The sequence below is a fragment of the Haliotis rubra genome, unplaced genomic scaffold, assembly GCF_003918875.1.
Source record: "Haliotis rubra isolate DU_JTF1 unplaced genomic scaffold, ASM391887v1 Scf39, whole genome shotgun sequence".
In the NCBI taxonomy this organism is placed as follows: Eukaryota; Metazoa; Mollusca; class Gastropoda; order Lepetellida; family Haliotidae; genus Haliotis; species Haliotis rubra.
The window spans coordinates 1,056,331-1,178,226 of record NW_025767068.1 but is presented as its reverse complement, the minus strand read 5'-3'; the positions used below and the strand labels follow the sequence as shown (position 1 = coordinate 1,178,226).

The window sequence follows — 121,896 nt, the reverse complement described above, 5'->3', positions numbered from 1 at the left end:
GCCACGTAATTCTCCGCCATCTGTTTGGAGCAATTATTGCAGTCTGAGAGCACTTCAATCCACCGCTACCTCAGAAACAATCGCAGCTCCATGTTCCTTGCAAAATCTATATAAAGCTAGTTTCTCGTTGATAAAAGAGAATGATTAAGACCGTACAGGCACCAATGATCTACTGCCATTAACGAAGTAGGATCAGTGGTTTAATTTAAGAGGGTAACGTACAGTTCTTCTGTCGCTACGGTTTCATTTGGGTTGGGCAATACTTCCCGGATATTAGCGGAGCCATTTACAACACAGAGTACAAATACTGGCCGCTAGGCCGAGTCTGGCAGTCGCCCGATATCAGATCAATAGATTCTCTTAGCTTCTCGTAGTGAGCAGGTTTATCACTGAAAGTTCCCAACCACATCGGATGAAAGTTGTTAAGTCAGTGGCCTGTCACCAAGTGTCTTTGAAACAGGTGTGTTTCCACGTCAGGAAACATCGTGAGTATTTGAATAATTCCTAAGAAGAGGGATCTACCTCAGTGATTGAAACACCGGGATCAGAATTAAAATTCGATCAGAATTTAACCTTCTAAAAATAATTTGAAGAATGTAAGTGGAACGTTGAAAAAGTGAGCTATGTTCGTATCCCACCTCCACCATACATGGACACGTTGCCTGTGACAACACAACCTTTGGGAATGATGTCGCGTTGTCGGCGTCAGATGATTAAACCTCCTCATCAGGGCTGAAGAACACTGCTGCCATACACCAGCATAACACAGGGCGAACTTAAACAGACGCTAACACAGAACACGCAGCCAGCTTAAAGTGGCGCCTTGGCAGCGATCTCTGCAGGGGAATCATGTCATAGGCCACCCTGTGATTGGTGTAGGGGTCAGTCTGTTCCGTCCGCTAGTCCTCATCATGTGCCGTCTTTGGACTTACCTCTTCATAACTTTCCTGTGTAAAGGTAAGCTTCAGTAAACTTCTATCTACCTGATACTTCTATGACTGACCTGGTATTCCTTACCTAATGAACTGAATGTCGATTTTCACACTCGTTGTTATGCATAGCTGTTTCACGGCTCTTATCGGGGTTTTGGCGTTTTCTGACTATTTATAACATTAGACGTTTTGCATCATTTGATTTCAAAATTGAAAAAAGAAACACAAAAGTGTCCGAATTATGAATTTTAAGTATGATAAATGTGTACTCCCTGTCTCTGAAATTGTTATAAATGACTATGAATATATCCTGTTTGTGAAAGCATATGTCTAGGCCCTCGTTAACCAGCAGCAGGTGTTTATCTTGTCGGTGCTGGTATACACACAGGCCATCATATTGTATTGGTGTGCCATGTCCATACGCTGTTTCCGGGGCTGTGGGTTAGCCTATCTTGTAAAGCGTTCGCTTGTCACGCGAAGACCCGGGTTCGATCCCAACATGGGTACAATATGTTTTGTTAAAAGCTGCGTAGAGCAGTAATAATAATAATGATAATGATAGCAATAACAAGAGCATATTTGTACCGCGCATATATCCATGCCTAAGATACTCAAAGCGCACAATCACAATCTGACTATTATTACCCCGGATACCCCAAGCTGCCTGTGAAGCGTTAGAAGGTGATAGTCACATGACTTATCCCACCGGGTACCCATTCTCTGCTTGGTGAACAGGGTAATTTTGAACAAACTCACTTGCCTAAGGTAAGACAACATGTATCACATGTGCTTCGTTGTGGGGCAGGACTGAAGTCCTAAAAACTCTCAGGAGTCAAACTGCCAAACACAGTCACCCATCCAAGCACTCTCCGCGCTCAACTGATTTGTGACCTGCGTTCTATGCGCAGGACAACACACGACACAATGTCTCCAATATTCGTGTGTCGCAATCTACGAAAGAAGGACATTTTAAGTGTAATCAGAACGCTTGATGAAGATTGTATCTTTGCCAGCGTGTTTATATATATTAAGGTCAATGTCAATTATAGTTTCACATATGTTCCAGCAGTATCAATAATCTAAATAATGACTTACTATTCTTACATTCAATTGTCGAAGCACACATGCTGAAGGAAGGGTCACAGTCACCAAATCAATTGCTCGGGTCTCCGGCTGAAGCTGACCAGTTTGTCCGCGTAACCACCAGATGCCACGAAAAATGTTGTTTTAGCAATTGGACATTTGAACTTCTGTCGCACCCACACCAAAAATATAGTGTAGTTTTCCTAAAAAACGTAAATATATACTGACACCATGAACTTCAGGTCATTTCTTTCTAAAAAGTGATCATTTGTATTGCATACATATAGATGGAAATTTTCAAAGTGATGCCTATACGTTTTGTTAAATCTTCATCAAAGAAATGTTCAGTCAACGAAGCAAAGTGCGTGTGGGTCTCCCAAAAGCGATTTGAGTTCATACAATGCAGTCGCCTCCCTATGACAATGACCACACGCCTTCCTCTCTTGTCACAGACTGGTTTAATGGAAAGTGTCGAGGTTGATTGCTAGGTGTGGCATTCTATAGATGTTGTGCTGATGTAGGTCAGCACTGACGATTCGTGAGCAATTGTGTCGATCCACACGCCTTACAAGCGGGACAACAAAGGGTGCCGTTGTGCCAATAGTGATCCATCCTGCTCTGTCATAGGGTCTCAGATGAACTTTGGCTTGACGTTCATTTCAAGGTCACAAATATGGCGATTAATAAGAGCAGCACATTAGGTGGCCGTTGAGCATGGCGATGAACAGCATGTAGACGATAATCGCCTGACAAGTGACTCGTACTCCAGTGGCCCCGTGGAAGTCTGTAGCAATTTTATTCACTGTTGTAGCTCGATTTCGTACAGCCTGATTTTGGATAAATCGATCCTGTATTTCAGTTATTGATCTGGGACGCGCTGTGCGGGATGATCGTTTTCAGTTGTTTATACCTGTCTGCTACTACACACAGTGAAACACCGAAAGTATTGGCCACTATGCGCTAGCTGTTGCAAGTTGCCAGCATGACCATATCCCGTAGACGGGATGCAGACTCTGCATCACCAGTTCACACACAATGCAATGACACCCAGTAAATCATAACGGTATGATAACAGTAATCAATAAGGTGGACAGAACTGGTCCACAGAGATTTATCGACCGTCCTTGGAAGTGTCAAAATTACGAATGACACTCTACTCCGTGGGGCACGTGCAAACTGTTTCATGTATTTAGTTATCATGTTTTACAAAGATAAACGTATTTCCGTGTTGCTATGTCAATCGGAAGTGCATCGAGCCAGTTTGTCTACTGCTGGTTGTTTCGGAACTGCACAGAATCGGTTTGTCGTCTTTCTGGTTTCCCCTTACAATCACTGTTTGTTAAACATCTGTTTTCTCCCGATTTTACCATTTTTGTTCAATTAGTTAGACGTGTATCTCGAATCAGTTGATGATAAAGCCCCTTGACTATATATCATGTCCTGTGAAACAGCAGCATCGGGGAATCTGAATCTTGGGAGCTGTCATCCATACCCGTCCTGGGTCGATGACCAGTTCAGTACAACTGGTAACGGCTCCGTCTTCAGTCCACTCTCTATGTTGCGGCCCTTTTCTGCCCATTGAATCCCACCATTGCCGTTTTGTTAAACTGTTATAATCGTAGATTGCTGTGAGGAACAGGAAAGTAGGACTTTATGTAGTCATTTGATAAAGTAAAGTAAACTTTAGAACAAGAATCCGGATAGGAATAAATTACTTTTTCAACAAAGAACAGCAGTACTCGTAAAATGGTATTTAGAAAACAACACGTATCCTCACTGATTTTCATAACTAATGATTATAAAAGTATGCAACAATCGTCACCTGAAACATGGCAAGACAGAAGAAGGTGTGTCAGTCAAATTCTGGGGGACAAGTTATTGACCATCTCGTGGAAAGCCAGGCGTAGACCTGTACTTAGTGATGCACGTTAGAAACAGAACTTTAGAATGTCCATCTAAAGGATAAACTTCCGGCAGAATACAAATGTTGAGTTTTTAATTGAACACTTGAAAAACAGTCATAAATACTTGTGGTGTACCCGTCCTTATGTATTATTTTGGTATTGTTGATTGGACGAACAGGACACGATTAACGTGGAGGCTGTTCATGAAAAGGCAGTTTTGCACGCAGATATTTTTCTGATTATTCTCTAGTGAAGCATGTCAAAACTCATAATGAAAACAACTTAAGGCATTTCACATTTTCGTAAACGAGCCAAGGATGTTGACCACAATGCCAATGGTGACGGATCATGGATCAGTGCTTTTCGGCGGTAAGGAAATGAGTGTTACCAAGTGACATATCAAATCAACAGAGGTTCATTTTGTTATCAAGCAAAAGCTATCTGAACGTTCACTGCACTCGTGTTTATGTGGCGAGTTTTGAGAACAGTAACCCTGTTAGCGGCTCTTGGTAGAGTTTGAAGTTGTGTAAAATTGTTGCCCCACGGAGAGTCCATGTCATTCAACTTATTTTTATGCCGACCATTGGTTTAATCGTAGATTATGTGTGTGTTTTAATGTCTGGCTTAACCGTTGGGCCTGCTAGGAACCATGTAGGCACCAGAGTCCCCATACCGATAACATGGCGATTGATTTACACATATTTACTGTTATCGCCGGTGATTTTAATATAGACATTCAAAATGAGAGTAACATTACAGACAAACAGACTTTATTTAAAAATTAAGGCCTCATGGCCCAGAGTACATCACAATAGCGGTAATAATACGGTGTGGTTGTATAGTGAGATCATATACATATTTGGGTTCTCTTTAAAAAGATAGCAGCATTTTTTATCAATGATAAATCTCTGCATGCTAATAACTTACAGAATTTCATCCTTGTGGGAGTATTGATATAAAAGGAAGGTACATACACTTTTCTAAGAGACTCATAACATGGACAGATTAGAGTATTATGATATTCATCTTGTGTCTCATGTAAACAACGTGTGCAGGTTATATCGTTTATGTTATCATTGTTACATTGCCTATACTTCTGGACTTTGAGATAATGAGACTGACACCTTAATTTAACAAACAGTTTTAATAAATTTATAGAAGGAAAGATAATGTGACTTGTTTAGTCTTGTATACCAGTCTTGAACATTTATTTCAATACAGCGCTTTTTAAAGGAGAATACGAACGAAAACAAAACTTTTGATATATTGTAAACGATATTCTAAAAGTCACATTCCGTGATTAATATTGAACAAAAAGTTTGTAAAATAACAATAAAAACACAAAAACGTACTCGTATTTCCGCCTATTACGGAAACTCCCGACAGTTAATGAGCAGAGGGGGTATCACGTGACATGACGTCATATGTGCCTGTTGCTGATGGCTTCCTCTTTGATTTTACCTCACAACTTAACAGTGTCCGTGGATTCTGAAGCAATAAAAGATGTTCCTGATGTCATTGCTGAAATGGATGTTAGACCGTATCAATACGATCCGATTTTACATCTTGCAAGACAATCTTCCACTGAAGATGAAGAAGAAGAATCAAGCGAAACGGAGGCACGGCTTGAGGTCAAAATAAATTTAAAAATAGACCATATCATTAACAAGATTACTATTTGTCAGCAAAATGTCATACAGTTCCAGCCAGCAAACTCACCCCTATAAAAATATGACCAGTCACTAAGAATTATTTAAAAAAAATGTGATTACAGTTCATTTTGTGTCAAATGGATGACTGTAGGGTGTCTGGGATTTAAAAACAAAATAATTATGCTTCAGACGACGGAAAATAAAAATTACCTGCTTCAAAAATTACACTGTAATTATTTTGTTGAAAAAAATTAGGATCCTAGTTCTCATTAATAAAGTATCAAGTCAGAGATAATATTCGCGACGCAGATAAGTTATTCCCCGAAAACTGGTTAATTATAAAATACAAGTCAGGACAACGTATGTTTCCCCATTGTTTGGTTATGGAAATAGTTGTTGTACTCGGTCATAGCCTTAGAATGGCATCTTGTCAGCCAATGAGAATACAGAACAACTTTCACGGCACACACTACTGATAAATAGCGAGTCTGATGCCGACGTGCGTAGTTGGACAAAATGGAAAACAATGAAAGAAACAAGTACTTCATGATTTGCCGTTGTATTCGGCAATGTTTCGACTAGACTGCATCATTTAGGGCTCCAAACCGAAAAGAACGTTATAGCGAAACATTTTCAAGCTCTTACTTACTATGTGAAATCTCTTACTGATTTTGATAATATATATCTCATGTGTACCAGTCGAACTGCCCCAGCTACAAAATGCCCCAGCAAATTTGGTCATTCATTCTAATTTGTTCAAATTTATTTATAATGATTGAATATATGCCGTAAATGCATAGTTTTTGTCAACTTGTTATGATATTATGTTCTTCATATATACGTTATTAGGAAGTAATATTTCTGATAAATGTTCATTAGTAAACTCATAACTATGTATATACTTATATATGAAGAACATAATATCAAAGTTGACAAAACTATTCATTTATGGCCTATATTAATTCATTTTAAATAAATTGGGGCATTTTGACTACCCCACAGGGTCATTTTGTAGCGGGGGCAATTCGACTGCCAATCGGACTTGATTTAATTTATGTTAAAAATACCACTGACAGTAAGTTGTTACAGGGAATGATGGAGTATAAATGAATCTCGTGGGTATTTTTTCCTTTTTCAGCCTAGCTTGGGGATTTCCATACCCCATGCGTGCATGTTTCTTTCATCTGCGTCCGACTCGGAATGATCGTCGCATTTCTCCTGCCGAAATCTGTCATTTCACTTGGAAAAGGGAGGAAATGTTGTTTTTTTCCCATGTTCGATGATGCCGTGCATCCCCAGGCAACAGAATACACCATCGTACCATTTAAAAAAACGACAGAAACAACACGATTTGTACTACTGTAGCACTTGGTCTTTGGCAATATGGCGGACTCCAGGCACATTTTACGTCACGAGCGGAAAGGTCACTAGGGTTCCAGCGAAATATGCATAATGGCCGAAGCTGAGATTTACAGAAACTGTTTTCGCGATTAAAACATAATTATACATAATTTTTAATTGAACATTTTTGAATATGCTTCTGATGACTTTATCTTTCACCCAGCAAATTATTGCAATTCACTCGTATTCTCCTATAAATGTAGACATAAATAGGGAAATATCGCCAAACTCTTGATTAATCCACACATATGAAAAACCTGTTGTGAATAATAGTGTACGTACATGGGAGACCCAATTCTGGCTACCATTTTCATCATGTTGCTTTAACATTCGATAGCATGTTGCAGGATATCGTGAAGGGTGTAAACGGATTAACCTACACCAATATCTAATACAATTGCAATAGTATCCTACACACAGGTTGTATCTGCTAACATCACCCAAAACAGCTATAGTAGAAGATTTCTTACTGATTGATAAATATTTCTTAATGAAGTTGTTATGAATCTTTTCTATTGAGTCTCTGAAACAGTATCCCCAAATTTCACTGCCATATAAGGCTATAGGAGCTATTTTTGTATAAAAATATAGTTTTAAAGCCAATATTTGGATAGTTACGTAACAAACGATAAATCGGATAACATGCAAGTTGTGCTTGTAAAGCTATATTTTCACAATTTTTAGACCAGATTAAACAAGATGAGAAAATGACTCCCAAGTATTTATAGTATGTTGTAGCAACTAGTTCCTTTCCCGCAAAATACCATTTTCTGATCTTCTTAAGTACCATCCATTTCTAAAAACTATAACATTTGATTTCTCAAGATTAACTTCAAAACCCCACATTATACAAAACTGGTCTAATATATCTAACTTTCATTGTAAGTCAATTGGCGAGTCTGCTACCAGGACTACATCGTCTGCAAACAATAGTATTCTAATTAACTTAATGCAGTCATTTACAAATATACCATTACTGTTCCTTTCATTAAGTTCTTTAACAAGCTGATTATAAAAAAGATAAACAGAAGCGGACTGAGCATACAGCCCTGCCTAACTCCAGCGGAAGTGTTGAACGACTATGTTCTGCATCTACCTGATGGAATACAGGACAACACGTTAGAATACATACTTTCCAACACCTTATAGATCTTACCATGGGCACCGTTTTTCCACAGAAGATGTAACATTTTCCTTCTGTTTACAAAATCAATTGCTTTTTTTGAAATCTATAAAAGCCGCGTAGAAGCGGTGTTTATGTTTTCCCCAAGTATTTTTGTACAAGAACAGTCAGTGTAAAGATATTGTCAACAGTAGAATAGTTAGTACGGAATCCTGCTGGTCCTTCATTCAACAGTTTATTGAATTCAACGAATTGTCGCAGTCTGGGTTCTAAAATAGATGTGACAACTTTGTCTATTACACTTAAAAGATAAATTCCTCTATAATTGTTAGGATTGGAAGAATCACCGCTAAAGTAAAAAAGTAAAGAAAGTAACATTACGTTTGTATGGGATAAACCAGATAATAAATACACCAACAAGGATTACGCATGGCTCTTGCACTTTCATTGATGTTTATTACACGTGAAAACAGCGTACTTAGCTCCTGAAGACGTACTCGATCCCATATGCAGTGATCATTGTCCAGGTGTCTTAACGATAAAAGATAAACTTACCAAGACTGATGCAGCAATTAAAAGAGTCGTGTACGATTTAAATCTACGGATAAAGAGAGTGTTCAAAGACATGGTAACGAAATGATAAAAAGAACTATTTTCTTCTGGTAATATTAACAGTGCAGTAGAAATCCTAACGGAAAACAATAAAGTATATCAAACTACACCAAATAGACTGGTCAATGTTAGAGCTAAAGATCGCTTATGGGTGAATATCGTAATCCGTTCAGCGTAAGCGAAACATAAAAAAGCTAAAGATCGAAACCGTCCTTCCGACTGGGCTAATTTCCGATCAGTCAGAAATAGGGTTGTCAACTTAATACGCGATTCTAAAAGAAAATGGGATTAAAAATTTATGATAGGATAAATTCCTTGGTGGGTACAAAAACATGGTGTCGTATGGTAAAGCAATATATTAAACAAAGTATGAAAGTAACTACTTTCCACCAATCATATCAAATGACACTATCTACGACGACCCCAAAGACATTGCAGATGTTTTAAACGATTTCTTTGTAAATCAGTCTTCAGTAAATAATCCAGATTTACAACACCCCGAATGTCATTTTGAACTTGCTACAGACTCACTAAATGTTGTCAATCTTACACTTGATGAAGTTAAACATATTCTCCTCTCTCTCGATCCATCAAAAGCTACAGGACTAGATGGAATAGGAAATATATTTCTGAAAAGTTTAGCCCCTTTTTAACAAAATTATTTAATTTGTCTCTTCAAAAATACATATTTCCAGCTGTTTGGAAGGAAGCGTCAGTCATCCCTCATCATACGAAGAATAGTCTAAATGAATGTTCCAATTAATGAGCTGTTTGTCTAAAGTTTTTTAAAAATGTGTTTTTAAACGTGTATTTAATTACTTTAGAGACAGTGATATTTTAACCAATTTACAGTCGGGTTATATGCCAGGCTACTCTACCGCTAACCAATCAACTTATTTGTATGATCTTATCACGAAGAACTTGTTGAAGGTAAAGAGGCCAGAGTTGTTTTTTTGACATTAGTGAGGCATTGATAAGGTATGGCACAGGGGCATCATTTCTTAACTTCAAACCTATGGCGTCGTTGGATGTCTTTTGAACTGGTTTGAGAGGTATTTAGAAAACAGATTACAAAAGGCCGTTATCAATGGATTCTGATCCGATTATAAACCTGTACTTGTAGGTGATCACGATATTGTCGCATCCTGTCTGAACGATGATTTAAACCGTATATCTATTATGTTTTACAGATTAAAGAGCAGCAGAGAGGGTTCGGGTGATCCTGGCACAGTCAGGCTGGTAAGGCTCATCATCAGCTCAGGGCCCTCGCCCCCTCTACACGCAGCCCAGACAGCGAATGGGACTTCTCCCAGGAAGCACTGCCTAGTCGAACCCACCAAGAACTTTCCGGAGAATATGAAGGCTTCCCAACACTGCAGCCTTCTGCATTACCAAGAGTGACAGAAGGGCTGTGCTCCCGGTGGAGAACCCGGACACTCTCCTGATCTGCGCCAAGAGATCAGGAGGTACCAAACCAAGGGCACCGAGAACAATGGAGAGCCTGACGACAGTGTACTTGGGATGCAAGCAAGCCATTTCAAAGGCGAGGTCCGCATACTTATCATGCTTTTCCTGAGTCTTGTCAATCACATTGCTGTCAAAAGGGACAGAAAATTCAATGATATAGATAAATTCATTGGCTTTATCAAAAAGGACCAGATCAGGTTTGTATCTGAGACTGTATATGGGCCTGTTCCACAGAAGTTTGAAAGCACCATTTTCCATGACGCCCTGGACATGTTCAGGGTCGTACCATGGATGGACCTCGGAGTCAAAGCCACAGGCATCGTGAAGACGGTAATAAAAGCAGCGAGCCATGCCATCATGTCTCTTAAGATATGCTGTTTGTGCCAAGGAAGGGCATCTACTAACAAGGTGTTGGACAGTCTCTGCAAATTCATTACACAGTCGACATTTCAGATTGATATTTTCTTTAAAATCATATTAAGGCGATTACGAGTGGGAAGTGACTGGTCCTGAGCAGCAAAAAGGAAGCCCTCAGTTTCACATTTGAGACCAGCCAACTTCATTCAGGGCGAAGGAGTCGGTGGGATTGCTATTGTGTTCCACACACTGCATGTACACACAATGCAATGGCTTCTCAGAAAGCTTCTCCACAAAAGACCGACTCTGGGCAGACTTGGTGAAGGACTTCACCTGGTTTACTCCCATCGCTACCATCCAGCAGTACATCGCCATCAACAAATCAACCTGTAATTTCAGATTCTGTCCAACAACCTTGGCACGTTTAAAATAGCTGTGGAATTCCTTGCTTTCATCATGAGTCTTCACATGCATCACCAGAGGATCATTCGATAAATAAATATGTGCAAAAGTACACAAAAGATTTCTATCATGAAGAGCCTCCACATTAATCAAACCCCGACCTCCAGAATTGATTGGCATATATAAACGGTTGAGAGAGGAACGAGGTAGGTGGGCTCTTTTATCAGACATGATCCTTCTGGTCAGGCGGTCAACACTCTGAATGTCTTGTTTTGTCCAATCAACTATTCCAAAGGAATAGGAGAGGACTGGCACAGCAAAAGGATTGGTGGCCTTGACCTTGTTTCGAGTATTTAGCTCTGAGCTCCAGATTTTCTTTAATCAAGATTTGTACTCCGCCCGAAGTTTGTCTTGAATTTGGGCATTCTGGAGCTTGTCTCGAACTTGCATTCCAAGATAGGTGTAGACCTAATTTTCCACAAGATGCTCAATAACTCCTCCTACCTGTAACTTGACCGATCCACCATTAACTACCTTGCCACGTTCAAATGAAGAGTATTACATTTGTCAAGTCCAAATGTCATGCCAATATCATTAGAAAAGGACTCGACAAGGAAAACCTGTTCTTTCAAGTTGGTATCTCCTTTGGCAAGGAGCTCGATGTCATCCATGTAAAGGAGATGAGTAAGCGGTGTTAGGGATCTGTACTGAAGAGGTCCGTGATGGTAACCTTCCTCTCTGTTGAGCAGAAAGCTCAAAGGATTTAGAGACAAACAAAAAAGCAAAGGACTGAAGGAGTCCCCTTCTGATTGGAATAGATTCCGAAGTCTGTACCTGCCCTTGCGAGTATATCTCAAGTTGAGTCGACCAGCAACTCATTAAAGACTTGAGTAAATCAAGTAGTCGCTCAGGGAGGTCAATACAATGAAGAGACTTCAGAATCCATTCATGAGGGACAGAGTCGTATGCTTTTTTGTAGTCAATCCAGCACATGGAGAGGTTGCGGTGATATGTTTTCGCCTCTTCCAAAATCATTTTCTGTACAAGAAGTTGATCCCTGCACCCCCAACATCCCTTTCTCGCCCCCTTCTGCTCCCTATAAATTATATTATTAGCAGAGCAGTATGGTGACACGAGGTTTGTCAAACACCCTGTGAATAATTTGCATTGTGTATTTAAACATGTGATAGGGCGGAAGGTTTGGGGATCAGTCACGTCTCCTTTCTTGGGGAGGAGTATTGTGCGACCTTTTCAGAACCATGGAGGAACATCACCTGTGTCCACGAGAGTACTGAAGCAGTGAAGTAATGGTGTTTGGACACAGGGGAACAGTTTCCAGTACCGGTTTCGAATGCCATCAGGCCCTGGAGCTGTATTAGATTTGGACTTTTTGATAACACTTCTCAGGAAATCTGATGAGATGTAGCAGACAAACGACCTAGTTACTTTCTTATGCATTGCATGGTCATAATCACGGACCAATGGTGCCTCCAGGTTACAGTCACCGGGTACAGACCACAACTGTTTCCAGAACCTTTCATTGGCATCCATAGGAGGCCGTTTATTATGCTCACCATCACCGTACGATAAGTTGCCTGTAGAAGTGTTTTTCATTATTTCTAAAAAGTTTATTTTGTTTGAGGAATTTATTTTTCTTTTCCCATTTTTTCTTTCTTTCAGTTCAAACCTTTATTTTGGCCTAAGGGAATCGACAATTGGGAGAAGTATCTTTCCTTTTGTTGTCTTATACTATAATTTTAATTTTCTCCAAACTGACTTTTGTCGTTTAGACATTGTACTCCCTGATGATCTTAACTTCAGGCACAGCTCTATCCAGGAAATGTATTTTCTAGTTTCCGTCAGTTTTACGTGAAAACGGTTTTTCTTGGATCTGTTGTTCTTAGTATTAGATGATTTTCCTTTGGAAACCGTGTGAAGTTCCTCCAAGGTTCTAGCGGCAGTATAAACATAGCAATTAATTTCATGTAATGAACAGTCCGCAGAAAGTTTCATAGAAATAATGTCAGTTAATAAATTAATTTCATTTTTGGGAAAAGATTCACTTGTTTGTTTGATTGGCCTCCGTATTTCTAAAGGTATGTCAGATATTTCACCATAAAGAGAATGAAACAAAATGTACACAGGATTTTCAGAAATATCTGCAACTGAGGAAGAGTGAGCATCCGAATTTTCGGGGCCAATTGGCTCTGTACCAGAAGAGTTTCCATCAGGAAGAGGAGAGAGGTTAACGCGAACGTCCATCAGAAGTTTTGGGTCTGCTGCCACTTGAGCAGTTGACGGGTTCCAGTTGTGGGTTGAACTGGCTCACGGGGCATGAGGTTTTTAAGCCGCCGGAATTGATCTCGCAGATTTTGCTCCGTCAGGAAAGCATACATGGGCATGGCATTGTCCCAATGCAGCTTAAGCGACTTGCCGTTTATTCTAGTATTTGCAGGCCATCCTGTCGCTCTTGCACACTCTAGTAGTGTGGTTTTAAGATGGTTTGACCAAGATATTCTTAGTCGGGTGCTGTGCCTTCCCCTGGGGCAAGTCCCATCTCCAGTGTGGTTAGTTTGACTACCTGAGGAAGGCTGACTGGGCTGCGGAGATGTTTTGCTCCTTGTTTGTCTGTAGCCCAGTGAAAACCAGCTTCGGGGGGTCGGCCCTAACTGGGTGATGTACGTTCAGTTCAGGGAATATAATTCCCCTATCTAGGCCCACCACGGAGAGGCGTACATCGTCAGGCCCTTATTATTATTATTATTATTATGATAAAAATCGAAACAATCAATCTTTCTCGTAAACATAAAATGATACGATTCCTACCTAAGAAAGGTAGCCCTATGATAAACTGTCTCAGAAGTTTTAAATATCGCCTCTCCAGCAAAAAGCCGCTAGAAAGCATGTACAAATCAACTATGATGCCGACATTTGACTATAGTTGTCATATCTGGGATGATTGAACCAGTGAGCATCACGTATTCTTGAACTGTTACATCTAGATTTACTTCGTACAATATGTGGAGCAGTCGTGGCACTAGTGATCATAAGTTATATGTCGAACAAAATTTAAACCATTAAGAGAAAGAAGGACTGACATTTAACTGATTTTAACAAGATGAATAACGATATCGCACCTGACTACCTCTGTGACCTTGTTCCTGCGTATTAAATCCAAGCTACAAACAATAAATTGTAGGACTAAAAGATATGAACAATCGTTCCTACCTGACACAATTAAAGTATGGAATTCATTACCTGATAACTTCGTGCTGGCTAACTCAATCGGCGAATTCAAATCTCTGCTAAAAATGATGAATCAAATAATTATCAAGATCTGAATTATGGCAGGCGATTCTGTCAGATCGTACACTGTCGGCTTAAGCTCGGCAGTAGTGATTTGAATGCGGATAAAATAAATAGACATTTCTAACAACCCTGAATGCGCTTGTGGATACCACAATGACGATATTGTTCATTTTCTTTTTCCATGTAAGTTATACACTGCTGTTAGAAATAATACCTATTTCTATGCAAACGGCCACAGCCTCCAAACTGTGTTATATGGAATACCTCCAGCTGCCAACAATGTCAATAAGAACATGATAGAGTCCTCAATACATATTTAAGACTAAACGATTTAAGAAATTATTCTAGACCAATATATGTACACAAGTAATGAAATGTTACTGTAAGCTCAAGGTTCATAAGGACGTACAATGCACTTATATGATTTAATTTGTCGTTTTTGTGTATCCAGTTCTTGTGCATTTTGTTTATATGTACTAGTGAGGTATCAATAATAGCAAAGTTTTGCTTGTTTACCAAACCAGATTCTCTGAGAATAGAAATACTGCTTTTGATATGTAGCCCGTATGCATAATTAGTTCACATAGTCGTATTTTGCATGCCGGTTTAAACTGTAACATACGTGTGGCTCTCCAGCATCATGGTCCTGTTTCGGCTGGTTTGTAGGCAGTCTAAATGCAATACTAATGCACCACATGTTCTCGTCACGATGAGTTGAAATCACGCACTGTGAATTAATAGTGTATGTGTGCATTATCGGTGACTAGGATATGACGGTGGCAATCGTTGTATTAAACGGCTAACAACTGATTGATTCATGGCTTTGTGAAGTGGTAATAACTTCCTACAGTGTGTCGATTCGCCCACTGCCTGTCCAGTAATATGACGACAACCTGACACGACATTTACTGAAACTGCGACTGCCGAAATGAACAGCTGCTTTGACAAATGCTAGCTAAAGTGTTTGTCTCTAGTACACGTACAATCATGTGGCAGGAATATTGACTGTGTGCATGTAAACCGAATAGTCTCTACACAGTTCAGGATATTACGCAGTAGCATAATAAAGAAAACTCTTTTGAGCGTAGCATACGATTGGTTTGCCAGTAATATTGTTCACCTTTTTTAGTTTACACCAACGAAAGTTTCTTCTGACAATTATATTACTATCGAACAGACATTCATTGATACAATACAAACACATGCCTACTCACACACTGCTAACACCTGTCAGCCCACACATAGTCATCCCACACAAGCAAGTCTATTCACACAACGGTAACACACATGATCACGTACATGTACTGATAACACACAAACATGTGTCAACTCACACAGTTATAACTCACAAACACGTGTCTACACACAAAGTTATAACACACAAACACGTGTCTACTCACACAGTGATAACACACAAACATGTGTCAACTCACACAGTTATAACTCACAAAACACGTGTCTACTCACACAGTTATAACTCACAACACGTGTCTACTCACACGGGTATAACTAACAAACGCGTGCCTACTCACACAGTTATAACACACAAACACGTGTCTACTCACACGGTTATAACTCACAAAACACCTGTCTACTCACACGGTTATAACTCACAAACACGTGTCTACTCACACAGTTATAACACACAAACACGTATTTACTCACATGGTTAAACTCACAAACACATGCCAAACACGTCTACTCACACAGTTATAACACATAAACACGTGTCTACTTACACACACAGTTATAACTCACAAAACACGTGTCTACTCACACAGGTTATAACTCACAAACACGTGTCTACTCACACAGTTATAACTTCACAAACGTGTCTACTCACAGTTATAACTCACACACGTGTCTACTCACACACACATAACAAACGTGTCTACTCACACACAGTTATAACTCACAAACACCTGTCTACTCACACGGTTATAACTCACAAACACGTGTCTACTCACACGGTTATAACTCACAAACACGTGTCTACTCACACAGGTTATAACACATAAACACGTGTCTACTCACACAGTTATAACTCACAAACACGTGTCTACTCACACAGTTATAACTCACAAACGTGTCTACTCACACAGGTATAACTCACAAACACGTGTCTACTAACACGGTTAAAACTCACAAACACGTGTTTACTCACACGGTTATAACTCACAAACACGTGTCTACTCACACGGTTATAACTAAAAACACGTTTCTACTCACACAAACACGTGTCTACTCACACAGTTATAACTCACAAACACCTGTCTACTCACACAGTTATAACTCACAAACACATGTCTACTCACACGGTTATAACTCACAAACACGTGTCTACTCACACAGTTATAACTCACAAACACGTGTCTACTCACACAGTTATAACTCACAAACACGTGTCTACGCACACAGTTATAACACACAAACACCTGTCTACTCACACGGGTATAACTCACAAACGTGTCTACCCACGCGGTTATAACTCACAAACACGTGTCTACTCACACGGGTATAACTCACAAACACGTGTCTACACACACAGATATAACACAACCACGTTTCTACTCACACGGGTATAACTCACAAACACGTGTCTACTCACACAGTTATAACACACAAACACCTGTCTACTCACACAGTTATAACTCACAAACACATGTCTACTCACACGGTTATAACTCACAAACGTGTCTACTCACACGGTTATAACTCACAAACACGTGTCTACTCACACGGGTATAACTCACAAACACGTGTCTACACATACAGTTATAACACACAAACACGTTTCTACTCACACGGGTATAACTCACAAACACCTGTCTACTCACACAGTTATAATGCACAAACACGTGTCTACTCACACGGTTATAACTCACAAACACGTGTATATTGACTCAGAGATACTACACAAAAAACGTTTCTAATCACACATTCCAAACGAACAGTTGTCTATTTACACAGTAATACCACCCAAAACCATGTCTGTTCATACAATGATACCACACAAATACCCGTGTACTCACACATAACACATGCTCACACTCTGATACCCCACACATACGTGTCATACAAACAGTGATGCACACTCATACATAACACATCACAGCACTGTGATACCCCACACATACGTGTCATACAAACAGTGATGCACACTCACACATAACACATCACACTCATAAGCAGCACTGTGATACACATACAAACAGTGATGCACACTCACATAACACATCACAGCACTGTGATACCCCACACATACGTGTCATACAAACAGTGATGCACACTCACACATAACACATCACAGCACTGTGATACCCCACACATACGTGTCATACAAACAGTGATGCACACTCACACATCACAGCACATCACACATACACTGATGATACCCACACATAACACATACAGCACTGTCATACAAACAGTGATGCACACTGATGCACACTCACACATAACACATCACAGCACTGTGATACCCCACACATACGTGTCATACAAACAGTGATGCACACTCACACATAACACATCACAGCACTGTGATACCCCACACATACGTGTCATACAAACAGTGATGCACACTCACACATAACACATCACAGCACTGTGATACCCCACACATACGTGTCATACAAACAGTGATGCACACTCACATAACACATCATCACAGCACTGTGATACCCCACACATACGTGTCATACAAACAGTGATGCACACTCACACATAACACATCACAGCACTGTGATACCCCACACATACGTGTCATACAAACAGTGATGCACACTCACACATAACACATCACAGCACTGTGATACACTCACACACATACACATACAAACAGTGATGCACACTCACACATAACACATCACAGCACTGTGATACTCCACACACATACGTGTCATACAAACAGTGATGCACACTCACACATAACACATCACAGCACTGTGATACCACACACATACGTGTCATACAAACAGTGATGCACACTCACACATAACACATGCACAGCACTGTGATACCCACACACATACTTGTCATACAAACAGTGATGCACACTCACACATAACACATCACAGCACTTGTGGATGATACCTCACACACATACGTGTCATACAAACAGTGATGCACACTCACACATAACACATCACAGCACTCTGATACCCCACACATACGTGTCATACAAACAGTGATGCACACTCACATAACACATCACAGCATTCTGATACCCCACACATACGTGTCATACAAACAGTGATGCACACTCACACATAACACATCACAGCACTGTGATACCCCACACATACTTGTCATACAAACACTGATGCACACTCAAACATAACACATGCAGAACACTGTGATACCCCACACCTACTTGTCATACAAACACTGATGCACACTCTCACAGGGATCCAAACCATTCAATTTCTCTCTGGCTCATATAAATCAAAATAGGGATGATTGGTATATAATATAAAGCACAAGTGATCTGTGTTAATTCAGATCCTGTGTTTAACTCTAATTTCTTCGTTAACAGTGAATATAGGATATTACATAATTATAATAAATAAGGCGCGACTGAAGCTGGTCTCACTTCTAAATATAATCGCCCAATCTCTTTCCAGAATTATGCACAAAGAAACGGAGATGAAATTATCTCCGCTACATGCACAGATGAAAAATTATGTGAATATTGTCAGTCTTCTATCTTTCATTATCATGGCAGAAAAACGTGATGCGATATTTAGTTCAAGTAGTAACAGTAATTACGGAGTAATGATGTTAGTGTTTATCTAAATGTACTATCAGCCGTGATTACGGCTGCAGATTGACGCCTTGCTTTCAGGCATACAAGCGTTAAAGGTACCGATGCGTAGTCGCTTCAATGTTGGCTCCACTGTATTACCAGCATGTTACTGGAGGATGACGTCAAGCAATCCTAACACACTAAAGTGTTGGTCAGTGGCTTCCACTTCATTTAAAAACTGTATCCTCTGAAACAATTCATTGCAATGTTGTTTCAATGCTACTCTGTGCAACCATTTCTTTTGTTGATTATTTCATGAACGAAGGACAGAAAGAGATCATGAAACCGCTTCAACAGTTTTTGTTATTACGTGATTTCTGTTTTAATAACTTTTATATATTTCACGTATTTCACAAAACTCGTATTTCACACATACTTCGAGTAATCATTTTTCCAACATCTCTGATAATTAAAAGAAAGTATTTTTCTATGGCTCAGTGAATTAGGAGCTGAGAGAATCAATACCAATGTTCTCATATCAAAGGTGATAAATAATGTGTGTATTTACGAAGCCTGCTAAAACAATATTGAAAAAATACTATATGCTGAGATGAAAAGAGGTTTCCTGTTGAGAGTAAATGATTGAATGGACCGGCTTGGTTTAACGCCTCTTTCAACATTATTTGAGTTATAATATAACTTGGTTGGATATTAATTGACTATCAACATGATCTGAATGGATATTATTTGAGTTACAACATGACCTAGATAAGAATTGTCTGATTCATACCATTATCTGGTCGGGTAATATTTGAGTTTACATATAACATTACCTGAATGGATATTATTCGAGTTATAACATTACCTAAATGGATATAAATTGAGTTATAAAATGATCTGGTTTGGTAATATTTGATTTATAACATTACCTGAATGGATATTATTTGAATTATAACATGAACTGGTTGGGTAATATTTGAGTTATAGTGAGTGTGTATGGTTAACGCCACTTTTAGCAATATACCAGCAACATCACGGCGGTTAACATCGTTTCCCAATGGCGTAGATCGATGCTCACGCTGTTGATCACTGGATTGTCTGGTCCAGACTCGATTATTTACAGACCGCCGCCATATAGCTGGAATATTGCTGAGTAGGGCGTTAAACAGCAAACCAACTAACCAACCAACCACGGTGGGGGACTCCAGAAATGGTCTTCATACATTGTACCCATGTGGGTCTTCAGCGTGACGAGCGGACGCTTTAACCATTAGGCTACCCTACCGCCCCAGTTGAGTTATAGCATGACCTGGCTGGGTATTGTGCGAGGAAAGCTTTTAGATGTGTATCACTTGTTTCAGTGCAGACACCCAGGTTATATCCGAGTCGGGTGATCAGAACCCACGATTGAGGGATGCAACGAACATAATCAACATAGGGATTACTGTTTGCTAACATTTATATCATGTGTTGACCCCTATAGTCTTGTTATGTTCAATCAGTTCAAATACAGCTCTCGGTGATACTACTCTTGGTACTATATGGATAGACTGACACTGATACTAGGCAGTAGGCAGAAGATAATACGCATGCCTGGAAAGTTCGTCATTATTAATTTCGAACAGAGCAGAGAAGAACGGAGCCTTAACTAATGATCTGATAATAGCCCTATTTATGCTTTAGGCACTGTCAGTACCATATGGTTGCCTGAGTTTGCTTATGTAACACCTTGTCGATATTGATTCAGCTGTCCAGGCTGATCACGGCATTGATATTCCACTGTCAATTCTTCAGTAATGTGTCTGTAGACAATAGTTACAGGATTAATTGTTTACGTGACCACCAGTCATGGATCCCAGTCTGTATATACAAGAAGACAAGAAAACAACCCCAACATATGAAAACAAAACAAAAGAGAAGACAACAACACGGAATGTGGGTACACCTACCAGCAAAGAAACTACAACTAAATCGAATCTTGAACCGCCTCCGTGGTGTAGTGGTTAGAGTGTCCACCCGGAGTGCGGAAGATCGCGGTTTCGATCCCCGGCCGCGTCATACCAAAAGACGTAAAAATATGGTACCTGTTGGTCCCTGCCTGGCGCTCAGCATTAATGGGTTCAACAAGGACTGGTCGGCTCGGAGTCAGTATGATTTTATATTTTTTTTATTTCCACTTTTTGATTACATTTCCATCCATTTTATATCAACAATACATACACGTACACATATATGTGCATATAGATGTACACAGGATTGTGGTTCATTTACATGTCATATCTAAGACATTACACAGGGTTGCTGAAAAACATATATAGAGACGACCAAAGGCGTCATAGATGTACACAAGATTGTGATTCATTTAAATGTCATATCTAAGACATTACACAGGGTTGCTGAAAAGCATATGTAGAGATGACCAAAGGTGTTATAGATGTACACAGGGCTGTGATCATTTAAGTGTCATATTAATACATTACACAGGGTTGCTGAAATACATATGCAGAGACGGCCAAAAGGCATGAAAGCTTGCTTGTTTACAGTTTGAGAATGCTGTAAATTTTGTTGCTTGGTAGTATCTATATATTTCTTTTTGTAAAGGATTTGATTTTTCTAATAGTACATCTGTCAAGCATAGATTTTGTTATAAGAATTATTGTATTCAAACGAATATTATTCATACCCTTAAATCCAAATAACACATTCTCTTCACTGAATTCGATGCTTCCTTCAGTATACTTTGCAAGCCATTCTAAAATTTGTCTCCATATGAGTTTGGCATACTGACAGGTATATAAAACATGTACAATGGTTTCAAGTGGATCATTACATAAAGAACATGCTGGGGATTCAACGTATCCCATCTTAAATAACACATTATTGGTACTCAATATATTATGAATGATGTTAAATTGAAACCATCTTAATTCACTACTTTGTGTACATCGTTTTGCCATAAGATTAATATTCTTCCACTCTGTATCAGTATACTCTTTTTGTAAATGATCTTCCCATTTCAACAGTGTTTTGAACTTTGTAAAAGTTGGGTCTAATAAACTCATATAAAAAGCTGAACAGCCTTGTTTATTGCTTATTATTGACATGTTATAAGGCAGAATGGGTCTAGGGCTGGGTTATACACAAGGATTGGTGTTGTATAACAAGGATGACACTGATTTCTTGACTCCCTCATAAGTCAGAAAGTCTGTTTTGATGTTATATCTTTTTACAAAGTTTTTATAATCATATATTTTTCCATCATCATCAGTCATGTTTCTAAAATATGTTACATCCTTCTTATGCCATTGCTGTAGATAAATAGCTTCACTCCCAATTCTACTAGCATTGCTATACCAAATAGATTTTGACATTTTCTCTTCATCACTTCTGTTTTCATCATTATTACTGCTGTAGAAGTATGTTGACCATGAGGAGAGTACCTCCTCCTAAAACCTATTATGAATGTGGGGAGTAATCTTCTCTGTAATGTAAGTGGAATCTGCTAAATAAAGTACATTTAAATTTATTCTGAGACCAACTTTGTCCAGATAGCATTGCTATAGATTAATCTCCTAATCCAACTCAGTTTTTGTGCTGCAATAACAGTTGTTACATCAGGAAGACTCATACCACCATATTTAGGTGGTAGCTGCATAATATTTCTTTGGATTTTATCAATTTTACCCTTCCAAATGAATTGGTAACACTTCTTTTGAAAATCTTCCACTGTATTTTTAGAGGGGCTAGGAATACTACTAAACAAATGGTTAAGTTTTGAAAGTAGTAGTGACTTCGAAACAACATTTCTTCCCAACGGTGTTAGGGTTCTTTTCGTCCACATTGCCATTTCTTTTTGAATTTTCTCAAAGTTTTTGTTATAATTTAAATCTGTCATATTATTTAGTCAACATCAAATTCTATACCAAGTAATCTAAACTGGATCTGTGACCAGTCCATTTTCCACTCTTTACAGAGCTTATACCCTGTTCTCTTTTTTGACACAATCCAAATCAGTTTTTTTTTCAGCATTAACCTTGACTCCAGAAAATCTTGCAAAAGAAGATAAAATGTTCATTGTTGCGTAGATGCTTTTTTCTGATCCGTCTAAAGTTAGTTGTAGTATCATATGCAAATTTGTTGAGAAGAGATAGAATTTTTGCCATTTGTATATTACCATGTATGTTTCTGTTACTTCTGATCATATTTGCTAGCATCTCTGCACACAGTATAAATATATATGGTGATATTGGATAACCTTGTCGACAACCTCTTGAAACTTTGAAAAAGGGGCTTGCATATCCATTTACTAAACCAGGATTCAATATCTACAAAAAGTATCTTTACCCATGTTTTAAAATCAGGTCCAAAGCTGAAAAAATCTAGGACATTTTGCATGAATTATCTGTCTACCGAGTCAAAGGGTTTCTTAAAGTCAATAACAGGTAATAAGCCTAGTTTCTGTGTGATCCATCACATCATAGATCATTCTAGTTACTTCTCCAATATACCTACCAGCTACAAAGCCCTTTTGGTCCTCATGTACTATCAAAGGTAGTACATGCAGTAGTAGTACAATGATGGTTCTGCATCACTTTGTGTTGTTAGGGTTATTTGTGTCTGAATCCGCTCCTATCGATGATAAAAAATGGGTGTGTTGTCTGTGTGACAATCGTTGGATGCGTCCTTGTTTTATAGGAGCCTTAAAATCTGTAGGGCACCATGAGTTTCGGCAACCCAAATGCAATGGAACCCAAAAGCCCAAAGTTTCGAGATTTTCCATTTAGACATTTGGTGCCTAAGTAGGTATACATCAACCTATCTGTATTTCCAGAAAAATGGCAGTCGAAGCAACTTTCGAAAATATGGGCTTGCGAGCCGAAAAAGCAGTGGCATACCACCTCCTACTGGAAAATACCGTGAGACGCAATCTTCTACCGGACATTGTAGACTATCTCGATGGCAATCTCGGCAAAACAAACCTCCAACCACTGGAAGGTCTACCTACATTTGTGGACGATATCTACGTATTCGGCCATCTTCGACGAAAAGACGGTGTCTGTAGAAAAGGAGCCGTGTATAATCCATCGGAGAAAAAGGAATGGCATCCGTTGTAGTTTCCAACATAGCGAGTGCTTTACGCGAATCTTTCGAGCAAGAGGGGGGCTACGTGCAAACCAAAATCGTTAATACGCTACAATATGCCATAGACGCCCCCTCTGCAATACGGAGCACTGTACGAAGAATCGAGAAAAATAACAATTGTGTGGCAAAGACGCAGTGGGAATCTCTACACGTAGATGACCCGATATTCGGAATATTCGTAGCAAAAGTGGATGTCTCGGAAATAACTATGGAGCAAATACAAGCCAATATTTCCAAATTCGAACTATTTCTATTTGCACATGGCTATGGACTGTATTCTATCGACTATACGAGGGATTTCTCCCGCATCCTAGATAGAAAGGGTCTCGTGGAATATCTTCAAAACAGACACGACTTTCGAAACCAAAGAGATCGTGCAACAGCCATGGACTGCGAGGGACCTACCATCCTAGACAATACGGGTAGTGTAGGCAACCAAGTCTGTACTTGGGTTGGAACCTGGAATGGCTATACAATGCGAACAAAAATCTACAACAAAGTAGTTTCCAATTTCGAAGCCGGAGAAGTACGAGAACACATCAGTGACCATTTGGTCGACTATGTGGATTGTTCCAACGAACACTTGCGGAAAACCTTTCTCCATCCAGATGTCCAGACTAGAGGTTGTACTCGCATAGAGGTCTCTTTGTACGCGCACAGGACCAACGCCGCAATGGCCGATGATTTGGTAGACAAATCACTAGAGCTATTGTCGGGAGAAAACCTATTCGTCGTACAACCACCGGCAAAGCAGTGGGAGAATCTATCAAAATGTCTAGACCGTTGCATGGTGCTTGCGGACAGACCCCAGAGGACTATCTTCGTGGGTTGGTACACGCACACGGGCATGGGAAGAGTATCCGGAATCCAAGTACAACCCACCAAAGCCAATGTAGAAGACGATACTCGATGGAACTGCGCCGTAGAATGGGCTACAGCCGATTTCGGATTCTGGGCATGTCCTCTATTTCGAGTAGACATTTTGGCCACTACGACTACAGGAGTAGAAATAGGTCCACTACGATGCTGTACAAAAGCTCCCCAAGCGAGAAATATACTATGTCGAAGTCGTAGGCCGAGGCAGCTACATCTCCAAGGTCCAAATCCAGATACGATGCTACCCCCCGATGCTACCCCCGGCGAGAAAGAAAGACCAAAAACGCATTCCGCATGGAAAAATCGAAATACGAGATAGAGGAAGTACCGGAAATCGTGGTAGGTCGTACTATACTATGCGGGTCGACGAGAGATCGCGAAAGACGACTGGAAAAGATTTTGCATGCTGCCAATGCAGAAGAATGGCGTAGAGATGCATGGAGTTGTCTATAGACGATGCGGGAGGAATACAAACAGAAAGTAGAAAAAACGAACGGAGGAAGTCCATCGCCTCGAAGAGATCGTTGCCGCCAGAAAGCTCTATGCAGAGATTTTGAAAAGAGGAATTGGCCGAAAACGGTTTCTCCCTTCCCAGCACAATTCGCCCGCCTTGCCTTTCAGAAAAGAAAACCTATTCCATTTTCGGATGTATACAGAAATCCAAATGGGACTCCAGCAAGACTCCCATAGAGTAGTTGTGCAAAGAGGGACAGAGGAAAACGACTCCAGCGAACCAATAGCATTTTGGGCAAACAAAGTTCTAGAACGAATTCTCGCCGCGTACAACGAGTTTGCGGAAGAGAAATGCGACAACCATTAGTGTAGAAATATTTATCTGATCTCATTAAGTCATAACAAGGGCAAGAAAAGAAGTAATGGAGAGAATCTTCCCACGGAAACCCACATGCACAATTCGGATTATTTGAAAAAAGTCTATCAAAACAATGAGCGTTCAAGTCACTACAACCCAACCTGAGGCGAGCATGGATTATTTGACAAAATCTGGATCCAAAGTTTTTATCGAAGAGAATATTTCCTTGTTTGGCCTGTAATCGTGTTTTGAACGAATTTACTGATTGTGACTTAATTATTTCGGTTGGTAAATTGTTCCATAAACGTATGCTGTCTGGATAAAAGGAGCGTGCATACGAGTCTGTATGGCAACGAATTGTGCGAATACTATCAGTATTTCTCAAATTGTAAGAGGTTAAAACTGAAAAATTAAATCAGATAAGTAGTTTGGAATAAGGTTATTATTCATTTTGTAGAATAAAGTAAGTTTTTTTTCATTTCTCTACACTTAACTAATGGTATGAAATGTTTTCATGACTAGTTCCTCTCACGGCTCTACAAATTCTTAGAGCGTCTAATTGTAAATTTTCTAGAATCGTAGACTGTTCTTTGGTACAGTTGTCCCACAAGTGACAACAATAATCGAAGTGAGGAAGTATATAATAGGTATACATACATCCTAATGTATATCTAGTTGATCTATATTTAAAACTTCTTAAACAGTTTACCATAGGACTTACAGCCTTTACTATTTCTTCAATTTGTTTTTTCCAATAACAATCTTTTTGAAGATAAACACCTAAATGATTATGGAAATGTACTTCTTTTACATGAGTTCCGTTCATTTGTATGGGTGAACATACAGAGGGATTTACTTGCGGAAGAATAAAATCGTTTCAGTTTTTGTTGTATTAAAATTAACTTGCCACATATCGGCCCCATCAGAAATACGATTTAAATCATTATTCAAAATTCTTGCAGCTTTGTCTGGGTCTTCTACAACTATATACATTGATGTGTCATCAGCAAGTAGACGAATATTGCTGTTGATGCCATCGACAATATCATGGATGTATACTAAGAACAGTAGTGGCCCTAAGACTGATCCCTGGGGGACCCATGCCGATATATGTTTTAAATCTGATGATCGGCCATCTATAACTACTCTTTGTAATCTATTTCTAAGATAACTGCGAAACCATTCAATTAAGCTACCACGTATTCCATAAGCCTATAATTTAAACAATATACCTTTGTGCCACTTTGTCAAAAGCTTTACTAATGTCACAGAAAACGTCCGTTACTTCTTTTTCATTTTCTAAAGTATTTGCTATAAAGTCATATAGATATGTGAGTTGATATGAGCATAATCGCATGTAGATAGCACCTTTACATGTGACTACCCGATTCCCATTCACAAGATGTAGACAAATCCACGTACTCCTTATGTGCACATGCTCAAAGGATGAGATAGAATGTATTTTGGTAGAATATAAACTGTCAAATGTTACTCGTTTCCGTTTGATACTGACAGACAGAAAATAAGTTGGAATTGAGAGATAATATAATATTTGCATTTTTAGTCCGCTCAAAAGGTCGTGATAGATTACTGACAGTGACAGTTTAGCATCTAAAGTGACCTTCACCATACAAACATTCGAATTATATTCACAAGATGTAGACAAATCCATTTGTTCCTTTGATGCACGTAGGTGCAATAGAAAAGTCAGTATGATGTGTCTGAGTGGGGTATTCATGCTTAACTGCGGCATGGTATCTCAGTGAGCTAGCACTATAAAACCAGCTTGGGCTAGAACAAGCACACGCATGCACGTCGTCATATGAGCGAAATATGTTTCAGTGCGCCTAATTTCACCTCACTTCGAATCTTGAAGCCAGTTGAGGCCATTCCCTGTGTTCATTTAAATATCACCCAGTCATTCATTCTCATTGTTAAGTAATTATTTGCGCATTAATTCTAAAATGTATATGTTTTATTTTCTAACATAGAAATAATTCATTTGTTGGTGATTCCTACTCGTGTCACATTCATCGTGTTAACATTCCAATATATGTGACTTGAGCTAAAGCGTGCTGTTGTAGTTAGTTACAAACGGGCGATCACGGAACAGGTGAAGACTACCTACAATATGCTAAAGTGATTATAGGCTTCGCGTTTGCTTAAAACACAGCACCAAACAAACAACGGCAAGATGCCATAACTCCGATAACTTTGATATTACGTGAGAGGTATATACTTCTATAACTTTGACTTGGTAAATATTTTGTTCTTGGGGCGTAGGGATAGACTAGTGGTTTAAGCGTTCGCTCATGACGCCGAAAACCCGGGTTCGATTCCACGTGACACTACCACATCTGGGTGTCTCTGTACACCGTGACTGTCACCCACGTGACAGTACCACATCCTGGTGTCTCTGTACACCGTGACTGTAACCCACGTGACACTACCACATCCGGGTGTCTCTGTACACCGTGACTGTAACCCACGTAACACTACCACATCCGGGTGTCTCTGTACACCGTGACTGTCACCCACGTGACACTACCACATCCTGGTGTCCCTGTACACCGTGACTGTAACCCACGTGACACTACCACATCCGGGTGTCTCTGTACACCGTGACTGTAACCCACGTGACACTACCACATCCGGGTGTCTCTGTACACCGTGACTGTAACCCACGCAACACTACCACATCCGGGTGTCTCTGTACACCGTGACTGTAACCCACGTGACAGTACCACATCCTGGTGTCCCTGTACACCGTGACTGTAACCCACGTGACACTACCATATCCGGGTGTCTCTGTACACCGTGACTGTAACCCACGTTACACTACCACATCCGGGTGTCCCTGTACACCGTGACTGTAACCCACGTGACACTACCACATCCGGGTGTCCCTGTACACCGTGACTGTCACCCACGTGACACTACCACATCCGGATGTCCCTGTACACCGTGACTGGCCCCCACTTGACACTACCACATCCGGGTGTCCCTGTACACCGTGACTGTAACCCACGTGACACTACCACATCCGGGTGTCCCTGTACACCGTGACTGTCACCTACGTGACACTACCACATCCGGGTGTCCCTGTACACCGTGACTGTCACACACGTGGTTGCAGGATGTGATTCAGTTTAAACGATGGTATTATGCCCCAGGTCAATGTTGTAACCAACAGCGTCTACCCTGTCAGTGTCATCTGTACATGGCCACTTGTACTTGGCATAGACAGCTTTTGTCACAGAAATAGGAAACAATGTGGAACAGTTACCTCGAAGTGTTTTATTCTATTTCGCTTGTCGTGCCCGTAGTCAAGGATACGCATTCGGTGATTTATTCAGAGCATACTGTGTGCACAAGCCGGTTTTCTCCATGTCAAGCATGTCAATATTCAAGCAGCTACATAGGATTCATTGTAGTGAGATTAATAACTGCCCCTGCAGCATGTGTATTTATAGGGGCCAAACGGTCCGCCGGGCTGGTAGCACAGTAGGAAGTGTAGTAGAGTGTAAGAGGAATATCCTCTGAAAAACAATCGCATTCAAAGCGCAGTATAATAAATTTATGTGCTCTTCTTATTTTTGTAATCCTTTCATATCACTGTCACCATTTGTTCTCGGAACCTGGTTCATACAATTGGATCCAGGCTTGGTCCCAGCCGATAACCATACAGAGCGTTCATAGTTGGAATAGAAGATGGAATAGAACGTTTCTGCTGAAGCTTTGAAGGCAAATTAACACAGATAAGATTTGATACCGCGAAGATGTAGCGTTACAATCGCCATGTGACCCCTACACAGACCTACATGTCAGTGGGATCTTCTGGTATTGGTTGCATTGTGGGGTTCCTACTGATGTAACCAAAATGTTTGTATGTAAGATATAGCATTACATGTCTCATACATCATTTGTAACGTAATAATTGCTCTGAGAGGATACGTAAGTCCCCAAAACTCTCCAAGTCAATTTCGCTCAACCATACCTATTAATCGTAGTATTTTTGTTATTTTAAATTTCGGCTAAATTTTCCTGCCATCGCAAGCGGCTGAAGGGATGGTGTAAATCCAACTAGGGTCCATGCAGGTAGCAAAAGTAATGTAAGTCCCCATGGTTCCAAGTATGGTGATCTACCTTCAGTTGTTGGCGATATATAACCCGTGTTTTATATTGTATTGTCTCCTTTAATTAAAATGTTTTAGTGTTCTATGCTAGTTTTATATCCATATCTGTGATACTCTAGTAATTTTACAGTCCGTCGATGACTGGTTATTTACCTACTTGTATTTATTGTGTATGCCCAACATTTCTCGTCACTATATGGCTGAAATATTGCCGAGGTGACGTTAAATTTTAACTCACTCACTCACTCACTCATAATTGCATATCGTTGGACACTCGAGTATTAGTTATTCATATCTACTTTAGCACCAATATGCATTTCAGTTTATGTAATCGACACGACAGAACTTTGCTTTAAAACTAAACTGAATAATTTAAAGGTTTGCCGGAAAAGCGCGTGGTTGGAACTGATAGTTGTTGATCTGAGGATACACTGACACACTGAGACATGGCGACACGTGACGAAACAGTGGAAAAGTCGCTATTACATTTACAAAAAAATATTCCTATACTCTTTGAAACTTTGCCAAATATTGTCCACAAAATAACGTTTTGTAGGAATGCATTTGGAGTATTAGAAAGTAGGGAGCGTGCTGGGGCTGGTCAATTACTCGTAACAGGATACATGGATGCGACGTGACGCCTTTAGGTAATATTCGTTGCGTTCTAATGACACATAACACGTACAAAGACAACACCTTCTTATATAGTTAACATAAGAAGTGTTTCTCAGGCAGTTTTGGTCATTAATGTTTGGAAACGCGGCTTCACCTACACATGCTATGTTGTACTGACTGTTGTATGCAATGGCGACACGACGTTCGCACCGCATTGCTCAATATCATCTGTGTGACAGGTAATAGCACCAAAGGAAAACGCCAGTTCCTGGAAGAACGTATCAACTGACCATTGAATATCAGTGGATGTATTTCCAATTTCTCACATTAAGTAGAAAATAACGGAGTGCTGCGCGTCGGATATTTGTGAAAGGTATTAGTTTAATAGGATTTTATAGGAAGCGATCCATTTAATAAGCATGTTAGTTTCGATATTAATGGAAATCTACAGAAGTAGTGATGATACCCATACGCCGTCAGGTCTTTGCAATCTAGATGTTATCTTGTTTGTGAAAGGTTTGTTTCATTAGCCTCCAGCGTACAGGGTCGTTCTTCATCGCTAGGCTGCATGATTAATTGCTCCTGGTCGAGATACCACAGGGAAAGTGCAATTAACCTCCGGGTTTGATTTATACCGTTTTTGTCACAGGAAGTAAGTTATTTTTTTCTCTATTTCATGTGTATGCCAGTTGTGTTGTGTCATCTGGAATGACTATGTCACAAATAATTACAGGAGCTAGTCCGGCATGCATTGCGGGACGGAAGCTCATTTTCTAAAACAAACTTCCTTAGCAATAACGATGAAATATCGGATTGGACCAAGTATTCCCAAACTGTAGTGATCATTTATATTCAGCGTGTGAGGTTTGTCATGAGACTCTTCTAGGATGGTTTGAGACTGGTAAACCCATGGTTGGTAATACAAGACAAATCTTATGGATAACAACTTCTTGATTTATGTTTCATAACGTTTCTGGGCTAGTTCTTACCCCTTCGTCAGGTGGATAATGATCATAATAATAATATACTATCCCAAAAAAGAAACACATAGGCGTTTTGTATTTTTTAAAACCTATTAATTACAATCGTCAAAATATGCAGCAAAAGTGTTGATAGCATGATTTTACACAATTGCACAAGTACAAATTCAACTTTACCTGAAAAGGTTTATTTTGATGAGATCACTTACAAGGATTAAAAACGCATCGCCACAACTCAACAAAATTCACCTTCCAGTTGGAACTGAGCAGCAAAGAGCATGCACTGTCTGACTATAAAAATCCAGATTACTTTCGGAAATCGGCATTCGTTTTGAAGGAGTTTCAAGGTCAAATCACTACGCCACGTCTTGAGGCTGCAACAAGGAAAATCGCCATTGAAAGAATGCACGCTGGAGATTACCAATCTTCTGTTGCCAGGCGTCTGAATGTTAGTCTGAGGACGATATCACGGCTTGCAGCTCGTTACGACCAAACAGGTAAAACAAATGACCTCCCCGTACAGGCAGACCTCGAGTCACCACTGCAGTCCAAGATCGGCACATCAGAACAATATACTGTGTAAATTTTAAATGTCTCACTCTCACTCACGTGTTACTGGTTATGATATTATATGCGTATTATCTTTCTTTGGATAAGTACGTTTTAAGCTCAACCCAGAACATAATTCCTTGTATATAGATGTGAATGGTTTACCTTGGGTTTACACCTATTGACATTTTTCCGCTCTATTTCTTGTGTAAAGCCCTTATTACCGTCTACCTTTACGGCCTAGACGAATGGTGGCTATTTTCTCCGCAGTCGCCATGGCTTCTGTAATCGGCCATTCGAAAATCATCAATATGTATTGCAACAGAGTAAGGGCTATTTTCTACATCGTTCATGTCACGCAACAATTTGTACATTGTGGAAGGTCTCCTGCTTCAACCTTCATAGCCATGTCCATGCCGTGGCGCACGTAGGTGGCGCACAGCAGGTCAAGTTAACGTTGAAGAATGGAACGGAATGTTCCGCTTAAGTGGCATTTAGAAGCTGGTATGATAAAGAGGAACATTTTTGAAGCTCTTATTACAATATATACGACGCTTCGGCGTTGATGCTACCGCCGTTATCAAGCTTTATTCTTAACAAAACGTTCCGGAACTGAGTGAATTGAAAAGAATGAAAAGCTACTAACAAGACATAGAGAGCTGTCGGTTTGAATGATTTTCCAAGTATTCTCAGTTTGAGGAAAGGTGTGTGTGTTTGTGTGTGTGTGTGTGTGTGTGCGTGCGTGCGTGCGTGCGTGTATGTGCGTGCGTGCGTGCGTGCGTGTGTGTGTGTGCGTGCGTGCGTGGTGGAGACTTTGTTTAGAATAGATTTACTCTCTTTTATTTGGCGTAGGGGCTGTGGGGTAGTTTAGTGGTTAAAGCGTTTTCTCGTCACGTAAGGCCCCGTTTCAATTTCAGCGTAAAACCTAACTCACTACTTGTGTGATTAAATACGTTGATTGGCCAGGCTGTGTACCGCGACCGCATGGGTAATTGTTCATGTATAGTACTGTCGGAAATAGAAAAAAACTGTATTTTCTCATTTATCTCTACAATTTATGTAGTTGATATGTGCAAGTGTGAAATATCTCTTAAACTAAGTTCGGCCTAACTACAGTCTCAATGGTAGGGACACAAGAAACGTAGAAAAAGGACTTTACTGAGGAGAGATTAGTGCAGAAATGAGCAATGCGATTTTTTTCTAAGTCCAAAACGAATTATTTGGAACAGACCATGGCTGTATGCAAATTAGTGTGCGACGATATTGTATTATAAAGGACACTTTTTAAGTGACCAATTTGAAATTAGACGTAGCTTCATTATAAACGATAGCTGGCGTAAAAAATAATAACTTTCATGCTGAAACTATTAAGGATGTAGCTACCATGGAGTCTCACTGTCACTATAAAAAGAAACAGATAGGAGGGTTCGTCTCAAAAGCAAAACCTGGACGGGTGTCGCAGACGATCGTTGGGGTCGGGCTTGGGGATAGAGATATCAGCTAAGATACGATAATCCTTTAGGGCAATTATACTGGGGAAGTACACGGCATGTCATAACAATTTACAAATAATATCCAGTCCTGTCGATCTTCGCGATCGGGTGGTCATGCCACCTATATATTTTGAGACATTTAATACGATGCGTTTCTATGGTTATCAGGTATCAAACTCTTTTACATATCTCAACATAAACTTTATGAAAGAAAGACACTTAAGCTGTTAATCAATAGATGAGGCATAGTCAACACACATGAAAAAGCACAAAATATCTTTGAGATGACCCTTGGGCGCCTGTAGGCAGCACATGCATTTCATGCCAGGTGAGTCGACGGTCCGTCGTCATACCTGGCTGAGCGACCTAATTGCCATCTATAGTCTGATCTATTGTTTTCAGCAGCTATTCGTATTTTTTCTAAGTTTTGCCCGATTTTACGAGTAAACATGCTTTTCTGGATATCCTATTACGCATCCCACTGAATGCCAAGTTAGGCCGAAGTGGGTTATTTCGACATATGCTATTTGCAGTTGTGTAAATTTTAGGGATACAGAGTAAGAGCCTAAAAACAGTTTTTTTCTATTTCCGACAGTACTCCATTCTGGTCATCCATTTGCTATGTGTATAATATACTAGCCACATAAAGAAACTGTGCATTGTCAAAATATTATCCCAGTTGATAAGTACGATAACAATGTCAAAGGTACATATAAACTTTAATGGAGGGAGAATTTCAATTGAAAAGTCAATCACAATGACGTCACGAGTCCACAAGCGGGACAGGGGTCAAACGACCATGTCACAAGCTCAATAACGGGTATGTCCACCATCGGCATTGAGAACAGCAGTGCATCGACGACGCATAGAGCCTATCAAACGTGCAAGGAAGGCTTGTGGGATGTCACGCCAAATTCTCTCAAGTTCTGTTGCAAGGTCAAGGACGTTATCTGGCGGATGAGGAAGACGGCGTAGACGTCGATCCATCTCGTCCCAAACATGCTCTATCGGGGAGAGATCCGGTGAATTTGCAGGCCAAGGCAGTAAGTCAACGTTGTGGTGTTGCAAGAAATCCATAGAAACCCTTGCCGTATGAGGGCGGGCATTGTCCTGTTGGAATGTTAACCCAGGGCCATAACGTTGCAGAAAAGGAATTGCCACAGGTCGAAGAATCTGATCCCTGTAGCCCACACCAGTTAAGTTGCCCTTAACAATCACCAAAGGAGTTCTTTGGCGTGCTGTTATTCCACCCCAAATCATCACGGAACCACCACCAAAGCGATTCCTTTCCAAGACACAGGCCTGCGCATAACGTTCTCCCACACGTCTATAGGCACGTTGACGTCCATCACTATGGGAAATGTTAAACCTGGACTCATCTGTAAAAACAACATTTCTCCACCAAAACAAGGGTCTGCGGACATGTTTCGGCACCACATTCGGCGAGCTTGTCGATGACGTTGTGTCAGGATAGGCCGTATGGCGGGACGTCGTGGTTTGATCCCGTGATGACGTAAACGTTGTCGAACTGTGTTGGGGTGGATACGGCGAAGTCCTGGGATGGTTCGGGCAGTCATCACTGCAGTCTGAAACCTGTGACGAAGATGGGTCACCTTATCCATCTGTCCTGTTTTGGCGTTGTTACACGTGGACGTCCAGAACGTGGCCGATCGATGACGTCATTTGTGTCTCACCAGTGCAGAAATGGTGTTCCGGTGGCAGTGGGAATGTGCAGCCACTTGTCGTTGAGACATTCCCTAACGGACCATCGCAATGGCCTCATGACGTTGTGCAGACGTGAGCCTTGGCATGCTATGCATTTCAATAGCCGTTTAATTTTTAGAACGATCGCAAGGGCAGGGGTTGAGCTTTCGACAGTGACATTATTGTGTGGCATTCATTTGCTCTGTTTCTCTTTCCCGGAATGCACGTGCAACAACGTATTGCACGTCTCAAGGACGAACCCACTGACGTCACGGAACGTGGCACGTGCATGCATGTTGGATACATGTCACTAATCTCTGAGTTGAAATCCTTATGTGTCTACACAGGTTTGATAAATTTAGATTTTAAGTTTTTGTATGCACAGTTTCTTTATGTGCCTTTATGTTTCTTTCTGTATATGTATAAGTCAAATCATAGAGGCATTAACCGAATTCAGACCGTAGTAGTCAGCGTTGTTGTTTAATTGATAAACCCGCCAATCTACCAATGTTTGTTGTTGTTTAACGCCGCCGCATGTAAATAATTGAGCCTGGAATAGTCTGTCCAGTGGCTGACATCGTGAGCATCGATCTTCGCAGTTGGGATATGACGACATGTGGGTATCAGATATTGACAGCAATAGATATGTAATGCAGCGCATTCTGTTCCTTCAGGACAATTTGTCAGAAATGAAAGCAAATGTCATATGACGTGTACTGATGTGCTGGACTTCCTCACGGATAAAATCTATGTAAAACTGTGCCCCCTTCCTGCTGACCCGTTTGTTCATGTATATGCAAAGTGAAAACAAGACACCATAGATGGCTTCAAATATGTAGTTGATGTGATGTCGTTGAATAACAATAAGCTGGCCAGTTGCATTCCACTGATTTAGACACATAAACCAGAATCACAAGAACAGCGAAACCGCCTCATTTGCTGCATTGTCATACATATGTAAACAATTCAGACTGACATATAATTATATCCACATGGTGTGTGGACTCAGAAGAATAACTTCCCAATAGTCAACTTGCATTAATCCAGCAGCTCTAGCTGTTGGAGAGTGTATCTCAACACTGCTGGGGTACGATCGAGCATGCTCTTTCTATGTAGCCTTCAGAGGCTCTTTCTGAAAGGTTGTTTGATCATCGTCATAACATCAGTGAAGCTTCAAAATGTTAATGGTTGACATGTGGATGATATTTCAGTATTTGACCCAACAGAGACAAATTTAATATCTAATATGTTTCTGTTTGTGTTCAGGTAAACACTGACGTACAGAGCATAAAATAATGGATGTATCTTTACATTTCAGGCATCTGGGGACTCTATTTCCCCCAGCGGATGTACAGGTTCACATTACCACCAGGTGCTCCACATAATACCATCATCGGCCGTGTGTTTGTACTGAACAATGTTACCTCATACTGTGACGAACACAGCATAAAGTACGTCATGTACTGGGCTCACGACTACACAGGTGAGGTGTCACGGCTGGTTGACATTGATCACGTGTCAGGGGAGGTTAAGGTGATCGGCGTCAGCGAGGAAACCCGCAGCAAGGGTAGGTGAAGACATACCAAACGTTAGCTGTTCTGACAGAGACAGGCGAGCTGTTTCATGGTGAAGCAATTTCACGTTATATCTCTAATGTAGCAAATCTGGACTAAAAAAACCCGTGGTTGATAATAAAATACCTTTAGATTCAAGCAACATTCTCTGACAATAATCAATTTCCAAAAATGTACCACTATATTATAAATTTCGGGACCCACCACCAATTTCATTTGATCCAGGTTGTTCAATCCGTGAAGGTCCGGGTTAGAATTGATCTTCAGTAATCCATGCTAGACGACTATCGGGATCGGGTGGTCAGGTTCGCTGACTGGGTTGACACATGTCGTATCCCATTTGCGTAGATCGATGTTCATGCTGTTGATCCCTGGGTTGTCTGGTCCAGACTCGATTATTTACAGACCACCGCCATATATCTCGAATATTGCTGAGTGCGGCGTAAAACTAAACACACTCACTCACTCGTCAGTAATTCATATATGGACCAAAATAATTTGAGGAACATACTATCATATGTGATCAAAGCTGAAAAATCACCTTGCTGTCTAAGCGTAAGCGAATCAACGGACCAAAGGACAAAAGTTTCATTTCGTGATGTTGCCATTGGTAGAATGCAAAAACTGAAAAAGACTAAACAGAATAGGAATTAACTCACACTATCCAATCCTCTGTCTGACTGTCCTCCATGTACAGATGGTGGTTGTTCCGACTGGCAAGGCCTAAAACGACACAACCATTATATGGAAGCATCACTGTATTAATCGTTTCAAATACAAACTTGGTGTAAGTGACATACTAAATGTGCCACATGAAAGTCCAGGATGGTACCTGAGGAAGAGGCACACACGTACCACCAAATTCCTGCTTCCAAAATTAATTAATCCTGTCACGGAATAACTGAAGTCCCTGAGTATCTGTACTTCTACACTGAAGTCGTAATTTCAAATTTTATAACCGAATATTCCGGTTCATCGATCACTTGATTGTCTGGTTTGTATACAGGCCACCGTCGCATGGCAGCAGTACTGGTGTTCAGCGTCAGTCAAAATATAGTTAGTTAGACAAATTCGTCATGTTTACCCATTTCGCAAACACCTAGTGACACTACAAATATAAAGTTATCCATTCATATAAATGTCAAAGCTGTATTTGTTGTTGTTTCTGAGGATAGTCAAGCCCGGGCTTTCTATGTTTCTCTATATTCACCATGAGTGTTTGGGACAAGTGGATACCCTGTTGACACTAAAACAACGTTACATATTTGCGTGATGTAACCCCACAAGAACACTTCAGGAAACTTTCACTCCTCGACCCATGGGCATTTCGTACTTCGCGTGGTACACGTGGCCAAAGATATAAGTAAATATCTTTCTTCAGTGCTTTGGGACAATTGGTCAAAATACCGTCTGCGGTTTGCTTAGAAAAAAGAAATGTTCTTCTTCTCTGATAGCATTATAAATGGAAAGTTCTACTCAAGTTTGCAAATGGCATTTTAGAAGATGGTGAGTAACAAAAATGCAAAAATGTTATGGGTGAAAACTTTCTTTTTATTTTATTATGATACTTCGTACGCGTTTCGGTATAGATTCTTATACCGTTGGTCTAATAACAGATTTGTATACATCTAATATGGATTAACCAAAAACATTCATTATCTTATGTTTAAAAGACAACAACAACAACAACAACAACAACAACAACAATGGATATTTTTTATCAACAGTAACAACCGGAAGTCAGTTGCACGTGGCGGGGTACAGACTATGCAGTGCTGATGGGTATTATTAGAGATTGTAGCTGGAGCGCTAATTTTTATCAATTAATTGTGGGCAGGTGGTATGATGATGTATCCTGTCGGCGGATATGAACTGAGTGTCTTTGTCAGTTTTCTTTGGTGACGTCAGGATGAGTGCTTGTTAAGATTTGTAGATTGGTCTTCATGTTTGTTGTTTGGACCATGAGGATGTGGTTGGATGCGCCTTGATTGTCGGGCGACTTTGGTGGTAGATGGTATGTATTCTTTAATCCTGGCTTTTATGGGGCGGGAAAGTTTCTCCAAAGTAGGCGTTTATCTTCAGGCATAGCAATACTCTGATATCGTTCCAGTACCAGTTACCTTCCATTGATACCCACCTGAACAGAAAATAAAGGAGACCTCTGACCTCTCATTTGTGTCATATTTGGATCCATGTGTGAAGATTCAGCGTGAGTAAAACTCGTCATCAGACTGTATGTAAAGAAGGGTGAATTTAAGAAGGCCAACTTAATGACGAGCAATGTCCAGTAGATGCAGCTTTTGGTGCCAACATTCCACATTTTGTGAGGTGCATCCGAACATGCCCGTTGTACCTAGATTCACAACGTACAATATAGTTTGAACTTTGTTAACATTGACCATTCAAACAACACGCGTCACATTTTGAAGTCAAAAGAAAGGGAAAAAACGTCTTTACCGCATTCTTTCCGTTTGTAATTTACGATCCGTCGGTAATTTACCGTTATATAAGTAGAGTAGCTGAGTTTGACAACCACATTGACGATCAACCCATCCATGATTTAGTGACTTTCGCTGTGTCATTGTCAAGTGAGATGAATAACAGTTACTGTCTTATCAACTGTTAATAATGAGTGTCTGTTTGTACAGTAAACATGCAAACAGAACAGACTATCAGTGGATGACGGATAGAAGGTTGCCATGCAGGCTGTGGCGGAATCATTTCATTCTCACTTTTTTAAGAGTATCCCTGTGACGCCGACATTCTAGCATCAAGTAAACAGATTGACTTTGGGCGTGACGTGTCAGCAGACAAGATCATACCAGTCGTCCATGGAGAAATCTGGTTACATGAGTTTCTCAGCGACAGATGTTTGGCTCAGTTACTGGTATGATAAGGTAACGACGTCAACGGCAGCATGGGACGTTGCATACAACATCAATCAGTGGTTTATCTGGTCTAAACTCAGTTATATATGCCGCAAAATATTACTCATTAATGGTAATTAACACAATATTATCGAAACCTTAACTTATAGCTCATGTTCAATCTTTACTTTAGCTCCGATTGTTTAATTACATATACGCTTTGTGTCCATGGTTATAACTTCCCTTATCTATGAGCTCTATGATAATGTAGAACAAAAGTATGAAATTCAACGATAATAGATATTTTTCCTGGATCTTTCACGCTCAAGGTGTCAGTACTGTAGTGTCTTTGAAAGGTGTTCATGACATGGTTGTGTTTTAAGCGAGTGAGTACGGTTGGTGACTATAGCTTTTCCCCTAATCCAGCAATGTCACGGCAGGAATGAGCTTCACAAATGGACAATGGAACCCGGGTCTTCGGCGCAACGAGCAAACCTCTCACACAAGGAAGTAACGATGTGTGGTTATTATTATACGGAGAGGACAAGAGCCGTGTAATACGCAGCACGTGGAGGGCAGTGATATGCTTACACTCTTCTGGAATATGCATTAAAATATATCCTTTCTTCACATGTGTTATATCACAGTAGCTCCCTGCTGCTGAACATATATTGACATGTCCTGCGATCGTAATATTCATGTGAAAAAACAATAGCGCCATTGCAAGTGCAAATCTTTTGATGTAAATTCTCGAAGAATTACGGACATTCATTTATTCATATTCATTTCTGATATGTAGATGTAGTAAACCGTTGTGAAGAGTACACGACACACTATGATTAGGTAATCGGTTTAATCATCTTCCAGGAATACCTCATCTTTTACTCGAATTATAAATTCAGTCAAATATTTTTTGGAATAGTGGCATATAAACATAGAAACCAAAAAAGTAGTTGTACAGACAGTGCAGATCAACGGCGACCACAAACTCAAGGACAAGGCTGACATAACCTAACTTAAGGCTCTACTTTCATGCCAACATGTTGACATGTGATTGCTTCATGTTGTGGTAATAAAATACTGTGTATTCAACATGAGGGTAATAATGTTATGGGCGGGAGAATAAATCTCTCATACCCTCCTAAAGCCAAAAACCGCGCGTTGTTTACACATCGAAAGTCGAGTGACACATCAGAAATTAATTTCAGCTAAATCGAACACTTCTGTTTCCTTGAATTTAAATTTGCTTTAATTCTGTTACGGTTTAAAACATGCCCGCAAGATAAATTGCTTATAAAATATCCATCGGGGTAGGTGTAGGTTTATATGTCCCTCATTAGGTTGTATAGGAAACCTAACACGAAACGCAAACAGTCACATATACCTCTCGTGAAGCTGCTACAACTACTTATATGTACGGAAGATGAAAAAATACCATTAGATATTGGAGAATCTTGTTCTTATGTTCTTAAAGGATCAAAGGACTAATTTGAAAGATTAGAAAACCAATAATCAGTGGAGCCCGGAACTCTGCTTAACGAAAACGTGAACATGGCCAGAAAATGAGTTAGGCAGGTATCACATGTGTTATGGGAATGTTGGGCAGTATGGCACATATACACAGAATGACTGACTGCTTCTGATAAGGCCGTGGGTAAAGGCTGCTGGATGAATGTTGTTTGTACGTGTGGCTGCATATTGACCGGGAAATAGCCACCGTGTTCCAGGCCTTGTGGTATTCTTCAAACACTCTTGTCGAATCATCGCTAATAGTTGCCAACAAAACGGAAGCGACATTTGATGAATCGATCTGTGAATTTATTTTCACAGCAGGCATTGGCACGTCAATTGTATTACAGTTCAACACGATTAGACCTGGAGTCTCGCTTTTCCGTATTTTTTAACTTTATCTTATTTAGTGCTAAGCGTATGGTGGCCCCCCACCATCGCCGAATAAGTAAGCTTATTGGTTGAAGTTCCTGTGTCGTACCTTTAAGAGCTTCACTCATTACTCAAGCTTAACATTACTCGTAAAAGAACAACCTTTGACATTTGAAGTTAAGTGTTTGCTAATGCACAATTTGACAAAGTGGATGAACCATTTGATAAATGTAAAAAAGACAACAAATTGCAACAACTAACCTCAAGTGGATTATGAGTCCGATTCTAATTTAGATGTGACAGTGCCCCCAACCACTTGTCCTTTTCAACGCATAATGCCAACGTGGGTATGCTTGTTTAACTTTTTCTACAGTTCATAAATCTATGATCAGAATGATCCCAAATCATCTATAACATTACCCAGTATTATCTTGTATCCGACATGATTCCTTTTATTGATACAACCCACGCTTTGTGTTCAATCCCTAATAGATTAGAAGAACATGAAACCCACACTATCAGTACTTCCCCGTCTACGTTATGTATAACATAAATCAATACCAATCGATGTCAAGAGGTGTGGTGTACTGCTGTTCATTCTACTATCGTTACTTCTTGTAAAATAATATTTAGTTTACCGACAGGCCATTGCGTTTGCCTTAATTGTCACCGTTTTGAATACATCCCTACAATGAAGAAGAAAAGGAGAAATCGCAAATTACGTATGAACTGTTTATGGTGAAACGAACGTGAAACAGTATCAGATGACTGAGTGACACTTCCCCTGAGTTGAAATAATCTCAGTCATAAATAAACGCAAGACAAGAAATAATGACTAGGAAATAATAACTGTAGCTATCCTGATAAAAAAAGAAATGCCAATATCCGTCGTTCTTTAATCAGAACCCTAAGACAGCTTGGCAGTACATCAGTTATCTCTGAAGGTTGATGTGGCAGGGATTTGGATGTGGATAAAGGTCTTCCGTAGGAACACTGTATTTTTGGCTGTTTGATACTGGGACTGTCAGCTGATACTACAACTCGTAATGACAGTAGGCTGATAAACATTTGTTAATAAACGTTAGTACCTCTATGAAATGATCTCTGGTTGAAGATATGAATATAGGTAACATGATTTGATGGTGCAGGATCTGTGGTGGTGTAAATACTAGACTCTGTATGGTTACCAGGAATCAGTCGGTGCAACAAATATGTGTGAAAGCCTCAAACAACAAAGCTGCTTGCTGTGATTACCAATGGCATTCTAAACTTGACTAGGCCACAAGCCAATATAAAGGTTTAAATATGGCAGTACAAAACTGTGTGGCAGTACAAAACTGAGTGGCAGTACAAAACTGTGTGGCAGTACAAAACTGAGTGGCAGTACAAAACTGTGTGGCAGTACAAAACTGAGTGGCAGTACAGAACTGTGTGGCAGTACAAAACTGTGTGGCAGTACAAAACTGTGTGGCAGTACAAAACTGTGTGGCAGTACAAAACTGAGTGGCAGTACAAACTGAATGGCAGTACAAAACTGTGTGGCAGTACAAACTGTGTGGCAGTCCAAAACTGTGTGGCAGGCAAAACTGAGTGGCAGTACAAAACTGTGTGGCAGTACAAAACTGTGTGACATTACAAAACTGTGAGGCAGGACAAAGCTGTGTGGCAGGACAAACCTGAGTGGCAGTACAAAACTGAGTGGCAGTACAAAACTGTGTGACAGTACAAAACTGCGTGGCAGGACAAAACTGAGTGGCAGTACAAACTGTGTGACAGGACAAAACTGATTGGCAGTACAACACTGAGTGGCAGTACAAACTGTGTGGCAGTACAAAACTGAGTGGCAGTACAAAACTAAGTAGCAGTACAAAACTGTATGGCAGTACAAAATGTGTGGCAGTACAAAGCTGTGTGACAGGACAAAACTGTGTGACAGGACAAAACTGTGACAGAACAAAGCTGTGTGGCAGTACAAAACTGTGACAGGACAAAACTATGTGACAGGACAAAACTGTGATGGCGGGTATCGTTCGAAATCTCTGAACATCAACAATATCACTGTACCCTTGCCAAAGGTATTTTCACAGTTGTAAGAAGCGATTTTATTGGATGAATATTGGTTTTTAATGACGCTTTTTCGCGAAAGTCTGATATAAGGATCGTGATTGGTCAAAATCGTACACGTGGCCTAAGGCAGCCAATCATATTACAGCAATGGATACCGTCCTCGTAAACGAAAACTAATGATTCAGACGAAAGTTAGTAAAATTACGCCATTCTGAACGTGTTACGTAATAAATCACCACCTAAACGTATATTATGGACCTTAATTGACTTATCGTACTAGGTTATGACCTGTGACAAAAATGCTTCAAGCACAATATTTTAGCATTAAACATCGTGTCCGAGCGTGAAGTTCGAGGCGACGAAAGCCGAGATGTCACTTGAATTACATTACACGATCGCTCAAAAAGATGGAAAATAGTAAGTAATGATGTACGTTTGACAACTTTTATGAGTACTGATGTGGATTTTATTCTTCAGTTTATTCAGTTTGTTAAATTATTTTCTCGAAACATCGTTACTTTGCTCTTTGAGAACTTTGCTGTGGACCCTTGTCGAAGCATGTGTCGGAGAATTGTTTTTTTCAATAACATTGCGAAAAATAGTTTATAATTCTAATCCAGTCGATAATATATGGTCATTTGAAATTTAATAAGTGTTTTCAGACATTGCGAAAAGTGATAGATTTAATGAAAGAATCATATGTTAGTTAGGTTCCTAAAATGATAGATCATTTTGATGTGGCTACTGCCTGGCCGGTTTACCGGCCTAGGGTGTCTGGGGACTCGTGACGTCTTGGCCGGTTTTCCGGCCTACGGTGTTGAAAGGGTTAAATACCCTTTGTTTCTGTCGGCATGTTGGTATATAAAGTAGAGGAAGTGAGGTCTGAACGTTGGTGCCTGCTTCAGACCCGATTTGTTTACAAACAACATCATACAGCTGTAATACTGCTGAAACAAATATCTGCTCATGATATGGTCACAATTGTACAATCGTCTCTGCTTTTGGCAGAGATTTCTTATGAATGTGGAAAGGGTTTTGTCGCTTCTATTCTTTAGTGCTGCTCTCAGCACTGGTACTGTATGATAATCTCTGAGAATATCTTTAAATGACTGAATCTGGATATATATAGCGGTGAGTAATTTTGGGGGGTTAAGAGAGACGTTTAACGTACTTGTAAATACGTAAGCATGCAAACGGTTAATTATATCGTCCACAAATAATAATAATAATAAATAAATGTGCATTTATAATGCGCGCAATCCAGACAGATATGCCTGCTCAAGGCGCTACAATGGGAATGTATAAAGATAAAAGTCAGGAGTGTTGAGTGGAGTTAAATGTCACTATGATACTTGGAGAACATATGGGTCTTTAGTCTTGATTTGAATTTCTCAAAAGTTGGACACAGTTTCAACTCTGATGGAAGTGAGTTCCAGAGGATAGGGGCAGTGCTGGAGAAGGATCTGGAGCCAAATGTCTTCAGTCGATATTTAGGAACTTGGAGGAGATTTTGGTCACTTGATCGGAGTTTACGTGCTGGAGTATGTGGAGTCAAGAGTTCAGATAGATAGTCAGGGCTGGTGTTATGGAGGCATCGATATGTGATACAGAGAAGCTTGAACTCTATTCTAGCTTTTACTGGCAACCAGTGGAGGTCTCTGAGCACTGGTGTCATGTGCACGTGTCTTGGTGTTCTTGTGATGACCCGTGCAGCAGAATTTTGCAGCACCTGTAGCTTAGATAGCAGTTTACCACTGATGCCCTGAAGCAAACTGTTGCAGTAGTCTAGTCTTGATGTTATTAGACCATGGGCAAGTACCTTTGCAGCTTCTGCGGTTATTAAGTGTCGAATGTTGCTGATGGATCGGAGATGATAATAACAGGTTCTACTGATGTGGGTAACCTGTTTCTCCATGGAGAAACTCATAATGTGTCGCCTAAATATTCTCATTTCATCTACGAATTAATACTGCAATACTAATTGATCTATCGCAGTAGTGCAGTTCACCACACACTTAGGAATCAGCGGACACTTAATCCACGGATATGATAATCCGTAACTCTGCATGCTTCATGTCCAGGGAAACAGATGCTTCCCTACAGATCACGTTGGACGTATTTTAGCAGCCTTTGTGTTTACTTCTTGAACATATTTAAGGTTCCCCTCTTCCATATATATGTGATGTACAATTAAATCGATTGAATCAATCGTAGTGGAAAGTTGCCTTTTTTGAACTGGTAAAACTGGTATCATGTCGCTTGGCTTTCTGACTGGTCATTCATGTGGTTTGAATGACTGATCGCCAAGTGATAGTTCGCTTTAAGAATACATGTGTTACTGTTGGCTGTGAAATAAAAGCGACAAATTCCTCATTTCTAATTCCTAATTTGGGAGGATACATAGGAAGAATATATTTTCTGTTTAAAACATGATATAGTTATAGTAATAGTCCGCTTATATGGCGCACATATCCAGGCACATTGCCTGCTCAAGGCGCTACGTACATTACTATCCCCGGTCATAGGAAACTATCGTACTTTCCGATACTTTTTCAACTCCCTGGGGATCATACAGCCATGCTGCCTGTTAGGCGTAGTGAACTTAACACTCACATTGCCAGCACATCCTCACGGCTACCCATTTTACAGCTGGGTGAACTGAGACAATGTGGATCTAAGTATCTTGTCCAAGGATACTACGCAAATGTGCCCACCTCGGGACCCAAACCTAGGTGCCTCCACCGGGGATGGAACCCGGGCCTTCAGCGTGATAGACAGACGCCTTACCACTGCATTAGTGCGTTCCACATATTTAGATTTAAACGATGTCGGTACAACCTCTTGTACCATTGTAACATCTAATTCCATTCACACACCAGTTCTCCATGACAGTGCCTGGGTTATGGCACATTGTACATCGTGTACTGCAGGCGGAATTGTTGAGGTTTGTATGAAAAGAAGAAGAGAGGTTTGCTATACGCTGTACAATATTGTAGAATGTTATTATACAGTTGTGTCATGTTATGGAAGGTTTCCACTCAATCTAAGGCAATAAAACTGATTGATGAGTTGAGATGTCAGTCCCACTAATGGATCTCAGAAGGTTCATTCATATCCTCTGGTGTACATTCTTACATCGTTATCAAGCTAAAAGTAATCTGAGCTAAGAATCTACACCCAAACGTCGCTCTATGCAAAAACAGAAAGGGGTCATTCATAAAGTTGTATTATTCATTTTTGGCTCACCAACTACTAAAATGCCAATCAAACAATAAGATGAAAATCTAGTGTTGGCTCTAGTTATGTACACTTGTTTAATACTAGGCATAACATGGTTTATTGACGCAGGGCGTGTTAAAGATTGTATCAAGCAGAATATCCAAATATTGCAATAACTTTGAAGTGGCGTTATCGAAGCTGATCATCGTATTTTGTGGAATGTAAACAGGGGCATGTTGCAGCAGTCCAGTATGCTGACGTTTTTGAAGCTGAGTGTATGCCCAACGTTATAATTAGTTTGGGCTTTTCTGAAACAGGCTGACGCTGCTTCGGGGCGGTGGAGTAATCTCAAGCCGAAGATTCAGTTCTGATTCACAGATGTTCCCATACGTGATGCCTCCTGTCGCTTTAATGCTAGCATATTGCTGACACAAGTATTTATAAGATTATACTCGTGGTAATAGAAACGCCTACTACATTTCAAAGGTTAGAACTAGAGAATAGTCAATCTCGATTCTCTGCTGAAACACATTCATCTGGACGTACAATGCACAATAGTTATGTGAATGTATAATTAAATATCAACGATAACACCAGGTGTTCAACAAAAGAGTAAACATATCCCGCTCTACCCGTAACACCCACAACTCACACAATTTCCACGAAAAAGTATTTGTTTGAACAGCCCACGGCCTGTAAACAATCTGGACAAGTGATGGTGCCACACTCCTGTCCGACTGCCTTCCATACTTTCTGAACGAGCTGCTACTGACTAAGGAGATATACTCTTTCCACGGTTGTCAGGACTAACGATGGTAACTTCCGTCAACTGTGACAGAAACAAATGTCAACGATACTGCTCCGCGTCATGCAGAGTTACCCATTTCACTACCATTTGGGGGACTTATTGGTTTGCAGCGTGTCACCCATTTGCAGTGTGTAGAATCACGTTCCTTGGCTTAGGAATAGAAATAACAATGCGAAACGCTATATTATTAATATTCTGTTTGTATAATGGTTCGTGTCTAGAGTTAAATTATGATGAGCAATTACATGTATATTGTTCAGATGAGACACACAATAATATATATATAACATGTAACCACGTAACACGTGTTGATTATCGAGTTGAAACTAGAAGGTTAACCGGGAATATGTCCGTTAAAGAACTATGTGTGATACTAACTAACAATGAAGAAATGTGTTGAGATTAACTGTTATGTGCTATAATTAACTAAGTCCAGAAATCATTGCAAAGGTAACACCATGGCAGTACAAATTCAGAGGAAGTAGGATAAAAGAGCAGCGATTAAAGCAATAAAGGCAAAGATGGTGATAGTCACCTCTCAATAACAGTAACCCATCTTGGAAGAAAGGGCTAGGCAGAGAGTATCCAGAGTATGATCATCACATACAATACTGGTCTTCTTGTGGCTTGAGCTGTAATGTGAGATGATAGGAAATAACCAGATCCCTTTATACACACAAGAACCGTTGCTTATGCAGTCGATCACATGTACGTATTTTTCAATATTTGAGTTTTTGTTTTGTAGGCAAATATAAAGATGTTTTGACACTCATGGTTGGCGATATGGTATCAAGTGAATTTTTCAGGAAGGAATTATTAGCTATCAATACCACAGAACTGATTAAATGACACTACGAAAGATACCTATGTTCATGTTCATCCATTGTCGTGCGGCTGACGAGCGCTGTATATAGCATGTGCTCCAGGCGCGACGTCATGGGCAGCCACTGAAGGAGAGACTGACTGATTGCTGAAACAGTGCAACAATGGATACAGACTTTCCTTTACTCCCCAGCATACCACCCCAGTGTTGTTCTTCGGCCAAGTCGAAATGGGGAATCATTAGACCTGAAAATGAATATTCGTTCAGTTTCATTTAACAATATAATCAAAGTTACTCATGTGGTTCCCACAAAACTGACATGCAGAGCTTCATAATGAATGGTTTAAGTGTTCCTGGTAATGCCAGCGTCATCAGAAAGGAACTGATCTCCGTAACGAGGAGAATCCGCACATGTTAACTGAGTCGGTACACTTGTTGCTATCACATACCTGTCATAGTCTCAGTTCTTGTATGAATTGACGATGTTTGTTATTTGAACAAACAGCATGTTTGGCAAGGAATCAATATTCATTGGACATTGCTGTATTTATTTATGATATGATATGGCTTCATGAAAAGAGATATAGACATGCACATTATATCTGTCAAACCCAATGATATTGCCATATAAAAATGAGTGTTTGTCGGCATTAGTTGAATAGTTTTGTTCGGGGATGTCCCTGGCTTGGAATCTAATCTTGGTAATGACTATGGCGCAGTTGAAGTACGAGAAATGTTCAACATCAATCAATGTTTTTATGATGGCATTCATGAATTACCCAGACATGTTAGTGTACAAAGGCATTAGGGCTTAACAGGATTAACATGCATTGGAAGTTTGCACATGATGCCTCAGTCAGACATTTATGTCAACAGGGTTCCCTTTGTGGTATTAATTTAGTTCAGCCTATAACGGTACTATCAGGAACTGGGAACAGTGCTACAATCTAGCTAATGTTTCATCAAATTTCGGGGACAATTAGTAAATGAATCAGATGTAATTTAAACACAAACTGATACCAGCGGATGTTCAGATACTGCGATTGGACCCAAAGTTCATCCATTAGAATTTATATGCTGAGAGGAAACAATCATTTGCTTAAACAAGAAAATACATTAAAATTTAAATTTAAGATTTAGTACGTGTTTTTTTTTATGGAATAAGGTTTTATGTTCAAAATACATGAAATCCAAATTCGAAAATGAAAAATGTTTATAACCTTTGCTTCCACAATATTGGCACATATTGACGAAGCGAAAAACAGTTACACCCATCCCCTTGACAGACTGACAATTTTAATCTTACACGTGCTTTGTTCATGGGCGTCCCTGAACACGGATGTGTAGTGAGGGGTGTGTCAGCTACTTTCTGGACACATCCATCGAACACTTTAACCGTGTAAAACAAACAATATCTTGGAACTTATTTCGTCATGCTCTGGAATCATACAAACTACATGCAAAACCCACAAAACCATCACGTCTGGCAAAGCAGATCTGAGACACAAACCATTGTGGCAAAAGTGACGTTTACTGAAATGCGAAGCACGACCATTAAATTCAAGTGTTCTTCAGTCAGCTGGAGTGTGTGTTCGTGTAATGAAGCCTAATACTTGATATGATGACGTTTGGCCCCATTTCCATGCAAAGTAAGACTAGTTCCTGGCTTCCATCCCCTCCTTGTGTTTGGAGGAGTTGCCATATGGCATTGTTATCAGCAGCAGCAGCTGAGAATGTGTGCCTCTGCTACACCAGCTATGTGGAGGCGACACCAGTCCTTGCTCTCTACTTAATGCCTGTCACATGATGGTCAGACAAATGTTGGTTTAGATATATACCTAATGATATAGAATCGTAAAATAAGCTATGCTACACTTCTGTTGAGAGAGGGAGAGGGAGAGGGAGAGGGAGAGGGAGAGGGAGAGAGAGAGAGAGAGAGAGAGAGAGAGAGAGAGAGAGAGAGAGAGAGAGAGAGAGAGAGAGAGAGAGAGAGAGAGAGAGAGAGAGAGAGAGAGAGAGAGAGAGAGAGAGAGAGAGAGAGAGAGAGAGAGAGAGAGAGAGAGAGAGAGAGAGAGAGAGAGAGACTGACTGACTGACTGACTGACTGACTGACACCGGCACGTATGATTTAAGCATTTAAGGCACATCATTTGGGAACGGGCTTTGAACATACACGTACACGTTTTTAAGTTGGCATCCAATATTGTTAGACCCAGACACCTGTAGTTATAACATACTGTATTGCATGGACATCTAACATCAATATCTAACCCGAGTGAAATAATATTTTGTGCTGAAACTGCGGTTCGCCAATATCGATGTCACTATGGTTACAAGATAAACATCGCGGACTTAATTATTGAAACAGAAAATATATCGTGGATTTGTGTCTTTTCAAAAACATTTATATCACGTCTTGTGACCTGACAATAATGGCAATAAATTGTATCAGGTGACTCTCAATATGGCATCTGATATGAACATGTCGTTATAGTTTCAGATTATTTGAAATAGTGTTTTTAAATATTATATACATGTGCAAGACTATGCCTGGCTATATCTGTAATGAACAGTGAATCAGTCAGGCCCATGAAAGGCGAATGCTCTTCTCAGGTAACCTACGTTGTTTTCCTAAAATTCCAAACTGATTTGACGGGAGATATGACCGGAGGTGGATCGCTAGTGTGTACATAAGCAGTATTGAACTGGTGATTTATGACTGTGCACTGACTTGCATGTCTGATATTGCACGCCTGTTGTAACAGTACCAGTGTAAATAATGTCGTTTTGCCCCCACGTGTCTGTGGATAGAAGCGTGGCACAGAAACATGGAATGAAAAGCGCAACATGAATTGTTGGGCTGTGAAAACGATGGGTTTTCATTTGTCTGTCACTATTGTACAGCATAACAAGAGACGACCTCACTCGGCAAAACTGACAACGACCTTATTGAGGAACCACAAAGATACTTCTGTGACCCTCCAGGACTCAGATCTCAACCCCACGGAACATGTTGGGATGCTCTTGATCAACGTCTGTAATCACGTCATCAACAGCCACAGAGTCTCCAACAGTTGGCGCAAGCACTCCAGGAAGAGTGGGTGAACACTACCCAGATCACAAGTCGTAATTTGATTGGTTCCATGGGGCGACGATGCCAGGCAGTTCTGGACTCTCAGGGGGGCCATACAGGATATTGATATGTAAATATTCGACCACATCATAACTAGTCTTGGAATCACTACTAACAGGTGTTGATACAATGTATAAACCGATCGGATGAAAACTACCCTACCTATTGTATTGATCATTTATCACACTAAATCACTTCATATGAGGTAAAGAAGCCTTTAGCGTCCTAAAACTCGACAACACGTACGGAGAGGGCAGGATATCGCCTCAGTATTTCAAGTTTGTGGGACACTTTCACGTTCAATTTGTGAAATGACAATACAATAATGCAATAGATCAACTGAAGACGTGCAATATTCATAAGAGGAATAGATTCATAGATCTATAGATCAAACTCAATGCGAGATTTGCTACCAATCCCTTGGGTGGGTCACCAAGTACATTCAGTCATTACAAAACACGATATTGTTCTGACACTAATGACCTTTACCAAATATTCATCACCATATATTCCGCTGTAAATCACTTTGAAAGAAATGTGATAGTGGATTAAATCAATCATTACTGGAATATATTGTCTATGCCTCAAAGCAGGTGATGAGTGAATTGTGTTTTAATCCGCACTCGCCGAGGTTATATCACGGCGGTTCTAAGTCTGGACCAGATGAGGGACAGGCAGCTTCGGACCTGACCAGCCGGTCCGGGGCATACAATGCCCGGTAATACATCATGTCCGCAGAACGATATTGATACGAGCATTTGAAAGTGTATTTTCATGTTACAACTGAATCTATATGACTATTTCCTTTACCGTCGTATCAGAAGTAAGTTAAGTGTCTACACCAATAATATAAACTGTGAGAATCAGGTAGGGACTCCTTTACATCAAACTGTTCATGGATTTGGACAGCATAGTCTTCTGGGAGAATATGCAATCTCCTTAATATCTGCCACAGAAATAAAATAGGGTAGTGTAAACAGTTTCACGAGCTACCTCCTTACATCAGTGCTGTGTTTAACGGGGGTCATTATGGTGTGGCATTATGTCGTAAAGCCCATACCTTAAATCCGAGACGATTTGAGTGATTGATTTGACATTGACTGCCTAATGGAGTTTCTTCGGGTTACATGTTCAACTATTGTTGTACAGCCATGAATCAATCTCAGCAGAGTTCTCTAACAGTTTCTTCGATCTATTCCCAACTGAAATAAAATTCTCAACCTTTTTTATATTACCCGTTGATATCAAAATCAGCCTCACGTGAAGAAGGCACACAGGTGTAAGTTAAAAGTTTATCACTGTGTTTTCCGACACAGTTCTATCCTAACCGCATTGAAATAAAAGGATAAGATACTTGACATACCGTTTGTACAAGTCATTCCTGCCGCTCATTTCCAACCTTTAGACTTTATATATATTTCCCTTTTCAGTCGTTTTATGTGGCAATCATGCAAAGTGTTGGGCCTATTCTGAGTATGGGTGTTAAAATGTAATACCTGTTCTCAGGCATGTCAATGACATCAGGCAGTCTTTACAGCCACTCCATGTAATAATATAACAGTGTATTAAAGTACATTATATTACACCGCTTATTACTTATGAATAGTAAAGGGATATATGGCTGTTTAGAACACGTTTAACATCTTCTGATTGGTGAGGTAATTATTTCCGATAGTTCTTGTGGATAAACATATATACTCATGCCAATAATGGTTGTCACCCTCTTCATTTTTTAATTGGAGAGGGGTGTGGAACTTCTTTACGCCGATGTGTAAATAGTGAGGTGTTTGTATGGGGTTGGGGTGGGGAGGGGGTGACAACCATTATTGGCATGAGTATATAATACGACTCAATCTATATGTAGAACACTTCCTTTCAATCTTTGATCTCTCAGACAAATGTTTTTGAAGAAAAGAATTAAGACGAACAATGTTCGTACAATGAAACATCGTGATGATGATATGAAGAAAATGTTATTTTTATTTATAGAAAACACGATGGATCTCAGAGTAAACGCATCCTGCATAGACAGACTTGGTCAGCAGGAAGTTGCCTCCGTCCAGGTACAGATCCATGTGTCCAGTGATGGTTCCATCGACGTTGCTTCTGACCCAGGCCAAAGATTTGAGAAGCTGTGTTGGGAGGAGAAAGATCCGGAGTTCATGGTTCAGGAGGGTCTGGCTTCTGCGACGTTCGCAGCCTTGAGGTTTCTCCCAGACATTGGCAGGGACATCGCCATCATCTACACCCTTGATGACGGTAGGTAAACGTGACTTTGTATATATATATTACGGGCGCCACCGGTCGAGCAGGATACGCTCACCGTTCGCGAATACATGGTATCATCAGTATTGTGCTTATGGTATAGTCGACTCTGAAGTTTAGCAGAGTTTATTTATGAATGTAGAAAGTATTTTGTCCTTGTAGTTATATGAATTGAATAATGCCCGCATGCCACAGTGTTTAGACGTCCGTAATGATCGTTCTATCAGTTTCCAAACAACACCGAGGGTGTAGTGGTATTCTTATTACATTAAACGTCAACGTCAGAGAATAACCAGACTCGCGTACCCATCAGGCGTATAGGAAAACATAGCGGTGAAAATTAAATATATAGATTACAGAAAACCAGTGATGACACTTGGTGTTCGCATGTACGTATGTTCTGCTATCCAAGTAACATCCGCCACACATTTTGATTAAAAAGTTCGTATGTGTTTGTTGCCTGACAACACATTCAAAGCCATTCAGGGGCGGCACGGATACACATCGGATAATCAAATCATAGAATGATAATCCTTAGATAGATTTTTTCTCATGAAACTATAAACGGTACGTTAATTTTTCAATTACATCTGCTGTTTAGAAGTGCATAGATTTTCAACTACATTTTTACCATGGTTCCGCCATCATTACTCAAGCACAACAAACACACTAATACACCCCAGTGTAGCTTTTACTTTGCTAATGCTGATGGCTTGGCCGTAATCGCAAACAGAAATGGGGAAGAAAGTCTCAACTGTTTGTAGCAGTCCAATGGTCTGATCCAGTGATCAACATCATGAGCATCGATCTAGGCAGTTGGGAAATTTCCTTAAGTAACACATTGTAATCTGAGAGTGACATTGATTAACTGGATTGCTAAAACATGTTGCATTACCTCGCTTAGTTTACTTTAGGTGACTGATTCAGCTGCCATAGTGGAATATGTGGCATGACTTTGGGTTGACGTTTATAATGATGCTGAATCAACTGCCTGTCAGTAATGCAAGGACTAGGTGGTGTGAAGAAACAACATCTGAATGTAAAAGGTGAGAACTTATGGATGTCAACTTCTCCCCAGGATGAAGGAGAAAGATTAAACTCCAAAAAGGACGTGTTCCTTTCACTAAAGAAGAAGACATCCATAAAGTATCACCTTTTATGTGTATCACTTCTAAATGCCGTGCAAAGACCTTGACATCTTAATATGTTTCTGACGCAAATTCTGAAAGCCATTAGAAAGAAACATTTTCACTAGACAAAAGGTGAAACCGCTATCTGACACTGGCGAGTTAATTAGCTCGAGCCTTGTGTAATTTGATGCTTATAAAACCATGTTTTCAGTAAATCCACCTGGTTCACCGGGCGTAATTAAGAGTTCAACAAAGAAACAGTTTGTTTACTTCGAATGATTCTTGTACTTTCCTGCTTGTGAATGACAACGGTACAAAAGTCGGTATTGAAATGTCGCACTCACTAATTGAAGAAGTTGTGATCCATAGATTTGTCAATATTGCAACCCGAAGTCTTATTAGTCCGTATCGTTTGCAGGTGTTACATGTCCGGCTTCATTTCACGTTGTCTCGTTCTTCCGTTCTTCCCATTCATGGCATTGTCTAGTTTTAGTCCAGTATCGCGTCATGTCCATATAGTTAAGGCTTGTCATGCATGGGTCCCTACCGGCCTTTTCAAGATGGCATGAAAAGCTGGTTTTGTGGTCACGTGATTAGAGAAAGCGGAAATGGTGAGAAGGAGGCGGGCGAGATGGAGGGTGGGAGATGGAGGGTGGGAGATTGTTGGGAGACACACAACAACTACGACGACAACAAACATATGTTTGTTCAAGTAATAACATTTTGAGACAATGATGGGTGGCCCTAAAAAGTACCCTTGGAATGGTGGGAATGAACATAATGGCAGCTACACACGAGATCCAGGCCTCTGAAAATAAATTTCCCCTTGCACAAACTGTCGTGCACCTTTTGATATCCGTCGTTGTGATGATTCCACCACAGTGGCTGCTGGGACAAAGTGGACTTGTTTGGAAAGAATCGCTTTGCAGGATATATGACCAATGGGGTTTTAAATATCTGCGGGGATGGAGATGGGGGTTGGTATTGGTGTGGTGCTGCTGCTGCTGCGGCTTCTGGTTCTCGAGGAAGCCCGATCAACTAAAGGATGAGGGGCATCCTCTGCTGTCTTTATGTCGTGCGTCTCAACTGGCTTCAAAAACATTTTTCTGAGGGTCGGACCGCATGTCAGTTTTCTTCCACAGTGTCTATGGTAAAGTTGTTACCTAGTCGAAATATACTGTACTATTCTGACGTACATCATTTGACTTTCCATCGAGATACCACACCACAAGTGTACTGAGTTTATATAGGGGACCCCAATGACGTAGCACCGATGACGTGGCGCCGATGACGTCATTGTAGCGCGTGAGGTAGCGCCGTGGTGTCTTGTCACTTGACTGGCTGAACCACACTATATTAAGAGGGAGGGGCTGGAGAAGGTGAAACTGTTGGCAACGTGGAAAACCAGAACTGATCCACCATCACCATCACCATGCTTGTGTCCTGCATGGCAATGTCACCAGTGCAAAGAGTGTCTATCCATCAACGCCAACGGAACTATCGGCACGTTTCAGAGTGTGTATTGTTAAAGTATGGTGAAGGACACTAACACTCGCCGTTTTAACGCCTGGTAGCAAGTGTCCGATCAAAAGAAGATGACGATCCACCAGTGTCTGTGTACAGCAAACATATGAAGCGACTTCACTGAGTTCCTCTTCCAGTCAGTTCACAGTGACTATGTGACGTGCTGGCTGTTTAGTCAGCTGTATGCGTTTGCAACAGACGTACGCGTGCTGGTATGTTGAAGCAGTATGTTCAGTTTCTGAACACGTTCTCGACTGGAATAGACCACTTTGGGAATAATGACCTTTTCGCTGGCTGCTCTGATCAGGTCTGGGTACTAGTCACATCATGCCAACTGAACTGTCAGTCCCAATCATTCTTCCAAATTCACTTGTACCATGTCTTCAGAAGGTAAAGTTCACTGACTACAACTCCTGATGATTCACAGTGTTGTTGGGATGAACATATGCATGGAATCCGAAATTGCTGTTGCTGCTGCTCTTCTCCTCTTGGGTTCCCTAGGAAGGGTGGATTGAGGTGGGGTAAACATCAAGGTGCCGTCCTCTTGGTCGACGCTTCACCGGGGCGGTGGGGGTTGATCTTACGTAGCATGACCTGTACGAAGGCAAGTGCAAAGCTGATCTTCATTCTTGATTTGTACAATGCATTTACATCTTCTCAAGCTAGAGACCGCCTCCGTGATGTAGTGGTTAGAGTGTCCGCCCGGAGAGCGGAAGGTCACGGGTTCGATCCCCGACCGCGTCATACCAAAAGACGTTAAAATATGGTACTTGTTGGTCCCTGCCTGGCGCTCGGCATTAATGGGTACAACAAGGACTGGTCGGCTAGGAGTCAGTATAATGTGTCTGAGTGGGGTATTCATGCTTCACTGCGGCATGATATCTCAGTGGGCTAGCACTATAAAACCAGCTTAAGTCTGGGCTAGTACAAGCAGCCGCACATACACATACACACGCATACACGTCGTCATATGAGCGAAATATTCTCAAGCACGACGTTAAACCCAATTTCACCTCACCTCAAGCTAGGAAGGTGTTCAGCTTTGCTATATGGGTTAATGGACCATGTCCCTTGCCCATTTCGTCGGGATCTACTTCGTGGATTAAGTCGATGACCATTTCTTCTTTCACATGTAAGAATCATGTGAATACAAATATACCATTTCTTTCCAAAACGTCATCTTTGTGTGATTGTAAACAGCTTCAGCGCCAAAACGAGGCAGTTTTAACTTTTTCCCTTTTTTTAGAAGCATTTGAAGAAATATTCGCCTAAACGTCACCAAGAAAACATGCAAAGCAAAATGGACATACAAGTAAGCGTAAAAGCATGGCGGTATGGATCTCTACTAAAAGGCAAACGTTGTGTTTAAGTGTGTCATTCGTTTTTGCCTAGGAAAAAAAGGAAATCATCATGCGACGACTGAGTGCAGCCAATCGAAGCATCGCCAATCTGCGGTTGCCCGACATTTCAACGTTCAACAGAGCACCATATCTCGTCTTTGGGATCGTTTCCTGCAGACCAGTTCCGCCCAAGATCGCCCGAGAAGCGGCCGTCCAAGAGTTACCACCCAAGACCAGGCTGCTCACTTGCGTCATCGTCTTGCCACAGCCGTGGAGACTGCACAACGCATCCCTGGTTTGAGAAAAACCAAACTGTCAGGAATCGATTGCATGAAGTGGGGATTCGACCAAGAAGGCCAGTTGTCACCCCAGTTTTGAAATACTTCCATCGGCACAATCGCTTGCGGTGGTGTTGTAGAGTCCGGAGCTAGAACCTCAGAAACTAGAGGCGATTTCCTGGTTCAGTGATGAATCACGATTTCTTCTTCACCGGCGAGATTGAGTGAGTGAGTGAGTGAGTTGAGTTTTACGCCGCACTCAGCAATATTCCAGCTATATGGCGGCGGTCTGTAAATAATCGAGTCTGGACCAGACAATCCAGTGATCAACAGCATGAGCATCGAGCTGCGCAACTGGGAACCGATGACATGCGTCAACCAATTCAGCGAGCCTGACCACCCGATCCCGTTAGTCGCCTCTTACGACAAGCATGGGCCGGCGAGATGGAACACGCCCTCTTTACCGTCGGAGAAATGAACGTTTTTCCCCTAATTGCATTCGACAGGTCGACAGATCCGGTGTACGTGTACGTCAACGTCAGACACGCCTCAGACACTTCCACAAATGCAGGAAGGGTGCTGAAGAAACCCGCAATAGTAGAATACAGATATCAGAATGCTGGATGTTGAAGAGCGTATCCTCTATTTACATCCTCATGACCGCCCACATCCACTCTCAACTCGGTCAAGACGGCATGAAACGTCTGTCTCAATGGTGCTTTGGAGTCTTTGGGCTCTTGGCGTTCTAGCCATGCTTGGTTAAACTGGAGTTTTAAAACGTGGGTGCTTGTCGGGAACTTCTTAGCAGCTCTTCGGTTAATCCGTTTCAACTGGTAAGGCACGGGGTGCCCTACAGTGTCTCCTTTTTATTCCATTTCTTGTATGGAGTCTGGTCTCTCTCCTCCTACATGTGCCTAACAGATGACCAGCTTTGTCTGTATTGTCCCGTGATGAGCTGCACATTGTATGATGGTCAAGCCAGTACAGATGTTCACAGAAGCAAGCAGCTAACAACGGCAGCAGCAAGCACGATTACAACTTGCTACAACTGAGGCCAAACATTAGGCGATCGCAGTTTCGACTGCCCACATCCCTGCCGTTACTGTGTAGTTACATCGTAGTATGAACTGCCCTAACAAGAGCCTGAAACGTCCAACCAGCCAGGTCAACCTCCCATGAAAGTACCCAAAACAGCCGGTTATCTCCTACTCGCCCTAGAGAATTCCAACGGCTCTATTCAGGGCCACCCTATATCGCCTTATAAGAATGCTTAAATAAACATCACCCTTGTTGTCGTTTCTCCCCGCCGACACCCCACACCCACCCTCTTTCCATCGCCCAACTGCCATCTCTCCACGTGTCCGATATTGGACATAATTAACCATTTGTGCAATGAACAAACTTTACAAGTGATGGATCAGTATCTTTCACTACAATACTAAAGTTTCAAATACACTTTCATTATAATGTCAGGAAAACAGACTCTTTGAAGGTCTTTATATTTGTTCATGTTGCCGCTTCAGAATCAAGATGAACATGGTTAAATTATTTTCAAACTTCAATTTAATCTATAAAAGTAACTGATTCATATTCAACATGCATATTATGGCTTATGCAATTGGTCCTGCTTTTGGCACAGGTTTCCCTTCAGTTGTCCTTTCTCAAGTTTGTGTAACATGTACCTCTTGTGGCGGGCAGTTGCTAAACCTGATGTAGTTTAATGGATACATGTTACAACTGAGCGAAGGCTTTTTTATCATTCATAGTGTCATGAGATTTCAATATTCTTGATGCGAACTTTTAACGTTTTAATGTAAATCGTCAAGAGAGTGATATATTTCGATTTACAGATTCTAGTGGGTGAAAAAGGTAAAATAGGTCAAATACTAGTGAAATGTGGCTCCCTGCAAGAGATGTCACCTGTAGTTCGCTAACAGGTGTTTACTTGTCCTAGCCGGATGTGTGTAATACTGTGTCCTGACACTAAGATTCTCCCATTATAATTAACATTAAAAAGGAGACCCTGTGGGTTAGTTTGTCTCGCATCAAATCCATAGCAGAGACCGCTTTTTATCCATACCAGAGACCGCTTTTCTATTCTTCACAAAAGTACAATGTTGAAAGCACATTTGTAGTTTCCATTGCCAGTACGTTGACGGTGACGAGATAATTAATTCTATGTTACCGAAATATTGCGTATAACATCACGACCCTGAAATGTACGACACAAAGACCAACAGGTACTGTCTCCTTGAGTTAATGTATTTAACCGTTTAAGAAGAGTCGGAGAGTATCACTTAGATTTGTCCCTTACACCCGAGGCAGTGCCACACAAATGATATTTTCTTGGCACGATCGCAAACAGAATCACGAAATTATTCGTCTTCCCTGTTGGAGATTGACAGACTGAGTCTGATGAATGATTCAATTACATTACAGGGACTCGATATTCATACCGCATGAGCAAGTTACTGGTAATTCAACTGAAACACTTATTGCTCCAAACCCTCTGTCACAATATAATATCAAATTATAGCCCTGTGGAATTCTTGCCAGTGGGGTCTGAGGTTTTAACTAAACACATACAAGAATATGTTCCGAAGTTGGTCAACACTGGAATATTGGTGAATGTCTTACTCCTGTCGCTAAACCCTTTAGACATGTTGACTCCTGACACCCCAGGTCACACAATCAGACCTTTATTAAACGATCCCTGGTCCCTAACGGAATTGCTTTCCTTAATTTGTCTGTCAAGAACTCCGAGATCAGTTTAACTATCAGGCTTCATTGTGGTATTCATTGACGAGAGATGTAAATTACCTCTGGACACAGAAAGGTATGCGTGAAAGTTGCAAATCGATTCCATTGTTAAAGTCTTCTAGGTTCACCAGTGATCAATTGTGTCTGAAGATTTATACTTGTCAGCCCCGAGGAAGTAAACCATTCACCCACCAAACACAGTCGGACTGATGTAGCCCATGGGAGCAATTACACTGAGTTATATTAAAAATCGTCACTCATGAAGGTAACTCGCATCTGGCAGGATTACTGGGGTAATTTAGTAACTGTAATCTGTCACAACTGAGATTTCCATGTCCAACTTCATGTGTTTGGAGAAATTCGGAATTGTATTATGAATAACGTTTTCAGACACGTTCCATTTCTGATGTATTGATGTTTGAATATACCTATGTAGGAGTATACATATCAACAACTGCCATTACTGGTGCATTGTATCACGATCTAAAGCTTTGGTTCATTTTGCCGTCTGAATGAAAGGTTTGAATGAATTGTATGGAGGCATTCAATAATTTACGAATGAAGCAATGTTTTGCCATCTTTAGTATAGTACAGATATTAAATTTTTGTTGAATATTGAAACTAGGTAATATATCATAATACTGGACTCGAACTGGACATTATGCACTTGACGTTAATGAGTGGACATTAACATTAACGTAAATGTACATGCACTGTTATTTTTCACCAACACCTGATGTCATCGCTGCTTTCCAGTGGTCCTCTCGTTTGGCATTTGGGGCGGTGGGGTAGCCTAGTGGTTAAAGCGTTGGCTCGTCACGCCGAATACCCAGGTTCGATTCCCCACATGGGGACAATGTGTGAAGCCCGTTTCGGATGTCCCCCGCCGTGATATTGCCGGAATATTGCTAAAAGCGGCGTAAAACCATACTCACTCACTCACTCGTTTGGCATTTTATCCGGTAACCTTTAACAATCAGTAACTGTTTCTTCATAGGTCACATTGAAAGATGTAATAATTACGTATAACAAGGCACTGTGATGTCATGTGATTTATATGGCGTTTCCAAAGACATGTTATCCCTCATACTAATGATGCCACTTTGTGTTGATGTCAACATCTCAACGGCCATAGTCCTTCATGTGGATGTGCTGATTTAGGATTTACTGGTCACACCTTACAATATTGCGTTAAGCCTTATTGTCCACATGGGCTAACATGTATGAACAACGTGCATACAGTATATCGATCCAATAATTATGGAGGTATTGCTAAGAATGGGCTACCTCGTTGTACTGACGCTCCTTCTGTCCATGCTTAAAGGGTTCAATGAACCAAGTAAATAATCATGTTAAAGCAGAACATGGTTCGATTTTCGATTTTGATGCTTCCTGGGCCCCGCCCACCTGCATCCACCGCCACAATAATGCTAGAATAGTGCTAGAAAGCCGCGTAAAGTCCAAATCACTCATTTTCCGAGACACTTTTGGAGGGGACGCCGTATTGCTGTACTAGGACTAAACGTTTCCATTGCCAGTTATGCTTTCACACTACGACTATTTTGTGATGTTTATAAGTGCTCTCTGATTTGACACAATATTTATCATCAACTGGCATGATTGAATGTTGCTCCTATCACTTACTACTAGAAAAAGATATCAACGAAAAGCGGCATACACTGTTCATCTCAACCAATTTAAATGTTTTAAGTGAAGATAACTAAGCGTATTGCAATCAGCAGAGATTTCTTGTGATTAGGAAATTAGTTTTATCGCAATAATCCACCACCCTAAACTAGGGAGCGAATACAAACACTGCTTTATTCCTGCTGAATGGCGGTGATTTATGAATAATCGAGTATGGAACACTCAATCACGGGACATGTACCGCCATGAGCGGGTATTAGTACCTGGAGGTAGCGCTATATAAATACCCACATTATTTATGTTTGACAGATTAAAGAAAGTATGCAGCAGAGAGGGTTCGGGTGATCCTGGCACAGTCAGGCTGGTAAGGCTCATCATCAGCTCAGGACCCTTGCCCCCTCTACATGCAGCCCAGACAGCGAATGGGACTTCTCCCAGGAAACACTGCCTAGTCGAACCCACCAAGAACTTTCGGAGAATATGAAGACTCCCCAACACTGCAGCCTTCTGCATTACCCAGATTGTCAGAAGGGCTGTGCTCCCGGTGGAGAACCCGGGCACTCTCCTGATCTGCGCTAAGAGATCAGGAGGTACCAAACAAAGGGCACCGAAAACAATGGGGAGTCTGACGACAGTATATTTGGGATGCAAGCGAGCCATTTCAAAGGCAAGGTCCGCATATTTATCATGCCTTTCCTGAATCTTGCCAATCACATTGCTGTCAAAAGGGACAGAAAATTCAATGGTATAAATAAATTCATTAGCTTTATCGAAAAGGACAAGATCAGGTTTGTTGGCTGGAATTCTTCTGAGGCTGTATATAGGCCTATTCCACAGAAGTTTAAAAGCATAATTTTCCATGACGCCCTGGACATGTTCAGGGTCGTACCATGGATGGACCTCGGAGTCAAAGCCACAGGCATGGCGGAGACGGTAATAAAAGCAGCGAGCCACGCTATCATGTATTTTAAGATATACTGTTTGTGCCAAGGAAGGGCATCCACTGACAAGGTGTTGGACAGTCTCTGTGAATGTATTACACAATCGACATTTCATATTGATAATTTCTTTAAGAATCACACATTGGTGATTGCGAGTGGGAAGTGACTGGTCCTGAGCACCAAAATGGAAGCCCCAATTTCACATTTCAGACCAGCCGTCTTCATCCAGGCGAAGGAGTCGGTGGGATTGCTATTCTGTTCCACACACTGCATGTACACACGATTCAATGGTTCCTCAGAAAGCTTCTCCACAAATGACCGACTCTGGGCAGACTTGGTGAAGGACTTTACCTGGTTTACTCCCATCGCTGTACCGTCCAGCAGTACATTGCCATCAGCAAAACCAACCTCAAATTTCAGATTCTGTCCAACAACCTTGGCACGCTTAAAATAGCTGTGGAATTCTTTGCTTTCACCTTAAGTCTTGACATACATCACCAGAGGATCATCCGATAAATAAATATGTGCAAAAGCACACAATAAAATTCTATCATGAAGAGCCGCCACATTAATCAAACCCCGACCTCCAGAATTGACTGGCATGTATAAACGATTGAGAGAGGAACGAGGGTGGTGGGAACTGTTATCAGACATGATCCTTCTGGTCAGGCGGTCTCTGGATGTCTTGTTTTGTCCAATCAACTACTCCAAAGGAATAGGAGAGGACTGGCACAGCAAAAGTATTGGTGGCTTTGACCTTGTTTCGAGCATTAAGCTCTGAGCTCCAGATTTCCTTTAAGCGAGATTTGTACTCTGCCCGAAGTTTGTCTTGAATTTGGGCACTCTGGAGCTTGTCTCGAACTTGCATTCCAAGATAGGTGTAGGCCTGATCTTCCACACGATGCTCAATAACTCCTCCCCCCTGTAACTTGACCCATCCACCATTAACTGCCTTGCCACGTTTCAAATGAAGAGTATTACATTTGTCGAGTACAAATGCCATGCCAATATCATTAGAAAATGTCTCGACAAGGAGAACTTGCTCTTTCAAATTGGTATCTCCTTTGGCAAGAAGCTCGATGTCATTCGTGTAAAGGAGATGAGTAAGCGGTGTTGGCGATCTGTGCTGAGGAGGTCCGGGATGGTAACCCTCCTCTCTATTGAGCAGAAAACTCAAAGGATTTAGAGACAAACACTTGCGAGTACATCTCAAGTTGAGTTGACAAGCAACTCATTAAAGGTCAATACAACGGAGAGACTTCAGAATCCACTCGTGAGGGACAGAGTCGTATGCTTTTTTGTAGTCAATCCCACACATAGAGAGGTTGCGGTGATATGTTTTAGCCTCTTTCAAAATCATTTTCTGTACAAGAAGTTGATCCCTGCACCCCACAACATCCCTTTCTCGCTCCCTTCTGCTCTCTGTAAATTAAATCATTGGAAGAACAGTAGGATGACACGAGGTTTGTCAAACACCCTGTGAAGATTGTATACTGAGTATTCAAACATGTGATAGGGCGGAAGGTTTTGGGATCAGTCAAGTCTCCTTTCATGGGAAGGAGTATTGAGCGACCTTTTTAGAACCACGGAGGAACATCACCTGTGTCCACAACAGAATTGAAACAGTGAAGTAATGTTGTTTGGACACAGGGGAACAGTTTCCAGTACCGGTTTCGAATGCCATCAGGCCCTGGAGCTGTATTAGATTTGGACTTTTTGTTAACACTTTTCAGGCAATCTGGTGAGATGTAGCAGACAAACGACCTAGTTACTTTCTCATGTATTGCATGGTCATATTATTATTACATTGTGCATGTGATCCTTAATTGCACCTGGATAGTATAATCATTTTGCAATATTATGAAAATGTTCTTAGTATATTCTATGCTTTCCATGCGAAGTATATGTAATTATAACTAATAACTGCATAGTGCCTTCAGTTCTATTTCGAATAAAATTTGTTTCGAATGTCTGTACATCTTAACCTATTACATTTTCAGCATCACCAGCTCCACCTTACTTCACCATCAATAACGTCACTTCTGAGATGAGCCTAAAACAACCACTTGATCGTGAAGAGAACGAGGCAGTCAGCACGAACGTAACATGTACAGTGAAATCAGGGTCACAAGAAATTGGGAAAACGAGCACGACTGTTACTGTCAATGTGATTGGCGTTAATGACAACCCGCTGTTATTTATCACAGACAGCTCACAACTGACTGTAAAAGACATCACCGACGATACCAAGGTACGAATCTTACGGAACTTACCTCTGGATATATATGTCAAATGTATTTGGCGACAATACGAGTGCTATATTAAGAACTGAAATATTGTTTATTATTGAAATGCCAATTTAAAAATAAAAGATTGCAAATTGACGTTGAAAGACCATATACAAACACGGTGAAAAGATCCACCACAATTAACTAATACTTTGTAACACTATGTAATAGCTCAACAATCAAATATATATATAAACAAATACATAGCAAATTATGATAACAAACGCCAAATGAGTCATGATCTGCCAACTTCAGATGGAAATACTCATAAAAATCAATTATACATAGTAATATTAGCTTTGCCTATTTAAAACTTTTGAAGAACAAACGACGACGTGAAGCTTTTTATATAGAACTGTCCATTCGTTTTTTCCTCATCTACGTTTAAATAAAACGTATGTTTTCTAAGATAATGAAATTTTCTAAAAAAATATCATCCATAAATATACAAGATATGTCAATAGATGATGTCAATAGTGACGTTTCCTTTTAAGGCTTTTATAACATATACGACATGCATATAATCTGATAGTTTGAATAAGAGTCGTCATGTCGCCATGTGACTTCTTCCTATGTAACATGATATACTGTGATATGAAAGACGTAGGATAAAAGATGCAATATGTAGAAAGTAATCCCAGAACCCTAGCATTACCACTATAGGCCTCGAAAGGTCAAGTTAGGAAAATATAGCCATATGGCCATGCAAAGAGCACTGGACCAGGTCTTCAAGCAGCTCTCGAAGACTGTAACCACTCAGAGGCGTTGGTTCTGATTTGTGTGTTTTTGGAATCAATTACCGGTCGGTAGTCAGCTTTTGTTTAAACCGCTGTAGCCTGCTGCATTGATGAAGGGTGCTCCTGACTAATCAACTCCAAGAATACTTGTAATATGCCGGTTGTTTCAATGTACGACAGACGGCGATATTTGTCCTGGACTGTTGACGTGATGGCTTAACGGTCACATATTTTCTAAAGGGTTCTTATCCTTGGAAGATTTGATGGTCAGATATAATCCCGGTAGAAAATACCATTCATAGCTTAGAATAGAATCAAGAACAAGAGATTACTCAAGACCAAAGGCACAAAGAACAAACTGGGATCGAGATATGTCGGCATATCGAAAGCAAAGATCTTAAGTTAATAATATGAAGTATTAAATATAGGAATCACTGTATTCGAATTTGGATAACCTTTCAAAAAATGTGCGTCAGGAAAACACGCCTTCATGCTGTAAAGTGTCACGTCATCATGTTGAACGTTCTGGAAAATCAAACTCTGTCCATTCACGTGTTCTGAATAAAACAATGATCAACCCACCTTGATTTCTGACATAGGGAAAGCTGAAATGTTAACAGATTGCGATCATATATTATACATCATACATCATACAACTACAGAGAAGGAAACGCTCCCTTAAATACAATTACACTTACGGAAACATATATCGGATGTAATTAACAGTCTCCTTGCAAACAAGGGATATGGGCCGGACAGAGTAGCCACAGTATTTGAAATATATTGCAGATTCAATTAGCAAACCACTTCGTCTATTGTTAAATATATCACTGTCAACTGGCCTATATACCTTCATATGGAAAGATGCACAAGCCATGTCGCTTCATAAGCAAGGTAGCAGAATACTAATACTTGCTTCTAACTATTTAAAGTATCGCTAAATTGATGGGTTGGCAAACAAAGAGTAGTTCCAAAGTGTAACATGACTAATTCATATTTTGGTAAAAGGCTATTGTGATTCAGGCTTTTACTGGTCATAAGCTTTCTGAACTCTATAATCGAGATCATATCTTGTGATGTGTCAAAAGCATTCGACCGTTGGAAATAATAGAAAAGTTAACGTGTTAAACTGTTTAGAAAGATATTCAGGCCATAGACATCAAAATGTATCTTTAAATTGGACGACATTATCAAGTCGTCAATATTTGAGCACTGGTGTGCCTCTGAAAGAAGCAAATTCAAACCGGAAAATCATATTTGATGCTAAAGGATTATACAGTACAAGTGCTCAGAAGCATCTCGGTATAACGCTCTATCTTGAATCTACACAAAAACATCCATGCGAAAGAGACAGTATGTAAAATAAGGAGACTCTCAACACTGAACACACTATTTTCATACCAAACCCCAGTGAGAAGCAGCTCATATAGTTACAGGTTAACGGATGTATGCTTCCCGAGAAGTTCCCTATTTTGAAACGGGTTGGAATACACTTGCAGAAAAAGAAAGCATCGTGGGCTCCGCTTGTTTCACTGTTTTAATAACCATGTAACCCCTTCTCAGGCGTGTGAACTTTTACCAAAGACACAATGTATCAACACCATTCAGTCGAACACTATTATTTAATCAGTCAGTTTTCTCCTCTACAGGAAAGTTGTGTAATGATTTTCCCCTGTCAGTAAGGAAACCAAGCACTCTAAGCGGTTCTAAAAGCAAACCCAACATACAAACTAAATATGCCTCCAATTATTGTTCCTGTAGATCAAAGATATATAAGCTATTGTTTACAAACCTACGCTACACCTGCACTCAGTAACATTATGCCTGAACTAGAACTGGTATGATTAAAAGACCTATATGTCTCGTTTATGACTACTTAATAGAATGTCTACTCTATCTTACTGATTAAAATTGTCAAATGAAGCTAGTCTATGGTATGTCATTATTGTTAAATGGGATCGCCCATCTCAACTGCACACTATCCATAAGTAAACTAAACAATTAAAAGAGATGTAACTGAAGAGAGATAAATATATAAATGAAACTAAACGATCAAAATAAATGCTAAAATCTGCCTTCTGCTACACACAGCTGTATACTCTTCGTATGTCCTCTGTCTTGTGTACAAAAGTAGTATTATAGGCTATCCATGTGAATGTCCATTGGTAGAAGGTTACCTAAGTTGTGAAAACTTCTGTTCAGTCCTCTTTCTTGTGAATAAAATATGTATGAATAAAATGTTGGCCAAACCTGTAGCAACTACAATTTAGGAACGAAAGTTTACAATTCTGCAAGCATAGTCCGTAGAGAACATTACTTTAAGCATCAAACATTAATGGTCCATTACAGCCATGTAATGCTTAATGAAATAAGTCACTGAGAAAGGAATAGCAGACAAGGATGATATTATATATCTAGAACTGAATTAAACTTACAGATAACCTATGCCTATTGCTGGATCAACATCAGTAATTGTAAATATAAGTTTTTGTTGTTTTCGCATATATCTCATGTATGCATATTTCATCTTGAAATGAAAGGGACCAATGGGACTGCTTCATAGAGTTCATACTCAGATCCACGCATAAAGATTCAGGGCGACAGAAACTCACAAGGCTGAATAAAATGAGAAATGACTTTCTATTAATCAACATTCCTTCCATGTCGAGCAATATTCGAGAGGTTTCAGCCTTTGGTGTTTACATCTCACGACTCGGGGAACAATCCAGTATGCTTTCCGTTTTACCAAGATTTCAAGGAACGTCAATTGACTCTTGCACATTTTTAGTTAGTGCAGGACCTGGTTACTATCGGATTTCCTCCCACATCAAGCTTGCACTTAGCAGCTGAGCAGCACGAACCACCTGGGCATAGTTTTGGTACACAGTATACTGGAGTAAATTCCGTAAATAACCGAAACTGAGTATGGCGAACTGATAGGTTAGATAGAATGACCATTCAATCTGTCTTGCCAAAACCTGATTCCATTAAACAAACATATCCATGAATCATTCTATAGATTAAAACAATGGTTGATCAAACCGGAAGTTGTACCATGTCATTTAGCTGGAAACCATTTTACAATTATGGCTTACACAAACACTACAGAAAAGACCAGCAGCAATCGGCACAGCTCCCGTATAAGGCCTGTGTGTTGCTGTAATTCTACTTGAACTACAGAAGCAAATTGGCCTACTTTACTGCTTCTCAATTACATCGCCATAAGGAAGGGGAATTATGAGTGGCATACACTGAGGAAACAAGCAAGATGAAAGCTTGGTTTAAGGCTGATTTGCTGTAATGATAAATAGTCCACGTCGATAATGCTTCACTACATTGTTTTTTATGACATATAACACTGAAGGCTTGGTTATTACCTTAATCATCGTATGACATTACCCCAATCATACTAGTGACTGACCTCAGACAATAATGTTTCAAGCAATAGATGTTTTAGGCAGTGAAACCTCGTTTATCCGGACATCATGCCTGTCGGACATTACGGCGATATATAATCACAATCAAAGGAACAGGATTGGTGGATATTGAGGTATAATTTGGGATTGTACAGTACGGATTAGCGGTGTTCCACAGTACTGCACCTACTTAACTGTACACAGCTAATGATACTGTCTGGTTGAACAGCTCGAAATGTGACGTCACGATGGAGAGATGTACGCCGAATTGTTTACAGTCCATTAATATGCATGTAAATGAAGTGATTCTTCGTTGTTCTCTGTGTACACAAAACGCAAAAAGGGATATTGGGTTGAAGGGGATGTACCAATTCATCCAACAAATCAACCAAATGTAATTTCCTTGAGATATCCAACCGCAATGCAACGAACCTATAAAGGACAACTTAATCTTATTAAAACCAAGTATTTCCAGTGCCTATGAGACCCAACACACCTCGCTATAGCCGTCAGATTCAGTCTGTCATCCGACAGATGAAGTGTACTTATTTAATTTAGTTATTTACTTTATTCACTTCTTGTATGTGTGGGGCGGTGGGGTAGCCTAGTGGTTAAAGCGTTGGCTCGTCACGCCGAAGACCCGGGTTCGATTCCCTACATGGGCACACTGTGTTTAGCCCATTTCTGTTGTACCCCGCCGTGATATTGCTGGAATATTGCTAAAAGCGGCGTAAAACTAAACTCAGTCAGTCTTGTATGTGTCCTTGCTATACTCACCGACCCGTGCATTGCGTGCCCCCTTCTATACAAACACAGGAAACTATGGAAATGAAGATGCCTTAAAATATTATAATCAAAACAGAACATACCTCTATTAGCCTTAGCAATGATTTTCCTATAAATTTCAATTTGAAAAAAGTGTGTGTGTCAATTTTAGTATAGACGCATGGAAACAAATAAGGGAACACATGAAAGTACAAGTGTGCCTTTATTCTTTTCCCAGGTTTCTTCACAAGGTATGTTTTGCACTGTGAGTGAAATTCTGAAACTAAATAAAGGGACACTTGTACTTTCATGTGTTCCCTTATTCGTTTCTATGAGTATATTTGATACAGTGTTCATTGTCGATTATTCGTGCTTCGGGTCCATTTTTCATCAAATGGATGGTTTTCATGCTGAGTAGCAAAGGAGTAGTTTCTACTGGCTGTGGATTTCACGGGATGGGAATACTTAACCACGTAAATATCCCCCATCCACCCTGGATCCATAACCGAAAAAGTTATGATTTTTTTTTCAAATTCATTTATATTAATGGTAAATATATTTTCTCTGTTTGTTTCATTCTTCGTTTCTTTATGTCTCTGCATTGCATGTGAGACGATGTTTTATGAAGATAACATATTTATACTGACAGAGTTCAGTATGGCGTTAAGTACTCTAAACTCGTACAAGTTTCCAAAAAAAGAGTTTCTTGTACACGTTTCAATAAAGAGCTTCTTCATAATGGACTGTGAGTTTCTAAAAAAGGTTGTAGTGAGTGAGTTAATATTTAACGTCACATCGGCAATATCGCAGCCATATCGTGACGAAAACAATTTATATAATACAAAAATGAAAACATTGTGAAAAGTTAAACCTATCGACGATGAACAGTAAAGATACTAGAGTATCACAGATATGAACATAAAACTAGCATATAAAACTAAAACAGTGTAATTAAAAAGACCCTACAATATAAAACACGGGCTATAGATCGCCAGCATCTGAAGGTAGATCACCATACTAAAATGAAGTTGTTAGTTATCAATGATAAACAGAAATGCGTGCATGACGATCATGTGACTTTAAGGATGTCATTTTTCAGAGCATCTCCGAGATGCTGCAAGAGGGTGACAAAGGACAGCCAGAACAGTATGACGTCACAGTTGTGAACGACACGCAGAGACTCGTGGGCACCGTAAAGCTGGATGTACACAATACGCCTTCAGGAAGATTTCTACTAATTAGTAATGTTTATCTCTCTTTCTTTGTAACTTTCCTCTGTGGTACTAAGTGACTCCTTTCTCAAAGCAAGTAACATTCCTTTCTGATAGCAAGTAACGTTCCTTTCTGATTGCAAGTAACATTCGTTGGTGGCGGGAAGTAGCATTCCTCTGTGACACCAAACGAAAAACGTTTGATATTGCTAACACAGTGACATGACCTCAACGCACTAGCACCGAAAACCAACCTTTCAGTATTCTGCAAACGGTAATGGCGCAAAAACAAACTTGCCAGACATTTTGATATTCATCGAAAAGCAATGTGATCTCTTTGGAGACGTTATCTAAATCTGTGCAACACCCATGACTTGTCAGGTCAACAAGACAAACGTATCCAGGACGTCATCGTTCCAGATCATGTTCCATCATCTGGGCAAATGTAGGGACGTTGCAGCAGGATAATGCCCTCCCACATGTTGCATGTGTTCTAACTGTCTTTTTAAGGCAGAATAACATTGATGTACTGTATTCCGGCTGGTTCTTCAGACCTCTCCCCTAAAGAACATGTCCTGAAACAACAGGACCAGAACCAGTCGGTAATACTAACTGACATGGACCGAACTTTGGTTGACATTTAGAACATCCACCAGGCTGTTTACAATCATCTGGTGTCTTCAGTGCACCGCCAAAGGTCTGTCTGAATCAGTGCAAATGATCACACTTGATATTGACATAACCCTGTGAGTTGTAACATCATGCACGCTTGCAAGGCGTGTCTCTCTGCCTTGAGTTTTGTCAATGAATTTGTTATGATAAAATATTGATCAGACGAACGACCAAACATTAGGCTGTTATTTCAATAACAATACATTCTCACCGCTCTATATGAAGCGCAGTTACGTTCTTCATGTAATCAGCACAACGAGTATACTCAACTAAGTTGTGTTTGTGTTTTAGCCGTGGTACCAAATATAACAAAGGACGTGGAGTCACCCTACTCTGTAGATATCCACGTGCGAGACAGAGGCTTCCAGCCACAGTTGAGTTCCACTGCAAACAGTAGTGATACGGTAAGGCGGTGGGAGAAACCATAAAACTTGATAGTGACGACACTTGTGTCTACACCACTTTCACCAGTACATGCATTCTATTAAATGTTTGTTGATGAATGTTTGATGAGACTTGTGTACCTTGCATTGGAGAGAAAGAAATAGATGTGACTATGTAACCATGGGCATTTCATTTTTCACTAACTCTTGCTGTCCTCAAAACTGGACTATCTACAACACCTCCTATATCATTGGTGCAAATACAGTAGGTCGATCCCAAAGTAGAATCTACAACGAATCATAATGATATGTATATTGTTGAGATGGTTTCACTGTGTAAAAGGTTACGACATTCAGCGCTACAAAAATGGAATTGAAAATGTGCATAATGCGTAAGGTGACTGATACGCTCTGAGCGTATTCTACTTTGACGGAGTTGTTTCCAAATCTTTTTATCTACATGCTTTACTCCGAAATCCCCACACTATTAGAATGATGTTAGAGCGATGGGATTGGACAGGTATAGAAGCATTCCCTCTGGTGTCGTAAAAAGTCATCAACTGCGGAATTACGTCACCATCCGCTACATAATGCTTGCAGACCTTTCTTAAAATCTGCGAAATCTCATGGTGTCAAATCTGATAAATACGGAAGCTGGTCAAAGTGTTCAACGCTCCAAACATGCATGGAAACTTCACAGGTTGTACACATGTGCATGGTACTGGTGAGATAACCCGCCTGGCGTGCATTTTCCTGAGATTAAGCATGCTAACGGCCAATAGTGGTTTTACCTTTTGGGAGAAAGTCCATCAGAAGGGTGGTTTCTTATTTAACGCCGCACTCAGTAGTATTCAAGCTATATGGTGACGGCCTGTAAATAACCGAATCTGGACCACACAATCCAGTGATCAACAGCATGAACATCGATCTACGCAATGGGATACGGTGACATGTGCCAACCAAGTCAGCGAGCCTCACTGACCGATCCTGGTTACTGAAGACCAATTCTAACCCGGATCTTCCCGATTCCTGACGAACTGACGGAAAGCCAAACGTTGGAACCTGATGGAACAAGCTTTGTGTTCTACAGAGCAAGAGGCGTTAGATATTCCACTGCTTTGACTTCCACAGTGAAGGAAAAGTCTACGTGCCAACTCCTGACTGATAGTGGTAACGGTTTGGCATTTAACAGACATCGTCGTCCATGAACGAGCATCAAAGTATCACTAGAGATGAGAATTCTTGAAACCTTGCTTGCTGAAACTGTTCTCAAGCTCAGTTCATTCCTCGGCACTCTCTCAAGAGAGAGAGGATGTGAAAGTTGCACGGTGTACCCACAGCCGTCAGCCTCCTCTCGTAGTTGTGGCAAGTCAGTTCAGTGATGTTCATATCATAAAGGCCAATGCACTGATTGTAAATATATCTGATTCCTGTCATAATGACTTGACAACATATATTTGAAAATTATCCGTCATAATGAATTCTGAGCTCACTTGTTAACAGGCTATCGTCAGACTGAACTATAAAAGACACGTGCCTTATGTTAAGATGAGACTGAACAGGAACGCAGCAAAATATTACAGGGTAAGTGTACTTTTCATTATTTTCTCCCCCGATTAAAGGTCCCAGTCTCATATAACTACTGGTTTATCTTAAACGTCATCTGTGATAGAACTGGACCAATGAAACTCAAGCTAAGTTTGTTCATGTATTGAGACAAACGTCCATTGGTTATTTCATTACAGTGTTTTATTACATTTTCAATTGTCTCTCCAAATGGTGTTGTCGCCACAAAGTATTGCCACCTTCAAACAAGGAATAATACCTTCCATCTCTCCACTTCCGGCGTGAGACGCTTACTATCTTATATGACCCGACTGTGAATTTATAATGCAAACTAATTTCCCGCACTCATCACGACTTCAATTATGTCACGATGACCTGTACAAATATCGAGTGTCTAGGCAACAGCAAGATCAAACTTCAACGAGACGGAACCCCTTTCTCTTACCACTAGCATAGACTTATTTTGCCATGTAATTCCAAAGGGATTATTATGGTCATACGAATCTATGCCTACGTCGCACCCCACCAGTTTCCTCAATGGTGGATTGTAATAGTTCTATATTGGTTACAGCTCGGAACTTTGTCGGCTCTTCCGGAGTTGAGGAACGCCAGCATCAACCACTACAGCATCCACAACGCCATCAACTCCTCCGTTCCTTTAGCAGTAACTCCAAGGAAGGGGATTGTCTATGTCGTGGATGACCGTTCCTTGCAGAAGTTTCATGCCAACGTCTTCACCGTTGATGTGCACGCCCGGACAGATGGTGGTGAAATCATCGTGAAAACCATCCAGGTATCCCTCCATGGCGATGTCGGCAGAGAACTAGGAACATGTGGTAATCACAGAGACATTTTATGTATTTTTATAATTTATTATTTCAATTTCATGGAATACTAAACTTCTTGAAGGCAATGTCACTGTAATGAGGGAAAAGAATGAAACGGAAGTAATGTCAGTTACAGTACTGTGATCAACCCTGCTACACAAAGCAAGGGATGACTACCCTTTTCACGAACACTACATGGTGTCAGCAGTGATATTCAGTCGTCCTTTCGTGCAGCTGTCACCTCTGTTTTGTGTTTGTGTGAAACAAGTTACAAATCTTGACAGAGTCTAAGTCTAATTTGCTATAAATCATTTGAAAACCTCACACTTCAGTCGTAATAACGACTACCATTGATCACAAATCTTCAGAGAGAAGGTGAGTGGTATAGGTGTGTGCTTCTTCGAGGTCACAATATCCAAATGATCCCAGTGTTCTTTGCTTTGAGTATACATACCGTATAGATGTTGCGAAATGACTTCATTGTGGGGCTACTGTCCGTTTATACCGACAACATCGGCTTGCTTGGACGTTCATCGGTTGTGAGTGAGTGAGTGAGAGTGAGTGAGTTAAATTTTAACGTCACCTCGGCAATATTTCAGCCATATCGTGACGAGAACAATTAATTGGTATACATGGTAAGTAATAGTAAATTATACAAACCTACGAAGGACAGTAAAATAACTAGATTATCACAGAGACGAATTTGAAACTAGTAATTAAATCTAAAACAGTTTAACTATAGATGACAATACAATATAAAAACGGGCTATAGATTGCCAACAACTGAAGGTAGATCACCATACTAGGGACCATGGGGACTTACAGTACATTTGCTTCCTGCATGGACCCTAGCTTGATTTACACCAAACCTTCAGCTGTTAGCAATTTCATCGGTTGTGCGCATTCAAGGCTCAGTTAATCTCTGATCCCTGATCTGTGATGTGCAGTGATCATTGATCTTCGGAGGTTCGTCCATATGTTTTTAAACCCTGTTTTACCTTGTACGCACTGTAGAATCCGTTTCGTCGACCGGTTGTTTTGTTGCGTTGGCGTTTGCTATTTGTAAAACGTGCACGTGCCTCATGTGAAACTAAGACATTATTGCTGTTACATTTCGGTAATTGTTCACTTCTAGACTGTCTAGACAATCGTACAGTGTGAGTGGCACTCACCCGACTCTGAATCCAACTTGCTAATGACGTTATGCTCGTGCCAATGTTTCCATCAGAACATTTAATGTTATATGCTTCAGAATGGCACGCATTTTTAAAACGTGATATGGCTTTGATTGGAATGGATTCAAATTATAAGAAACATCTATAAACTTTTGCAGAAAGCACATTTTCCCGTTTTGAATATTTTGGTCCGGATTTGAATTATTCAAATAATAAAGTAAGCGAGTACTCTATGTCCGTTGGCGTGGCAGCCAGCTGTTCAGTCATGATGTTGACATGATCGAACTTGTAACTGAAACGTTGATTTGTGACAGGCGAAAAGCCAACTGCTCTATAGAACACTTGCTACACCACAATAAATGGTTTTACTGCGATAATTATTTTGAATCGATAAAGTAATGAGGATAGGTGTTCCATGACCATGTGACATGGGCAAAATACATTACCAGCAGAAGAAAGCGGGAAGTGCTGGTAATTGGGCAGTGTTTATTTGCCGAGACATTTATGTGACTAGGATATACAATCGGCATTCGGTCCTTTTTCTGTCCTTATTCGTTCGTCCAATAACGATACTGATGATGCTCGTGATGTCCACAAGCTGACGTGGTTCAAGCAATGTTAGTGATCTTGTTTCATGAAGGTTACATCAAAAGTGCTTTTCGTCATCTTCGGTTCCTAGGTTCTGGCCCATATACATCTTACACTTGAGTTTCTGAAAAGGACAAATATGCGTCAGATGCTACATGGCCAGCAATTGCTCTTGGGGTATCTCTGTACTGACAAGCTGGCCGTACAGATCACATACAAAACGGGAGAGTGAACCTCGATCGCCAATTTGCATCGTCCAGTCAGACGCTTACATTTGACTGATTGTAGGGCGCTTCGTATTGTAACATCTGACAATAGATGTTACAAGCATTCCTTTGGCGTTCTTTAAATATTGCAGCGTATCATCAAAATTGTGAAGAGACGGTCATCTAACTCGGTCAAACGGCTATTTGGTATCATGCATCCATCGAAAGTGAACTTCAGATGAAAATTTTGCGGCTTGCAGACAAACAGATCCTATGTTGGATCCCCACATGAACCAGAGTAGTATGTCAACCTTAAACCTATTTACGTCTGTTAAACAACTAACGGTACATCACACCACTTGCTTGACAACGACATTAGAATCTATGTCGAAACGTCGCCTAAACAGAATAAAGAAGTTGTATATCAATAAATATTGTCCTCATTCTTCTGGCATTTTAGAAGTTGGGACGTACAATATTGAACCACCTTAACGATAACAAACTTCTTCTATTTCGTGAGTGCGACGATACAGATACAGATTATCGAAACGTCGCACTCACGGACTAAAAGAAGATTGTTTGATTCCTGGTGGAGTATGTTCTCAGTTTATTCTGATTGTTTGCTCCCAGATGAAGGATGTTCCCAGTACATGAACATGTCATCGTGTGAGAACAACTGCGGACTGGGCACTGCAGACAGACGCTGCCGATGGCGACCTGGCTACACGAACATGAGTCGACTGTATTCCACTTGCACCTTCTTCTGGAGGACGTGCCCAGACCGAGTCTGTGATGAACTAGAGCAGCTGAATGCTTATCTCTGTCCGCAGGACTGTACTAAAGGTATAGAAGGTGTTTTAGTGCTTTCTGGTGACTCGCTGGTACCAAACTCCTGAAAAGGAAAATAAACTCTTATAAATAGGAAGGATTCTTAGAGTTCAGGATATGCAGAGTCCAAAGTGTTTGTTTGTTGTTAACGCAGCAAAATTCAGGTTTTGAGAAATAGATTTGTAAATACCGGACATTATGGCGTTAGGCGATTCAGGGAAAATATGTGCTGATGTGCTCGCCGAGAATATGAACGACCGTCCATATCAATCAAATGATCCTTTCTGATCTTTTGAAACAACACGACTACAGCAAACAATTCTTTTATAGAGTCAATCATAGGCGAGACCCGTCCGACGACAGGGCGTGGTATCGGCATGGCTAAAGGTCCGTGCTGGTGTGACGGGAGACCGGTCAAGTGTCACTGTATGGGGGGACCTGCGACTAGGCGTCACCCACACAGAGAGGGTCACTCACGTTGCTGGTACAGGTATATATGTTCATTGTCAAAAGATGATTTCGACACACGTTCATGTGTTGGCCGACATTAATTGGGAAACTTCCAACAACAATCATGGGATCATGAGTTGCTTTTCTATATAAATAAAAGAACAGAATATTCTGATGCAGTGTGTATTTGTGTGGAATGAAAATTTGTGTTGATCTCATGAACATTTCCGAACATTATCTTATTAATGTCATGAAGACACGCTTGCTAATACAACGCTATATAAATGCAGAAAGTCATCATACGGAATGTTATATAAATTATAAAATGAGCAACCGTCAGGTTACTTTTACATCTACTTGTAACTGCTTTATGTACGTTACAGTTGCCGAGCAACGAGCAGACGACACCGAATCCTGCGACAATATGTGCAAGGCATCTGTTGCTTCATCCGTCGTTTGTGTAGTGGCAGTCATTGTCGTCAGTGTTGTCATTTGGCTGGTTTGGCGTCGACGTCGCTGTCGTCGTTCACAGGTTCTGAAACATGTTGGCAGCATTGTATCGATGACGGCGTTGCCGTCTGACTATTTGGAGGACCGAGAGCCAAGGACGTCGTACCACACTAACCCCTCCCCGCAGTGGTCGCCTAAAGTCAACACCGTGCCGCCTGTCAATAACGACATCCGTGTAAGTAGTTAACACAAAACAAACACGACTCTGTAAAACTGACAAAATCTTATGCTGAAATGACACAATCCCACCATTATTAATATCAACGACTCATCTGTGATTCATCTGATGCAAATATCTCTGTATTATGGAATCGCCCCTTTTGTGGTTATGACGGGAGCAGGATACGCTCACCTTTTCCCGAACACCTGGTGTCATCATTATTACAATAATAAGTACATGCTTATGATACAATATGGATCTGGTTCGTCGCTTTTACTGAGCACTCAAGAACATGAGAAGACATTGTGATTACAAAAGAGTTGGTTCAAAGTATGCATTTGCCGAATATGGCAACGTTTCTACAATACAATGCACCTATTGGCTGTTTTGACGTGGTCTGGCAAATATATCACTTACGATGCAGAGCTGGTGCGTCTAGTCAGGGACAGGCGAAAGGGCTATCAGAGATTTTTTTATGCACAAATGTACTGAAAATAAGTACCCTCCAGAGCGTTTCATAATTTTGAATTACCCTCGCCACGTTTTTGTATTTCGTTTAAGAACCTTCTGGATAAACAAAATGCAAAAACACTTTTTCTGCCATTTTAAAACATCGCTGTCCTCAGGATAATCCCCTACAGACTGGTCATATTTTCGGGTTATTGTCCCATATTGCCACTGACCCATCCCACCCTATACTGAAATACTGATCCATTTTGCCCGACAGAAGCCTAAGACCGTGCTTTAAAATACCACCTAATCCTTGTTAAGTCAGCGCCAGACCGTGCTCCTGGGTATCACATAGGCGGTAACCGCCTATAGTCAGGACCTGAACCACGTCTGGCATTTCTCCCACATTAAGTTGTCACATTGTGATGACCGCTACTATAGTTCACAGCGCTGTTACACCTACACAATCACTGATCCCGTGTACAGGTAAACAAGTGGGAGTTCCCTAGGGAGCATCTCCATCTCCAGCAGACCCTAGGGGAGGGGGAGTTCGGACAGGTGGTCCAGGCCATAGCGTGGGCCATCTACGGGGACGACAAATACGCCACGGTCGCTGTCAAGATGTTGAAGAGTGAGTATAATAATCAATATTTTCTCCTAAAGAATATAAGAAAACCGTTTGATAATTTAGACTTATCTTTTAATAACTTTTTGTTTATACTGTTCTCATCAATACAAATTTGAGTATATGTGTAGCTTTATGTGAGTATACATTGCTGAAAGATCAAATATATGTAAATATTGCACATTGAGTTTCAGCGGTTAACAATGGTCATTCTGGATCAAATAATGGGAATAGAGGAAACCATTTTTTTGATAATTTATCAAAAACATTGTTTCTTTTGGATATATAAGTTGTCGACCATGAAAATGTCTTTTAATTTTTTTTATAAAGTTTTTCTAGCTGGGAATTATTTTTTTCAGGGTGCAAATATAGATGTGACTTTTAGCAGAAAGTATTGTATGACAAAGTAGTGGGTTAGTACTTACAATACCAAACCAAACGTAAAACTTTGTCAACTGGAATTCCTGTATGTTTTGATCCAAATTTGAAGTTCATTCCAATTTTTTTTTGTTTCCTCACATTCCCAATATATATGACATATGTTTTCATCTGCTTCATTACAGAAAGTACATATTAAATTGTCAACCAGTTTCATCTTTAAAAGTTCTTTTTTGGTATAAACAATTCAATTCAAAAATTAAATTTAAAATCTAAAAGCTTATCATCTGTTATATTGTTTCTATATAGATTAAAGATCAAGGGCCATTTAAAATCAATGTCTTTGAATATTTGTTTCCATTTATGGCAGATATGTGGTATAACACTATCATATAGCAATTTATCATAAAATTTTCTTGAACCTTTAGCTGAAGTCATGAAATCCTTATGTAAAGAGTATATTATAAGGCCATTTGTATACATATATCTGTAACCTTTTAAGGTCTTTTTCCATGATTCAGGGAAAATATATAAGGTGTATTCAAGATCTAAATATGTACCCTTATCCAATATGTATTTCGTAAATCATCAAAAGAGACCACGCCTTGTTCATCATACAAGTCTTTAATTGTTAAAATTCCTTTGTTAGCCCAGTGTCTGATAAAGGGGTTTGGGTTTTTAAAGTTAGGATTGAGCCATATGGGTTGGGATAAGATTTCATTGATGTTGTCATCTTCAATAGTGTTTTTAGTTTAATATAATTTCCATGCCTTCAAGACATCCCTCCAAAAAGGATTTTCAATTTCAACAATATTCTGAAAATTTGCGCCATACTTTAGTATATTTTTTAATGGTAAATTGCATGGATTACTTACATTTGCTTTTCTGACATATAGTCTGAGTATGGATAGTTTCATGGCATGCATTAACAAAGGCTTTGATATCAATCATGCGTAAACTCCCTTCTTTATAATCTTTTTTTCAAAATGCTCCGTCTAATTTTGTCAATTTTATTATCCCAAATAAATCTGAAAAATATTCTCTCTAGAGAAGTAATAAATTCATCTGGTGGGTTAGGTTACGTATTAAAGATATCCACCAGTTTTGAAAGAGCAAGTGTTTTAATAACAGTAATTTGCCAAGCAATATCAGTTTTCTTTTTCTCCATGTCGCTAGTAATCTATTAATGTCTTCTAGTCTTTTTCTTGTGTTGATATACCAAAGATCATTTAAGTCAGGAGTAAATTTAATTCCTAAGACTTCGAATTCATTTCGTTGCCATTCTACATTCAAGCATGTCTCTGCCTCCAGCTTTAGAGCCAATCCAGATTGCCTTAGTCTTATCTATATTTATTTTTAGCCAGGACATATTGTAGAAAGTATTAATTGTATCAATCGCAGCATATAAACTATCCTCTGAGCCATTCAAAAATAATTCTGTATCATAAGCATATTGGCCTAACTTATATTCTTGCTCATCGATTACAATACCCTTTATTTGTCTTTTGTCTTATCATACATCCAAGGATTTCAGACACAAAAAAGAAACAAATATAGTGATAATAGATCACCTTGCCTGCAGCCTCTCTTGTTAGGGAAGAACTCAGAGGGATGTCCATTCTGAATAACACATGAAGTTGTGTCATAAGTTAACAAATTAATCCAGCGCATACTTTCTGGAACGAAACCAAATTTTAATAAGACAGAATTAATAAAATCTTTAGAAACTGTGTCGAAAGATTTTTCAAAATCAATCAAAATCAATAAACCCGGTATATCTCGTTTCTTAGTTTCAAACATGATATCATACAGTACTCTTGTATTTTCACTTAGTGTTCTGCCTGATGGTATAAATCCAGTCTGTTTATCATGTATTAGAGAATGTAAGGTAATTTTCAATCGGTTAGAGATACAGGCACTTATTATTTTATACAGAGCATTTAATAAAGTAATTGGTCTCCAGTTCTTTAATTGGTTTCTGTTTTTATTACCTTTTGGTATACGGGTGATAACTCCTCTCTTTATGGTAAGAGACATCTTATTCTTACAGAAACATCTTTAATAAATCTGAAAATCCAAACTTTAAGATCTTTCCAAAAGTACTTAAAGAAATCTATCGAAAATCCATCTATTCCAGGGCTTTTGTTATTCTTCATGATTTTTATTGCCAGTGATATTTCATTCATGTCAATGTCTGTTTCTAATTTGTCTCTCAGTTGGTCACTCAAGGTTGGAGCTATCACATTTTTATAATGAGAAACTGTTTCATATTTCTCATCTGAAGAATAACGTTTTTAATAAAATTCCTTAAGTTCATTTAAGATTGAATCACTGTCAGTACTTTCATCACCCTTATGATGATTTTGTTTATTGATTGGCTGACATAATTTCTTTTTTCTAAATTTCTATATCTTTTAATAACTTAATACTACAAAAGATAAAAGAGTCCGGGGATCACTAAGTCTTTAAAACATGCCGGGAAGGGAGAAGATGGCACTCCCTGTTGGGGTAATGAGAGCAGTCAGAGGCAGTTCTCTGAGCATTCTGTGTTACTCTCTCCTCAATCAGTACACATAGATGATCGAATTGAATTGCTGAAAGGACAATTTTAATTAATTTGTTCTTGTTTACCTTAGACAGACCGGTATACCAAATATGGAAACAGAAGGTTAAAACACATTGAATAAAACACATTGATAAAATGCTAATACTGACATTGAAAGAACGAACTTTGCGTAAAAAATGCTGGACGTTTGCATTCCAGTTCAACTTAGAGTCTATATCACTTTCTATCCCGCCGCAATACGTTTTGAAATGCGCTCCGTCCATTAGTGCGTCCGTGCGTCCGTGCACTTTCGTCTTTTCCGGAGTAGAACTTCAAAACCGTTCACTATTTCTTCACCAAACTTGGCACACAGATAGATCTGGTGGAGTACTGGTGCCTTTTGGTAGTTTTGGATTTCTGTTTCTGTTTGCGTTTCCATGGCAACAAGTTCGATTTCGACTGAATTTGGTGGTAGTGGTCCTTTCTGTGCCATATACACACTTAAATTGTGACATAATCATAATTAGTAGGCATATTCATGAAGACACTTAGTGTATTTTGCCATTGCGGGGGATATTGATTACTTGTCTTCTTGTTAATAATATATCTGTACATATCAACATAAATGTGTACATATCAACATAAATATGTGTACATATCAACATTAATATGTCAAAAATTGATGACAACCTCCCCAGAACAAAATGGGTGGTGACGTCGGGAGGCTGTGATCTGGTGTTCTGACATGTGATGGTATTTTCAACTTTCCCCTCAGCCGATGCCACAGTGGCGGAGTACCAGGACTTGTGGTCGGAGTTGAATCTCCTCAAGGAAGTGAACCACCCGAACGTGATCCGACTGCTTGGAGCATGCACACAGAATGGTAAGGAACCCGTTGTCGACAGTCAATTTAGCTGGTGGCAACACAAGTCGCTGCATTTTAATCCTGATCCAGCAGTATTGGTAGTCTCTCCTAGAAATACTGTATTGATAGTCGCTCCCAGCAATACTGTGAAAGGACGTTGTGGGCTGTTAGAGACGTTACGTATTGTCACCTCCAAACATTGTATGTTTAATTAATGCTTGTCTGTGTTGTACGTTCCCATACATCCGGTACAACGAAGGAGTCCAGCTTCTCTGTCATGCCCTTTACGTCCATGAAATCTGTTGCCCCCAATGGGTACAGTATGTGAAGTCCACGATTTTCTTGTGATTCCTAAGACACTGCTTGTATGTAGGCAAAAGTTTCAGGTCATGATCACCTCCACCAGGCTCTCCACGTGGTCCTGGTGTAGCCGTAACATATGACAGCGAATCATGTTTATGGGTACAGGCATCAATGTCAATGTCATACTTGTAGAGTTCAAATATGGCTTGTATTTTACAGGTCCCTTTTATGTGATTGTTGAGTACTGTAAACACGGATGCTTGAAAAGCTATTTGCGAAGCTCACGATTTAAAGACAGGAAGAGCTGGGACGCAAACCAAAATTCAGGAAATTCCGAACCTTCCCGGAACGAACAGGCTATTGTGCTGGTCATCCGTGATCTGCTTTCATTTTCCTGGCAGATCGCCAAAGGCATGGAATACCTATCCAACATGAAAGTAAGATTGTTACTCTGTTATTGTTCGTGTATTGTTTGCCTAATCTTATTACACTAAGAAGTAAACGACCTATGAAAAGGCGGTCTGTAAAAATCGAGACTGTACCAGACAATCCAGTGTCAGACATTATGAACATCGGTCTACACAAAAGGGAAATAATGACATGTCCGTGAGCTTCCCTTGCCGATTCGGACCCGTGAAGATCCGGGTTAGAATGAATCTTCAGTAACCCACGCTTGTCATAAGAGACGACTAACGGGATCGGGTGGTCAGGTTCGCTGGCTTGGTTGACACATGTCATCGGTTCCCAATTGCGCAGATCGATGCTCATGCTGTTGATCACTGGATTGTCTGGTCCAGACTCGATTATTTACAGACCGCCGCCATATAGCTGGAATATTGCTGAGTGCGGCGAAAACTAAACTCCACTTTCCCCTTGCCGGTTCCGTTAGTCACATCTGTGTTCCTGAAGGTCATTATCAATGCTCAGTCAGATCGTCTCAGGGTTTTTACCGCATTAATATCCATGTGCTATGCCATGTATGGGAGGTTGAACTGGTCGTCGTGTGGCTGTGGGTGGAGTTCGGCATGTAAACTGGCTTCAGGACGGTGAAGTTACACTTACATCAGGGGTTGTTGACTGAGTAGACCAATCTGACGCCGGGGGGTAAGTGCGGCCAAGTCATGCTTAGATATATAGATAATTGCCCTAATCGGTTCCTGGGCTCCGTGTGATTACAGTACTTAATTAGGATTGATGTTTCTCATCATAAGCACGAAGCAACACTTTGCACCTGATATTGATCACAACAAATCGTCCATTTCACATGTGCGAGAATGATAGAAACGTTCGTAAAATATGCTTCGCAATCAGTTTAACTGTTTACGAAGTTGAAATGTTGTTAAACTTGACGTATATTCAGGATTTGATGGCACCTTTGATGAGAATTGTAGCCTGTGTGCATTACGGTGAACACCAGAAATACCAGCTGTGTTGCCACATACGCGGTTACTGCACAGGAATCCCCAAAACATATGATGGTATTCCCGGTGGTATGGAGGGATCATTCAATGGAACGTTTTCACGGACTCCATACCGGTTTGTCTCCCCACAGATGTGTTAACTTCTGGAGAATGATCAGAGAAACCGCTCCCAACAAGGCAAGATAGTAGCAGATCACGGACTCTTTTATCGTCATTAGTACTTTTCATGCTTCAGCTAAATATGTAAAAGAAACCCATAGATGTGTTAACGTTACTGTTTAAACTCTGAATGTGCACACTGAAGACCGCTTCACTCCATTATTAAGGGTTGTGGGATATCCTACTCTCAGTCCAGTTGATAGTTTGGTTGATATTGCTGAAAACCGGTGTCCGTGTTAGTACCCCCCTCCCTCCTTCAGTTTGTCCACAGAGATCTGGCAGCTCGCAACGTCCTGGTGGGAGAGGGCCGTGTCCTCAAGATATCGGACTTCGGCCTCAGTCGGGATGTGTATGAAGCCGATGCCTATCTCAAGATGACAAAGGTAGGTTGTCTCAGCATGGCTATTGTCTCTCTCATCATTTTCATTTGGCATTTCAGTCGACAAGCTGCTGGTCTGTTAAGTCACATACATATTTATTTACATACATACTCAGCCTATTAATGAGTGAACTAGTACCTAACAGCTTTCGTGGCGTCCTAGACGTTTGCAAGTAAATACGAAAAAGTATACCTTTATAGAAGGCGTTATGAAGAAGTTGTCTGAACACTTGTAGTTAGTAGTAGTTTTCTTCCTGGTAGTATGTGACGTTAGGCGGGTAACATCTTGCCTCCATATGTCTTTTTCACTGAATCTTATACTTTAAGTGTTATAGACAGACAAACAAATATAATGTAACGCATTTTATATTTGGGATGATATTTTCTTAGGCAAAGTACAAAATCTACTTTTTAGGGTTTGAATACCATCCATTCCGTGAGTGAGGTACCAAATCGCCAGCACAGCAGTCCGTGATCTAACCCGTTTCCCTGCACCGTCAGCCCGACGACTGGTACTCTAGATCTCGTACTTTGTGTGTCCCTATGTCAGGCATTGTGTATTCACAGACAGATATGTCTGTTTAGTGGAGAAAGTCATGTATGTGTGTTTGTCCTTATACCGTGTAACGCAGAAATAGTTGTGACGACTGCTCTAAGGTTCAACTGTTTTCTTTTCTAGGGTCGCATCCCAGTGAAGTGGATGGCGCCGGAGTCGTTATACGCACAGATATACACAACCAAGAGCGACATGTAAGTCCCCCTTGTCTCCGATTAACTGACGTTGAGCGGTAGTAGTACATACGTGTAGAACGTCAACACTAGAGAATACCCAGTCTCGAGTATCTGCCCAAACCTATTCCAGTACATGTATGTGCATGCCGCCGTGACCTGATGTGGGGGATGCTCATGATTTCAAAATCAAACGTATATGCGGCGTCTAAAAACCTCTGCTCGCCATTGAACCTGGTGTATGATTGTATGGCGCTTCTATCGATACCGTTTTAGCATAAACGTGATTGCTATGTAGAAGATAATGATCTGAAGTGAGTGAGTTTAGTTTTACGCCGCACTCAGCAATATTCCAGCTATATGGCGGCGGTCTGTAAATAATCGAGACAATCCAGTGATCATCAGCATGAGCATCGATCTGCGCAATTGGGAACCGATGACATGTGTCAACCAAGTCAGCGAGCCTGACCACCCGATCCCGTTAGTCGCCTCTTGGGTTACCGAAGATCAAGATTCTAACCCGGATCTTCACGGGTTAATGATCTGAAGAACGTTTGAAGGACCATTGTGCCTAACACACGGATGAAGATCATCAGTCCACATCACTGAAACGTTGATTGTAGTCTTACATAAAGCGACATTAAACCCATAACCAACTCACTCGTTACGGGCGGGCGGCTGGCTTACTGTGAAAACTCCCTGTACTGAGATAGTAAATCATGAAATAACTGCCACCCGTTCAGCACTGCTACCATTGGTCTGCCAGTTCTTAATACCCAACAGAAACCAGCAGAAAGAATACGTTACACGTGTACTATAAGAAAGGTGGGGACGACCTATCGATCATGTAACCCGGGGTGGTAAACTAATCTTGCGAACATGACAGCAGTCTTGTCTGTTGACAGGGTAGATGCTTTGATCACTACTACAAGATGATTACCGCCATCATTATCTTAATTCCCCCGCGGGGGCGCTCAGACGGAATAGATCCGCACTTCAGTTTTGTTGTGTGAACCTAAGGCCGGAGTTACCAGATAGTTTGTGTGCCATCGCTCCTCTCAGCTCAACGAATGTCCATGCTATCAAACACCGTTTATCGTAATAAGAACAGTATTTCTCAGTTATTGTTGAAATTATTGTCCACTATCGTCTCGAAATCCAATTGTATAAAGTGGGTTATATATTACATATGTTATAGTAATAGACAGATGGCGCGTATATACTTGACCATAGCTCTGATTGGAAGTCATTTTCATAGACAATGGCCTTGCTGGATATACACCACTAGCATTGGCTTGTGCGATATATCGATTTTAGGCGAGTTTACTGCAAACACTATCAAATGGACATATGAAGAAGAAACAATAGTTTTGGGCTCCTGTTCGTGTAACAGTTCTGACAATGGCCGCAGTATGCTGTATCCGGTCAGACTGTAAGGTGTACAAACATGTCTGGAGTTGTCCACCAGGGTCTTACACTGACCACATCGAGCCCTATCAAAGCTCACCCCCAGGGTAGGTATACACAGTACCGACACAGACAGATCAAGGCCTACACGGCTTTTAAGGTGGTATTCTATCCCTGCTGATCCGTATTTGCCAGTCGATGCCCTTTTCCTAAGCTCCAAGATAGCGGACTGTGTGGCAAAGTGTTTCTGAGAGTACAAAAAACTTTTCGGAACGTAAATACGTAATTACCTTTGACATCTTGTATGTGAAAAATGGCCCTGTTCGGATGAACAAAGGTTTTGGTGTTTTCTTTGTTTAGTCTGCTCATGTGAATCATCAATTCAAATGACGTCAAGTTTCTTTACCATTTTCGTAATGGAGAATATTGATAGCATTGTAAGGAATCAAAATTCATTGATTTATTTGCGGATAAATTGCCCTGTAGTGCATCGGTTAATGATACAGAGAAAATATCTCACACAAATTGGAACCTACACCAGAAATGAGGATCAGGAGATGGGGAAAAAAACTTTTCTGAAACGTTTGTATCACATGAACATATTTACATCTTCGTCAACCGTCCAACTCGTCATTCTGATATTTACATTCGTAATATATATCCCGTACTATGAATCCTTTTCAACTCGAATCGGCTCCCAATTGCGCAGATCGATGCTCATGCTGTTGATCACTGGATTGTCTGGTCCAGACTCGATTATTTACAGACCGCCGCCATATAGCTGGAATATTGCTGAGTGCGGCGTAAAACTAAACTCACTCACCCCTTGCCGTTTCACTTCAACTCGAAGTCCAATGTTCACGACTAGAGAGTCTGCACGGGAGTTGGATGGCGGTGTCTAGATCATGGTATTTGTTGTCACCCTGCCTGGCAGAGGATAAGTTGGATAAAACAAGGATTTACTTAACTGCGGTATGGTATCGCGAGGCTTCTTGTGGCTTCTTGTACTCTTCTGAGTTAACTCCATTTTATTATGTGAATCCTTCAGGGATACTACACTCTAGCCTGGAAACCCACACAGGTACATTATGTTGACTCCGAGTCTACCTGTCCTTTACATTATTCCTTAAATCCGTCCGACAGGCATGATACAATGCGGCTAGGGAATCAAACCGCTGACCGTGGGCTCTGTGCAAGCAGCATCTATCCACGCGACCACGGAGGCTAACATGGATATACTAGATTGGCTGTTTCTTGATTCTGCCTTTTATCGTATCGTATGGACAGATAATGCATTAATTGTCCTAAAATGCCGTTATATTCATGAGAAAAACAGGAGTGACTAACATGAAATGACAATGACGAATTATTGCCTCAGATATAGTATGACCAGACATTATTGAGAATTTTAGGGATATGTTTAATTGGATTTCTAGTATAAACAACCTTGACCAGCTATCAAGTGCTTGGTTTCATTCAAGAGAGACAACTCCGTTAATCCTTTTTCATTAGTTTGTGAAGAGTTATCCCCCTATGTTTACTTGCTAGCAGACGACATTTTCAGTGATCCTCAGTATGGATGATTTAGAGAAGAGGAAGTTGATTTTAGATATATTATAACAAGGACATCAGATCAGCTAAAGTGATTTCAAGTAGAACAGGCATCCCCTTGTCCACTGTTTATCGTATTTTTGAAAAATATTGCAAATGGATATGGCATCGAGCACCAGGGAGGCGCGGGTGGCTCAGAAAATTGACTGTCGGTGACAGGAGGCGGCTTAGTATTCTTGTTTCTAAAAACAAACGAAGGAATTTAGGAAACTTAACGCTGGATATGATTGATAGAGGAACTGTAGGTGTCTGTAAGGAGACAATTAGAACTGAGCTGCATGCAATGGGTTGGCAGAAAAGTCGAGGAATTCCACCACCGATCATGAAACCTGAACAAAAGGAGCGAAGGTTGAACTGATGCTTACAGCATAGAAATTTTAACTGGGACAATGTGATTTTCTCAGATAAAAGTTCTGTGTGGCTGTTTCCTAGTACACTGAAATTCTGGACCAAACAAACCGAAAACCCTTTGTATCAGCGCCCAAAGTACAGTTCGAAATTTAACGTGTGGGGTGGCATATATGTGTTAGGGGCAACACCCCTTTGTGTATTTGAAGGGAATATGAACAGTGAGCGGTACACAGATATTCTCGAGGGACATTTACTTCCATCTGCTCACGTGTTCTATGGACATTTTTGGATTTTCCAGCAGGACAACGACCCAAAACATCGTTCAAAGCATTCACAGGCCTGGTTTCGGACATAAAATATGACATTATTAGATTGGCCAAGCTATAGCCCTGACCTAAATCCAAAAGAAAATGTTTGGGGACTTATGAAGGAAAGTGTCAATAAGAAATATCTGACAAATATTGCTGAAATGAAAGAAGAGGTGGTCATATATTAGGACAGCATGGACCACGACTTTCTAACTTTTTTTGATCAGTAGTATGCCCCGCCGCATTGAAGCCTGCATTGCTGCCCATGGTGACTTGACAAAATTCTAACTGTTAATCTGTCTTTGAATCTGGAGTTATGTTCTGCTAATATTCACATTGAATACGTGAGCAATGAGTGAAAATTTAAAAAAAAATTACATTCTTAAATTCTCAATAATTTCTGGTTGTACTGTGTTTGAAAAGCAACCGAAGCTCTGATAAGGGGCTTATTGTATTGTTGTGTAGGTGACAGGTGTCAGGTATGTAACAGGCAATCTACCATCTTGTGTACCATGATAGTGTTTACATACTCACGGGGTTCGAACCCCTGAACCCCCTGGATCCGCCCATGATACTGACGGAGTATGTGCCCTTTCATCTCAGATTCCTCTACGTTCATTTGCAGATGGTCGTTCGGCATTTTGCTGTGGGAAATGACAACATTAGGTAAGTTCATTATACAATCCACATTGCTTTTACTTCGTTTTTCAATTCCATGAGTTGGGTGATATATTGTAAAAGGTGCCAGTGTAAATGTTGAAATTAAACACAGAGCATGCAGTGGAAACAAACCCTGCATCAGACTCAGAGCTGATCAAATCAGCTGTGGTCACCCTAGACAAACACAAGTTCAACTAGAAGTCAAATCCTGGTGCCACATTTGGTGACGTTGTCTTCATTATCGTGAAAAGACGGCATCAAGCCATATTCATTCCCCCTTATTTGGGGCTTAGGTAGGTGGAGTACCGCATTGCACAGCTTGGCCAGTTTCGACTGTCTGCCTAAAAGAGATTACACTGAGCGAAAATGACAAACGTGATGGAAATTGCATGAATTAACCAGGGAAGGTCAGGGTGTCCTCCCAGTTGTGAGACACATTAATGAGTGGTTGAGTGCACCTAGGTGGTGTTTCCACATCCCTACAATGAAAGTGGGAACAACCCTGTTGTTGAAGAATACCCACAGGAGACATGGTTCATTAATGAGATAATTAACACAGAAGACATTATTCGTTAAAGAGCATTTATTGTTCACTTTTTTATTATACTGTCCAGCAATAAATGCCCCTAGACATCAATTTCTTCCACAATAATTCTGTAAACATCCTAATACTGAAAATAATGTTTATCTAATGAAATGTGATTATTCACTATTTTACTCTAAAGTTGCCAAATTGATCAAAACTGGACTTTGTTCAATGTTTTAATATGTATGAAAGATCAGCGATGAGACCAGGTTTTCGCGTATAGAATAAGAATGTCTGACTCTTCCAGTTTATCATCCATCTCTCAATACACAATTTGAATAAGAGTACGTGTTGGTTTATTGACGCACCCAACACAGATCCATGCTGTAAGACGAGAAACTGGGACAATAGGTGAGGTCAACATTTTAAGACCAAGTAAATTATAAAATACAATTGTACCATATCTTGTCAACACAGAATGTTTCTCTAATGTAGGTCTACCACCTTTGTCAGTAAGACGTTACGCATGGATTAAGAAACAATTAGAGATGTCTCTAAATACATGAAGCATCACCACAAATAGCCACAGTAATACTGAGTGATTGTTGTATTCGCGTACTTGTTTACTAAAACTGACTGAAAGGTTGCCTCACAGTCGGTTCCTGTAAGGCTATCAGTGGTTTTTAAGCTTATTGTTTTTGACACTTGTGGGAGTTATCCGTCACCGACAAGTAATCGCATTGTCATGAAGACAGTTGTTGTCCAGATGTATTGCACTGATAAGGCCGCTCCGTGAGTCAAGTGGCTTTGGGGTAGAAGGGGGACCATCTCAAGGGTGACGGCCACATCAATTCTCAGCATAGGAGTGATTTACTCTTCACGATAGCATCTGCAGGAAGGGTTCCAATAAATCCCGTGGACATCGCTAGAATGTTGCGATGATATCGGTAAAGCTTATCGTTGCTCTGCAGGCAGGAAGGCATTAAGCCTGAGCAGTAGTTGTGCCATGATGATCAAGCGATGGTCGTCCTGGCGTCAATTCTTCGGTCAGCCATCTCGACATCGCTACATGGCTTCGCGAGCATGGTGCTAGCTAGCCCCAGGGTCTTGACACCAATCTGGTTATCGCTGTCATAGTAAGACATATATTTGGCCGATTTGCATGAACGTTTTATGTCCTGAGATCCTGTATGGCGACGCTTTCAAATAATTCTACTTTCTTTGTGGAAGCATAAACATTTATGCTCGGAATATGTCGGGATATTTAAGGGTTTGAACGTCAACATTATGGAGTATGTTGTATCAACATTAATGATGATGAATATTTGATCTAGCGTTAGAAAATGATGATGTTTCATTTGATGGCTGTGATCTTCTCCTCAACACTCGGTTTTGTCGCTTTTTGAAAGTGACTCATGGACACCATGTGTGTGTAAAAATCGGATTGGTACAATTACTTCTGCTTTTAGCAATATGGGTGACCAGAGAAAACACTTCCTATGTTATACATTGATGTGTTCTAGGTATTTGAAGAAACTAACAAACAAATGGTAATTTTCACGTAATGTCGAGCAATATTCAAGCTGCTTCGGCCTTTGGTGTCTACATTCAACAACTGTTGATGTATACTCCTGTGGATATCTACTTATCCTACTACTCTTACGCAATGTGAGGTTTGGTCAAGATTACAACATGCAAGACATTGGGGAAGCAATCGAACGTTAAATGGCATGTTGATCTCGAGGATATGTGGTTATATTTCTCTAGTTAAAGCGTCAGTGATCGACATATTGCCCAATGCAATTCCCTGTAATGATGTTCCCCGTGTTTGTTCAGGTGAACATTTGACCTCCCTTTGCATGTGTTTGTACCAAGTACCAAGATTGCAACAGGTGAGGTGAGGTGAAACTGGGTTTAACGTCGTGCTTGAGAATATTTCGCTCATATGACGACGTGCATGCGTGTGTATGTGTATGTGCGGCTGCTTGTGCTAGCCCAGACTGAAGCTGGTTTTATAGTGCTAGCCCACTGAGATACCATGCCGCAGTGAAGCATGAATACCCCACTCAGACACATTATACTGACTCCGAGCCGACCAGTCCTTGTTGTACCCATTAATGCCGAGCGCCAGGCAGGGACCAACGAGTACCATATTTTAACGTCTTTTGGTATGACGCCGTCGGGGATCGAACCCGCGACCTTCCGCTCTCCGGGCGGACGCGCTAACCACTACACCAGGGAGGCAGTAGATTGCAACAGGACACCATTGGAATCTTCACTATTTGATACTAATTCATAGACACAGGCATGTGATAATGGAATGACATTCTTATTTTTATGGAAAGGACTTTGTCGGTATTATACATTATGCTCAAAATAGGAAATAAAACATTTTATAGTGAAATGAATTAGTGTTTGATAAGCCATAAATCTCTTTCTTTCAGGAGCCAACCCGTATCCAGGAATAGCCCCGGAGCGGCTGTTCAGCCTCTTGAGATCCGGCTACCGAATGGATCGTCCAGACGACTGTCCGGAGGAAGTGTAGGTCACATTACTGAACACAGATATGTTGTCCACGTATACAGTTTGATGCAGGCGCCATCAGGGGTTCTATCTTGTTTTTCTCACTTATGCTACTTAATTACCAGTGAGGCGTCACGCTTTTAAACTGCTTTTAACCTGACGCATAATGTGTGCAAGTGCTGTATGACGATACCCCTTCGTAAAATGTTAACAACAGTTACATTGTTGGCAAAACCAGACAGGAAAGATATACTTGAATTGAATTGTGAAGGAATCGTTTACCATTGTGAAGTTAACAAGTCTCCTGTCATGTCGTGGTATATAAGATTTCAGCATTAAGCTCATCCGAGCGGAGATTTCAACTTAGCTAATGGACAAAATGGAGCCTCCTAAAGGGTGTTCTCTGATTTCCTCTTGGCGTTGACGTGTAGAATTAAAAATCGTATACATGTATTATGAGCATATATAAACATGGACACTAATTGTATATATAGACCAGAGAGATCCTCCAGTGGAAATTCCTGATGTACTGAAACAACCTTCCATCATGAAATACATAGGGTGTTACTTTTTTCTAGGTGGTTACATTAAACATATCTGACATTTTAGTTATCGCATAGACTTATTGTCAAATAAACGTTTCATGTCCTAAATGTCATTAGCAGTCCATTGGGTGGCGCAGTGAGCTTAAACGTTCTTGCTTACCAGAAACTGTTATAACAATGTCACTTATACCATTCCTCTCACAACCGCCTCCGTGGTGTAGTGGTTAGAGTGTCCGCCCGGACGGAAGGTCGCGGGTTCGATCCCTGACCGTGTCATACCAAAATACGTTAAAATATGGTACTTGTTGGTCCCTGCCTGGCGCTCGGCATTAATGGGTACAACAAGGACTGGTCGGCTCGGAGTCAGTATAATGTGTCTGAGTGGGGTATTCATGCTTCACTGCGGCATGGTATCTCAGTGGGCTAGCACTATAAAACCAGCTTCAGTCTGGGCTAGTACAAGCAGCCGCACATACACATACACATGCACGTCGTCATATGAGCGAAATATTTTCAAGTACGACGTTAACCTCTCACAACAGGGCACAAAATACAACAAACAGGCTATCTGGGGAATTACCGAGCCATAATGGTCACTTCGCATTAATTTGTCATTACTGCTATAAGTGTACATAATTACATCTGCCCGATTTGATGACGATACATGTAGGTTTTTACATCATTTTTATGATATGGTATCTTGACTTTGAAGTGTTAACATATCTTCAGCTTTAATTTAACTTCAAGAGTTCCGATTTAATGTGAATGAAAACCGCCTTTCTAAATTTTATGTAAATATTTATCGCCTCAGCTGAGTCATTTACGATTAACCTCCGGAGTATGTGTTATGTGAAACGCTGTTACGAATTAACATATAACCGAAACTGACTTTATGTGAGGGGTAATGACGTACTTAAATCATGTTTATGAACGATAAGAAAGTGGAATGTTCCCTGCGTTATCAAGCTATTAATAAACGTAATAACGTGAAATCTTCAAAAGTTTACAACTGAACTCATTATGTATGTTTCGGGGTTTATATCTGATTATTACAGATGTCTGAAACATACATACATTGTCCCAGGATATTTTGTCAAGAATACCAGACTGGTTTCTGTAGCATAATGCACCCTGATAATAACCTCCATGGAAACCTATGTTCAAGAAGCGTTTGGTGCATGTCATTGTGCTTGTCAAGCAATTAATGTTTACCGACATGCATAAAGCTTCAGTAACGCTAAAGTTATCGCCACCGACACATTTTATCACAAGAATTTTAATAGTATTCGTCAGAGCGCAAATAACGCGGACTGGATTGACAGCAGTTTCTACAATACACGTTTTGTATACTTGGTTATACATTTCATACCTGCAAATCGCGTTATATGAATGGCTATGAGTTTAAAGTGGTGCAACTCTACCAAGAAGGTGCTAAAGAAACGTCGTATACTTAGTGAGTGAGTTTAGTTTTACGACGCACTCAGCAATATTCCAGCTATTCGGCGGCGGTCTGTAAATAATCGAGTCCGGACAAGACAATCCAGTGATCAACAGCATGAGCTGCACAATTGGGAACCGATGACATGTGTCAGCCAAGCCACCGAGCCTGACCACCCGATCCCCTTAGTCGCCTGCTACTACGTCGTATACTTATACTTATGACTAAGAATATGTTTCATGAAAAACTTTGAACCGTTGCAGGTCCTTGAGTGGGATGGTTAAATGTACATGTCGGCATTACTAGATATTTTCGATTTGCCAACTTTCTCCATTAGCTGCATCGAAACAAGTATATAATGTAACGCAAGAAACTAACCCGATCAACTTTCGATCAACCCCTTTCTGATTTCCTTGTGACAGAAGAAAATACCAAAGAATGATCTACGTTCGAGCGTGAAAGTTTTATACCATTAATAAACCTGGAAGGCCCCTGGGGAGTTGCTGTCTTGATGAGACTGTTTGAAGTTGGAATTGGAACCTGCATATCTATATCCTGATAATAGACTAAACACAACTATACTCGGGAATGGGTTTCCAAGCATGTAACACAGTGCTATTTTATACAAACATATACTTACACGGTTGTTTACAAGACCACACATGTGGTCAGTTGGAAATATCTTGTGTATCAATATCCCCAAGAGTGTTGTTGAGAAAGCATATGTTTCTCTTTAATGTTCTCGCCTCTTCGTCTTCTTCAATGCAGTCTTGTTGATACCCTGAAGCCTCGGCGTCCAATGCTAATCTTCACTTGTGTATTCCTAGATAAATGTGTTCTCCATCTTTAAGATAACATTCGTAAACTGTGAAATCCAGACTCAGTGTAAATATTTGGTGGACATCCTGCAAGGTGGACATTTTATACTACTCAACAGTATTAGAGATTAGTCATCAGTTTGTTGTATCACGCATTAGCAACATCCCTAGCTCACTTGAGTAGTGTAAACACGTATTTTAATCTAGAGATTGTGAGTTATTCTTTCTTATTTACATATTTATTGTTAATCTACCTAAAAAAATATGAACACTATCAAAGGCATCGCCATACAGCCTGAGAAATAGGGATAGGCTTCAAACAAATTCCCAATACAGCGATGGCGATTGACGAAGTGTGATTGTGTCGTATACGTTTTTTCAATTTCCATTTGCTTCACTTGAATTCACTCAAGGGATGAAATGAATTCAAGTCTAATTTGAAATAAAGTTGCACAGTCGTCGTGTCTGTTTAATTTATCACTAAGATCAGAAGCGGCCCCAAAAATGACTCAATTTTCCCTCTGCACGGCTAATAAATAAACATGCAACAAAATATGTATTCATAGCGATGGTCCCGATAAAATTGGTTTGACCTCTTTCTGGCGCTAATTCACGGTAACAAAGGTCTTTGCTGTTCAGTAATGTTACATAAAATAGATGAAAAATACGTAAAACAGTATATGCATAATAATGTAGTCACCATTTTCTATCGATATCAAGCGTTACTTCCTGAAGTGTATCCCGGTATATTCATACCCAATTCACTGCAACACAAATAATACAACATGAAGTGAGTATTTAACCTACAGTCACACTTGTAAAACTATTATCGATGCATCGATTGGAGTATGGCATATTGATTCATCACAATATCACCTTTGCATATGCATGTTCACATTGTTGCATATACGCACACATACACACAACATACCTTTAAGAAATAAATATATGCATACAAACGTGAATCCTCCATGTTCCTGTATAACCACACCCCAACACCACCTACGTGAGCATGTGGTGACAAGACTTTAGTTACCTAGCAATGTGGCTACAATTGTACAGGCTTCGGGCAAAACAGTGGCATTTGTCGCATTTTCTTCTCAAAACACTTTCACATGCACTGGGAACAGTGCACACATTTACTGCAGACAATTGGTTTTTATCTTCCCATCCATGGATCCATGCGTCGATAATGTAGATTAACTAAAATACCGATTCCAGGTATGCCATTATGCAGAAGTGTTGGAAGGCAGAACCCGAAGACAGGCCAACATTCCACAAATTGGCAGACATCCTTGATACCATGTTGCAACAAAGGGAGGTAAGTGGACAAAGGGGAGGTAATCCAAATAGGGATCACTGTTCTGAAGTCTTTTCATTGTGATCTACTTTGAAATTGTGCCAGTTTATTATTTTTATATGAAATATATTTCAACTGCATCTCAACCATGTATTTATGAGGTACTATCACACAGTGATGGTGTTAAGTGTTCGCCAATAGGTGAACTTGTCCCACCACACAGGAGACACAGGAGACACAAATATAAGATTGCAAAATATTTGTGAATTCACATTTTATGCATTCCACTTGGCTCAAATATATAGAAAGTCGTTCTGTGATTGTATTACGGATTATCGGTCATGTTTGAAGGGCTTGGTGTATTCATTGTGTTACCCAATGTGTATCTTACTTAATGCCTGTTATAATAGTCCCATATTTCAGATAGGTTGCAGCTTTTGTTAAATTCATACTGTATTTTCTGTTGAAGGGCTACCTCGATCTGACCGACGATACGGCATATATGGAAGACAGATTAAATTATTTAGGTCAGTGATTATTGGGTGAAGAAATCATTTCGGAGTTTATGAAACTAGTGAAATCGGTTCAATAGATTTCAATCAATGATGTCCGATTGATCCTATAATGTAGCCACTAGTTTCTTAATTCATGTTTTATCGGGGGTGGAAGGTTGTCGTGGTAGCGGAAACGTCCTCGTACTAATCGGGTTTGAATCTCGATGTTCGACGTATGTGTTTCTAATGATGATAGTACTTTTACTTGTACCGAATCTATGAATTACTGAATCTACCGAATTGAGAAATCCACCTGGAAAGATAAAAATATATTGCTATTCGTAAGTCACCATTGTTTCAAGAATCAAAAATAGCATTGACAGATATACTATTCTTACTGTGCTCTGTAGATGCAGGCATGCTATGAAACAAGGCGCACTATCATTGTCATGTATTCGGCAGACAGTACCGACTGGCGTGGTGAATGGAGCGACTACGAGGAGGGATACGGTAGCATAACCGTCCTGAGACAAACGGGGGACAACTACCTGACGGCCATGTCTTGTGGGGAGGGGGAGACTGATGCTGGAGAGGAGGGCAAGTTACTTCCACCATCACCTAAGGATAAAGACATTCTCAAGCATGTGGACAACAAGAACGTGTCAAACACTAACCGTGAGGAAGATATTTGGCTTTTGAAAAACTCGAAGCCGGACGTGAACAAGGGGAAGCGCTGGAGGGACAATGCCTATGAAATCCACTGTGTCTGAAGTTTACTGTAAATGCATTCGTGATGGATATGTTACTTGCCTGATGAGGAGGCTGCCATGTGACAATATGATAACGTATGAGTATTCTCTACTTACACTGATTTGGTCACTGCCAACCATGGGTAACGCATAATATTGGCGAATACGTGACCGTACGATACCCCAAATCAATACTTGCACATGTGAGTACTATATTTATATGAAAATCCTAATGACTATATATTTAAAGTTTTGGTGACTCGAATGAAGACATGTGTTTACTATACTTATGTTCCAAACATTGTGGTGCTCTAGTCTTGTAGAAGAGGAAAAGAGTCATTCGATTTCACGGAGTCAATGAGCCCCTGTGCTGTCATATGGACTGCGGCCTGTAAGTAAGTAAAGGGAGGTTATTGTTGATGTGAACAGGGTACCCGGTATAAGTAGTGCTGTGCTTATTCGCCAGGTGGCATAACCGCACTATACGAGAATGACTTGAAAGGACGTAGATGGCACCCAGTTTGCATTTAGCGTCATCAAATGTTTCTGCAACCTTGACACAGTGGAACCTTCACACCGTGAGAAGTGATTACTATGGATTTCACGGGTTGAACGCCCAACAAACAATTAATAATTTAATTGTCACATCTGTAAACGTTCGGTGGTGTTCACGAATACCGACTCATGTGGAAGTACAGGTATCGGAGAATACATTAATCTTGTCCCAGCAGGCCAAGCTAATAAATATATTGATTAGTGATATTGATTAGTGTTTCAGTGTAGCTCAGAGATTACTCCGAACTACCGTCGTGCATATTCAAATACATGTATAATTGCTGATATTGAACACAGTCGATTTTGCAGCTGCTTCTTCTGGATAAACTTTATCATTATATTTTGGAAATGTAATCATGTGAGACAACTTTTGAAATAACTTTTTTCCGTTATGGAACTAGATGACATGCAACATTGAAACACTACACCGGTTTACATTTCGAAATATTGAATTGAAATTAGCCAACATCACCGTTCAATATGGGACGTTCCTCTCCGTTAATTCCTAGCACGGCGAAATGATTAACCATCATGTTTAAATATAGATTTCCAGGTGCCATGTTACAAGACCCCAGTCAGAAGTAAAGTGTGTGGTATTAGATATCTCAATATACATATCTAGGATACATTTGATAATATACAGTTGTCTAGGATGGTTTATCGTGATTATAATACCATGCCTTTATCCACATTGTCAATCGAATACCAAACACATCCAGTTAAAGGGGAGTTCATGAAAAGCCCTTGTTTTATCCAATGCTTACTTGTACCCTATGTCCTCCTGGTTACTGTACAGGCGGTTGTTTATTGTCCTTGTTGTTTGTTATGTCTATTTCAGATGTATAATTCACATGTTTCATAACAATGTAATACTATAAAAGAGTCTGGTTTTCAAGTATTCTATTTCGGCCGTGAGGAGTGTTGGCCATGACATGTTGGGGATACTGTTCACCATGATTGGTCCATTACTGTAGCCACCACTGCCACTCCTGGCATACTGTCTGTGACACCTAGCTTTAAACTGCCTATAAGTTATATTTAATAGACACTACTGTTTGGCAGTCATAGGATCAGTGATCATCAGCGGATCAATAGATCTGCTGAACTGTTGCAGGAAGGTATAATCATCAGAAGTGAAAATTGCATCTTGCATCCGCGGTGAAGTTATATTTCAACAGTGATGAGAGTAACTGTTTAATCAATATAGGTTTATCAAAAGCAACACATTGTCTGGTTATACATATTAACGGTCAGTCTGACCGTTACGTTAAATTGAACCGAAAGAGCACAAGTATCATTCATTTAACCATAGTCAAGATGTGACATGCTGTCAAGTACGTCAGTGACACTCTATGTCAAGTCATTCTTGTTGTTGGAGTTCCGTATTTGTGGATGTTCAATAATACTTGCGGATCCGACACAGGGCATGCGTACAGGTCCAGCACAGTTGACACCAACATGATACGGACTATACTTGCGGGTCCAACCCAGGTGATGTTATAACTATATCAGATAATACGCATTGTTACACAAGGTGATCTTAACGCTATGTCAGAGATAGGTAGTTCAAATATTTATATGGCAGCCACAGGTAGAGCTCACAGTCACTTGTATCATTACTCCTGAATCCAACATTCATGTAGATAGCCGTTACCTTTTCACCGGTCTGGTGAGAGTCCAACAAACCAAAGCCCATCAGCTTCAGTGACAACTACAGGTGGCGATTTTCGTTCTCACAAAACAAATATGAATTAATTGTTTATCTAAAGAGACAGTGTACAAAATTATAAAACACACATGACAAAGCCTTAAACATATAGTCAAAAATAAATGCATTTGTTATGCAAATGTTACCCATCTAATATACAATAGACACAGAAGAACATAGAATAGAACACCTGGTGTTATACAGGAGCAGGCCAGGCTATGGTTTGGGCCTTTGTGTTGAGTTCACTATTCATATATAACATTTACTGGTCATAGGAAGATGATTTCCATGTAAGAATCGTAAAGTTAGGTTCGAAGTTACCACTGTTATTTACATATACATAATGTTCAACGATATCTGAAAGGTCCCATTAGTTGGCAGATTGAGATGATAGGTTAGAAGATCATCAAATGACTGTTCAACTGTCAAAACGCACAGAATCAGGGTCTGAACTGTGAAAACGTCTCTCAGAAGACGTACTTTGTAACATTACTGTAATCCTAGGATATGTGACACAAAGGGTTTGGCGGTAGGTTCCACTGAAAGACAGTGACAATGTCCGTATTTTTTCTATGTTTAATATTTCCTTTAGTTCAGATTTCCCAAATTTAGTTAATGAACAGTTAATGTCATTGTGAGGCGTAGGCTGTCAACCAACAGGTTTCAAATACAGGTATCAACGGTATCCAAGGGTTGTGCACTCACAATGTGGAAACTTGTAAGACTGTATTTGTACATTCCAAATAAATATCATTCTAAGGTGCAGTATTCAATTGCATTATTCATATGGGCCAGCTGGAAATACCACCATGGAGGCATGGTTTCTGAATGACAGAGAATCGTGGCCTTTATCAAAGGAGCTCCGCAACTAGGGATGTTCAGGTTTTCAGGTTTACCACTACCCCAGTCAGGAGCATTTGGAAGCTGTAAGACGTGGAATTACGGTATTTCCGGGAAAGTGACGACAGTTTTATTAATGACGTCAGAACTTGACAACATGATTTCATCCTAAGAATCGGCCAACTCAAGAGTAGGGTATCCTTTTCGTCATTCACCCTGTTAAAATTATGTGTGATATTTTGGACGATCGGTCTCTATTGAATGAAATCTGTACCGAGCCAATGGCTAGCAACTTACACTTTTCATCGTGTGAATCTGACACCGGCACATCTCTTAGCAGTAATTCACTGACCGATGCCAAACACATGAAACAAGGGCACAACCAATTGTGCGAGTAAGTTAGATGAGTACATTCTAAGTCACAATCAAGCAACGCTTATGACCTGACATGAGCGCTGCTTCTGTTGAGAAAACATTTAATCATTATTATGTATTTGACACAGACGTCGCCCTGTCGGATTGTTTCAGGGCTGCGTGATCACAATATATACACAAGGCTAGCTCGGGAGCGCCACAGTAATTTGTAACAATTTCCCTGTCTGCCAGTATACTCAAACTGACACACATACCGAGTAACACTTCTGATGCGTCGTCGACAACAGTCAAAATATCATGGTGCCATGTTTGATGTGTTTGATATGCTTCAGATGACGACGTTTGACCGTTTAGCGAAGCTGGCAACGCAGAAGGAACAACTTACATGATTAAAATCAGAGCAGATTAGGATTTGGACTCTGGATTCAGGAAACTGCCACGTCAAATTAAGGCCCAAGGTAGATGCCCCACATCACTGGACCTCCCCTGTCCGCTTTGCTATACTGCTTTGCCCCGTTCTGGCAATCATATTACTCACCAATAATTATTGTACTAATGAGTGAACCTCAGCTATAATTGAGACTTGATCGTCTTTCTAGGAAACCTGAGACAACTTTAAGGATACATTTGTTTTAATAATGCACCATCCACAATCAAAGTGATATTTGACATGTTACGTTTTCCAGCTCGAAGAAACTACATTTCAAGACCCATGCGTGGGGCTTTAAGTATAGAGAAACATATTGACTGTGACATCCAATCATGAAGCGAATTCTTCAAGTCATTCATTTACATAAAGTGTCGTAAGAACGAGTGATTACTGTCACACATCTCCCCCTTGAGTAAAGGTGATGTTTTGTCTTAAAAGGGACCAAATACAGTAGTTGTATGTGAGACCTGTTCTGGTGCAGTCTTTGTTCTGTGATTGGACACGCTGCGTGTTTTGATGCAGTAAACACATAACAAAATACATATATTTCAATCATTTAGTAATTATGTATTATTACACCTTTACAGCCATCAAGGAAGGAAACGGCTGCTACTTTGAAACTGAAGTGCACGCTGCAATGCCACACTTTGAATCTCCGCGATCCAATAACTTGAGTTCAGACTGCGCACCTTTCTGGCAATTCTGATTCTCCATGTATATGAATCAGAATTCCTGCACGGATTTGAGAATCACAAAACAAGGGAATTTTAACGTCTCCTTCAGGTGTATTGAGGATAGGTTCGATTCACTAACTGTGAAATAGCCACTTCCCTTCGACAAAACCAGAAATAGGTGAGGCCAGCGGAACCAGCTCATCTGGTTCAGAAATATGAAGAATGTGAGAAGTGTGATCGAAATCTGTCCTTGAGACTGGATAGCAAGAGGCATGGCTTATCATCAGGTTCGTATCTTGTTCCTTGATGTCGAGCAATATTCCAGACTTCAGCCTCTACAAGTTTTGTGGTACTCTCGACCATGCACCATACAAGTCTTAATCAGAAATTGTTTCATCAAGGTTTGAACACCCAAGGCCTCAGCGAAGTTTTCAAAAGTTTTATGGCAGATACGTAGAGGACAATTTTTGACACTTTTAACGTTCCATACATTCCAGTATGAGCGGCTGTGTTGTCAATGGATGTGGTTTTGCGTAGGGTGCTACCGTATGTCAGAGGGACTGTTACTGAGTACTGCTCCCTCATATTTGACCATATTATGCATTTTATGATTGCAAACCTTATGCTGTCTGTTTCAATGTATTTTTATAGTTATTCACTGATCTTGTTGGGTAATCTTTTGACTGCATAATTTAGTTTTAGTGTGGGAATCAACACGTAACAAAATGTTTATGCAACATACAATTGTGCACACTGATGCCTGGTAAACCAATGGCTTAATTATCACTGAGTCTAAATAATATCAAACAGTCTGAAATTCATTGTTTGCTCGCAAGGACCAATAAAAGTTATTACTCAACCGTATTTAACAGTACCATTCCTGTTAAGGCTAATGTTGTTACCATGGGAGTAATATGATACAAACTACACTCCAGATTCTAGTTTTAGATGAAATACATTGCATGGAGTATCCGAGGGTTGGCCCGGACTCGATTCTTTCAACGTCAGCAATATTGACTTCAGCTCCAATAAATGTTCCGAAATTTAATGTTGAACAGAGGTAAATCTATAAACACAATCGATACGAAGGTCTTCCCATTCCAAACAGTATTATTTAATTGTGTTGCCAACCAGCTGAAGAATGAAGTACAGTAAATGTACGTGGATCAATATTGGGGATCATCAGTGTGGTTACACTTGCTTTATGTGGTAATTGTTGGAACAGTACAGTAACCTGCTGTAATTGCCAGCATGTACATGGCACTGGCGTGTCCGTATCTTGTAGCGTCCAGTTATCATCTCCTTAAACACGTCTCAGAGATTTCACAGATTCATGTGGGCATGTGTTTGATACAACTATGTATTTTACAAGATTACATTCTTACACACAATTACATATGACGCACATTGTTCGTTCCACGGGAAGTTGGTGAATACAACTGATGGTCTAAAAACATTGGTGGGGAAGCCTTGAAACAGTTCACTAGATGGGTCGATATGATAGGCTACCGGGATTTCCGTATTTAAGCCCTGGGCTTATAACGGAAAATGACCCCTCTCGTTAACAAATATAAACCCCATAATTAACCCTTAAATTCGGGAAATGCTTGTAACTGAAGAAAATGATTCTAAGACACAGTAAAATGGAATGAACTTTAATACTGATATTATCATATTATTTTGCGCCTGCGTGTGAGTCATATGCATTGAGATTGTCTATTTGAGTATAGAGTACCTGACCTCTCTTGGGACTTCAAAACGTTCTGTACACCTCTTACTGCACTACAAACGTTATATATGCTGACGTTCGCCATGTGCATTTGCAAAGGGAAGCCACTCTAAACAATAAATTTGGAAATCTTAATTTAGGCCCATGGACTTAATAACGGGAAAATATCCCATTTTTAAGCCCATGGGCGTAATCTCGAGTGGGCTTAAATACGTGAAATCCCGGTAGTACGGACGTCATCATGCCTTGTATGACTGCAATAGTACGTAAAACACATTCACTAACGGCGTAATGTGATAGTCTCGAGAATCACTTTGGCAACGGCGTGCCGATATCGACTCAAATATTGTTTTAGTCATGTTTCAAAGATTTGAATGATCAGTCCGAATGTTTCTGAAGTCTGTTGACATGAATATGGCCTTGTCGTAAAAAGTGTCATTTGCATGTTTTTAATGTTTTAGATGTGAATGTGTTTTGGCCAGAATTCATTTAAATGAGTTGAGTCATCAGGAGACGAGGTGGGAACGTCCCAACTGATGTAGGTCTGAGACATTAACAACTCCATAATACTGTGGCACAGTTATGCTGCTGACAAACCTAAGCACATACTCACGGCGAATCTGGGACTCGAACATACAAGATGGGGTTCTCTCACGCCCAGGGGCGGTGGGGTAGCCTAATGGTTAAAGCGTTGGCTCGTCACGCCGAAGACCCGGGTTCGAATCCCCACATGGGTACAATGTGAAGCCCATTTCTGGTGTCCTCCGCCGTGATGTTGCTGGAATATTGCTAAAAGCGGCGTAAAACCAAACTCAGTCAGTCTGTCTCTCACGCCCAAGGGAAACCACTCCGTTTACTTGCAATTACGGCGCCAACGACGACCGGCCATAAATCGTTTACGAGATACCGCAGCGAATCTAATCTCATTTACTTCCACCAGAGTAAGTTAATGCTTAATTCAATAAACGACTGGGATAGCAATAACTCTCTTAAATAAAATACTCAAACGGTGTTTAGCCAGACGCTGTTGTGTACACAACAGTAAAACTGGCACAACGTTTGGTGGCTTGAGTATCCACATGCCCCAAACTGTGGACAGACAGACGTTAATTTCCTGAACATGAAAGTTACAAATTTGTTCAAATTTATATAACCACGTGACTGGGAGAAATTGACTCCGCAAATTATATAATCACGGCGAATCGGTGATTTAAGCTCGTGTTGCGGAGTCTTGTTGGCCAAACTGACGCAAAGCTTTCATGGTGGATTACAGGAAGAATATGGAATGTTATTCCAATTTATGTACTCTAATTACAAATATTATTGTTTAGTCTTTTTGACGTTTTTACCGCCATTTAGCCCCGTTTACCCCTGCGTTACTCATTCAGGAGATTTGATAGCTGCCATTAGCGGAACTTGTAGTTTAGGAAAGAACCCCGAGTACAAGGTACCTCACCAGTAACGTGTCACGGTCGAAGTCCAAACAGTCCGACAGAAAATGGTGAAATGGTCAGTGAAGTTCGAGAATGCGCAAGTGTACGTTCCCGTGTGGAACCAGAAACTAAGTACATGTACAGGAGACATAGACCGGCAACTGGGGATCGTCATGGCTACTCTACACTCTACTTTGAGGAAACTGCTCCCCCGCCGCTCTAAACCACAGACACACCCTACTCTATATTACACACACATGTATGCACGCACGGACGCACGGACGCACGCACGCAATGTCTGTTTATTCCGTTTTAATCCTTTTTCGAATCGGGCGGAATATCGATTTGGTTTTATGAACCGTGTGGTACCGGTCTATCAGTCATCTGAATGACTATTTCCATAGAAAACCCGCTATTGCTATCTCTTTCGTAGCGGCAATATCGTTTTCAGATTTCTTTACTGTTGAATTAAAGAAAGTCATTTTCGAGCAACAACCAGGACTATTGTATGTTGTATGTATATAAGCCTACCAACATGTCCGCACGCTATTAAAACACGAAGAAATGTTGAAACAAACAACATAGATATCCATAAATGTTTCTGCAGTTGACCCATTGCAATGTAATTCAAAGCAAAAACACCATGTTGGCTGTGCACCGTTTTATGGTGTTTACACCATGGAAACAAAACTGATTCAAAGTGTGTGTATTTATGGTTTATTTATGTGATAAACTGTTTTCTTGTATGTTTCTATGTGTGTGTCCTGTTTACATTTGTGTCAGCATCTATAAATATACACGAAGAGCGCAATCTGGGGGTGAAACGCAGGTCAGTGGTCCTGAGTAAAGATGTCTTGATGAATAGCCCGACATTAACGCATTGCTACTTTTCAGAGAATGTCAGAAGAAAATGGCCTTTGTATATAGTGCTGAGTATTGTTTCTCACGAGTCTAAGCAATACAATACAGATATGTAAGTTTGGCAGGTAAAATGGGCTGTTTGTAAATGGATCTTACACAGGTTAATGTAGATTAGTACTTTGTATTCCAGAGGATATACAAGGGGACACTCATTAATGAAGTATTCTTCTTTGCCGCCTACACGGGTTTGGTCGATACAGAGTCTGCAAGGAGAGCGGAAGGTCGGTGGTTCCGTCGTCTGACGCGTCATAATTGACGGTAGAAGACTTTTCGTCTTATATATGGCGTATTCATTGTCATAACGTCAGCAAATGAATAACTTGACATATTCCTTTTAAATTGATTTCATTGCTTAAAAAGCAATGTCTCACGGTCTCTGTTTAAGTACACAACCAAATTTCCAGCAGCATCAGAAGACCAGATGCTAAAGGGTGATATGTCTGCTGGTCGTTGGTTCGAATTCTTGCCTATCATTCTTCTGCCCTCACTGACGTGATAACATTAAGATTTTGGGTGTCCGTCCACACTAAAATTACATGTCTTAACAACACTGTTATAACAGCATCCTTGAGCCAAACTAAAACATATGTTTATAAAGTGCATTTATATCATAGTGTGTAATGTGTCAGCTCCAAAAAAGTGTTTCTGCATTTAATACGTCAACTTTATCATAATAGATTAACAGCGTTAGAACTGAAGATAGGCAAGTGCCAGAATGTCAGTTGACGAGGGTCTCACGGTTTGACGTTACAACTTACAACCACTCAGAAGTCACTTGAAATGTTTACCAACGCTCAACAAAGAGACATATCAATACCAACAAAGGATGATGCATGGATGAATTAAATATTTATTATAAAGTTGCAGTCAGTTATTTGGAATCAGATTGTCTAGTCGTCATTTTCAAACATCTCCATATAATTCCAACTAGCTTTACAGGACATTTAATGCCATCTGTCTGGTCTCCCTTAAAGAATCTTAAAATCTCCACTGTTTGCCACATGTAATTATCAGCTATGAAGACTATACACCAGCTGTGCGTTATAATCCCAGCTGTAAATACCCCGCAGATCACTGGTATGAAGTACACGTACATGCTGACGAAACACTGATATCACACATAAACGCCGAAGTCAGGGAATTATTGGTCTTAATTATCTGGCCAAAAGATTGCAACTGGCGTAAAAGTCAAACACACCGAAGAAAAACTTGGTGAGGAAGTCCCTACATTATCAATGAAATCTGAGAGTTCATATTTGCTGATTAACACTCATAACGTCTCTGTAAGCACGTCAGAGCACGTGACCTATCCCACGTACATATACGCCAAAATAGCACGATATGTATATACACATTAAGCAACACGACTTCATCAGTTATAGAGAACAGGCAAAACCGGGATGTTCCTATTTTTGTGGAGGGCGTTATCCTGTTGAGTTTGAAAGTGACAACCATTCCTTCAAACAAAGGATTTCATGCCTGCTATCAAAATCTCCAGACTGGACTAACATGTTTTACATTTGCACCACCACGCTGTACTGCCACACCGGTACACTGCTTGTAGCACACACTATGTCATGAGCACGTCTACAAACTCCAGGAGTCTGTCAAGTCGAGATGGAACACCGATTCTTTCCTAGACATCATATACATGTATCTCCAATGACACAACTGCCAGACGATATGACGCCACGACCATTACACTCACCCACGGCCATTCACCTCACCAACAACACATGGAAAGGTTATTGCACAAATACCTCTTACTGCAACCATAAATTTTAGTTAGAAACACATGAGATATGTGCTTACTTCATCTATGGAATTAAATAGTAGCCCTTTGAAACAAATAAGTAGATGTTTTGATGTTAGAAATCCATGAATCTGCAGTTAATTAAATCTGATAGCCAGAGATATACCTATCTTGTAATACATGAAATGAATCGTTGATGGCAAGACGAGGGATAATTGTTTCTGTTGGAAGCGTATTTTTAGAATGATAGAAGCTGAAGGTATGACACAAAAGGCTCCTTCTATCTGAACGTTTGGAGGTAAAGGTTGTACAAGAAAGCAGCCCGAATTTTATCTCTGTCTAGCTCCAGCAGGTGCTTGTGTATATTTGGAGTTTCCATTATGGTATCTTGTCAAGTACATGTACCATATAGAATCATCCCAGCTTCATAACTGCAATTGACTTTGTTTGTGCTGATCGTGTGACTATTTTTCGTTACATCAATAATGAACAGCTGCGTTTGGTCTCATCGTGATACCATAAAATAGACTTAGTCCGGTCCTTAAGACCACCCTAATCTTACAATGAGATGGATTATTTCTCGGATCCCGACCTCGTACGTCCCCCATTATACGTTTCCCTCGGGTCAGAAGGGACGTGCATTTTGAAATAAGAGTACAATAGCAACGCGTTACCTCGAGTTTCGAAAGTCATAACTATCTCTTTATATGAGCAGTGGAAGAATTCTGGAATACGTTACTGTACATGAAGTACAGACTATCACAGCGAACTCCAGAGAATTGTCCATTGTTAAAGTCATTAACTGTTGGAAACTGACGATGTGGCTATGTAGTTGAAACCAGATGCAATGCACGAACATTACATAAGGTACAATTATTCCCAGGGACACGAACATAACATGCGCAATGCTTAACCGAATGTGTTCCTTTCCCCCTTTCAGGGAAACTGTATGTCCTGAAGCAATGGCAGACCAAAGTGCCTATTGATTAAATATTTAACGATCAGCCAGACGATCTACGCATTTGACAGACATTATACTCAAACGAGAAATATTCGTTTACAATGTTGTAATGTAGATAACATGCAACACCCTCAAGCCATTGCACTTGATAGGAAATGCACTTTAAACCTCTATATATGTTTAAATTGCTAAAAAAAACATTCAACATTTGCAAAATCGTGATTAGTACATTTTAATCCAATACTCCTTCTGAGTGTAGACTTTTGACATTTAAAATATGTGTACAACGGAAATATTCTTGCTTACCTCCCTTGATCTCTGAACATACATATAACGGGATCCCGGCCAGCACGTAAAAGGGTTGATATATCAGATTTGCCTTTGTCATTCATGCTCGGTCGAGTAGACGCATATTATTTTCTTCGAACCTTAACTGTTAACCATCCAGGAAATGTGTGCAGTCACGATCATGCGACGTTCGATACGTGCTGAACGTTTACGTAAATATATAGGCATGGTGGTTGTCAGGCCATTACCCGAGCGCTGTATGTTTCTCTTGCAGTCATTATAACATATGTTATACACGGGATAACACTTTCTCAGTACCGATTCTAGTACCTTTGTTAGGTTGAGTCCCATCCAGAATTTGAACCCACGCACTTAATTACCAGCACACACAGTCAGCCATCTAACCCACTCTCCTACCGTGAACTTCCGGGTTACAATTGATTTTCAGCAAATCATGCTTGTCTCTTCCCGTGAGACCGGGTTATAATTGATCTTCAGCAGCCCATGCTTGTCTCCTCCCGTAAAGATCCGAGTTATGAAATGATCTTCAGCTTGTCTCCTCCCGTATAGATCCGGGTTAGAATTGGTCTTCAGTATGCTTGTCGTAAGAGTCTCGCGGACTTGGTTGATGCATGTCATCGTATACCAATTTGGTAGATCGATGCTCATGATGTCAATCACTGAATTGTCTGGTGCATGCTCGATTATTTACAGCTGGAATAATGCTGATTGCGGTGTTAAACAACAGGCAAAGCACGTTCATGCTGTTCATTCAGACAATCAGTGTTCGTGTACATGTCGTTCTTCATGTCAGCATTTGTCACTATCACCTGAGCAAACAGCCGCTAATAGAAATTGTCGACAAACACATAAAGAAGTTAATGAATTCGATGCTTTTGTTTGCCTAACTGTTATGCTTTGAGTGCAGTCTTGTTACGATTGTTGATACAGGCAGGAAATTGTAAATCATCTTATATATCCAAAAGCATGATACATTACCATGTCAACAGATCCACAGTACCGGGATCTGTGTTACTCTCAAATTGTATTCTCCGCTGCCTGTAGCGCGGTAGAAGTTGAAAAGTCTCATTACCGTGAGCGGCGGGTGCACAGATTCACTGCTGGCTGAACAGAAGCACGGTCCACAAAGTCTCGAGACGCTACGCAAGGTGTGCTCCAATGTAGGGCAGGACCTAAGTCCTACAAAATAACAATACTGATAAAAAGTTTAGTTGTGGTTTGTTATCAGCAGTCAGTAGTATTTCCAGCTGTACCTGGGCGGCACATAGATACAGTACAACCAGAAATTATTGAGAATTAAGATTGTAATTTTTTTTTTCACTCTTTACTCACGTATTAAATGTGAAGATAACTTCAGATTCAAAGACAGGTGAACAGTTAGTATTTTGTCAAGTCACCATGGGCAGAAATGCAGGCTTCAATGCGGCGGGGCATACTACTGATCAAAGAAGTTAGAAAGTCGTGGTCCATGCTGTCCCAATATTGGACCACCTCTTCTTTCATTTCAGCAATATTTGTCAGATTTTTCTTATTGACACTTTCCTTCATAAGTCCCCAAACATTTTATATTGGATTTAGGTCAGGGCTATAGCTTGGCCAATCTAATAATGTCATATTTTGGGTCCGAAACCAGGCCTGTGAATGCTTTGAACGATGTTTTGGGTCGTCGTCCTGCTGGAAAATCTAAAAATGTCCATAGAACACGTGAGCAGATGGAAGTAAATGTCCCTCGAGAATATCTGTGTACCGCTCACTGTTCATATTCCCTTAAAATACACAGAGGGGCCACCCCACACGTTAAATTTCGGACTGTACTTTGGGCGCTGATACAAAGGGTTTTCAGTTTGTTTGGTCCAGAATTTCAGTGTATTAGGAAACAGCCACACAGAACTTTCATCTGAGAAAATCACATTGTCCCAGTTCAAATTTCTATGCTGTAAGCACCAGTTCAACATTCGCTCCTTTTGTTCAGGTTTCATGATCGGTGATGGAATTCCTCCACTTTTCTGCCAACCTATTGCATGCAGCTCAGTTCTAATTGTCTCCTTACAGACAGCCACAGTTCCTCTGTTAATCATATCCAGCCTTAAGTTTTCTAAACACCTTCGTTTGTTTTTAGAAACAAGAATACCAAGCCGCCTCCTGTCACCGACAGTCAATTTTCTGGGCCTACCTGCGCCTCCCTGGTGCTCAATGCCATATCCATTTGCAATATTTTTCAAAAACACGATAAACAGTGGATAAAGGGATGCCGGTTCTACTTGAAATCCCTTTAGCTGATCTGATGTCCTTGTTATAATATATCTAAAATCAACTTCCTCTTTTCTAAATCATCCATACTGAGGATCACTGAAAATGTCGTCTGCTAGCAAGTAAACGAAGGGGGATAACTCTTCACAAACTAATGAAAAAGGATTAACGGAGTTGTCTCTCTTGAATGAAACCAAGCACTTGATAGCTGGTCAAGGTTGTTTATACTAGAAATCCAATTAAACATATTCCTAAAATTCTCAATAATTTCTGGTCATGCTATACTACAGTGATGACAAGACAAACCGGTGGTTGATATCATCAACCAACACCCCCATGAGATACGATCTATCAGCCAATTCATAGCTCCATTTCTGTCATGATTCTTTTGGTCGGGTCTGGCGACAAGCAGAGGTTACAGTTGACGTTTATTCGAAGAATTGACAAATTCCCTGAATTCACATCCTGTCTTTATGTACATGAAGGATTATCATTCGCTGGTGTATGTAAACTTCTCCGTCACTAATTGAAACACAGCCAAGAAGTGGCTGATAAGGAAGGAATATGAATATTGAATAATAGCTTTAGGGACTTAGGGACTTTCGATTTCATCTGTTATCTTGCGCTCATAACACCTTACATTTTTGCCCAAGCTGAAGTAGAGATTGCTGATACCGATACATTTGATAACATAGCGAGTGAGTGAGGTGGGTTTGACGCAGGTTTTAACAGTATTCCAGTTTTATCACTAATTAATATATCATGAACTTAATGTGTGAGGAAGCTTGAAGTGACATGTATCACTTTTGTAAAACCCCACGAGCGTTGAGAAACCTGGAGACGTAACTGGGTCGATGTGGAGCTAATTGGGGCAACATAGACGACTGGGCCACACGTCCTCTGATACGATTGTAAATAGTAATTAATTTACATATATTGCACAGCGTTATCCAAATACAAAGCGTGGTTACCATGTAAGGTGTACACCACTATATGTGTACTTCTGGACTCTTTACATTTACACTCTTTGTTCGTAAGACGGAAACGTTTTCTTTTACAGGTCAGTTTGGTCATGGCTTTCACATGCTACGTTGTTGTTCTTCACTGAAATGCTAGGGAGACATTACATATATAGCTTTTGGTAAGTACACTGTAGGTATGTTTTTAATTTAAAGTAATATCACGACAAGAGGGATGAGACATCGTACAATGTCCCCATGTTGGGAATCGAACACGGGCAGTCTGCCTAACGAACAAACCCTTTCCCAACTTGGCTATCCCGTGTACCCATCAACTAGTAACGCAGGTGCTAGCAACGCTGAAAAAGGAAAACCAAACTGGCATCAAGGTATATATTTTCACTGACATAGTCTCATAACACTATGAACAATGAAAGGGATGCAACGAGGTCAGCACACCAAGTTTGTTAAAGGACGGATGTAACAATATTCTCTGTAAGTACCCCTGTGAAACCAAACTTACATTTCATGCCCACATATTTAGCTTCAAAATCGAAAATGAGACATAAAAAAACACCAAAAGAGCTTTTGAACACCACAGTACTGCCATTCGCTGATCCATCGTCCGCATAAAAGTCAAGATCGCCACAAATGCTATACACAAATTCATATGTTTACTATCATTAAGGACAATGGACATAAGAATTTCCCACGCACGCACGCACGCACGCACTTTTTGCTAAATAGGCTGTGTGCCATCTGTGAACGTCATTCATAAACGAGACCACACCGAGTCCATATTGCCCGAAAAGAGATTTTCGACTGCGACTTACTCCCGAACATGGTTTTATCTGTAAGGCATTCGCCTCGACCTGTTCTCCATTGCAGGTGTCTCTCACGAGTAAACGTCATGCAGGTTCATTAATGGCTGATTTAGTCGTATGCCCTCTGTGAAACCTACCCCAGTCACTGACCCACTCTAATCCCCTTTCAGGTCAGGTGGCAGTGTGCCCTGTCTGCAGGGGTAGCGTCGTGGCCAGGACTGCTATAACCCTCTGTGTACTTCCTGTAGAGATATAGATTTCACTGTGGTGACCATGAACACGTCTGCATCTATCAACAGAGAGTAACTAAATTTGGCATTTTCACTGTCTATCCCACATCTGTGAGTAAACTATATACTTAAGTCTGAGATAAGACCCTTCCTAATATAGTGAGAATTACTACTCGTATATCTGTAGATTGAATAGCGAGTAGCCAAGAGAAGAAAAAATAGTTTATTGCCCTAGAACCTTTGGAACATTTGCAGGCATGACATCTTTGAATTACAGGGTAAGACATTTTGAATGCTTTGTTGGTATAGTATCAGTCCAAATAATTTTTCATTTCACCTAAACATGAAACAATACCCATTGAAGTGAGTCCAGCACGTCACGTGTATTCGTATATCTGACATTTGAGGGCATTGCGATCCGTATGATGCAATATCAACAACCTAACAACAAGCAGTCTAAAGGACAACTCCTTGTCAACTGATAAGGTTATTAACAGTTTCAAACAAGTCCATGCCATTGAAAGGCTTATCGCTTGTAAGAACAACAGATACAACGCTTTTGAAAAAAAATGGTCTCCACTCTCAAAAAGTTTAAACTTTAATTAAATAAATTACATCTTACTTTGTATACTATTGGCATACAACCATAGAGTTCCTTTTGCAAACATTGTGCCTTTCTTGAGCTTCAAGCCTAAAACGAAACGCAACATTCGCAGGCGTTTAGAGTTGTTTTGTTTTAAATTTCTTGCATGCATTTATGTACATCAAAATCATTTCAATAGCTCATTAGAGTCACTGCTACCATACATATTGATGTGTGCGTCCTATACGTCAAACGTGGGTAGCATATTTTAGTTCGGGCCAACTGTGCAGATTGGTATACTTGCAGTGCACATGAATCATATCCTGCCTCGACCTGATGCATTTCATCAGATATCAAGAGAGTTATAGTGAAATAGTGGCAGCAGCAATAGTGTTTGTTTATAACAAAGAGTTGAATGAAAGAAAAAACACAGGAGATGCTTTAAACCAACGTTGTATAGTGCGTGCACACAGGCGCGTAGCAAGCCATTTTTTTCTGCAAGCCCAGTAGGCTGCAAAGCTTTATATTTAGATAGTTTTAGGGCTTGCACAACTTTCAAAGCAAAAATCATGTGTAAGCCCGGGCTTTTTTTAAAATGGCAGCTACGCCCCTGGCACATAAGAAAATTCAAGCAAACAAATAGAATAAGATAAAATGAAATATAACAAAATAAAACAACACCAGCAAAACAAATTAAATGTCTAACATTAAAATAATTGTAATAATCCAAAGCTTCATTGCCAGTATGCATATAGTCAAATGAAATCCTATTTTGAAATAAGTGAAGTAGAATTTTCTTTTGAGCCGGAAGCTCAACGTTAACAGTAAATGTCATTGAAACATCGTTCACTGAAAGAAAATGAAGCGTCTACTTCCTTTGTTGTAAAACTAGAACTATACGTGTTTCTATGGGTCGTGCTTTGTATAACTGTAGTCTGTGTAGTGAAAATTGAATTAAACGTGAATTGTGTAAATGTCAACCCACTAAATAAAACGTGTACTGTCAAGGCGAAGTGTCCCAAATGTCCACTTCAAGCAAGATTAGACGATCAAACATTGTTATTGCTCTGTTTGTTTGATTGCTGTATGTGAGAGATTTCCATGCATCACATAAACACGCTATATTTCGTCGCTTTTTTCTGTCCCTTCTTCTACATCAAAACGTACGTGTGTCAAGATGACCGTGACTGTGTTCAACAGTATGTGCAGTATGTGCACTCTGTACCCAATTAAATCAGGTAGTGAATGAGTCGTAGCTAATGCCACTACCCATTTTTGAAATCGTCGATTAAACGATAGGCCACATATGACATTAAAACGCAGATATTAAATATTTCTCTTGTGTATTGAGGACCAGTAATTTCTTTATGCAAGAATATATCAATAATGACATGAAATTCTTAAGTGCCCAGTATTAACTGAGACAGGTTTTCAATGTCGCTACATTATTCGTATCCAGATCAGTTGTTCAGTGTACATTCAACATTCATTCTCAATTGCAACTTGCTAGGGAGTATCAGTACAAGCTGCCTATGAGGCCCTAGAGCGTTCACATTACCACCCCATCATCTTTCAAACAGTTACTTCATGTCTTATAGGTAACGCAGTGTTGGGTAGGACCAAAACACGATAAACTCTCAGGCGTAAAGATGTTGAATACGGTCACACATCCAACATCTCTCCGGCGCCTAATAGGTGACATGTGCTGTGTTAAGGAGTCTATGCCAACAACATACAGTCATATTATCGAGACAGACATGACTGTCTTTTCCATTAGTAGGCCTTCTATGGGGCAGCCTGTCCGAGTGGATGGCGACAGGACAAGGATTCCTGCACTTCATGCACATAATTCCACATCTACATGTAGTGATACACTTTCTGTCATTAAACCCGAATCTTGAATGACGGATGCATGCTGATTTGTATCAAAGCAAAACACAACGCTTGTCATGTGTACATGTATGTACATACACATACTTCCGCCACATAGGCGGGAATCTGTCTTTTCTGATGAACCTATTGCATTTCTTGTTAAGTCTTCAGATGGTTTTATAGAAAACATAAATAACCAGTTTGCGATTTCGTGGCATTGGAATTTTCAATCAATGTTTTATTTTTCAATATGAGAGGCCAGGTATTTTTTAAAACATATGGCGAGTCGTTTTTATTTGTTTTAAAATTCATGTATGCATTTATGTATATCAAAATCATTACAATAGCTCATTAGAGTCACTGCTACCATACATATTAATGTGTGCGTCCTATATGTCAAAAGTGGGTAGCATATTTTAGTTTGGGACAGCTGTGCAGATTGGTAAACTTCCAGTGCACAGGAATCATATCCTGCCTCGACCTGATGCATTTCATCAGATATCAAGAGCGTTATAGCGAAATAGTGGCAGCAGCAATAGTGAGTGAGTGAGTTAATATTTATCGTCACAACGGCAATATTTCAGTCATGTCGTGACGAGAACAATTGATAATTATACTATAGATCAATAAAATTAGAAATTAAAAGTCTGATGACGAAGAACAGTAAAATACTAGTGTATCACAGATATCCATTTAAAACTAGTATTTAAATCTAAAATATTAAAATAACCATAAATGACAATACAATATAAAACAGACTGGAGATTGCCAACAACTGAAGGGACAGCAGCAGCATTAGTTATTGTTTATAACAAAGAGTTGAATGAAAGAGAAGACACACAGGAGATGCTTTAAACCAACGTTGTGTGATAGGATAATGTACTGTGAGAGAACATTGCACAAGATCGAAATTCAAGATTATCCATATCTTAGTAATAAGGTTTTATTACCTAGATGAACGACAATATCTCTACAGACTATTTTCACATGACAAAGGAAATTTATACATATAAGATATCTTTCAAAAGATCGAAATTCAAGATTATTCATGTGCATGTCCCAGTTAAGGTATTCAGTGCCTCACCTAAATATAAACCCCCCAATATATTTGCACTCTAATTTCACATGACAAAGAATGTTTATACACACCAATTTCCAATTAATGGAATGTAGATATGGAAAATGAGTTTAGTTTTTCTCCGCTTTTAGCAACATATGGAAAGCAAAATACGCTTAAAAACGTCGGTTGCGTTACTCCAATACACAGACCGACCGACTTCTTGTCACTGGAGCTCTGCGGAAATGACGTAACTGGATAGTGAGAAACGTCATTGTTCCACTCCGTGGTCTTGTCTTTACGAGTTACACTAAACTGCTCAACAAATTGAGATGAAACACAAAGTGTTGCAATTGGAAATGAGAAGAAGCCAACTAAATTAACCTGTTGTGGATGACAACACAAATAACTTGTAAAAATTTCTCATGAATTCGTATGACAAAGAAAGTACAGTTTTGAGAGTACACCCGTGATAATTTGTTTTACGTGACGTGCAGCTAGGCACGGATTTATCAAATGTCTTTACAATACGTAGTAAAGGTAAAGCCTCTGTAAAGGCAATATTTAACCGAAAGGCACATTTAAAATAGTAAACAAGATGTATGTATCAAATAATAGAATGTGTTTAGCGCACAATCGGTAAATAATTTGAATAGATTGGCCACCAGAAGTAATGCTACTATTGTAATTTGTAAAGAATTCCAGATAAACCGTTTGGAAGCATCTTACTCTGCAGGCATTGAATGAACGTTTCCAGGTATCTAAAGCTGCGAACAGGCGACTGAAGACCCTCTTCCTCATTTAGGCTAGGTGTGCATGGTGATGATGATTTGGAGATATAACGTGCGCATCCGACACAATACGTATTTAGCACACGGACCCTTCAGGCCATTTAGTGTTTCATCGAAATTGGAGTGATTTGACCGAAAGTCATGGCTACCTGAAGGGGCGTTGGGAGTGTATGAATTTTGAATATGGCGGTTGCAGTTTAACACATCGCGAAACAGCATCTCCGAGTAGTATTTTCCGACAAAATGCTCGATGTTTACGAGATATTATTACACTATTACAGCTGAATTAAATTAAGATATGTTAAATTATGTGTCATGATACTTGCATGTATGTTTTACTATATATTTGCAATACAAAGGAACATCAGCTTTGAGCAAATGAAAATATTCTCTAACATGGACGAGATATTTTAATAACGCTCTAAATTAGCCGAATTAAGTCAAAATCAGTGATCAAGATACTTATAAATCATGATACTTATAAAGATACTTTCATTCATTACAACCTCCAAAACATGAAGTTTGAGCAAAATGAACATTCTCGCCCACGGGCTACTGTTCGACCCAGAGTCGGCACCAGCTGTAATGGTTGTGTTTTCACGTTAGTAATTCAAAATAACCTCATACTGCATCTCATAAACATGTGCGCAAACACTTAACACATTACTGTGCAAGGAAAAGGACGGCTTCAGTTTATCCTGTTCTTATGGTTTCTGAGATAACATGAGTGTGTTGTATATACAAATATCTCTGACGAAGTGTAGTAACGTCATAGAGCTCCCATGGGTCACGTTGTCCCAGCATGGGGCCGTTTAATCTCAGCAGGAAACATGGCTTCATTTTGAGACACTGTCGGTCAGCTGAATAAGTGACCAAAGGTCAAGCGTGCTGCCATTGTTTTGATCATGCTGGTTCCTATAATAATAGCTTGTGGTTACTTGGAAAACTATCCGGCTCGGATAATAAGTAGCATGTTGATACCATTATGCATAGCTGTAACCATTGGTAACATTCCAGACACACTGGCACCCACATAATGCAAGTCAATGACAGCACTGTAGGTAACCTCTTACAGGAGGGGATGAATCAGCGGTACGTTTTGGCATCAATATTGAGTTGCTTGTACGTATATATACAGATTATTTCTCGACAATGCAGTGGTTACACTATATATACTGCAATGACATTTGGAGATATACAAGTGGTCGTCAATACCATCGAGATACTTTAATGTTGCAATCAAGCATTCACACTTCAATATATAGCGCATAGTTATCGAAAACTCTTTTTATATCATGATTAACACAGCCTGTATGTAATGTTTAAGTCATTAGTTATATTCAAAGCTTGGTTTAGAAGTGTGTTATGCGCACATACAACATATACTACCCATCAAAAGTTTAGACTCACCTAAAGAACTCACTATATGTTATGTATATATATATATCTGGTTACATCGAAGATGAATTTCTCCACTAACTTGGGGGAACCAACTGCAAACTTTATGCAGATGAATTGTACGAGGATCATGCATCAAATTGCTAAAAAGCATGTGCTAATATTGTTCATGTGAACAGCTGCGTTTTTGTGTAAAGTTTTGTTAAGAATACGCCAATTTTCACTGATTTTCATCATTTACTGAACTCATAATGAACTCATAACTGACAATAATCTTTTCAACGTCACGAATTTGTTTTGCAATACATTAGTTCATGTGGAAACAG

The 121,896-nt window shown here is 40.2% G+C and overlaps 1 protein-coding gene across 1 annotated transcript; it reads left to right on the top strand.

Annotated features, from left to right (window-relative positions):
* Nucleotides 1-267: 267 nt before the first annotated feature.
* LOC124286728 (proto-oncogene tyrosine-protein kinase receptor Ret-like) lies at nucleotides 268-101,368 on the top strand. The gene is given in 22 exon segments (XM_046723153.1): nucleotides 268-957; nucleotides 36,614-36,862; nucleotides 53,657-53,926; nucleotides 65,553-65,803; nucleotides 71,858-71,999; nucleotides 72,933-73,045; nucleotides 74,528-74,608; nucleotides 75,162-75,426; nucleotides 78,017-78,229; nucleotides 78,545-78,704; nucleotides 79,048-79,179; nucleotides 79,181-79,349; nucleotides 80,271-80,415; nucleotides 84,108-84,215; nucleotides 84,720-84,937; nucleotides 86,341-86,463; nucleotides 87,139-87,209; nucleotides 91,491-91,531; nucleotides 94,496-94,592; nucleotides 98,597-98,696; nucleotides 99,145-99,202; nucleotides 99,632-101,368. Coding segments are annotated over 22 exon segments (3,360 nt in total). The 5' UTR covers nucleotides 268-911; the 3' UTR covers nucleotides 99,940-101,368.
* The last annotated feature ends 20,528 nt before the right edge of the window (nucleotides 101,369-121,896 follow it).